This window comes from Pieris napi, chromosome 18, assembly GCF_905475465.1.
Source record: "Pieris napi chromosome 18, ilPieNapi1.2, whole genome shotgun sequence".
Lineage (NCBI taxonomy): Eukaryota > Metazoa > Arthropoda > Insecta > Lepidoptera > Pieridae > Pieris > Pieris napi.
This window is the reverse complement of record NC_062251.1, coordinates 3,469,307-3,613,485: the sequence shown is the minus strand read 5'-3', so window position 1 is coordinate 3,613,485 and position 144,179 is coordinate 3,469,307. Positions and strand designations below refer to the sequence as shown.

At 34.1% G+C, this 144,179-nt stretch overlaps 8 protein-coding genes across 9 annotated transcripts; 5 read left to right on the top strand and 3 right to left on the bottom strand.

Annotated features, from left to right (window-relative positions):
* Positions 1–1,846: 1,846 nt before the first annotated feature.
* Positions 1,847–5,034, bottom strand: LOC125058291. Its single transcript, XM_047662344.1, has 2 exons — positions 4,791–5,034; positions 1,847–4,480 (listed from the first exon to the last, which is right to left on the bottom strand). The coding sequence occupies exons 1-2, from the start codon at positions 4,897–4,899 to the stop codon at positions 2,061–2,063; spliced, it is 2,529 nt and encodes an 842-aa protein (XP_047518300.1). The 5' UTR covers positions 4,900–5,034; the 3' UTR covers positions 1,847–2,060.
* A 276-nt stretch (positions 5,035–5,310) lies between these two features.
* LOC125058289 (exportin-7) lies at positions 5,311–39,288 on the top strand. The gene is made up of 24 exons (XM_047662341.1): positions 5,311–5,420; positions 7,103–7,198; positions 9,297–9,400; positions 10,026–10,125; positions 11,034–11,144; positions 14,777–14,904; positions 16,702–16,897; positions 18,098–18,313; positions 18,719–18,865; positions 20,262–20,434; positions 22,464–22,642; positions 23,135–23,283; positions 24,231–24,397; positions 25,477–25,621; positions 26,391–26,538; positions 27,079–27,238; positions 28,849–29,039; positions 30,953–31,082; positions 31,711–31,792; positions 32,590–32,728; positions 33,031–33,108; positions 34,904–35,007; positions 35,799–36,013; positions 37,679–39,288. Exons 1-24 carry the CDS (start codon positions 5,406–5,408, stop codon positions 37,776–37,778), a joined length of 3,273 nt encoding a protein of 1,090 aa, XP_047518297.1. The 5' UTR covers positions 5,311–5,405; the 3' UTR covers positions 37,779–39,288.
* A 25,947-nt stretch (positions 39,289–65,235) lies between these two features.
* On the top strand, positions 65,236–94,002 carry LOC125058292 (heat shock 70 kDa protein cognate 5). The gene is made up of 14 exons (XM_047662345.1): positions 65,236–65,452; positions 65,671–65,726; positions 66,258–66,345; positions 67,285–67,522; positions 69,779–69,940; positions 71,249–71,339; positions 75,128–75,290; positions 78,007–78,162; positions 80,122–80,268; positions 81,860–82,100; positions 83,687–83,896; positions 88,885–89,072; positions 91,607–91,747; positions 93,784–94,002. The coding sequence occupies exons 1-14, from the start codon at positions 65,351–65,353 to the stop codon at positions 93,874–93,876; spliced, it is 2,076 nt and encodes a 691-aa protein (XP_047518301.1). The 5' UTR covers positions 65,236–65,350; the 3' UTR covers positions 93,877–94,002.
* Positions 94,003–96,905: 2,903 nt separating this feature from the next.
* On the bottom strand, positions 96,906–99,981 carry LOC125058300. The gene is made up of 4 exons (XM_047662359.1): positions 99,255–99,981; positions 99,006–99,164; positions 97,338–97,486; positions 96,906–97,264 (listed from the first exon to the last, which is right to left on the bottom strand). Exons 1-4 carry the CDS (start codon positions 99,931–99,933, stop codon positions 97,019–97,021), a joined length of 1,233 nt encoding a protein of 410 aa, XP_047518315.1. The 5' UTR covers positions 99,934–99,981; the 3' UTR covers positions 96,906–97,018.
* Positions 99,982–100,150: 169 nt separating this feature from the next.
* Positions 100,151–103,792, top strand: LOC125058303 (V-type proton ATPase subunit S1). The gene is made up of 3 exons (XM_047662364.1): positions 100,151–101,095; positions 102,193–102,338; positions 102,634–103,792. Exons 1-3 carry the CDS (start codon positions 100,279–100,281, stop codon positions 102,856–102,858), a joined length of 1,188 nt encoding a protein of 395 aa, XP_047518320.1. The 5' UTR covers positions 100,151–100,278; the 3' UTR covers positions 102,859–103,792.
* Positions 103,793–104,536: 744 nt separating this feature from the next.
* LOC125058305 (phenoloxidase-activating factor 2-like) lies at positions 104,537–124,314 on the bottom strand. The gene is made up of 9 exons (XM_047662366.1): positions 124,182–124,314; positions 123,526–123,598; positions 122,316–122,427; positions 119,463–119,559; positions 117,319–117,431; positions 110,190–110,416; positions 108,581–108,756; positions 106,382–106,543; positions 104,537–105,068 (listed from the first exon to the last, which is right to left on the bottom strand). The coding sequence occupies exons 2-9, from the start codon at positions 123,596–123,598 to the stop codon at positions 104,901–104,903; spliced, it is 1,128 nt and encodes a 375-aa protein (XP_047518322.1). The 5' UTR covers positions 124,182–124,314; the 3' UTR covers positions 104,537–104,900.
* Positions 124,315–130,978: 6,664 nt separating this feature from the next.
* Positions 130,979–132,593, top strand: LOC125058311 (uncharacterized protein DDB_G0290685-like). The gene is made up of 2 exons (XM_047662379.1): positions 130,979–131,043; positions 131,815–132,593. Exons 1-2 carry the CDS (start codon positions 131,036–131,038, stop codon positions 132,536–132,538), a joined length of 732 nt encoding a protein of 243 aa, XP_047518335.1. The 5' UTR covers positions 130,979–131,035; the 3' UTR covers positions 132,539–132,593.
* Positions 132,594–142,225: 9,632 nt separating this feature from the next.
* LOC125058310 lies at positions 142,226–143,853 on the top strand. Of its 2 annotated transcripts, XM_047662378.1 has the most exons (3): positions 142,226–142,308; positions 143,065–143,397; positions 143,539–143,853. In XM_047662378.1, the coding sequence occupies exons 1-3, from the start codon at positions 142,301–142,303 to the stop codon at positions 143,798–143,800; spliced, it is 603 nt and encodes a 200-aa protein (XP_047518334.1). In that variant the 5' UTR covers positions 142,226–142,300; the 3' UTR covers positions 143,801–143,853. The 2 variants fall into 2 exon arrangements, with proteins under 2 accessions (XP_047518334.1, XP_047518333.1); XM_047662377.1 differs by having other exon boundaries at positions 143,065–143,853.
* The last annotated feature ends 326 nt before the right edge of the window (positions 143,854–144,179 follow it).

The following is a 144,179-nucleotide window of genomic DNA, read 5'->3' as shown; positions in this document are numbered from 1 at the left end:
AACGTACACGATAAAACGGAGACATGTGTGAACCGGCCGTGAGTAGTGACTCAGTTTTCGTACTTATAGAGCAAGATCCCAGGGCCGCCAGACGTCACGTATTTTCTGACGGATGAAATGTGGACGATTGGGTAGTGTTAGTATGTTCTATGATCGTATGCCTACCTGCTAGCTTGGTCAAACGGCCAATTTCCAGGTATCAGGTAATCAAGGTACACAAAAACATTACTTACTTCACGTAAATTCTCATGGCTGATTTTTATATATGTTTTCGAGTGTATAGTTAAAAATAAATTGTCAATACTCCCAGACACTTTCCGTCGGCCATATTGCTTAACAGATGCTTTAAGGGTCTCAAAATAATTAGTCAACTTCACGTAAATTCTGACGCTCCATTTTTATATATGTTCATCCGACAACTATTTTAAAAGCTTTGACAAGAAGACAGACCGATCCAAGGGGCCAATCATCCCCTAAACTAAATGTTAATATCTCTATGAGTGGGAGTGCGTAATGTAAAGTAAGTAATGTTTTTGTGTACCTTGATTACCTGATACCTGGAAATTGGCCGTTTGACCAAGCTAGCAGGTAGGCATACGATCATAGTACATACTAACACTACCCAATCGTCCACATTTCATCCGTCAGAAAATACGTGACGTCTGGCGGCCCTGGGATCTTGGACCATTAGACGCCCATTATGTCCGTGCGTCAAGCCAGCTTAGTTCCTTACAGAAGCTGCTAACAAAATTATACCAACCTCGGATATACAACCTCATTCATCAGGCGGGCCAGCCAGTGTATACACTAGTCGAAGAACCTCCGAGGTCGGAGAAAGAATAGCACCGTTCTCTATAAGGGTAAGTTCACATGTAACGCGCGTTAACGCAGGTCAATGCGTGATGAAAGTAAAGAATTCAGATCACAAGCGCTAACGCGAGTAGCGACTTGTGAGAGTTCGTCAGTCTGTTACAATAGAGCTTAAAAAATGGACGTGCTAGAGCTCTCAAAAACAACTCAGTCTACGAACGTTACATACATATGTCAAAGCTCGATCACCTGCGTCTACAGACTTTTTATCTGACCGCCGCGTTAACGCTCGCTAACGCGCGTAAACGTGCTCTCATATGAACAGTTGTATGAAAATAACAGTCTAGTCACGTGATTTGAAAACGCGCGTCAAAATTTTGCCATCTGAACACGGCCTAAATGATTCTTACGAAATAAGCAGTTTTATGGAACTAGATATTTCTTAATTTTTTATTATATTACTAGCTGCCCCCGCGAACTTCGTTTTTCCTTAGTGGGATTTTACTTAGCCTACCTTTTTAGTACATATCAACTTTTCCTATGCTAACCCAGACTGTTCGGTTTTCTGGAATGAAAACTTTTTAGGTTTTTCTGTGAATTTTCTCTATATATAAGATTTTAATTAATAAATAAAAAATAGGGGTTTATCGTAGAGGGGTGAAAATTAGGTGTTGTATGTATTTTTGTATGCTGTATCATAAAAAATTAAACAAAAAGAAATTTTTTGGGGTGGACACCCCTTATCACTTAGGGATTTGAAAGATACATAGTAGCCGACTCTCGAACTTACTGAGTATGAATATAAAATTTCATAAGAATCGCTCGAGCCGTTTCGAAGTAGTATGGGAACGAACATTGTGACACGAGAATTTTATATATTAGACATTTAAAAAATCGTCATGGTTCGCTACAGCCTACACGTACCTACTATGTTGTATACACTACGTATACAACATACATTTATTATTCTGCAAGTCGCTTAATCAACTGAATTGCAATACTATCTATAACGTCAAAAGTCAAATTCAAACACGAATTAAATTTATTATCAATAATTTATTGTCAATTTCAACAAGTTTTATATAATTACAAAAATTTTGACGCATTGAAATCTTTAAACGGAGATTTTTAATAATTACGTAAAAAACAGCGGACCTGCAAATGTATGTTAACAAACGTATTTAAAAGTTCGGATTGAGGGAGTAAAATAAAAATTGTAAAGATGTATCATATAAATCTTCTATGGATCCTTAGCTATCCTTGCAATTGACGACTGGATGTTCAAACAATTCGGAGAGAGAAAACTTCTTCTTCGGAAACGACACACATGGTTTGTCTTTAAACGCTGGATCAAAAGGGGGGGATGGAAGTAATTTGCAGCCGTCTTTGGGACAGACGAACGGCCGCCTCTTTTCCTTTTTCGGTATAGGCCATGATGGTATAGGAATCCACGGCTCGTAATCTCTAGCGAGGATTATTTCCTTCACAGCTTTGGTGTCTTCGTTCAGTATAGGAGTGTTTAGAGCACGTATTTGCAATGTGCTGGTTGATAAAACTTGTGAGCTATACTGGCGATATTGGAAGTTAACATTACGGAAATCAGGTAGGATATATATACGGAATAGAGATATTGTGTCGTATAATGTGGAACTTAAAAACTTTGCGCAAGGATCTTTCGGTTTGCAAGGACAAGGACACGGGCATGGCTCTTCTTTCTTTTTGGGAGCGCAAGGGTCTTCCTTTTTTGCGCAAGGGTCCTCTTTTTTTTCTGGAGGACATTTCGGTGGTGGCGGACACGGCGACTTATCTGGTGGTTTGCATGGGTTCGGTCCAAGTGTATTGGGTTTGCTGCATGCATCTGTCATAGTCATGCTGGTTAGTCGATTGTAATATTCCCGACACAATTCCAGACGATGTCGTTCTCTGATCCTACGTAACAGCTCTTTCAGTGTTACTGTTTCTTTTTCAACCATATTGGGTATGGGTCCAGTCGCAGTTAAATTGGGGTCAAGATTACAATTGGCTGCCTTACTTTGGTGGACCCCTTTATTATCCTTTAGTAACCCCTCATATTCGGGTTGTAATCTCACATTTAGTACTGGTGAGTTGTCTGTAATAGGTATTTTTTCAGTCACTTCAATATGTGATACAGTTCTTTCTAGGTTAGAATACTTTTGCGTTTTAGGTATTTTAGCGCCCCTTCTACAAGATTCATTATGTTCTTGTGCGTAAGAAACTGTATTCTGTTCGGCTGAGTTGTCAGTTTCCCTAAAATGTACTGATGGCTCTACAAATGATTGCTCATTTTCTTTCATATTAAAAATTGGTATTTTTATTTCAATTATTGGTTTCTTATATGTGCCTTCTATATAAGAAACTATAGTTTTTCTTGCAAATATTGGCTCTTTTAAGTCTTCTGATGCGGACGCGCTGTCTGCAAAAGCATTAGCTTGCACATTTAATAAATAGTCTGGTTGTTCTTGAACGCTGGTAATTCTGTTTATATTGTCAGAATCGTTTGGATCTTGGTGATCTGAAATTGACGTCTTTGTGCTTGGTGGCTTTTCTTCTTTAGTTTTGGCTGAAATTGAGGTACTTTGTTTCACAATCTTATCTGGTTGTCGATGTAACGTGCCCGGCCCCTCGCCAGGTGGGCCTGAAGTGGGTTGGGTATAAAGAATATCAAATTCTTTTTCTGCCATATTTGTAATAGGTGGAATTTCATATGAAGTAGATTCACCAGGTATTGCCAAGCCTGCCATAGCACCTCCTACTTTTTCCCTAACATTTTGCTCGTCACTTTCTATATCCATTTCATTGGGTGGTATCAAATTGTTATTACCAACGTCATCGACCCCTGTTGTTACTGTCATAGACTCCTCTTCAACTGGATTTTCAAGCATGATTTCTTCGATTGCGTAGTCATAAAATGGAAATGACTGACTTGCATATGGATTTAATATAACAGGTGTTAACTGAGTGTCTTCGAGCGCATCAAATCTATCGCCTTCGCTACAGTCTACATTTTCGCATAACGAAATCGAATCAAAGATTAGAGGCTGAATTAATTCTGGTTTAAATGATCTATCTATCTCTAAATCGCTTAAGCAGTTAACTTTTTGCTGTTCATTTGTTTTTGGTGTTTCATTGGTATAGCGAACCACATGTGGTTTGCCATATAAAACTTCGCTGTAATAACTTTGCTTAGGTTTTTGTGGGTAAAAATCTATGTTTTCTGGAATATGATCAACCCCTAATTCTCTTAAAATGTGTTCATCTACATTCTTAGGTGGTGTTTGTAGACATTTATTAGCAACACCATCAAATCTGGTATCATAATTACTTGGTTCGGAGTCATAATATAAGTTGGTTGTGTCCGATTCTTTTTGTTCTTTAAATGTTATAGGAATACCGTCTTCTACTTCTTTTATATGTTCAATTTTCTGTTCTGGTCCTTCCCTATCAGTAGGAGTTGCATATAGTGGGTCTCCTGGTGGAAAAATCTTGCTAATAACGCGTTCGCATCTTTCTCGATCTTCTGCGAGGTTGTTTTCAGTAGATGTTTTTACACTGTCTTCGGGTTTTTTATCGCTGCCGTGAAAGTCATTATTTCCCGTTGCTCCAGAAACTGAACTTGTGCTTTTTGTCGCTTGGGACGTGATCATAGAATCTGAAAAATAGCGAAATTAAAATTAACAACTACTTTTATCGATATATTGTAAAAATAGATAGAAAACAGTAAGTTTTCGCTATTTTTCACATTCGATCGATAACGCAATTCTATATACGTAAGTATTGATTTTGTACATAATCAATACTTTTCTGTAAATTAATTCCAGTAAAAAGAATTAGTAGGTACAGATTTTAAAGCTTTGTTCAAAAGTTTCAGTAGAAATATAAAAAAAGGACTATTTAATGGATTTTGTCTGGATGGAACGCGGATGAAACAAGCTACTAATATATGAGTGTTCAAGTCTTACGTTTTGTAAATTTCTTCTGAGCTGCATATTTCACGTCCCCTTGCAAAATTCGAGGGATAAAGGCAATGCTGCAAACCCTTTTGATTTTTGAAAACGTTGTTCTCAACATTTTTATTCATTTAAATCACTGTTATTTTTAATTCATAATATTATTTTTATACTATAATTTATTCACATTTTGTTAAAAAGAGCGAAAGTATTTTTTGGTAGTGAAGAGAATATTTTTATAAAATTAAATAAAAAACGTTCTTTTGTTTCCTGAAAGAAGAATGTTGTAAAGTTTTCAGCCAGTTATCTTTATGTCTTTTTAAAAAGGATCTTATGCGCTGAAAATTATGAAATCGTAATAGTTTAAAATTGTGGAATTCAAAACGTGTAATCGTTACTATTACGATTTTTTATTTAGAATAATATTCTAATTGTATATACATAACTTCAATCCGGTTAAAAATTGTTTTATTAAATGTGTAAAAGTTATGTCAATAAAAGATAATACTAGAATAATATATAAACAGTTAAACGTATAAAAGTCATGAATCGAAACGTATCACGAAATGGGTTCGAAAAGATGTCATATTTCACAATTTACAAATCAAATGCGTGAGAATAACAAAGATGGCTGAAGAGCAAGTAAGTATCAAAATATTAGATTTTTTAATGAAAACTACCAAGATTTTTACTTAAAAACTTCAATTTACACAAGCTAAAAATAATAAACCAACACTTGTTTAATATTTTCACCTAAATGTACGTATATTGTATTCAATTTACACGTTGTTTTTGGTGTCGGAAGTGGTTTTTAAAATTATAAGGCGACTGTTCTCCTTTTATTTGTGTTTAAATGTATTTAAAATATGTATGTTAATAGCTTATTATCACTTCTTTTTACTTTCAACTGTATTGTTTGCCGGTGTTTTGTGGTTATTGCTTATTTTGATTTATGACATTAACATTGTGGGAGAGGCGATATTTTCCTATTCCGACAATAATACCTATCAGTAGTCAATTATAAATCACAGGAATAATTTACTTCCCAAATCACAATGACGGGGTTGAAAAGTTTCTTGTTTCATCAGTTATCCAATACATCAGGAGAGAAATTAAAAAAACAAAGAAAGAAAATCTAATATTTATAAGATGATAACTAAATTCAACTGCAAGAAACAATATTTCAGACTTTATCTTTAGGTCTCTCTACATATTCTGATAAGAAACTAAGTAAACAGTCTTTCAATTTTAAATCATATTTTAACAATCATTTAGTGTGAAGGTTAACTTAAGCAGTATTTGTAAAGATATTTCTTGTGATTCCGATCATATTTTCTTATTGTCGGGCAGGTTTGTTATATTGTGGCCCTTACACTGATATGCTATGTGACCAAAAGAGTGCAGTGGTGTAATAAAATTAATATTCTTTTTTTTTAATTCACCATTGGGCCATTCTTAACATTGTTAATATTAAAGATAATATTATTCCCTAATATAAAAAAAGAAAAACCCAAACCAACAGTAGACTGTTGGTTTGTGTTTCTATTAGAATCTTTTGACGCTAAAGTATGTATGATTTGGCAGTATTTTCATATATCTATTTAAATAATGTAGATTTGAATTCATTACATAATTTACATAGAGATGATGAGATATTTTCATCTATTAAAATTATCAGACCCAAGTTGAAATGTTTTATCTTCTATGGTTATGTCGAAGTCTGAAATTGATTATGCCTTCAAGGTTAATCTATTAAGAGTGATGAAAGGAAGGGATCTGTAATTAAAGGAAACTGGCCTGATAGATTGCAAGGGGACTAGTCTAGTTCGATAAAGCAATTTTCTAATATATTATGAGCAAGCTTTGTGAGTTGACAGTCTTAGGAGATCTTAGGCGATTAATAAATGATGGCAGATACTATAGCTTTAGCCTAATTTTTGATATTTAGGTGAAAAATATGTATATAAGTTAATTATAGGTTTTTTTGATTAAAAAGCTTGTATAGTTGGTATTTTATATGTAAACAAAATCATAATTATTTTTTTCTTTATTATTTAATATAGAATGTTTTCTTTGAAAAATTAATAAACATTGTAGTCATTCCGTTGATTGTATGCCATAGTCAAAATGGCCTCCACTGGCCGCTTCTGTTATTGCAGCGATCATACTATATTAGTAGCATAATTATACATATTAGTTCCCTAGTAATTGTAGTCAATTGTATTTTTTTTTGTTATATTTCTTAATTATCACATACAATTTTTTGGAACACAAAATAAACATATATTAAAATTATATTTATGAGATATACTATGATTTTTCAGGAGGTGATTCAAATAGAGCTTTTGTGCAAACAGCTCTATGAGTCACAAGATCCAATTGTCCGTGAGCAGGCAGAGAAGGCCGTTGTCGCGTTTCAGGTATATTTTTTTAAATAAGTGTGTAATAATTATTGTGAACATAATTCATACTGTAAGATGTTATGATAACTACATTACATTTAGACTACACTTTAAAATGACTGCTCATTGGTCTAGTGGTTAGTACCCCTGACTGTGAATCCATGGGTCCCGGGTTTGATCCCCGGCTGAGACAAAACATCAATATGATGAGCATTTGGTGTTGTGCTTAGGTCTTGGGTGTTTAAATATGTATTTATATGTGTTAGGTCTATCTATCTATAATATGTATGTATATCCGTTGCCCCATAACACAAGCTTCACCAGCTTAGCATGGGAATAGGTCAATTGGTGTGAATTGTCCAATTATAAAAAAAATATGATCTTGTATCCATTGCTTAGGGGAAGAACCAGATCAGATTTTTTGTAAGTACTAGCAGACCTGTCAGTCTACACATGTCTTAGATACAAAAATATTAATTTCTCCGGTTCATTCCAGTCAATTAGGAGGAGTTATTACAAACACAAGATTTATATAACCTAAAAAAAAAGACATCAAATGTTCTGAAGCTAGAAACATTTCATGTTTTTTTTACTTTCTTTTTATTACATAATATACATGTTTCTCATTGTTTAAATCCTCTGAATTTCCAGTAATATTTCAGTATCATAATTTGGCAAATTATACTTACTTATTTTTAAATTTTTTAGGTTTTACATAAATACAGATACAATGATTATTAATTTATAATACTAGAAAATGTAATTATTTTATTTTATCTCACACTGTTTTATTTTGTTTTTTTATATCATTTTTATTACTCTTTAATGTATAATATTCTACATGTTACATACTAACTTTTTTAGTATAGTAGTTTTATACTACAGTACATAGTACATTTTCTACATGTATAATTATTGTGTTTATTATGTATGTATTAACTGTATGTATACACAAAATATTGTAAACCTATTTTAAAAGAGTAAGTGTGGAGTTTCTTGCCCATTCTTCTCCACACGAAACTACCTTTTGGAAGGGGCAACTAGAATCTTCTTTGTATTTTGTTTGACATTCAAAAGTGCCATTTTAGGTGGTCTAATTGAAATAAATGATTTGACTTTAACTTTGAAAGGAATAAATAAAAAAAATACTTGAATTGAATCAGATATTTTTCAGTTTAGTGACATATTTTGTGATTTATTTATACAGATTTATTTTTGACGTGACAACGTCTTTAAAATCGTTTTAGTCGGGTGACATGTTCAGAAACTTGTGTCACACCAAAACCTCACGAGCGCGATCGCAGGTATAACGAGAGAGAGACGGACCGATCTCCCGTCTCATCTCGAGCGCTGCCAGTCATTCCGTGAATGTATGAAGAAAAATGTATATCATAGTCGAATAAGTAAACTTGTCATTTTACACCCGAAATTTATCATCAAAAGTGTGAATAAAACGATAGATGTAATTTAAAATTTGAAAAAATTGTTATCTTCATTAATTCCTTACTTCCCAAAAACTTATATCACCAATAAGACGTTATCACGTAAACATCTCGATCGTAAACCTACTTTACAATCAACCAATATTTTTTAAGTGATGAATTTGAAATTATTTTTTGGTGATTGGTTTGGTTAGTTTTTAATGGTGATAACTATAGTCGTATTTTTAATTAGACGAAGGCAACTGACGTTTACGGTGTTGTCAGTTTTTAATGAAATAAAAATAGTGTTGTGACAAAGAGAATGATTGTAAAAACTCCTGAATTAATGATCGGTGATGGCACTAGTCACCACGCCGCGTTTTGTAATAAGCCGTCAAAAAACTGATTGTAGTTACATACTACTAGTACCTAACTTATATCAGAGCGATTTTATACAATTTTAAAATAGAAATAATATTATTTTATAGTTCGAAATGATTAACTATTCACACTCATTGTTCATTCATCTGATTGAACAAGAACTGAACGTATCACTATTACTTTAAATATGGTAACATTATTTTACAAAGTGACATTAGCTACTGTCAGTTGGCTTCGTCTAATTACTACTACGACTATTTGCATTATATCATATCAAAAAAGGTTTAATTCAATATTAAATTTTGAATTTTCAGGAGTCTCCAGATACGCTAAGCAAATGTCAAGCGTTGTTGGAGCGGGCTGATTCTAGTTATTCACAACTCTTGGCAGCTACTACTCTAGGGAAACTAATTAATAGGTGAGTTGGTTCGTTAAGCAATTTTTGGAGATTATTGACGGATGGTTTCCTCGCGATTTTTTCCTTCGTACGAGCGAATGTTTAATGCGCACATAGAAAGCCAATTGGTGCACAGCTAGGAATCGAACCTAGGACCTCAGTGATGAGAGTCGCACGCTGATTGAAATGGAAATGGGCTGGTCACATAATAAGAGGTATAGAAAAGTGGAACAAAAAGATCATATATTGGTACCCAAGAAATAAGAAAAGAAAACGAGGTAGACAGTTTCGAAGGTGGGAAGACGAAATAAACTCCGTAACTGGGAAAATTTGGACCAGGAAAGCTCAGAACAGAGTAGAGTGGAGAGAAATGGAGGAGGCCTTTGCCAAAGTTGGGCAAACAGATGGGTTGTCGGTGTCACCGACTCACTAGTGTTATTAGTTTAAGTTTAAAAATTATGTAAAAAAAATTATATCTGAATAAAGGCTTTTATTATTATTATTTAGGAATCGAACCTAGGACCTCAGGGATGAGAGTCGCACGCTGAAGCCACTACGTTCACACCTTCGATATCCTCCAAGGAACGCCATTTTTCTCTTACACAAGCCACCTGGATCTGGAATTAACTATAAATTATTATTTCAGATCGACAAGCAGTTTATCCATACAACAGAGGCTAGATATAAGGAATTATATATTAAATTATTTGGCTACGCGACCGAAGTTGGCGAATTTCGTTGTACAGGTAAATTAATATTGGTAATAGATGTCTAGTGAAGTGAAACTTCTTTATATGGGAGAATTTTTTTAGCAAATCGTCACGTTTTCCGGTTACGCGCCATCTTTTTCTTGTCCCTACCACGGTTGATCCGAAGAGATTCGAAGCCATTAGTAACAAAAATATATAATAACGATAACAATAATAGTAATTATATTACAATTAATGAAATTCTGTAATAATCTTAGTAATAAGGTAAATTGAAATAATTGTATTTGTATTCATGTCTATGGAAATAAAAGCCTTTTGTTAAACTTTATCTAATTTAACTTTATTTAACCAATTTCTGTAAAGTTGCATATAGTAGATCATTTTTCGAAAAATAAGGTCATAAAGAAGTTTCACTTCTTACGTGTGTACACCTGGTACACGTACACTTTTTTTTGTTTTTTTTAATTTGCCCCCCCCTCTTGTCAGCAAAAGTAAGAAAACGTACGTAAACGTATTAATTTTTTGTAGAAATCCTCGAAAATGCATTTCGTTTTCAAGAATAGACAATGTGTGGGTAATATTAAAAAAGTTAATAATTACTGATGACGTAATCACCAAATAAGAATATCAAAGAATAGTTTATTAAAATTTATGTCAAATCAAACCCCAAAACAGATCAATGATGAAAAAACTGTTTTTAACGGATTAAAGTTATGTATTATTATAAATTTACAATTATTTAACATAATTTTAAATTTATCCGACGTTTCGCGTGCTTTACAGCGTGCGTGGTCACGGTGACTGAATTTAAAATTATGTTAAATAATTGTGAATTTATAATAATACATAACTTTAATCCGTTAAAAACAGTTTTTTCATTAAATGTGTAAAGGTTATGTCAATATTATGTACAGATCAATGATGTTCTAATGTAATTTTTTCAGGCGCTCATATCACTGTTCGCACGGATCACCAAATTGGGATGGTTCGACACTGTGAAGGAGGAACACGTGTTTCACAACGTGCTTAGTGATGCTACTACCGGTTTCTTACAGGTAAATAAATGTCAAAATCATTTACTAATATAGGTAACACAAAATATACTTAAACATAAAAAAAATATATATCTTAATATATATGTCAACGTAAAATTGTAAAAACCGTTAGATTGTAATCTATCTCGCGAGATTGTAAACTGTCGAAAAATTGTGAACTCAACGTACTGCTTACAATTTAACGTATTATTATTCGGTAGATTATAATCTATCGAAGTGAAATTGTCAAATTGTGAAACGGAAGAATTTACCATAGAGTTACAAAACTATTACAGCGGGCATAATGAAAATAGTAAAAAATGTAATTGCAAAAAAATAAAAAGAAAGCTAATGTTCTTTGTAACTCCAGGTGCCACAACTCGTTGACGTGCAACAATAATTGAACATTTTTATTATGTTTTCAAAAACATTTCATATGTTTTTGATTTGTTTTTTTATTTTTTTTTTTATTTTATTTTGTGATCGTTTTTTTCTAAAAGAAAATTTCCTTAAATTTTCAATTTTAATTTGTGTTTGAAGAGAAAATATTGTTACGTTTCTGATTTTTTTATTTTGATATATTTTTTTTCATCATGTGATGTCAGAATTATTGATTACCTACTAAGTAATAAATACTAATTTTTGAAATGCATTCATTTTATTTGACCGATACCCTTGTTTCATTCCTAACTCTATGGACATATAACGGTCTACTATAAAGCCGACCAATCAGCGCGTGAGGTGCGTACCGTTTCACAACTTGACAATTTCACTTCGATAGATTATAATCTACCGAATAATAATACGTTAAATTGTAAGCAGTACCTTGAGTTCACAATCTTTCGACAGTTTATAATCTCGCGAGATAGATTACAATCTAACGGTATTTACAATTTTACGTTAACATATATAAATTACGCGTCACGTTGTTTGTCCGCTATGGACTCCTAAATTACTTAACCGATTTCAATCAAATTTGCACACCGTGTGCAGTTTGATCTAACTTAAAGGGTAGGATAGCTAGATATATAATTATGTACGTATGTATGTCACTGAACTCCTCTTAAACGGCTGGACCGATATGAATGATTTTTTTGTGTGTTTGGGTGGAGCCCTAGTTTGCGCCCTAGTGTTTGGGTGCAGTCGGTACTTTCATACTTTGTTTAATATCCTAATCGCTTGAAATATCATGCAGGACAACGTCTGTCGGGTCCACTAGTATATATGTTAACGTAAAATTGTAAAAACCGTTAGATTGTAATATATCTCGCGAGATTGTAAACTGTCGAAAGATTGTGAACCTCAACGAAATTCTTACAAATTAACGTATTATTATTCGGTAGTTATATGAAATTGTTGGGAAGTAAAATTAATCTGTAATTGACCAAAGAAGTTTGAATGATAACTAAGTTAGTGTAGTACAATCTACCGAATAATAATACGTTAAATTGTAAGCAGTACGCTGAGGTTCACAATCTTTCGACAGTTTATAATCTCGCGAGATAGATTACAATCTAACGGTGTTTACAATTTTACGTTAACATATATATTGTATATATATATATATGAAATGCTTCTAATTTTACATTCACTGCCAGTTCTCAAAACAAAACCGTGGAACGGAAGAGAACTGGTACTCTCCACCACTCCACAACTCTCCGCCACTCTTTTTAATCGCCAAGTTTTTTGTAACACAACGTTTGTAAGGAGCTGCAACCATTACACCATGTTCCACATGACATCTTAAGTAATTAATAATAAAATAAATTAAAAACAAAGTTTTGTCCTCTATCAGCAGGAGGCATGGTGAAATAGGAAATAAAGCTTTGTGTAATTTAAAAAGTATTAACCATGTTTACCTTGTTAGGATTTAAAGTCGTAATAAATAGTGGTATCCGTGCTGTAATTAAAATAAATAAATTGTTAAATCTCGATTTCATTTGCATCACAATTTTCATCAAATTCGGTTTAGCCGTTTAGCAGTTAGCGCATAGGATTTATAAAGAGCTTTTTAGTTTTAATGTTACATGTATGTTTGTATATTATATATACCATGGTGTATCTAATCCCGAATCCATCTGAACACATACAAAATTTAATCAAAATCTGTCCAGTCGCTAAAAATTAACGCATATAGGATTTATAAAGATTTTTAAGTTTAAATTTTACATGTTTGTTAACCAATGGAAGATCCACAACACTGATTAAATAAAAAAATCTAATCTCGAATACCCTTGAACACACACAAAATTTCATCAATATCGGTCCAGTCGTTTAATAGTTAAGGAACGCACTGAATATTTATAAATATTTTTTAGTTTCAATTTAACTTGTTTGTTTATATCCAATTGAAGAACCGCAACACGACTATATAAAATATAAAACTAATATTTTAACATACAAAATTTCATCAATATCTGTCTAGCCGTTAACTTTTTTAGTTTTAAATAAAAAAAAATTGTTTATCTCATCACAAATCCACTTGAACACACAAAATTACATTAAAATCAATCTATCTGTTAACAAACTCTCGTAGTATGATAAATATTTTTTAGTTTTAAATAAAAAAAAATTGTTTATCTCATCACAAATCCACTTGAACACACAAAATTACATTAAAATCAATCTATCTGTTAACAAACTCTCGTAGTATGATAAATATTTTTTAGTTTTAAATAAAAAAAAATTGTTTATCTCATCACAAATCCACTTGAACACACAAAATTACATTAAAATCAATCTATCTGTTAACAAACTCTCGTAGTATGATAAATATTTTTTAGTTTTAATTATGTACGTATAACAATGGACCACAAAAACAAAACACTGATTGAATAAAAATTAGGAAATATATAAATAATATTTAAGAAGCTCAAAATTTTCTTCCGACTAGAGTCTTTAAAAAGCGACTTGGTGTATTACTTTTGGTAAAAATTTACTATTCAATAAATGATTATTTGCGTGAGACACTGTAGTTGATATAAATTTAATAAAGTATGATATGTACGATACAGATAATATAAGAATTGACCAATTCATATGACTAATGTGTAATGTAAAATTCCTTTAAGCCGAATTTACATTACGAAACTAGTGGTTCGGAATTAGTTTTATGACATAAATTTCATAAACAATTTCACGTGTAAATTTACAGTTTCATAATGCATGCATCGGTTTCGCGACACTGGATAAATTTCGTGCCATGCGCATATTTTTTGTAAAACTAATGTCACGCAACTACTTTCACGATGAAAACGCGACACGAAACTAGTGTCGCGAAAGCATTTGCACAGGGCAGACGTGTGTGTTTGAGTGCATCGTGCAGCTAAATGACCGCCAAAATGGCAATTCAACGTTGGTCAGTTGATAAAAATATAATTTTCGAATTTTATATATTAACATCTGTACCACGACGTTCTGCATCGCAAAATGAAGCTTTGATGTTGACAGAGCCATGTCGTTGGTGATACTGTTGATTTCACGACACTATTATTTTTTGTTAAAGTAGTTTCACACGTGCTGCAACTATTTTCATGAAACTCATTCCAACATGCATAACACTAGTTTCGTAATGTAAATTGATTGTACCACCTTAACATTTTTGTACCATATTCTTGCTATTAATAAATTATTATTATTAATATTAATTCCAGGGTCCCGTTGAGACATGTACAATCTTTGTGCAATTGCTCTCACAGTTGGTTGTCGAAATGAATCAAGTATGTGAAGCTGATGCTAATAGATCTCTCTCGAAGCACAGGAAGATTGCATCATCTTTCAGGTAAGCATTTATTTATTTATACTTCATTGCCATAATACACATACATATAGGAAAAAAAGGATGCGTGTACTTATGTACGCGCGTAACATGTTATACTTCTTTGGCTTTCTTTATTTTTCTTAAATATTAAATAATTAATAATAATATTTAACGTTAATAATATTTATTATTTTATTATATTATTCATTCAATTTAATAACTAGGTATGTTTCATAACCTTTTAACTAAGTAACAATAGGTCTTTGTGAAAAAGCATTGCTAATATTCTTTGAAAAAATAATTAAAAAACTCCTTTATTTGTTTAAAAGGTAAATGTCATTATGTTCATTCAAAATTCTTGGCATAGCTGCTAACTTCACGCATATTCTATTTCTTTTTACTTGTAGATTGTCTTATTCCCATCTCGCTCGCGCACGCTCGGCCCCCGGCTGGTTTAAAAAGAATTCGTTAGTGGGCAACTTCATACTGATAATTTTGTGTCACGGTGCGCGCGTATCGTAAAATTTCACTCTCATCAATTTTTCATAACGCGCCTAAAGAAGTATAACTTCAAAAAAAAAGTAAGTAGGTTACATAAGTTATTAGGCAACGGGCGGCCTTTTCGCTAACAAGCGATTTCTTCTAGACAACCCTAATATGGGAACAATAGAAAAAAAAACCACCTACACAGGGTAAAGTACAAGAGATGCATAATTAATTAACAAAAAGATACTAAAAATAACATGCAACTATAACTAAAATTAAATCAAAAAAAAAATATAAATAATAGACATGTAAAAGCTCAGCCTAAGGTTATTTGACTCACAATTAATATATAAAAGTAGTAGCTAATCACGAGGCAGAAAAATGATCAAAAAGGAGATTTTTTAAATAAATTTAAAGACAGCTCGTCTGATATGAATAGGTAAGCATTGACATAAAGAGGAGCAGTCTAGTCAATCACTGCGATACATTATTGACAGGTTGACATTGACAGTTGACATCCTGTCAGATGTCTATATGTGGTGTTGCCATTTTAATATCAACAGACATGTGTAACTTTGTCTATGACACAGATATATTGGTCCAAGTTTCATTGAAATCGGTTTAGTAGTTTGTGTGTATAATATATGTGTTTGATTGGTGGTGGTTTTTTGTTAAATTAAATTTATTAGTACTAATCTTAAGTAATGTTTTTTACAACATAATAATTACTTACAGCCTTTTTTTTTAATTTATTATTATTTTTGTTAGGGAGATCGAGAAAAAATACACGCTATTGGTTGATGTATTCGTTTAGTAGTTACATATTAGAACTTTAGATGTCAATTTTGTCGCATAACGTCTTGTGCAGTAAACGCAGAATTTTTATTTATTTATATTATCATTAGCACGTATGTTAGCGTTCAAGTATTACGTCACTCAATTTTTGGAGATTATTGACCCCCCCCCATGTAACGCGGCGTAACGTTTTTCTGTACCCAAGTATAGGATGTACCACCTAGTGACTTTTTATACTTAGTTACCATTAAAGTTACCATTATGTGGTGTAAAGTATAGGAAAGCCTAAAATAATATTAGAAATAACGTGTAATTCAATCCCCGCCCCGCATCGTAACGTTTTACGCTCCCTATACACTCCCTATACTTTGTGTAAACAGTGTGAATATATATATACAAATACATGGAGTGATATACTGGTACATGATCATCTATCGGGGCTTTTTACCTTAGTAATAATTAATTTATAAAGAAAGTCTCACTTCTGACATGTGTACTTTCTATACACTTTTATTTATTTATTTAATTAATTTCCAGAGACACCCAGCTCTTCGAAATATTCCGCGTGTCGTGCTCGCTGCTAAGCTCGGCCCGAGGCCAGCAATTGTCTATGTCGGATGAGAGTCAACAAACGTTGCTCGCTGCTCTGTTACGATTGGCGCACAATTGTTTGACATTTGACTTCATTGGGACTACGAATGATGAGTCGTCGGATGATCTGTGCACTATACAGGTAATCTATATAGAAAACTAGGTGCCCGCCGCGAATTTTATTTCTCCTTAAGGCGGCCACTAGACCTACAATAACATCTATACTAATATTATAAAGAGGAAAGATTTGATTTTTTGTTTGTTTGAAATGAATAGGCTCCGAAACTACTGGACCGATTTCAAAAATTCTTTCACCGTTGCCAAGCTACACTATTTCCGAGTGACATAGGCTATGTTTCATTTTAAAAAATTAAGGATACTTACTAAAACTTGAATAATCTAACTCAAGGTGTAAAAAAATAAACAAAAAATGCCTTCAATCGCGTACGCTGCGAAAACTATTGATGATAGAACAAAATGGTGTATTACAATTTTTCAGGACACATCACTATCTATAAAAAATGTCGCGACAGCATGTTTATATAGTTACGTCACAATAAGCGTCCTTTTATTAATTTTTTTTTTATTAAAATACCACCGCTAGTAAAGGCTCTTTATTCGTACCTAGGTATTGATCCTTATCAAAATAATTACCGACGTTTCACATAAGCTACAATTTAATCGCATAACCACCAAAAAAGCATGGTGGATTGGTGTTCTCCTAATTCAATCAAAAAATCAAAAATCCAAATTCGTTCTAGTATTGTATTAAGCCGTTATTGTTAATATTATTTTCGACTTTCCAGTACTTTACACCACATAATGGTAACTTTTAGATATAAAGAGTCACTATGTGGTCACGAAACGTTTTGCTATACTTGGGAATAACGTTACGACGCGTTACATGGGGGGGTCAGTAATCTCCAAAAATTGCTTGACGTAACACTTGAACGCTCCTTAATGTGATTTTATTTAGCCAACCTCTTTAGTACATACCAACATGGAACATTTGCTATGCTACCCTAAAACTTTCGGTTTTCCGGAATGAAAACTTTTAATGTTAATTTTAATTTTTCTCTATATAAACCTCAGAGTTTAAGTCATAAGTTTTTTTATTCACAAATCTAAAATAGGGGTTGATCGTAGAGTTGTCGTAAAAATGTTGGGGGTGGTACACCCTTAATATTTAGGGGAATGAAAAATAGATTCGCAGAACTAAGCGATATGCACACAAATTTTCACGAAAATCGGTAAGCCATTTCGGAGGAGTGTTATTGGAAACACCTTTATATTATAAAAAAATTATTGTAAGTTTTAAACAGTTTCATAATTTAATTTGCAGGTACCCACATCATGGCGCCCGACCTTCCTCGAATCCAGTACTCTGGAGTTATTTTTCTCGCTATATGCTTGCGTCCGCGGTTCTCTCGCTGGTCTCTCCCTCGCCTGTTTAGTACAGTTGGCTTCAGTGCGAAGATCCTTATTCAGTAACAGTGAGAGGGCCAAGTTCCTGAACAAACTTGCGGTTGGGGTCTTGAACATTTTGGAGGATACGCAGGTGAGAGTATTTCAGACTTTACATATTACTGAAAAGGATTAAAACGCCGGCAACGCACTCGCGAGTCCTCTGAAGTATTTCCGAACCAATTCGACTTAAGGTCCTTCAAGAAAAGAGCGTACCAATTCTTAAAAGGCCGGCAGCGCACTCGCGAGCCCTCTGAATAATTTCCGTACCAATTCGGCTTAGGGTCCCTCAAGAAAAGAGAGTATTAATTCTTAAAATTTCTTAATTCTTTTTTGTAATGTCAGGCACAGGAGGCTGATCACCTATTAGATTGATATATCATGAAATAATTACAGAAAGCTGAGGCCCAGACCTAAAAATGTTGTAGCGCCACTGAGCTTTTTTTTTCATTTAGTAGAGTTTATCCATTAATTTATCCTCTATAATTATAATTTTCAGGGACTGTCAGATCCAACGAATTACCACGAGTTCTGCCGTCTCCTCGCCCGTTTGAAGTCCAACTATCGTTTGGGGGAATTGGTTATGGTGGATGACTATCCGAGGCTCATTGAAGAAATCGCAAAATTCACTGTGCAAAGTTTGCAGGTAGTTAATTTTTGTCTTAAAATAATTTGTGTTGTTACACAATTTTATGTTAAAATAATTTGTGTTGTTACACAATTTTGTCTTAAAATAATTTGTGTTGTTACACAATTTTTGTTAAAATAATTTTTGTTGTTACACAATTTTATTTTAAAATAATTTGTGTTGTTACACAATTTTATCTTAAAATAATTTGTGTTGTTACACAATTTTATGTTTAAATAATTTGTGTTACACAATTTTATTTTAAAATAATTTGTGTTGTTACACAATTTTATCTTAAAATAATTTGTGTTATTACACAATTTTATGTTAAAATAATTTGTGTTGTTACACAATTTATGTTAAAATAATTTGTGTTGTTTCACAATTTTACGTTAAAATAATTTGTGTTGTTTAACACAAATTTTATGTTAAAATAATTTGTGTTGTTTCACAATTTTATCTTAAAATAAATTGTGTTGTTACACAATTTTATGTTTAAATAATTTGTGTTACACAATTTGTGTTATACTCAATTTTATGTTAAAATTATTTGTGTTGTTACACAATTTTATGTTAAATAATTTGTGTTGTTACACAAGTTTATGTTAAAATAATTTGTCTTGTTACACAATTTTCGTCACGTTTTCGGTTACGCGCCATGTTGCTTTTTGAAGTCAAACTTCTTTATCAACGTTGGAAAAAAAGGTAACGTCACATTTTTCGGTTACGCGCCATCTTTTTCTTGTCCCTACCACGGTTGATTCGAAGAGATTCGAAGCCATTAACAAAAATATATAATAACGATAACAATGATAGTAATAATTATATTACAATTACCGAAAGTCTGTAATAATCTTAGTAGTAATAAGGTAAATTGAAATAATTGTATTTGTTGAATGTCTATGATAATAAAAGCCTTTTGTTAAACTTTATCTAATTTAACTGTGTGTACACTAGTACACGCACACATTTTTTATTGACATTTTAGAATACGGTCAATACAAAATTCTCACTTGTAATACCACACGAGCTTCAAAATTATCGGGTATTTCCCTCAAGGTTCCCTGCAAACAAATATAGTCGTCATGACGACTATATTAATTGTTTGCAACGAACCTATCGGGAAATACCCGATAATTTTGAAGCTCGTGTGGTATTCGGGGGATTATTTTTCCGACCCAAATGTTGGCCAATAGAATTGCACCATGAGACGAAATGTACAGTTAACAAATAAGAATTTCATAATGAATAAAACAACTACTGAATACTTTTCTTGAAGCAACGACCAGAGAAAATTTTCAAAAAATTATCAGTATAATACCATGTAGGTTGTACCACGTGACGTCGAATGGTGCAATTCTATTGGCCGATATTTGGGTCGGAAAAATAATCAAATAAAATAATTTATTTTCAGATGTGGCAATTCGCGCCGAACTCGGTGCATTATCTGCTGTCGCTATGGCAACGGATGGTGGCGTCCGTGCCGTACGTCAACGCCACGGAGCCCCATATGTTGGAGACGTACGCGCCCACGGTCACGGCGGCTTATATTAATAGCCGGTTGGACTCAGTTCCTGTGTTGCTTAGGTGAGTTTCTTTATTCGACGTTAATAGTTCTCGGCTCTTCGCTAAAGGGGGGGGGGGGGATCTTTGATTTTCTTATTTGGTGATTACGTCAACAGTAATTATTTACTTTTTGAAGTTATACTTATAAAAGCGTTATAAAAAATTGATGAGAGTGAAATTTTACGATGCGCGCGCACCGTGACACAAAATTAACAGAATGATGTTGCCCACTAATTGAAGTTATACTTCTTTAGGCGCGTTATGAAAAATTGATGAGAGTGAAATTATACGATGCGCGCGCACCGTGACACAAAATTAACAGAATGATGTTGCCCACTAATTGAAGTTATACTTCTTTAGGCGCGTTATGAAAAATTGATGAGAGTGAAATTATACGATGCGCGCGCACGGTGACACAAAATTAACACAATGATGTTGCCCACTAATTGAAGTTATACTTCTTTAGGCGCGTTATGAAAAATTGATGAGAGTAAATTATACGATGCGCGCGCACGGTGACACAAAATTAACAGAATGATGTTGCCCACTAATTGAAGTTATACTTCTTTAGGCGCGTTATGAAAAATTTATGAGAGTGAAATTATACGATGCGCGCGCACCGTGACACAAAATTAACAGAATGATGTTGCCCACTAATTGAAGTTATACTTCTTTAGGCGCGTTATGAAAAATTTATGAGAGTGAAATTTTAGGATGCGCGCGAACCGTGACACAAAATTAACAGAATTAAGTTAGTTCCAGGTGGCATGAAAATCGATAATAACTATGTTCAAGTTCTAGTCTAGTATTTTTATTTGGAACACGTGTTTCGTAACAGTACAATTAAACAGTGTGAATAAATTAATATTATTTTGGTGTTTTATCAAATCAATTTCATATACGACGGTGATAGTATTTACTAATAATTTATTATTTATTAGTATATCTATATATATTGAATATTAGTGATATAACTGATTTGAATAAACCAATTTTGAGTGCATTTATAGATTTGAGGTATGTATAATTTTTAATTATTGCTTCTGTTGATTCTATGTTGTTCTAAAGAAGTATAACTTCTAACGCGTGTACATAAGTACACACACTCTTTTTTACACATATTACTCACACATTGTCTATGCTTGAAAACGAAATGCATTTTCGATTTCTATAAAAAAATAATATGTTTATGTACTACTAGCTGTACCCTACCATGCTTCGCAGTGGCACATTGTGATTGAATGGTTGAGAAATGAGAAACAAAACAAACAATACATTTCATCTTCATATATATAAATTACGTGTCACGTTGTTTGTCCGCTATGGACTCCTAAACTACTTAACCGATTTCAATCAAATTTGCATACCGTGTGCAGTTTGAACTAACTTAAAAGATAGGATAGCTTACATCTCAATTTATACCCGTAATATTATTTTATTGTAAAATATTTGTTTATTATTTGACAGTAACAATTCTAACAGATGGCGCTGTGTTGAAAGTACAAACGTTTCACATAAGCTACAATTTAAGGTCATAACCACCATTAAAGCATGGTGGTCCCCATGACTGGTGTTCTCCTACCGTTTCCCTTAAATAGTCTACTACTATGTAATATAACAAAAACTTTAGCCACAGCAAAGCTTGGCCGAGTCTGCTAGTATAATTTTAATACTAATTTTGCAATACTTGTGGAAAAAAAAATGATATAAATAAAAAAATAGATAAAATATATCATGCTAAAATTTCAGCTCGATCGGTGCAGAAATTTTTGAGTTTTTGAACCGTACACAAGCCAACATTACATTTATATATGTATATATATAGATTATTTGGGGGGGGGAGGGGGAATAATAGTAAATTTGCTTACGTAATACTTTGTGGACAAACATACGAACGAAACACACGTACACTTATTAAATATGTGTTACTATAATATGTCAATATAAAACATATAATAATAAGTTGTATCGGCCCATTTTTTGTGTATTTAATAAAAAAAAGTAGTTTTCAGTGGAAATCCTTATTACAGATAATTTTTAACTATTCTAGGGAAGGTCTAGAAGATCCCTTAGATGATATGGGTGCTGTGCAGCAGCAATTGGAACAAGTAGCGGTGATAGGCCGATGCGAATACGCGAAGACGTGTCAGCTACTCGTTGCTCACTTTGACAGAGCAGCGGCGGCCTATAGCGTGGAGACACAGCCGCAACAGATATTGGTTTTGCAAGGTATGTACAAAAAAATAGATTTCCTAATCGACGAATGCGTGCGTACAAATTACGTACACATGTCAGAAGTGAAACTTCTTTGGCAAACTTATTTTTAACTCTTGTTCATATTTATACAAATCTAAAACTTTAGATTTCTGAGTCATAGAGGGTGGGAATTTAATGAATTTAATTGTCATTAAAATATTAAGTGTCGAAAATTAATACAAATTATAGTTTTTTTTAAATCAAAACACATGGTATTTTAATGTACAATTCGTCATTTGAGATTTCAATAAATTATTTTGCATAAAATATAAAATAGTAATATTTCATAAATTTTCTTTACGACATTTTATTTTATAAATAGATTTTCTATAAGGTAATTCGCCCTTTCTCACTCTCTCTCAATCGCTCTCTCCCTTTTCTTCGACAATAATGCTGCACATTTTCGTGACGCCAATATTATAATTGCGTTTCAACCGTACAAAAATGACCCTCAATTTTTTTTAGGTCAACTAACCTGGCTCGTATATATAATCGGGGCGGCCATTGATGGACGCTCGTCCGTGAACACCTGCGACGAAAATGATGCCATGGATGGAGAGCTGGTCTGCAGGGTTCTTCAGTTGATGGATTTGACGGATTCAAGACTTGCTAATGTAAGTGTCTCCATCCAAGTACCATTCTAAACATCACTCAGTATCTCTCTCCCTATCTCTCTCTCTCTATCTCTCTCTCTCTCTCTCTCTCTCAGCGTTTTTAAGTCATCTTCTGCCACGCACAACCACTATGTGGAACCAGCTTCACACTGAAGTATTTCCGAACCAATTCGACTAACTTCATACAAGAAAGCGTTTTATTCCTTATAAGGCCGGCAACGCACTCGCGAGACTATTGAAATGATCACGGAACAGATACAGAAATCTGAGGCCCAAACCTAAAAGATAGTATTGCCATTGGTATAGATAAGACAGGGTATAGAATCAGGTGTATCACTGCTCGTATTAATAAAAAAAAAATGTTTCAATCCTTAAAAGGCCGGCAACGCACTGGCGAGACTTTTGAAATGGCACGGAACAGATACAGAAATCTGAGGCCTAAACCTAAAAGATTGTATCGCCATTGATATAGACAAGACAGGGTATAGAATCAGGTGTATCACTGCTCGTATTAATTATGGACAATAATCAATTTTATTTTTGTTTTGCCCATCTTCCAATGTTTTTAATAGTGAGAGACATACAACAAATCAAAAGTCATCGTAAGATTAAGTATATAGAGGAGCGTTCAAGTATTACGTCACGCAATTTTTGGAGATTATTGACCCCCCCCCCCCCACCCCCATGTAACGCGCCGTAACGTTTTCCTGTCCCCAAGTATAGTCAAACGTTTCGTGACCACCTAGTGACTCTTTATACCTAAAAGTAACTATTATGTGCTGTACTGGAAAGTCGAAAATAATATTAACAATAACGCGTAATTTAATCCCCGCCCCGCATCGTAACGTTTTACAAATAGACCCCCCCCCCCAAATTCGTTACGTAATACTTGAACGCTCTCTAATCAAAAGTCATCGTAAGATTAAGTATAATTAAATAAATTTCAGGGTGGTTGTGAAAAGCTAGAGTTAGCCATGATGTCGTTCTTCGAGCAGTTTCGCAAAATATACGTTGGTGACCAAGTGCAGAAGACGAGCAAAGTGTATCGGCGACTTAGTGAAGTGTTGGGATTAAGTGATGAAAGTCAGCTGCTTAGTGTCATCATGAGAAAGATGTGAGTATTCAATTGACCATACGTTCTAAATATAATATATAAATAATATTGATAAATATATAACAGTCTCTCAACTCGAAATAAATATATTCCGGACCGAAGGACCAAAATTCAAAAGTTTTATCAATTGATATATATACGTCAGTGATGTGACACAAAATGGTCACAGATTAAATATCTGTCAAATCCTAATACGGTCTGAATTTGTCGGAATTTTATTGGTTGAAATATATGTCTGATCAATGACAATTTACACATTTTAACATATTGTATACGTTTGGTACGTCACACGTGCGACGCCATCTTGCCTAGAGTGTTTTGGCGGGTTGTTATGAATATTTATGAACAGATTAAAAAAAGATACATAATCGGAAATGATCGCAAGACATTAAATACTTTATTTTTGAAGTTATACTTCTTTAGGCGCGTTATGAAAAATTGATGAGATTGAAATTTTACGATGCGCGCGCACCGTGACACAAAATTAACAGAATGAAGTTGCCCACGGATGCTGCGGCATTGGACATAATTTAAAATAACATTCGAATAATAATAGAATTTATGTTACACTTAATGTAAGAGAATAATAATATTTATTTATTTAATTTTTCAAATGTAACCTGAACATTGACTATAATGACTCCTTTTCAAGTCTTTGATTATTTAATTGTAATTAATTATTTGCATGCAATCAAAAACTATTTTTAATAATGCCAAAGAAGTATAACCCTTATTTTTTATATTATTTTTATTACTCTTTAATGTATAATATTCTACGGTTTCGATATTTGTAAATATATGGGGAACATGTATACTAACTTTTTTAGTAGTTTTATTCTAAGAGTCCATTGTCTTCACATATCATTATTTAACTAATGTAAACAAAATATTGTAAACCTATTTTAAAAGAGCAAGCGTGGAGTTTCTTGCCCATTCTTCTCCACACGAAACTACCTTTTGGAAGGGGCAACTAGAATCATCTTTATTTTTTTTTATTTTTTTTGACGCTCAAAAGTGCCACTTTAGGTGGTCTAATTGAAATAAATGATTTGACTTTGACTGTTTACAATTATTTCCAGAATAACAAATTTGAAATACTGGGGCAGTTCTGAGTCGATAATATCCAAAACCTTGGGGCTGTTGAGTGACCTGAGTGGTGGTTATGCGTGTGTACGGAAGCTGGTGAGATTGGACGAGGTGAAATTTATGTTGACCCATCATACGGTGAGTTAATACTTAAGTTGGGTGTTCTAACCCCCGTTAATGTTCAAAATTCTGACTACTGTAAGAATTATGGATAAAGATGAATGTAGCTATTAGTTATTATCTAATATAAAATTCTCGTGTTCATGTGTCGTCCGAAACGGCTCTACCGATTCTTATGAAATTTTTATGCATGTTCAGTAAGTGAGAATCGGCTACTATCTTTCAAACCCTTAAGTGATAAGATGTGTCCACCCCAAAAAAATTTTGTTTTTATTTTTTTATGATACAGCATACAAATGTACAACCCCTAATTTTCACCCCTCTACGATTAACCCTTATTTTTTTATAATAAATAATCTATATGGCAAAACAAACATTTGCCGGTCAGTTAGTTTAATATAAATATGTATAATTTTTTTTTTGGTATTTCCCACACACACACACACCCTCAATACACACCATCCCAAAAATTATTATTTTTTTAGCTTCACTTTGACATTAATTTATGGCACAACTCAATATAGGCGCTACAATCCTAAATGGGTCTTCAGATTCCATCCGTTTCTTTGATCTATATTGACAAGTCGGTCAGCCTTCTGTGACTGACATGTAGATTTTTGTGTTTCCTCATAACAGGCCTTCACCGTGCACAACCGTGATTCGAACCCCACGACCTCAAGGTTGTGGATGGCACTCTAATACGGGTTTCAGACCAAGAGCTAAGTTAGTTTAGCTTAGCTCGCATAGCTGCTCGCATATGTTTGTATTTTTTGTATAAACATTCCAGGCGGAACACTTCCCGTTCCTTGGAATCGGCGTTGGTACTGCGGAAATGCGTTGTCGCAGTATGCTCTATACGGCGTTGGGAAGGTTATTGATGGTGGAATTGGGCGAGGACGAAGATCGATTCCACGCTTTTATGATGCCTCTTACAGGTAAAACGAATTAAAAAAAACTGTTAGTAATGTTAATAAAAATTGAATTGTAAGTATTAACTTTCAAGAAGTAAGGGTCGGCAACACACCCGCTAACCCGTGGCGTTGCAGGTGTCCATCCTGAGATCATGCCTCGAGTCTCATTAAAAAATATATGGTGGGGTGTATGTTCCACTAATAGTTTTAATTTGTTACATCCGGGTCGGGAATTACGTACGGGCAAGTAAGCACCCTAGGGGGGGGGGGGGGGGGACATATATATTGTCTATGCTTCAAAACGAAATGCATTTTCGAGGATTCGTACAAAAAATTAATACGTTTCTGTACTACTTTTGAGAGTTTTGCTGGGGCGGGGATTGAATTACGAGTTATTGTTAATATTATTTTCGAATTTTCAGTACTTACACCACATAATAAACGGTTTACTATTGGGTACAAAAAACGTTACGGCGCGTTACTTGGGGGGGGGGGGTCAATAATCTCCAAAAATTGCGTGACGTAATACTTGAAAGCTCCCTAACGATGAAAAATCTTTTGCAGCTGCCTTCGAGAGCATAATAGGCCTATTGGGAAGTGCGGAGAATCCTCTATACGCTTCCGAAGACGCGAAGAAGACCCTGATAGGTCTCGCCCGAGACTTGAGAGGTCTGGCCTTCGCGTTTAATACGAAAACTACTTATATGATGCTGTTTGATTGGATGTAAGTCTTTTTTGAGGTGAAACTTCTTTTTTTTTTTTTTTTAATATTATGGCAATAGTTTTAAATTTATGCTAGTTTCAAGTAAAAATGTGAAACTTCTTTATCGGCGTTGGAAAAAAAAATTACGTCACGTGACGTCACATTTTTCCGTTACGCGCCATCTTTTTCTTGTCCGGCGATTTCGGATCCAATTTATTGATTAGTTGCAAGATTTGTTGTTTGTGAAGTTTACTTCTGAAAACTAACTTCAGGCTTACCGCAACGTACTGTTATTTATATTGGATAATTTTTTTCACGTTATATTTAATTAATATTGAAGTATTTTTTAAATCATTATTATTTATGTCAAAAACCCCGTTCATAAAATATATAATATTTATATTAAAAACAAAAATATATAATAACGATAACAATGATAGTAATAATTCTATTACAATTAATGAAATTCTGTAATAATTAGTAGGTAAAGTGAAATAATTGTATTTGTTGAATGTCTATGATAATAAAAGCCTTTTTTTAAACTTTATCTAATTTAACTTTATTTAACCAATTTCTGTAAAGTTGCATATAGTTGATCATTTTTCGAAAAATAAGGTCATAAAGAAGTTTCACTTCTTACGTGTGTACACCTAGTACACGCACACATTTTTTTCTCTACATATGGTAATTGTCAAAATTCATAGTTTAATTTGTTTTGTAACCAACAGATGGCGTCGTGTTTGTTTAAAACGCGATAACATAACGACGCAATAGAAATACATAGCTTTTTTTTTCATTAAGATTTTGACAGTTTTAATATTAAAGTGAAATTTCTTTAGGCGCATGAGGGTAATTTTTAACGAAAACGTCACGAAGATGTGCAGCGTTTTTGTCGAAAGGGAGAGTGAGTTTGAGAGAGAGTGAGAAAATAGAATTTCGTAAAGAGAATTTATGTACATTTGAGATTTCATAAATTCTCTTTACAAATTTTTAATTTTAAAAATGTATTTTCGTATATGTTCAATTTTTTATATCATTTGTATGGCATCACTGCCTACTAATTCCAGGTTTAGTAAACCTTTAAAAAAAATGTTATCTTTACTTACGCGTTTTTTACTCTTTGTCATAAAAAGGAACGTAATTATCACTCGCCTATAAATAATAATTTTAATGTGGAGCACCGCACTTAATAAAATGGATACATTAACTAACAAAGGAAATGTAAAGACTCAGATATTCAGACTCGTATTGAAAGGTTTGCCATCTCTGACATGTCAAAAAATGATAGCTGTCTGAATTCTACGGAATTAAAAATGGGGGGCCTAATAGCCTAGCGGTCTTATTAAGTGGCAGCTAGGTGAGGGGTATCGGGTTCGATTCCCGGTTCGAGGGCAAGTTTTAATTTAATTTAAATTTGTTCTCGGCCTTTGGGAGGGTTGTGCGGTACCGGGCGAGTGCCTAAACCGTACATGGAGGACACGGTCGAATTTCTAAGGCAAGCACGAATTATAAAAATCTTATACTTGACGCTGGCTAATGCACAAATCGTGCCAGGGCCATTAAAAAAAATAAAAAAATGTTTTTTGGTCCTTCGAGCTACCTTCGGTTAATTTTTGTAACTATTATTTCAGTTACCCATTGTACATGAAGGTGTTATTGCGCGGAATCGAACTGTGGTACAACGAGCCGGCCGTGACCACGCCCATACTGAAATTGACCACCGAGCTGGCGCAGAATAGGAACCAGAGGTTGCACTTTGACGTCAGCTCGCCGAATGGAATATTGTTGTTTAGGGAATTGTCCAATATTATTTGCGCTTATGGTGAGTAAAAAAAAACTTTAGAGGTGTCAAGGGACACCCGGATGGAACGAAATTCCTTTCGATTAATTTAGATGTTAATTGGTATCATAACAGTATGATAGATCTTCTCGACACCAATCTTACGACGAAAAAAAAGCCAACATCACGAGGTGTTCTCAGGCGGTCACCCATCCAAGTACTGACCTCGCCCGACGTTGCTTAACTTCGGTGATCGGACGAGAACCGGTGTATTACAATAGCAAATAGCAAAAAAGTGTCGTGACAACTTTTCGTAAGAATTTTTTCCGTCTCCTTGAAGGGAGCCCCCTTTCACAACGCGCGATAAGGAACTTCGTTCCAAAAAACCTATTTAGGTCAGGGCCTCAGATTTCTGTATCTGTTTCATGATATATCAATCTAATAGGCTAAGTAGGTTATCAGCCTCCTGTGCCTGACACACGCCGTTGACTTTTTGGGTCTAAGACAAGGTTTTCTTACGATGTTTTCCCTCACTGTTGGAGTGAATGTTAGACACATGGACAGATAGTCCATTGGTGCACAGCCGGGAATCGAATCTATGACCTCAGGGATGAGAGTCGTCTCCGCTCTAGGCATTAGTAATGCATAAAAAATGCAAAAAAAATTTTTTTATATAATACTGCGCAGGCGCCGATCAGAGGGTAACGATCGATTCAACTCACTACCGACAATGATAATTTACAATCTGTAAGATGTCTATGATATTGCGTGGTGCTGCCATTCTAAAAAAACAAATGATATCTTGATCTCTTATTACATAATCTCAGACATATGTACGGAATTTGAGTTTTTAAAAAATCATTTCAGATGATTAGATTATAGAACTTATATATTTGTTTTAATTATGTTAAAAAATATATATAAAAGCTGTCTAGGCAAGATGGCGTCGCACGTGTGACGTAACATGCTTGTAAACAAACGTCAAGTTTTGCGCGTTAATTGTCATTCTTGATTTACATAATATATATTTCGATCAAACCAACAAAAGTTATATCCAAGACACATTATTTACAAGCATGCTACGTCATCGTCGCTTCGGCTAATCTGTGAACGGTTTGTGTCACATGACTGACGTACAAAAATCGCTCGTGTGACGTACCATGCTTGTATACAAACTTCATGTGTTAATAGTAGTAATGACAGTATTAGTATTTGACAGGCGAAAATATTCTGTGTCTGTTTTGTATCACGTGACCGACGTAAAAAATAAATATATAAATTTCGCGTCACGTTGTTTGTCCGCTATGGACTCCTAAACAACTTAACCGATTTTAATCAAACTTGCACACCGTGTGCAGTTTGATCTAACTTAAAAGATATATATAATTCTACTGTACGTGTGTATGTCACTGAACTGCTTAAACGGCTGGACCGATTTGAATGTTTTTTTTTTGGATGCGTTTGGGTGGAGCCCTGGATGGTTTAGATTCACAAATCAGCCCGGCAGATGGCGCTGCACTCGGTACTTTCATACTTTATTTAATATCCTAATCGCTTGAGATATCATCCAGGACAAAGTCTGTCGGGTCTGCTAGTATTGATATATTAATAAAGATATTTAACTCCATAATGTTGACGGCTCATTGGTCTAGTGGTTAGTACCCCTGACTGCGAATCCATGGGTCCCGGGTTCGATCCCCGGCTGAGACGAACATCGATGTGATGAGCATTTGGTGTTGTGCTTAGGTCTTGGGTGTTTAAATACGTATTTATATGTCTATCTAACTTTAATATGTATGTATATCCGTTGCCTAGTTCCCATAACACAAGCTTCACCTGCTTAGCATGGGACTAGGTCAATTAGTGTGAATTGTATATAAAAAAAATGTTTATACAATAGTTTTCATACTGTCAAATTTCTTGAAAGCTTTTAATTTTATTTTTTTATTTTTCAGGTAGTAGAATACTAACAGTCGATGTAAGCAAGAAACAAATGTATACAATGAAAGTAAAAGGCATTTCGTTGTGTTTCTCCATACTTAAGACGGCTCTATGTGGAAATTATGTTAATTTCGGTGTTTTTAGGTATGTATTAACTATGTTTTAATTAAATAACACATTAATTAGCCATTATAAATGAGTTAGCAAAAAAAATTGAGCCTCTAACCTTTTGGCTGACAAATTTTCTTTCTTCAGCTAGCATTACTGTCCTCGACTTGTTTTAAATGTATACGTACCCGACGTACATGTACGTACACAAAAGAATCATCAGAATCGGTCTAGGCGTTTAGGAGTTTATTAGCACACGCATAGAAGATATATAAAGATTGTTTTAATGTTAACTTACAATTTAAATGACCCATTGGAACAAATATATAATATACTAGCTGACCCGGCAAACGTTTGTTTTGCCATGTATATTATCTCTAGGAAACATTTTTTTAGTTCAATCAAAATAACTATCTACTATAATAAAAATAGGGGTTGATTGTAGGGGGGTGACAATTAAGGGTTGTTTGTATTTTTTAATGCCACATAAAAAAAAACTTATCACTTAGAGATTTGAAAGATAGATAGTAGCCGATTCTCACACTTTAGAAATTTCATAAGAATCGATCGACCCGTTTCGGAGGATACATTGTGACACGAGAATATTATATATTAGATATATATATTTTTTTTTCCTTAAGGTCTAAGCTAATTTTTTTTTCAGGTTATATGGTGACGACGCCCTGGATAATGCGTTGAATATGTTTGTTAAATTATTGTTAAATATACCACAGAGTGACTTATTGGTGAGTTTTTTTTTAAATGTTTATCCCTTTTCCCGGGATAGGGTTCAAGTATTACGTAAGCAGATTTACTGCAATGTAAATAGACTATGTGTTTGCGTGTTGTTCCCACGAGAATGTAAGTGCGTGCTCCTATTTCACCATGCCTCCTGCTGATAGGGGACAAATGTTTGTTTTTAATTTATTTTATTATTAATTACTTAAGATGCCATGTGGAACATGGTGTAATGGTTGCCTTACAAACGTTGTGTGTAAAAAAACATGGCGATTAAAAAGAGTGGCGGAGTCTTTATTGCCAGTTCTTCTCTTCCGTTCTACGTACGCCCTTGAGAACTGGCAGTAAATGTAAAGTTAGAAGCATTTGATATATACATTTCTTTTTTGACGTTCACAAGTGTACATTGTGTTTATTACCTATATGATTAAATGATTTTTGACTCTTTTTATCTCCGCGAGTGCCGGCAGAAGTGAAAACTTGAATATTAACGTTGTGCATTTTTGATATTTTGGAATGGTTAGGAAATAATTTTGCACGAATTGCTTTAATTATCAGTATAAAAGTACTATCATTTATGTGGAATACAATATTTATTTACTGCGCTATCGTACACAAACATGACAATTTATATTACATTAAATACGTCGCGCCATCCGTCTTACGAATTTTCGATCAGGTCACGTGACCTGACGCGAGTTTAACATTTTTTTACCCTGTCCAAAAAAGTGTACAACGACGCTAAAGAAGTGAAAGAAGTGAAAAACTCCAAAAAATATTAAAATATTACGATTTTTTTTTTCAGTTCTATCCAAAACTATCCCAAACCTATTACGTACTATTGGAGAGGCTTGCGCAGGATCACATGCCATATTTAGCGTCAATACAGCCAGAGGCTACTTTGTATATACTTTCTTCGATATCGGAGGGGCTCACTGCTTTAGGTAAGTGATTTTAGACCGACATAAATTACATATTTGATTTATTTATTAAAACTTCGTCATTAAATTTAAAAAAGTGCATGCATACACGTGTCAGAAGTGAAACTTCTTTGGCAAACTAATTTTTAAGTTCTGCTCATATTTATACAAATCTAAAAATTTCCGAGACATGGAGGGAAAAAAGAAGATATTATGTTAGGAATTTAATTGTCAATAAAGTATTAAGTGTCGAAAATTAATACAATTTATAAATTTATTTCTTCGATAATGCATGACTCCATTTTTTATACGTTTTTTTTTTTCAGACACGAGTGTATGTACAGGATGTTGTTCTACTCTAGATCACGTAGTAACATATTTATTTAAGCAATTAGTACAGAAATGTAAGTAATATTTTAACCCGTATATATATATAAGTTAAGCTAGTAAATTTCAAAAATTCACTGGGCAGACACAGAAGGCAGACCTCTAAGGCTATTTGAAAACTGTGAGATTTCAAAAACTGTTTCAGATTTTTATTAATAAGTTCTATACAGATTCTTTTATTTAATTCTGTAAAAATTTACAGTGTTAACTCTATATAACGACTCCGAAGTGACTGTGCATTTTATGAAGTTATAAAGATTTATTGTTAAATGGAGAGAAGAAAAACATTAAGATAATCCGCGACTCTTACTTATTAGTCATGTATTACCTACCTATTTCTCAACAAAAGAACGAATTTCTTAGAAAGTTGGTATGCATGATACCGACAGTCGAGTTCCTTGCGGGCTAGGATAATAAAGCGACAAAAGATCATACTGTGCTGTTTTTATTAATTTTAGCAACTTAAAAGTATTTTATTATTTAATTGTCGTTATTGAATGTAATGCTATGTAGAGTGTATCATTGTATGGAAGTTATACTAAACCAACCAAAGCTTTGTTTTCGACGCTTAAGGGAGTTAAATAGTCGATAAATAGAGTGTCTTTACATGGAGTTTATAATGTATATAATATGCATTGTAAATTCTTAAAAAACTCTCTATAACATAAACATGAAATACATTTGTTTGGTTTAACACAAAACACATACATTAATTCGCTCTTTATTACGCATAGACACTCTCTATAACGAAGCAATCTTTTCATATTTAAGCATCAACATACTTAAGTGTAATTGTTTTTATAATCAGCTTATAACACGTCTTGAGGTGCCGACATTTCTATGAAAGACATCTGAGGTCATAAACTGGCGTTTGTTATTTTTAATTTCATTAACACGTGTGCCATTATTCTTAGATTACATTGCCTGTAGGGAATTTTGGTTACTAAACGCACCATTGTCATCTATTTATTATATATTTATAAATGGTTAAATTTGGTGTTTTTCTCTTCCCTCCCTATAACGAATACTCACCATAACGAAGAAAAATGCTCGGTCCCTTGAAATTCGTTATAAAGAGTTTACACTGTATATAAAGAATAATATATTTTAATTTCAAGATCTGAAACCCTCCTCTAGATAAAATGGCGATGCACACAATTTTTGTGACGTACCATGACAATTTTGCTAAACATAAAAGTCAAAAATCATTTAATCATATAGGTAACATAATGTACACTTATGACTCGTTAGTAAAGAAATACGTATTAATGCTTCTAATTTTACATTTACTGCCAGTTCTCAAATCAAGGGCGTAGAACGAAAGAGAAGAACTGGCAAAAACTCTCCGCCACTCTTTTTAATCTTGGCGATTTGGTTTTTTTTTTTCTTTTTTCTTACACAACGTTTGTAAGGAGAGGAGCTGCAACCATTACACCATATTCCACGTGACATCTTAAGTAATTAATAATAATAAAAATAATGATGTTACAAAATATAACAAAATAATAATATATACACTTCCAATTTTAGATTTTACTAGAATAACAAAACTTAACAATAAACAAAATAACTTTATTCAAATAGGTAAACAAGTACACTTATGAACGTCAAAAAACAAGTCAAATTAATTGTAAATTTACATTTACTACCAGTTCACAATTCAAGGGCGTAGTGCGGAAAAAGAACTGGAGCAAATCAATCCCAAGGATTAGGATCATTTAAATATACGTCAAATTTATAAAAAGCTTTATTGATTATACGAACGAGAGCTATCAGATAGGCACTTAACAATATTTTAATCAAATTTTTCAGCAAGTAAAGCATCGAATCCGAGACAGCCGACTCCGGAAAGCAGTAATATGTTTATAGAAGTGCTCCAAAGGCGGCCGGAGATCATGCAGCAGCTATTGGCAACTGTAAGTTATTTTTGAGCAGAGTGAGCAGTGTTGGCCTAGTGGCTTCAGCGTGCTACTCGTCTGAGGTCATAGGTTCAATCCCTGGCACCAATGGACTTTGTAGACGTTCAAGTATTACGTAAGCATATTGGGGGGGGGGGGGGGGGGGTTATTTGATTTTCCTATTTGGTGATTACGCCAACAGTATTTTGGGGGCTATGTGCGCATTTAGCGGTCGTTCGGTGAAGAAAAACATCGTGAGGAATCCGACATGTCTTAGATCCAAAAAGTCGATCACCTACTTGCCTATTAGATTGACATATCATGGAACAGATACAGAAATCTGAGGCCAAGACCTAAAAAGGTTGTAGCGCCACTGATTTATTGATTATCATCGGAAGAGAAGAACTGGCAAGAAATTTTCCGATTAGGGTCTTTAAAGTATTTGTCAAATTTATAAAAAGATATTGTGTTAGAGCGTTCAAGTATTACGTAACGAATTTTGGGGGGGGGGGGTCTTTTTGTAAAACGTTACGATGCGGGGCGGGGATTGAATTACGCGTTATTGTTAATATTATTTTCGACTTTCCAGTACTGTACATCACATAATGGTAACTTTTAGGTATAAAGAGTCACTAAAGGGTCACGAAACGTTTTACTATACTTAGGGACAGAATAACGTTGCGGCGCGTTACATGGGGGGGGGGGGGATTACTCAATAATTTCCAAAAATTGCGTGACGTCATTCTTGAACGCTCCCTTACCTAAATAAATAAATTTGAGTTGACTTATATAAAGGACATCTTCCACAGGTAGTGAACGTGATCATGTTTGAAGAATGCTGTAACCAATGGTCAATGTCTCGGCCGCTCCTTGGGCTCATTCTGCTGAATGAAGAGCAGTTCTCTGGTCTCCGCTCTGAGCTCATCTCCCAACAGCCTCGGCATCGGCAGCATCATCTGGCCCAGTGCTTCGACCAGCTCATGTCTGGCGTCGAGAGGAATCTGCTTACGAAAAATAGGGATAGGTGAGTGATATTGTCATGACAAGGCGTTTGACATACATTTTGCAGCCGGAATACAAGATACTGTCAAAACTAATGTCGTCTGACAATAGAAGAACATTCTGGCGAAATGGAATATTGTTTTCAGCGGTACTATAAGATGCTGTCAAAACTAATGTCGTCTGACAACAGTAGAACATTCTGGCGAAATGGAATATTGTTTTCAGCGGTACTAGAAGATGCTGTCAAAATTAATGTCGTCTGACAATAGTAGAACATTCTGGCGAAATGGAATATTATTTTCATCGGTACTAGAAGATGCTGTCAAAATTAATGTCGTCTGACAATAGTAGAACATTCTGGCGAAATGGAATATTATTTTCATCGGTACTAGAAGATGCTGTCAAAATTAATGTCGTCTGACAATAGTAGAACATTCTGGCGAAATGGAATATTGTTTTCAGCGGTACTAGAAGATGCTGTCAAAATTAATGTCGTCTGACAATAGTAGAACATTCTGGCGAAATGGAATTATTTTTTCAGCGGTACTAGAAGATGCTGTCAAAATTAATGTCGTCTGACAACAGTAGAACATTCTGGCGAAATGGAATATTGTTTTCAGCGGTACTAGAAGATGCTGTCAAAATTAATGTCGTCTGACAATAGTAGAACATTCTGGCGAAATGGAATATTGTTTTCAGCGGTACTAGAAGTGCTGTCAAAATTAATGTCGTCTGACAATAGTAGAACGTACTGGCGAAATGGAATATTGTTTTCAGCGGTACTAGAAGATGCTGTCAAAATTAATGTCGTCTGACAATAGTAGAACGTACTGGCGAAATGGAATATTGTTTTCAGCGGTACTAGAAGATGCTGTCAACATTAATGTCGTCTGACAATAGTAGAACATTCTGGCGACATGGAATATTGTTTTCAGCGGTACTAGAAGATGCTGTCAACATTAATGTCGTCTGACAATAGTAGAACGTACTGGCGAAATGGAATATTGTTTTCAGCGGTACTAGAAGATGCTGTCAACATTAATGTCGTCTGACAATAGTAGAACGTACTGGCGAAATGGAATATTGTTTTCAGCGGTACTAGAAGATGCTGTCAAAATTAATGTCGTCTGACAATAGTAGAACATTCTGGCGAAATGGAATTATTTTTTCAGCGGTACTAGAAGATGCTGTCAAAATTAATGTCGTCTGACAACAGTAGAACATTCTGGCGAAATGGAATATTGTTTTCAGCGGTACTAGAAGATGCTGTCAAAATTAATGTCGTCTGACAATAGTAGAACATTCTGGCGAAATGGAATATTGTTTTCAGCGGTACTAGAAGATGCTGTCAAAATTAATGTCGTCTGACAATAGTAGAACGTACTGGCGAAATGGAATATTGTTTTCAGCGGTACTAGAAGATGCTGTCAAAATTAATGTCGTCAGACAATAAAATCTGGTGCCAACGTAAAGTGAACCCGACCATACCGTTTCATGGCTAAAATGGTTTCCACTATAAAAAGGTGACAATTTACATTAGCAGCGTTACCGACTAATTATTTATTTAAAAAAAGAACAAAAGGTCACTTGACATTGACAGTTTAGTTTTACATAATTATCGACAGATGTCTCTATGATATTATACTTTATAACACATATTTTATTAAAAATATTTTTTAAATTTCAGGTTCACACAAAACCTATCGATGTTTCGACGCGACATCACTGACCTGCTGAAAGGAACAACCGTCAATACACCGTCTGTCAATGACATGATGACGTCATAATGTCAAGGATAACTGTCATTTAACGAAGCACAGTGAATGATATGATGACGGTATAATGTTGAAATTGACCCTGCGTTTGACGTTATTATGTCAAAATGATATAATAACGTTCACATCACACGTTACAGCCAATGTTTACAGCAACGGCTTATCACGTCAGAATATCATCACTGTTAATTGGCATATATTGTTAAACGTCTTAATTTTGACGTAATTATAGACTGTCAAAAGGTTGACGTGTCATTGTCAATCCCATATCACTATACTGTCTGCATCAAAATAATAGTTTCTGCGCACAATATACAAATGAATGGACTTGTACACAGAATATAGACGCGGACACATTTCTTTGAAAATCAGTGCTGTATTTGAAAGATTTTTTTTAATTGATTACATTACCGTGTTATAAGCAACATTCGTATCGGGACCTCAACCCGTCATACAAAGTAGTTCGCGGAAGAAAAAATATTTCTAGTTAAAACAAAAATATTTATGTAAGCTTAATGGTATAAAATCGACGAAACAAAAATTACCAAAAATAGCGTGACCATGGCACTGACTGATGACTGCCAAAAGCATAGACACTGGTGTCTTTACCAATATTTTAAAAAGGCAAAAGATACGGAAATGTGTCTGATGTATTCTGTGTACAACAAATTGTTTTTATTTTTGACTAAAGTACGGGGTTATAGCAAATTAATGTCAAATAGTTTTGATTGAGTCGAGATTTAAATATATTATGTAAAAAAATTGAATTTATTTTTACTTAACTATCGCATTCTTAGCAGTAAAAGGTGAGAAACAAAAGACGTAAGACGTCAAACGTCGTTTTATGACGTATCATGACCATGCGGTTGACCAATCACAATGGAACAGAACGCGCTATTGTGTCTTTAAGTATATATTCACACATCCTAGGCTTGTTCTAAAAAACTTGAATTTCGAACGCCAACACTGACCTGAAATTCGAAATTTGAAAACTCAAGATGTTTAAGTTTTTTTTTTTTTAATTTAGTACATGACCATGGATACAAGTCTTTCAGCCAATTTATTCAACGATTTTTTAAATCACCAACAAATATATTTGCAATTAATTTTCGCTATAACCCTGTAATTACTGTATTTATTTTGATGAATTTTGCACAGTTTATCCTAGACTAAAACGTAGGAATCATTCCAACTTGACAATTGTGTAGTGAAAACTTTTATCGGTTTAAAACGTGTGCAGAAATGAATTACGATTTTAAATTTGCTAAGGAATTTAGCGAATAACAGGTAATCACAAATGTTAAAATAACTTCTATAAGAAATATTATTTAACTATTAATATTAAATAAGTCTTAAGGACAAAAAGTCAAAGTCTATTTCTAAGTTTTAAAATGTAATTAGGCTAGAAATTGAAAATTACACGTTTTAATCCGATATACGATGGTAATTTGTATAGTTTTTGATTCGTTAAGCTATTTGTGTGGCGAATGTAAATATTTAAATAAAATGTGATTTATACAATTATTTGTTTATTATTCATTTCCCCTAATTATGAATACAAAAAAAAATCAGTGGCGCTACAACCTTTTTAGGTCTGGGCCTCAGATTTCTGTATCTGTTTCAAGATCATTTGTCAATCATAATAGGAAAGTAGGTGATCAGCCTCCTGTGCCTGACACACGTCAATAATTTTGGGTCTAAGACATGTCGGTTTCCTCACGATGTTTTCCTTCACCGTTCGAGCGAATGTAAAATGCGCACATAGTCCATTGGTGCACAGCCCGGGATCGAACCTACGACCTCAGGGATGAAAGTCGCATGTTCGAGCCACTAGGCCAACACTGCATCAATTACACAAACTCAAAACTTTATTGCATTTCTTATGTGCATAATTTATTACAATAAGGACCTTGGCTAAGCACAGCAATGTGAGAGGGCATGCTTTATTATAGTTAATTATATTCTTTAATACATTATTATTATTAAAGCTTTATTTAATCCATACATTTCAATTGGTTACTTTATATTCCTTAATATTAGTATTAGTTAAGTTAGTAAGTTTTAAACCAAATTTAAGTTAGTTTTATTTTTAGTTTTTTATGTATAGTTTTGGTATGGCCCCTTTTAGGGTAAAAGCCTCCTCCATATTTTTCCATTTATCTTTGTCTTGAGCGACATTCATCCAGTTTTCCCCGGCTAGTTCTACAATGTCATCTGTCCATCTTTTCCTTTGTCGTCCTATACATCTCTTTCCAGTAGGTCCAGTCCATTTCTAGTGTCCATCTTTTATCCCGCGCTCTAGCAATATGACCTGCCCATTTCCATTTTAGCCTTAGAGCTTGTTCAAGTGCATCTGTAAGTTTTATTCTTATAAGATACATAATTTATTTGGTATCTTTGGTTTCACGTTGCGAAAAGGTACTTAACATTATTAATAAACTTAACTTTTATAAAGAAATTAAAATCTATCAGACAGATACTCTGTAACAGTGTAATAACATTTATATAATAACTCCTTTAGAAATTTGGTAAACCAAATTATTTGTTTGATTCTTCAAATTTTCTGGTAATTTGTTAAATTTTTATGGAGGTGGTCAATGATCCTGATTGATGTAATGTTAGTCTGGTGTTAGAGAGCGTTCAAGTATTACGTAACGTATTTTGGGAGGGGGGGGTCCTATTGTAAAACGTTACGTTGCGGGGCGGGGATTAAATTACGCGTTATTGTTAATATTTTTTTCGACTTACACCACATAATAGTAACTAAAGAGTCACTAGATAATCTCCAAAAATTGCGTTACCGTAATACTTAATCCCTTAGGTGGAATCAGTTGGTTTTTACGAGAAGGTCTTAGTAAGTAAAGGGTTTTTAAAGTTATAAAATTAATTATAAATTATTTGGCCGTATATCTATTATCTATGGTTATTCATTATAAATATATTCATTTTAAAAGCTAGCAACGTACTTGCAAGCCCATTGTGAGTGTCTATGGGCGGTGGTATCACTTAACAACAAATGAGCTAATCTAAAAAAGGGTGCGTGTACTTATGTACGCGCGTAAGACGTTATACTTCTTTGGCATTATTAAAAATAGTTTTTGATTGCATGCAAATAATTAATTACAATTAAATAACCAAAGACTGGAAAAGGAGTCATTATAGTCAATAAAGTTTAGTAACATTTGAAAAATTAAATAAATAAATATTTATTATTCTCTTACATTAAGTGTAACATAAATTCTATTATTATTCGAATGTTGTTTTTAAATTATGTCCAATACCGTAGCATCTTCCGTGGGCAACGTCATTCTGTTAATTTTGTGTCACGCGCGCATCGTAAAATTTCACCCTCATAAATTTTTCATAACGCGCCTAAAGAAGTATAACTTCAAAAAAAATTAAAAGTATCATGTAGAGTCACTATATATTTTTAATTCTAGGACTCGAACCCGAGACTAATCCCCAGTCGGCCGACAACCACAGCGTCTAAATTAGACAGGTGAAACCTGCCCGTTTGTCCCCTGTCATACAAAAAAATAGATAATGAATCAGGTCGAAGTTCAGTTTTCTTTATGAACAATTACTGACACGTATGGAAGCCATGACGATGATGGCGGTTTATGTAAAGCAAAGGGTTAATTGTAGAATCCACCCGCTGATTCACACGGCTATAGTGCGATTGTGCATTTTGATCCATTATTACAATAAAATATATTATAAGTACTAGCAGACCGGCCAAGTGTTGCTGTGGCTAAGGTTTTTGTTATATTACATAGTAGCAAACTATTCAAGGGAAATGGTAGGAGAACACCATGCTTTTTTTGTGGTTATGCCATTAAATTGTAGCTTATGTGAAACGTTGGTACTTTCAGCACAGCGCCATCTGTTAGAATTGTGACCATCAAATAATAAACAAATATTTTGCAATAAAATAATATTGCGGGTATAAATTGAGATGTAAGCTATCCTATCTTTTAAGTTAGATCAAACTGCACACGGTGTGCAAATTTGATTGATATCGGTTCGGTAGTTTAGGAGTCCATAGCGGACAAACAATGTGACACGTAATTTGTATATATTAAGATTGGATCATAAAATACGTATGTATTTGCGTGTTGTTCCCACGAGAATGTGCGTGCTCCTATTTCACCATGCCTCCTGCTGATAGAGGACAAATGTTTGTTTTTAATTTATTTTATTAATTACGCTGTCATGTGGAAAATGGGGTAATGGTTGCAGCTCCTTACAAACGTTGTCCATCAAGAAAAGACCGTACTAAATCTTAAAAGGTCGGCAACACACTCGCGAACCCTCTGGCATTAAAATTAGGTGGTATCAGTAACATCAGATGAGTCTCCTGACGGTGTGCGCATCAAAAACAGCATTAAAATGTCAAACGGTTGCGAGCGCTCTATACAACAAGTTCCACTGTCATTAAACAGCTATTTGAAATAGAAAGCACTATGACTACAAAGCTATGGAGTAGTTATTACATTATTAAAACAGAATATTTTTGATATAATTCGATATAAGTTTGCGTCTGGTAGATAGTACCGGTGACCCCAGAGCTGGTGCTTTCCTCGCTCAACGAATAAGTATCGCAATACAGCGAGGAAATTAAATTAAAACAGTTAAAGTTTTATTATTTTGTATCTTCTAGGCTCAAATGTGTATCTTTAAATTGATTAAATTCGATAATATTGCGGTTGGTAATACCAAAATTCCCTGAATTAAATCTTGAATGACCGCTGTTTTCTTGGATATTACACCATGGTTGCCAACTGGCTATCCTCAACGTACGATTAGCGAAACAGATTAGAGTCAAACATTCGTCTGGAGAATTGCATCCACGCTTGCAGAACACTTACACTGGTTTTTACTTGAAAACACACAAAATAATAATTAAAAAAAAAGAATGAAAGATAACATTTTTTTTTAAAGAATAAGGTACGTTTTAAGTGTGTAATGCGTGTGTGTTGTGGTTGTAACTCGCCCTGGCCTAGCATTATGCTGATGAGCAGACTGTTCCACAGCGCTGGTTATTGCCAGAAACCACAGCAGCTAGTTTGCGCCTCAGTCAAAAATCGAAAAATAATGTAATAATAATAATACTTAGAGCAGTGTTGGCCTAGTGGTCGTAGGTTCGATCCCCGGCTGTGCACTAATGGACTTTCTTTCTATGTGTACATTTAACATTCGCTCGGACAGTGAAGGAAAACATCGTGAGGAAACCAACATGTCTTAGACCCAAAAAGTCGACGGCGTGTGTCAGGCACTGGAGGCTGATCACCTACTTGCCTATTAGATACTGCCACTGCCACTGATATATTATTATTCTAATAATACTTAGTAGAAAAAAATGTATATATGTTAAAGTTGTGTAAAAGTGTAAATAATGAAGTCTTTTTTTACATATGTCCCTATAATTTTTTAAACAATCCGGATAAATTTATATAAAGCCAACTCCACATCTCTCCTCTTCAGTTACTACGTCGTTCATAACTTGTTCCGTTCGTCATTGTAAGCGTCAATTACAGCGTACCACCATTTTGTCTAAGCTACATAGATATAACATGTAATTACTATTAGATACGTCTTTGTACCTACTCATACTATCACTATATATCACGTAGAAACTAATACAGACACACAGTGGCGGATTAACGCATTTGCCGCCCCTTCTGAATCGATACCCGGACAAAAAAGTGGACGAAAATATTTTAGAAGTAAAAGACTAAAAATTCATTCTTTGTTTTAAAAAAAAACATATCGTATGAAAAATTAAGAACTGATTACAGTCATTTTACCTGTCCAGTAAATTTTCTAAACCAACAATCTATAAATACTAACATACAGCAGCATATGAATCTCTAGTAAGCAAGATATTTAACATATATTTTTTTTTATGGCTCTGGCACGGTTTGTGCATTAGCCAGCGTCAAGTATAAGATTTTTATAATTCGTGCTTGCCTTAGAAATTCGACCATGTCCTCCATGTACGGTTTAGGCACTCGCCCGGTACCGCACAACCCTCTCAAAGGCCGAGAACAAATTTAAATTAAATTAATACTTGCCCTCGAACCAGGAATCGAACCCAGTACCCCTCACCTAGCTGCCACTTAATAAGACCTGACCTGACCTAAGAAGATGAATAATTTGTTAATTTACTAAGCTGGTTTGTATTTTTTTGAGTTTCCAGTAAGTAAAGTTTGGTGACTTGAGAAATATAATTTTTGCTGAAGCTTGATAATTATTGCTACATTTTATTCCTGATTCAACATTAGAAACTGAATATCACTGCACTTAAAAAAATTTACTATAGTGACAAAAATCAGGATTGCGCAGTTTGTATGATAACAAAACTATCTTGGTTAACGCAACGAAATGACATTTGTTGTGGGAAGTAAAGTGAAGTTGCTGTTTAAAAAAAAAAAGGTGCGTGTACTTATGTACGCGCGTAAGAAGTTATACTTCTTTGGCTTTCTTTATTTTTTTAAAATATTAAATAATTAATAATAAATATATAACGTTAATAATTTAATAATATTTAGTATAATAATTATTATTTATTATTTTATTATATTATTGCATTATATTAAGCATTGCTAAATTTCTTTGAAAAAATAATTAAAACTCCTATATTTGTTTAAAAGGTACCTACTACAAAGGTCATTATGGTCATTCAAAATTCTTGGCATAGCTGCTAACTTCACGTATATTCTATTTCTTTTTACTTGTAGATTGTCTTATTCCCATCTCGCTCGGGCACGCTCGGCGCCCGGCTGGTTTAAAAAGAATTCGTTAGTGGGCAACTTCATTCTGATAATTTTGTGTCACGGTGCGCGCGCATCGTAAAATTTCACTCTCATAAATTTTTCATACCGCGCCTAAAGATGCCGCCCCCGGCTCAAGCCTACTCATACTGCTGATAAATCCACCAATGCTGAGACACAGATACTTCTCTGTAAAACGTGTTTGTAGGTATAGGTATGTCCAATTACGATCTTTTAACTAAATTATCTTTCTCTTTCATCCTTTTGTGAAGAAAAGAGTCGGAGTCTTTCAGTAAATCAGCGCAAGAAGATATTTTAATTGAAGGGGTAACTGATCAAGTCAAAATCTGGTTTGGCGCCAAAAATTTTTGTAGTAAATACTAAAATATTTCAAACGCACAAATGCACAAAAAAGAAGAACATTAAACACAATAACTAACCTTTAAATATAACTAAAATATATTATTAAAAGGAGTCCCTTTAGGCAAGGTTCCGAAGATACTGGCAGTGTTCCCCTTCGGCCTCCTGTGATGTCGACAAAAATATTATATTGTTGACCTTTGAATAATCAAATGGCGCTACAAGCCAGACTGACTTGAACAGTTATTAGCGTTAAACTTATAATAAATATTAAATACTAGCGGACCCGACAGACGTTGTCCCGTCTTAACTATGAATATTGATTTCAAATTGGTATATTGAATTAAAAAATATTTCAGAAACAAAGTGTTTATTATTCTAATGCTTTATGTTATACAACATTCTTTGTTTGTTTTTCTGGCTCGCATATTTTTATATTATCAATATAATGACTCCGATCGAAGCATTTATTTTGAACGATATTCATTTTTCTTACATCCTCTGACGATATTTGCAGCACGCATTCTGTCAATGTTGTGTTATGTCAAACGCCATAAGGTTACACCAAAAAGTTCGAATTGTATGGTGGTTAAGCATTCTTGAATTTTCTAATTTTCCGCGCAATTTTTTTCTTTTTTTCTTTTATAAGAACCTTCTCCTGACAATTACAAACACAACAAAAAAAAATCAGACAAATCGGTCGAGCCGTTTTCATGTGATGTCGTGACAACGGAAAACGGGTTTCATTTTTATATATATAGATAGATAGATAATGTGACGATTTTCGGGAAACATCGCACTCAAATTATGCATGATTTTTTTTAAATGGATTCAACTACATAACACACGTCGCGTCTTCATCCTTTACTAACTAAAGTACAGCCTTGCGATTCTGTAACTCACCTTTCGAACTCACACAGCGGTTTTCACAGCGGCGGTTGCGCTCAAATCGCGCACTTTTGTACTTAAAAAAAAGAATCGGTTGTCCGTAAAGTCGGTTTACTGACGATAGTTGAACGTGACAACGTCATAAAAAAATATTGATGGGATGGTTGCATATTTCAAAAAAAATATTAAATTTTATTTGTTTGATAGGTATTTTGTTTGGATATAGAGAAGGAGGTAAATGGAAATCACAATTGAATTGATCAATTTATATTTATTTGTACGCATAAATACAATTATATCAATTTTAAATGGAACGCCTCAGAGTGAGGTAACGCCTCAGAGCGAGGTAACGCCGCATGCGTCATGTTTTTTCGTGCGTGCAGCCGGCTCCATCGAATTATAAGACGTTGTCACGTCAATAAATCCGATATCCGCTACAACCTTTAGGCCTGAGATTTCTTTTTCTGTTTCGTTATTATTTGTTTTTTCTAATGATGATCAGCCGTAGACTTTTTGGATCTAAGGCAAGCCGGTTTTCCTTCACCGTTGGAGCGAATGTTAAATACGCTTATATAGGTCCATTGGTTTACAGTCGGGGATCGAACCTACGACCTCAGGGATGACAGTCGCACGCTGTAGCCACTAGGCCAACTCTGCTCATGTTTTCATTCACTGCAATTCGATTCTGAGGGGTGGGAAAACATAGAAGCACTTGTCTATCTATAGAATTCACTTCACGTCACATCAATTAAGATTAATAATTCATAGACGTGTATAATAGGAGATGGGCGGGCGGCGTCAACCAATCCAAGGCGGGCAAATTACCTAACAATTATCGCACAGCCAATGAAAATCCGTGAAAAGTTACGAGTTTTCTAAATGTAACTATGATTTAGTGTTTCGGTTCGCGTTTGGAAAGTTAGCCGTGAATGTCGTTAAAAAAAATTACGTTTTAGACAAATCATTTTCCATTTAAGTAAAAAAAAATGGAATTAGGTCCGATTAATCAAATTGCATATTTGATTTACCAAACTTAATTCAAAGATATTGTTAGCAAATGTTTTTATCCAACTCCAAACCCCGGCCGCGCCAATTATCGAGCGAATTTCTTCTACACTAAACTAATATTGTGATTAGATGTGTATCATTCATTTGTAACAAGCGCAAAAAAAAATAGTTTGTTGGACAGTTAACTATTAAAATAAAACTTACTTAGACGCAAACACAGTAAAAAAGAATAATTAAGACACAAAAGATACTATTAAATTCTCTCTTTTAATAACTTAAATCGTTTTAATTATAAGAGATTGTTTATTTCATTAATGCAATCGTGAAAACAAAGAACACACTATCAATATATTGATATTTCTCGTTTATTTAAATACAATTTTAAAAACTCGTTTAAAACGCTCTCATCGGACCTAATTGAACAAAAAAGTGCTCGCGTGTTAATGGAATATATCACTACAAATAAATAAGCATTCTTAATTTATCTAAAAATTTAAATGACCACTACCAGCTTCTCTGAAAAACATTCTAAAATACACCCCAAACTAAACGTAAGATATCCGTGAAGAACGAAAAGTTGTACAGTTTACACGAACGATTGGTTCTTCCAAGAGATTCGTGTTGTGTTAAGTGTTTTAGAAATTAGTGGTGATGGAGCAATCAGGGATATATGATTTAGATCCAATGTGCAGTGGACACAGCGGAGCCCTGGCAGCGTTGCGACTTCTTCGGAGCTACAACCAGTTTGTTGTGCCGCCTGGTGAGTTCAGAATTTATATTCCTTAAACCTTCCTTTTGGTGTGTACCTTTGATGATGGCATTTTCTCGTACCTATTCCCACCGAGATACCTGGAGATCCTTGAAGGCCATCACCTGCGGAAGGGTACTTGCAAAATAATTAAGCTATAAAATATATATATATTATATATATATCTCCTATTTGCGTTTGATCCACGACTTTTTGGCCACCCTGTATAGTAGGATTGATAGGATACTTTGTTCAAGAAATAAATAGGCTATTTTATTTTATTGTATTAGGGTGCGTTCAAGTATTACGTAACGCAATTTTTGGAGATTATTGAACCCCCCCCCCATGTAACTCGTCGTAACGTTTTTCAGTACCCAAGTATAATCAATCGTTTTGTGACCACCTAGTGACTCTTTAGTTACTATTATGTGGTCGAAAAAAATATTAACAATAACGCGTAATTTAATTCCCGCCCCGCATCGTAACGTTTCACAAAAATTCGTTTCACAAAAATTTATATCAAAATGTTATCTAACTCATATTCTTTTATTTATTTAATCAAACCCAAGGTCTTGATAAGGGAGCGTTCAAGTATTACGTAACGCAATTTGGGGGAGGGGGTAATCTTTTGAAACGTTACAGTGCGTTACATGGGCGGGAGGGGGGTTATTTAAACAAAGCGTTACGTAACATTTTTTATTTTAATAAATAAATAGCCACTTTGTAAATGTATAGAACTAGACTAAAAAAATTTATAAAAGCACTCATTGCAAAAAATATTTATAACTACAGTATATGATATCTGAATATCTTGAATTTATGGAGCCAATCACACCCCAAGGTTGTCCACGAATGAACCCTTGCATACGGAATCACGGAATATACCTTACGGAATCGAGGCTTAAAACTGGAACACACCTAATTACTTTTCGAAACACTGTTTCATACAAAGTTCAACAACGATTTTTTCAAATAATCACACCGCAGCGACAGTTTTTCTTGAAAATTCAGTAATTTCTGCAGAACAGCCCTGCGATTCTGTAACTCACTGATTTGAAAAATATTACACCATGAGAATCTGAATTTTCTGATGAACATAGGTCAATAAATATTTTAAAAAATACGTGTGTGTACGTACACGTTATGACTTATGTACACGCGTTAGAAGTTATACTTCTTTGGCGTAACAAGATAAAAAAATAGAAGAAAAAAAATTTTATTCAACGTTTGCATGAAAAACTACACGAACAATACTAAAATGTTGAATACTAACTAACTAGCTAACTTCAGGGTGTCGGTATTTAGTGACGGTGTGCGCGCGCATCGTAAAAATTTACTTTGCTCCAGGTCAAACAATTTGTATGACTCAAAACTTAGCGATTAAAAAGAGTTGCGGAAAGTTTCTTGCCAGTTCTTCTTGCCCGCCCGCCCTTGCTACGCCCTTGACTTACGAACTGATAGTAAATGTAAATTTAAAATTAATTTAACTTTTTTTTGACGTTCATAAGTGTACTTGTTTACCTTTATGAATAAAGATATTTTGAGTTTGAGTTCATAAAAGCTGGTGCGGCCGCAGGGCAGAAATTTTGTATGAAACAGTGTTTTGAAAAATAATTACGTTTTTTGCCAGTTTTATGCGTCGATGTTCTGCCCTGCGATTCTGTAACTCACCGCAGCGACAGTTTTCTATGATTATTTTTTTCCGACCCAAATATCGGCCAATAGAATTGCACCATTCGACGTCACGTGGTACAACCTACATGGTATTATACTGAAAAATTTTTGTGAAAATTTTCTCTGGTCGTCGCTTCAAGAAAAGTATTAAGTAGTTGTTTTATTCATTATGAAATTCTTATTTGTTAACTGTACATTTCGTCTCATGGTGCAATTCTATTGGCCGACATTTGGGTCGGAAAAATAATCCCCCGAATACCACACGAGCTTCAAAATTATCGGGCATTTCCCACAAGGTTCCCTGTTACGGTTGTTTTGTATTAATTGTTTGCAACGAACCTATCGGGAAATATCCGATAATTTTGAAGCTCTTGTGGTATTATAAGTGAAAATTCAGTAATTTCTGCAGAACAGCCCTGCGATTCTGTAACTCACTTTTGGAACTCACACAGCGGTTTTCGCATTGGTGGTCGCTCTCAAATCAGTCGTGAAGCAGTCATTTTATGATTTGGCATTCTGAAAAGGTGGGAGCTTGTAGTTTATTGTTTATCAGAATGCCAACAAAGTTCAACAACGATCACAAAGCAGCGACAGTTTTCCATGTAATTTCAGTAATTCTGCAGAACAGTATGCCTGGTGGCTTCAGCTTGCGAGGTCTCTGGTCACTGCTGACTGTGTACCAATGGGGTTTTCTTCTTCCGTACGATGAAGAAAAAATTAAAGAAAAATCCGTCATGTTTTAGACAGCCGACTGCGTGTGCCAAGCACAAAAGACTGTCTTGCCATTAAAAAAACAAAAGATCCCAGAATCCCAGACCTAAAAGGCTGTAGCGCCACTGGTTTTTTCTACCTACAAAATACTTTCTATAGGTCTATAGGACTATTTGCTGGTATTCCGAATGAATTGTCACTATGACCAAGTACACGAACTCAAAACTAAAACAAATTTAAAAAAATGGTGCGTGTACTTATGTACGCGCGTAAGAAGTTATACTTTTTTGGCTTTCTTTATTTTTTTTTAAATATTAAATAATTAATAATAAATATTTAGCGTTAATAATTTAACAATATTTAAAATTTAGTATATTATTCAATTATTAATTAATATTAATAATAATAATAATTACTATGTAGGTTTCTTAACCTTTTAACTAAGTAACAATAGGTCTTTGTGAAAAATCATTGCTAAATTTCTTTGAAAAAATAATTAAAACTGCTTTATTTGTTTAAAAGGTACTACAAATGTCATTATGGTCATTCAAAATTCTTGGCATAGCTGCTAACGTCACGCATATTCTATTTCTTTTTACTTGTAGATTGTCTTATTCCCATCTCGCTCGCGCACGCTCGGCGCCCATACTGATAATTTTGTGTCACGGTGCGCGCGCATCGTAAAATGTCACTCTCATAAATTTTTTATAACGCGCCTAAAGAAGTATAACTTCAAAAATTTGGTCCCTCAGGCAGTGTACCTTTAACGCTGGTAGAAGTTCCTCGCTGTTTTGCGATACTTATTGAGCGAGGAAAGCACCAGCTCTTGGGTCACTGGTACTATCTACCAGGCGCCAACTTTAATCTTTAATTAGCGCCTGTACACTTGAACCACGGCCCCAGAGTCACTACTTCAAAGGGAACAAAATAAAAGTTGAAGGAAAGACTTATATTTAAGCCGTGTATTTTCTGCCCTGCGGCCGCGCTTGCTTTTATGAACTCAAACTCAAAATATCTTTATTCATATAGGTAAACAAGTACACTGAACGTCAAAATAGAAGTTAAATTTAATTATCAATCGCGTTGTGGGTATATTCTTGTAAATCCATTTTTTTACTAATTCTAAGTTTTTACTTAAATTTTATAGCAACACAATATAATAGAAGTATTTCCGAACCAATTCGACTTAGGGTCATTCAAGAAAAGAGCGTACCTATTCTTAAAAGGCCGGCAACGCACTCGCGAGCCCTCTGGCATTGAGAGTGTCCATGGGCGGCGGTATCACATAACATCAGGTGAGCCTCCTGCCCGTTTGCCCACCGTTCTATAAAAAAAAAAATGAAAAAAAATAGAAACAGATGCAAAGGTACGCAAAACTAATTTTGACTTTGACAAATCGTTGTAAATTTCACAATACAGAAATATAACTTGAGAAATACTAAACTAGCGAACTGTGGAATCGACTCCCGGTGGGGGTCTTCCCTCAGAGATACGACCTCCAAATGTTTAAAAAGCGAGTCTACTCCTCCCTCAAAGGCCGGCAACGCACCCATTAAAAATGGGTATTGTGCGAAGACTGCCCTTTTTGGTCGTCCCGCAAGCTCGTTTACCTATTATATAAAAAAAAATATCCGCATTATGGGGTGGAAATATTGCGTTTACTGTATATATGTTAGACTTGTATGACTAGTAGAACGACCGTTTCATGCAAAGTAGGCTGGTTCACCAAAACATATACATATGTAGAAACACTGAATTACTATTATTAATTCATCTATTTAACAAATTGACGTTCTTAAGAACAGAATATATGTAAATGTAAACCTTAAAAAATAATATCATAACTAAAATGACGACTCATTGGTTAGTACCCCTGACTGCGAATCCATGGGTCCCGGGTTCGATCCCCGGCTGAGACGAACATCGATGTGATGAGCATTTGGTGTTGTGCTTAGGTCTTGGGTGTTTAAATATGTATTTATATGTCTATCTATCTATAATATGTATGTATATGCGTTGCCTAGTACCCATAACACAAGCTTCACCAGCTTAGCATGGGACTAGGTCAATTGGTGTGAATTGTCTTTAAAAAAATATATATATATAAAACGAGTCCTTTTAGGCAAGGTTCCGAAGATTCCCCTTTGACTATCTTAAGTTAGTAATTCCTTTTTGGGAAAAGGATAAATATAAATTTAAGAAATGTATTAAATAAAAGCTGTGTAAAAAGGCTTACTATAAAGTTAACGATTATCTAGTTGATAAAAGGGCCTGGGAATAGTGCTAGACAGGTAATTCTAATTAATTTGCGATATGTGTTTTATAATAAGTGATGTTTGATGATTTGCTATTTTAAGTAGAGTACCGAGAGTTCTTTACGCCGGCTTTTTCTCTCGACCTACACCTTCTGTCTTCTTTGTCGATGAGTAGGGATGCCTACAGATTCAAATTTAATAACGTGGAATAAGTGATACCTGTATCTTATGTTCCATAATAAAAAAAATTGAAGTTATACTTCTTTAGGCGCGTTATGAAAAATTGATGATAGTGAAATTATACGATGCGCGCGCACCGTGACACAAAATTATCAGTATGAAGTTGCCCACGGAAGATGCTACGGACTTGGACATAATTTAAAAACAACATTGGAATAATAATAGAATTTATGTTACACTTAATGTAAGAGAATAATAATAAATATTTATTTATTTAATTTTTCAAATGTAAACTGAACTTTATTGACTATAATGACTCCTTTTCCAGTCTTTGATTATTTAATTGTAATTAATTATTTGCATGCAATCAAAAACTATTTTTAATAATGCCAAAGAAGTATAACTTCTTACGCGCGTACATAAGTACACGCACCCTTTTTTTTATATTTTAGAATAGACTAATTGTCCGAGGTAGCTGCCAGCTCTTCGGTCTCCTGTGATGAATATTAATATATATTTAATAGCGAACCAATAAGATATATTAAACATAATTTATGAGTTATTGTGAAATAGTTTTGTGAGGCCCGTAATAAAATAAACGAAACGCACCCATCCCACTTTACGCAAACCCTCTTTTCACAATCGCAGTAGGTAATTTGAAGTTGATCGTTAAGCGCTGTTACCACCCATTACGGTATCCAGCTGGTACTATCCCACGACCTAATGATCGACTATTTGACTGAGGAGCGCAAAGAAGCGACACCTATTGTAATACGTTACTATACGTCACTATAGAATGATAACCTCGTATGACAAAAAAACATATATTTTTTATTCTTAGACTCTTATGCCATTTAACTGGTATAATATAATACATGTTATATTAAATTAGATACACAATAAGTAACGAACAAGAAGAGTTCCTAACTAACCTTAGGGCCGATTTACATTATCTTAGTGTTTAGGAGAGTAATTTAGTGCAACTTGAAAGGCAAGTTCTTTAGTGCTTTAGTGCGTTGCGAGTGAACGTTTACATTTCATGCAGTAGAGTATCAATACAGCGCCACAATGAACGCGCAACGACGTCGGCAAATACGCTCTATTCTACGCAAAATACTAACTGTAGTTATGGAACAAATAGAAGACGAGATTTTATTTGAAATAAATAAACTATATATAAATAATAAATAAAATAGCTTCTTTTAAGGCAGTGTATGCCGAATGCCTAGCCTGTTTGTTTTTGTATAAATTGTTTTTAACGTTCCACAAACATTCGTGAACAACATATTCAGACACAAATTTGAAAGTTGAATCTTCCGACCATTTAGCCATCTTTAAAAATCAAAAAACACGCAGACGTTTCACGGCACTTGTGCACTCTCCTAAAGATTTTACTAAATTACGTGTAAATACACACAACGAGGGAACATCTCTAGTAGTACTATCCTAACGCACTCTGATAAACACTAAGATAATGTAAATCGGCCCTAACATATAATAACTAAAATATATTATTAAAAGGAGTCCCTTTAGGCAAGGTTCCGAAGATACTGGCAGCGTTCCCCCTTTGAATTGCTAGACTAATTCTTTGTCCGAGGTAGCTGCCAGATCTTCGGTCTCCTGTGATGTCGACTAACCTTTTTGATATTTCTTTAAAAAGCCTTAAAGCGCTAGGACCCCACGGACCAAGAGTCTCGACATCGAATGGGACAAAAGTAAGGACTTATTTATGTTTTTAATAAATAAGTCTTTTTGAAGTTATACTTCTTTAGGCGCGTTATGAAAAATTGATGAGAGTGAAATTTTACGATGCGCGCGCACCGTTACACAAAGTTATCAGAATGAAGTTAGTTCTAGATGGCATGAAAATCGATAATAACTATGTTCAAGTTGTATATTCTAGTATTTTTATATTTAGAACACGTGTTTCGTAACAGTACAATTAAACAGTGTGATTAAATAAATATTATTTTGGTGTTTTTATTAAATCAATTTTATATACGACGGTGATAGTATTTACTAATATTTTATTGATTAATTTTAATTTTTATCGTTAATCACTACTGCATTTTAGTTATTTTTTTTCCATACGCCAAAGCAGTATAATTTCTCACGCGTGTACATAAGTACACACACTCTTTTTTTATCATCTGAAACTATATACATACTAATAATATTTTAACGAACTATGTTTGGTTCTCTGGACATACGAGGTTATCATACTACAGCGACGCTATTATAGTCATAAAACGATGACGTCATGTGTCGCGAAGCTATATACTTCTGATCCATTGGTGTCTTCAGACCAGCCCTGCGATTCTGTAACTCACTTTTCGAACTCACACAGCGGTTTTCGCATCGGCGGTCGCTCTCAAATCAGTCGTGAAGCAGTCATTTTATGATTTGTCATTCTGTAAAGGTGGGCGCTTGTAGTTTATTGTTTATTAGAATGCCAAATCATAAAATGACTGCTTCACGACTGATTTCAGAGCGACCGCCGATTCGAAAACCGTTGTGTGAGTTCGAAAAGTGAGTTACAGAATCGCAGGGCACGTTTTAGACTGGTCAAGAACCTTTACTTTAGGTCGGAAGACTCCACATAAGATTTTATAAAAATAGACGTCCTAAGTGAAAATTATTTAGGCGCATGAGGGTAAATTTTCGAAAACGTCACGAAGATGTGCAGCGTTTTTGTCGATTGAGAGAGTGAGAAGGGCGAAAAAAAACTTATTTTTTATATGATTTATTAAAAAGTGTTATATAGTGTTGCAATAAACAAATATTGTCCTGACGATTAGCGATAGTTTAAAGGGTCGCTCGTGTCGGCGATCAGACGATCGGGGCCCTTGTGCATTATTTATTGTGTAGAGACAGCAAAAAAATCTAATATATAAAATTCTCCTGTCGCGGTATTTGTAGTTAAACTCCTCCGAAACAACTTGTCCGATTCTCATGAAATTTTGTGTGCATATTGGGTATGTCTGAGTCGGACAACATCTATTTTTCATCCCCCTAAATGTTAAGGGTAGTCCACCCCTAAATTTTTATTTTTTTATATTTTTAGATAAACTTTTATTTTTTATGATACAGCATATAAAAATACATACAACCCCTAACTTTCACCCCTCTACAATCAACCCCTATTTTTTTTATTATAAATGATATACATGGCAAAACGTTTGCCAGGTTAGCTAGTTTCTATACAAAATGCCGAAAATGGCCTTACGCCATACGTTCAGAAAAGATCCAAGTCACATTGCCAAGCCTAATCTAGACCTGGCAACGAATTATCATCAGGTCAGAGGCAAAGGAAGCTGAAACGTGGAGTGAAACTATAAGAGCTCCCCAGGATCAGGCTGGCTTTCTATTCTGGATGCCCTCTGCCGGCCATAGGACAAGTTAAGAATATTGTAAATACTATTTTTTTATTTTTTTTTATTGAGAAAAAGCTTGCCAACGCTTGGCACACTGAGACATTGGTAAAAACAAAATACAATTTTTAATGTAACAAGCACTTATAGGCAAACATGACATACATATAGAGATCATATAGAGATTATTAAACAAAACAAACAAAACAAAACAAAACAATTACTTATCAAAGAAAAAATACTAATTACAAAAAACTAAACAAAAATCCATTTTATACTGTGAGGTGAGCAGCTATGTATATCCAGACCTAGCTCGTTTATAAGAATGCTTAATCTGGACATATTATTTTTCTTTGTCTTCTTTACCGATGAGTAGGGATGCCTACAAATTCAAATTTAATAATGTGGAATAAGTGATACCTGTATCTTATGTTCCATAATAAACTTTTTTTAAAGAAAAAACTTTTTAACCGGATTAAAGTTATGTATTTTTATAAATTTACAACTATTTAACATAATTTTAAATTTATCCGACGTTTCGCGTGCTTTACAGCGTGCGTGGTCACGGTGACTGAAGACAAAAGGTGTTGGATGTCAAAAAGTATCACAGCTGCAGAGAAAGTTGCATTATCTGTATTTATTTCCCCGGAGTTGGTATCGACTAAAAGATGGAGGGTCCCCATCCCAACCTTACCACCCTCCATCTTTTAAATGTGTAAAGCTTATGTCAATCAAAGACAAAACTTTTGTTTATTTTTATTTTTTATTGATTTCTTATATGCTATCCGTACCTATAGTGTAGGGGCCAAGCACCTGCTTGTACTGATGTTACCTGTAATTGGTTCTATCAATAATAAACACTACACACCCCTCTTTATTGATCTTATGATTTGTGTCAATATTTATGTTTATCATATCAGGAAAAATTAAATCTGTGATCCATAGGATGCAATCAATAGAACCACTTTTAAATAGAAAAGAAACAACCATGCAGTAACCGCGTTAAGCAGATACAATGCAGGTAGCAATAGACGCTTATAGATATAAAAATAAATTGTTTCACGACTGTCAGATAGCGCTATTCGTCACATAAAGTCCATCATAAGTTATGAGTCCGATGAATATCAAATAGCACATCTTCCAAATAATTTATGTGTTGCATAGCTATTTGGTACTTTATCCATACATTGTGAAACAGCCCCTAAAAACATTAAAAGCAAAGTTGCTTCAAGATATCGCCTGAATGTGTTTTTGTGCAATGGAACTGACTGCAAATAAAAACTTATTGCAATTTCATACGTCGACTTACAAAATTCAAGTGCAAATTCAAAACTAAACATTTCTGGCTCATATTTACATACTAGCCGCTTCGCGCCCGCTTTGCTGGACGAATTAAAATAAATTTTATGTTTCATTATTTTATTTTTTTTCATATTTTTATTATTCTTCTGTTTAACTTCCCGCTAAGAAAATTGAAATATTTCGAAAATCGAGTTTTTAACAGATGTTGACGTTTAGAGGTTCTAGGAAGCCTCCCCGAATGTTTCCGCGGTGAAGTCCGCATGGATAAATTTTCATAAAAGTAAAACAGCAATGAACAAATGAAGGAACTATTAGGAACATCTAGGATCGAATGGTGGTAGTTTCATGTCGATACGATCAGTGGTTTAGGCGTGATTGAGCCTCAAACGAAGACCATTTTCATTATATATATATAGATTTTAAAATATAAAAAAACATCGCAATTGCCCTTGTCTTTGGAGCCATATCTGTATGTACTTCTTGATCATTTGTTTCCTCAACGCCGACAGCTTTTATGTCTATGACATGCCGATCTCACGATCTTTTCCTTCCACAATTAAATCCACACAAATTCATTGATTCATGGAAGAAGGGCCGGGTGCTGGTATGGGATGCAACAGACATACTGGCCCCTTCCCATCTACATGGAACCAACAACAGAGTTGGTGCGGCTTGTGATGCGGCTGAGCAAGCTAAAGCCGTCGAATATGATTTTGTCCCATTCGGTGTCGAGACCCTTGGTCCGTGGGGTCTTAGCGCTATAAGGTTTTTTAAGGAAATAGCAAAAAGGTTAGTCGACATCACAGGAGATCGAAGAGCTGGCTGGACCAAGAATTAGTCTAGCAATTCAAAGGGGGAACGCTGCCAGTATCTTCGGAACCTTGCCTAAAGGGACTCCTTTTAATAATATATTTTAGTTATTATATTTTAAGGTTAGTTATTGTTTTTAGTTAAGAAAATTGTTAATAATAAAGTTCAAGAATATAGAATGTACATTGGTGCCACGAGGCTAGTATTCGAGTTTATTATAAAAAGGTTTTATATTGTTTCAGATGGTCATCCAATGGTACCACTGCTGGCGGCTTTGCCGTCTCCACCATGTCTGCCATCATACTGTCATTTACCTGTAAGACCTTCCCGTAAGTGTTTTTATAAAATACTAGCAGACTCGGCCAAGCGTTGCTGTGGCTAAGGTTTTTGTTATATTACATAGTAGTAAACTATTCAAGGGAAACGGTAGGAGAACACCAGTCATGGGGACCACCATGCTTTTTTGGTGGTTATGCCATTAAATTGTAGCTTATGTGAAACGTTTGTACTTTCAACACAGCGCCAGCTGTTAGAATTGTGACTGTCAAATAATAAACAAATATTTTGCAATAAAATAATATTGAATTAAGATATAAGCTATCCTATCTTTTAAGTTGGATCAAATTGCACACGGTGTGCAAATTTGATTGAAATCGGTTAAGTAGTTTAGGAGTCCATAGCGGACAAACAACGTGACGCGTAATTTAAATATATTAAGATTGAACTAATTATATAAGAATATTAATTTATTATTCTTTATTAATTCTTAAATTAACTGTGTATAATATAAATACTAGCTGGTGCCCGACTTCGTCTGTGCAGGGTTAAAATAATATAAATTTACATACCAGAAACGATAAAAGTATCTTTTTTCATTTAGGGATCAATTTATTACTACCAAATGTGAATTTGAAATGAATTATCAAATTTTATTGAAGTTATGGTTCACTATTTTTGTTATTAAATAGTACTTAACTATTTGTAAAGATTTATTTAATGGCGTAAAAGAACATTGTATTTAGTAAGTAACTTAGTAATAAGCTGTAAATCTTTCTCAATAAATAAAATAAAAAATAAATATCCTTCCAGGGATCGAACCTACTACCTCAGGGATGAGAGTCGCACCATGGAGCACCAACACTGCTCTATTATTTATGAACACCTACAGTTTAATACAGAAAACTAATTCGACATTTTTTAAACATTTGTTTAAATTTTAGTTGTTCCCAATCCCCAAATCCTATGCGAGAGTGAGCGGCGTCGTGGTGAGAAGAGACCAATACCAGCAGAGCTTAAAGATGATAAATACTTCGAGAGGCGAAGACGGAACAACCAGGCAGCCAAGAAGTCGAGGGATGCGAGACGGATCAGGGAGGATCAGGTATAAATCACGGTGCACCCGGCAAGATTAGATCGCAGTGTGTTAATAATTTTCGTTAATATTCATAATTTTATACATTTTACCATCCTTTTTCGCGAGGCAGTTTAGGCCATTGCCATAAAGCCTAAAGCCTAAGCAGATATTATATAAACACCTGAGGAGGCCTATACTCAATAAGAGGTCCTTGGAAAAACAATATATATATAATATATATTGCTTATATATATATATGTGTGTGTGTGTGTGTATATATCTATGTATTTTATGTGTCTTACAAAATATACACATATTTTGTAACTTTTTGTAAATTTTTCAAGGATTAATTATTAATTATAATTATTATTATATTTCAAATTACATTTGTACCTACGTACAACGGCGGATCCAGGGGGGGTCATGGGGGTCATGACCCCCCCCTGAGCAGGACTTAGGTGGACCACTAATTGAACATAATGATTTTATATATAAATTTGTCACCATACAGATTATATGTAACTACATACCTTCAGTATTTAATTAATATAATATAATAACTTTGTATGATGGCAAACGTTTGGGAATGAACGCATCGAAAATATGAATTTTCCGCGCCACACTTGCGCGCGCTTGTCGCTATGAAACGTCTAGCTAGACCTTACCTCAATCGGAATCGGAACGACTAAACTTCAACATATCATAACATAGTCTTATTTTAAATTGTAACATCAATATGTATCCTAATATATGAAAATTGGATGCACTACCCTGTCAGCGAAGCGACAGCAGAAAGGTCTATCTCTACGTTGCGCAGAATTAAATCGTCGCTAAGATCTTCAATGGTTGAAGATCCCTAACCGGACTGGCACTTCTCCACGTTCATGAAAACGTAACCGTTGACGTAAATGACGTAATAACGCGTTTCGGGAAAACACGTTAAAGAAAAATTGATTTAGTTATTAAAATATATGTATTTTTTCTGTTTCTATTTTGTTTCATGGAATCCCTAGTCGTACCATCTCTTCACTTTTGCGAAGTTTAGCGTAATACCCCTCGACATACCTCTAGCTGTTATGACAAATCATTCACCACGGTTATGTAATATAAATAGGCTGCCTCATTCCGTACGTGATAGTCAGGCCGAGCTAAGCTCGCCAAAACAGCCCGAGCTGAGCTGTAAAGGCCCTAAAGGCCAACAGCGAGATTCCACTTTAAAAAAAAAGGTGAATAGTGTGTCTCTGGATGTCTTCAAGAGAATGTGTATACAGGTTGGTCCAACTAGTGACGTCAATAATTTTTTTTAGATTCCTCACATCTGGGGGTATGCGAAAATACCCCATGTATGTTCCGCGATTTTTTGTAGTTTTCGAGTTATACATTTTTTTGTGTTTTTTTAATGTTTTCTGCCAGCGAGGTTTCAAAAATTCATATCTTTTTATGTTGTAGGTATTTTGCAGTTTTTTTTCTGTTAAATGATTGCCTGAAATGATGTTCAAGTAAAATAAATCCCAGCTTCTTAAAATTAGTTAAAGCTACTCAAAAAAGGTTTTAAAGTTAGAAGTTTAGTTTTTAGCTGGATTTGCCCAAACATTCGACTTCAATTTAAAAATACAAAAAGAAGTTTCCATAGCTTCTGGCTAAGTTTAAAAACTCCACAGGGTTCTAAGCTACCAAAATCATAGAAAAAAAAATGGTACTTAATTGGTATTTTTTTGTTGTAATCGGTGGATTTTTTTTTTTGGTGGATAGGCTAAAAATCATTGAAGCATTAAAACTGTAAAAATAGATCGTAAAGTTTCATTTGCCATAAGAAAAATAAAAGTCGAAAAAAAACATTTTTAATGCTACAATGATTTTTAGCCTATCCACCTTAAAGGCCGATTACAACAAAAAAATACCAATTAAGTACCATTTTTTTCTATGGTTTTGGTAGCTTAGAACCCTGCGGAGTTTCTAAATTTAGCCAGAAACTATGGAAACTTCTTTTTGTATTTTTAAATTGAAGTCGAATGTTTGGACAAATCCAGCTAAAAACTAAACTTCTAACTTTAAAACCTTTTTTGAGTAGCTTTAACTAATTTTAGGAAGCTGATATATTTTTTTATTTAAACAACATTTAAGACAATCATTTCACAGAAAAAAAACTGCAAAGTACCTACAACAAAAAAGATAGGAATTTTTGAAACCTCGCTGGCAGAAAACATTAAAAAAACACAAAAAACAATATAACTCGAAAACTACAAAAAATCGCGAAACATACATGGGGTATTTTCGAATGCCCCTAGGTGTGAGGAATCTAAAAAAAATTATTGACGTCACTAGTTGGACCAACCTGTATGTACACAATATTATGTGTTAAGTTTTTCAAGTGTACAATAAAGAATAAATATTTTTAAGTGCAATACTTACGTACATTAATAAAATATCTACTTTTTACTTGTATCTATTGTTATCAAAATTAAATTATAAGTTCTTGACTTGACCACGACTATGTGAACCCCTCCTGGCACCAAAGCTGGATCCGCCCTTGCCTACGTATAGGTACTAAAAGAACTAAAACACAAGTTTATAATTTTTTCCACAGTCACAGAATAATCATCAAATCTCTAAGGCACATAAAAACTTCAATTTTAAAATACAATTAGTGTTATAACTTATACACGTTCAGCCCTGCGATTCTGTAACTCACTTTTCGAACTCACACAGCGGTTTTCGTTCTGAAAAGGTGGGAGCTTGTAGTTTATTGTTTATTAGAATGCCAAATCATAAAACGACTGCTTCACGACTGATTTGAGAGCGACCGCCGATGCGAAAACCGCTGTGTGAGTTCGAAAAGTGAGTTACGGAATCGCAGGGCTGGTGGGCTGGCCGAGTTTCCGCTGTCCCTCAGTTATGCCGAGACCCGAACTGTCGGTTTTAATGCCATCATTCGGAAAAGGGTGTCACCAATGGTATCCTAAATGTGATGTTCACAAATACCCATATTTTAAAACGTTGGTATGCTGTCCATGTCCCAAGAGTAGTCCTCTCTATTTACACGCTTTATCTTAGCTTCACCTGTATGTATGTATGTATGTAACCGACTCCTTCGGACTCGATTTTGACCCACTTTTAAAGGACAGATTTAATTTAAACTTTGCGCACCTGTCAAAGATCGATGACAATGCAATAATCCGAAAAAAAAATGAAAAAAATAAAAAAATTTAACTAAAAAATAAAAAATAAATAATAGTTAAAAAAAACTAAAAAAACACGCTTTTAAATCACATCAAACTAAAAAGAGAGAAATAATTCCTAATTTAGGCTGAAAATGGTAATGAACAAAAAATACTGGTATATTATTGTGAAAAAGCGTGGGGCGTTCTGTGCCATATTTTTCGTCTATCGAGCAACCTATTTATTATCTCTTTAAATTCTCACCTGCCGAAATATACCAGGTAAAAATATTCTAATGTTATAAATCTAAAAATGGCAAATAAATATAATTTATTAACTTCTAGGCTTTGAAAATTCGAATAATTGCGAAAAACATTTTTTTGTAACCTTTGTCGGGGGTTTCGGACACGAAAACCTTTACACATTGTTTTTGTATCATTAAAACTACATTATATCAAAAATGCTAATTATGATTTATTTATTTGTGAGCCACGCATGCGCGGTGACATCCGCGCCGAGATCTCGAAACATATTTTAAATTTCGCCAAACTCTGAATTATCTCTAGGATTAGTTTTTTTTTTAATTTCTTTATTTGACAAAAAAATATATATATATAATATAAATATATACAATCACTAGTGGACCCGACAGACGTTGTCCTGCATGATATTTCAAGCAATTAGTAAAGCAAAGTATGAAAGTACCGACTGCAGCGCCATCTGGCGGGCTGATTTGTGAATCTAAACCATTCCCAGATCCCCTTGAACACACACAAAAAATTTCATCAAAATCGGTCCAGTCGTTTGAGAGAAGTTCAGTGACATACACACTCACAGAAGAATTATATATATAAAGATAATAAGTTACATTTGCAAACCGCTGTTTGTATTAATGTAACCATAGCAGTCTTGTTTAGGAGCGCGACAAATGCATATAAAAGTAGTTTAAACTGTATGACAACTGGCAAAAAAACTTTGGCCTATTACTAGCAGTCCACAAGGAAAGAATATTTACTTTGGAGAGTGTTCTGAAAAGTTGTCGGGTTTCCTCCTGCCTAATTTCATCACCGTACGAGCCGTATTAACTCAAAATTTCATCCGCATCACCTTGATTCCACTTCCAAATTCTTTGGAAGTCTTCCACGGTCCGCTTCACAAGACATTTTCTTTTGCGAACTAGCGAACTGTGGAATCGACTCCCGGTGGCGATACAAACTCCAATTGTTTAAAAAAAGACCATACTCTTGCGTCAAAGACTGGAAATGGGTGCGTTTTAAAAAAAGAGGTCGGAAGAGGCGATCTTCCTTCACATATAATTTAATAATTGTTTTACAGATAGCGTGGAGAGCCTGTCTTCTAGAACAAGAAAATGCTTCCCTCCGAGCACATGTAGCTGCATTAAGACAAGAAACTATCGCTCTTAGGACCCTACTCGCAACTCGAGATGAAGCACCCGTTCCTTCTTCTACCACAGATTAAATAAATGTATTAAATTAATACGCGTGCTATATAAGTTATGAAATCGCTGTTCACAAAAAGGATTTTTTTCAAAATAGTGATAGTGTAAATCATCATTTAATATTGTCGTTGCTTTTTTATTCTGTAGTATTTTTATGATTTTGTAATATCTCTGGTATGTGCATACTACAGACTATTCTTTATATTTAGTGTTATATTTTATCTGTGAGTTTCTATATTTTTTTTATTTTAACCAATGCAGGCGTTTATATGAATGTTACTAAATTAGATATAAATGGGCAATATTTATACTATTAATAGTTCAAGTTCTCTCTTATGATTCTTCTAATATATATTCAATAGGATATTTCTGATCAAGATCTCGTATCTTAAGGCCATAGGACTATTATTAATTCATTAATACAAATATTAGTTATCTATGAGCTGTAAAAGTTGTTGTAAATCAATCATAATTTTAACTTTATTTTACTAATGTTGCCATGTTAAGTATAATTTGGATTTCAGCAAGTCCTACGTTTTATATTTTTTTAAACAATTTCATGAGGTTCCGAATAGTCATATCATTCTAAAGCCACTCAGTAAGTAATGTTATATATTTTTTTATAAGCTGTCGCATATTATAAAAATAAAAGCCTATTGTTTTCTTATTTAGATATGTATTAAATTGTACATTTAGAAAAGGAAACAGTAGTAGCAATGTTTGATTAAAGAAACGCAATTTATACAATAACCAAAAATATTGCTAATTATTATATTTTATGCAACAAAATATACTATTAACGTTATTTAAAATCAGAAGAATTTTTTATTGGTTCTGCAGTGTGGAAAATAATTAAATATAATAAAATAAAAAAATTAACTTGGCCCGTAGTTATTTACTTATATTTAGAAAATAGTTATATATCCGTCCATTTAAAATAAAAGTAGACTAACGTTAGATCTCATTAGTATATAGTGCATATTAAAATAATACGCAGTTACAGATATTTTCATTATACTTAATAATAAATGTTAAAAAAATTGTTTGTTTATTTTATACCCGAATTGTTGAATCGCTTTAATTACCATTCGATAATTTGTCAGAGTGACTGCATCGTTACGTTTTAAAATGATTAAAATGTTGGTTATGATTTCGACCAACACACTAAATACTGAAATTGCTATACTCTAATGGCGCTACTTTTTGAATTGTAATATTCCGTGACGCTGACGACGGTCATTGTCTTTATTGGTTAAATTTATAAAGTAGAAGTATTGCGTCAATAACAAAACAGGGCAGCACATAATAACCAATCACAATGTTTCTTTAATAGACTAGAATGATCTGTGTCAACTGTCATGCGTTTTTCGTATTTCGTAATTTTTGTGAATGGCAATAATTCTAGAACATTGTAAAACTAAAGATAAAAGAATTGTTCTTTCGTGAAGTTGCGTCATCCACATGGTTCCCATTTTCGCCTGTAGTAGAATAAAATATTAAAGTATATTGATAAGTTCGCAATTTAATTAAAAATGTTGTCCGCGACGCGAGTGATTAGCCGAAAGGCTTTGGAGTGTTCAGGAATTGGAACAGACTTTTACACTCAAAAGAATTTCTCTACAATCCTAAAAAATGTAAGTGACAATTTTTTATTTAAAAACGAATGAAAATCGATTGTCATGTAAAATATTATTGTCACAATAATTTTATTGTTATATTAATTAGTGAATGTACTATTTAATTTCAACTAATTAACTTTAAAAACCTTATGTGCCGTTCGGCACATGTGAAAATCTATTTTGTAGGCTTTCGATGTTCTTCCTGTAATTGTAGAGATTTATTTCATTTACAGACCGCAGCACCCACCGTTCCAATTTATCAGCGCCATGCAATTCAATACAGGCAGAAGTAAGTTACTATCACAGAACATTTTCGTATAAAACATAACCTAACTTAAAAATAACCTTTGTAGTTTGGACATCGGCTTGTATGTATAATCGGCAATTTCTATGATTGACCTACACTAACAATATTTTGTTATGTGAAGTAAATCTCAAAGGTCACTTATTTACAACTAAATACTGATGTAGTAATAATTGTGCAACAATCTCTTGCACAATGATAATATTATTCTAACTTTATTAAATGGAAAAAAGTTAATGATCTAAGTTAACCATGAAATACTTCTTATGCCATTAAGTACTTAAGAAACAAAAAAAAAAATATAATTTTTGATTTAATGTTTAAATTTACCTTAATCCCATTTTAAAGACAATGAAATGCATTTAGTGTGGAAAAGTTTTTTCCACAGAGTATGAAGTTACTACTTTTGAAGAAAATAATAATTTATAGTGCTGAAACATAACTTTATGCATACAGTTGTTTGATAAATACTGTTTTTACAAATAAAGACTATATAAAATTATTTTCACTGAACAGATCAGATGGTGTTCGCGGTGCCGTCATCGGTATTGACTTGGGAACAACTAACTCATGTGTTGCCGTTATGGAAGGAAAGACACCAAAGGTAAATTAATTTTCTGATTCTGATGTAAAAGGGGACCAGCATATTCTCATAGGCACTATTTTGCACTGCTTTTGCCCAAACCACAACTTGTGGAACTAATGCAGTTTCCTGTGTGTAGATTTGTTTTCTTATTCAAAAAAATTCAATATCATACATTCATTTAGGTAACACAATGTACACTTATGAACATCAATTAAGAAATACATATTAAATGCATCTAATTTCAGTTATCAAATCAAGGGCATAGAATGGACTGGCAATAAACTTGCCGCTACTCTTTTTAATTGCCAAGTATTTTGTTTTAGAAAATGTTTGTAAGGAGCTGCATAATTACACCATGTTCCTTAATTATACATTAATAAAACATTACTTAAATGATACTAAGTAGAGATATTCTTCAACTCTTTGGTTTCTATTATCTATTTATTGTGGGTCTCAGTATAGTAATTGGTTATACATTCAAATTACAGCCAACATGCCATTATTCCATCTGTAGTTTCACTCTATATTATTAAAAACATATTGGATTTCATTGTTAGGACATATTAGATCTGAGGAGTCATAGGTACCTTTCTACAACTTCTAAAAATGTCAATGTTAACGTAAAATTGTAAACACCGTTAGATTGTAATCTATCTCGCGAGATTATAAACTGTTGAAAGATTGTGAACCTCAGCGTACTGCTTACAATTTAACGTATTATTATTCGGTAGATTGTACTACACTAACTTAGTTATCATTCAAACTTCTTTGGTCAATTACAGATTAATTTTACTTCCCAACAATTTCATATAACTACCGAATAATAATACCTTAAATTGTAAGCAGTTCGTTGAGGTTCACAATCTTTCGACAGTTTACAATCTCGCGAGATATATTACAATCTAACGGTGTTTACAATTTTACGGTGACATCAATAAACCTAGTAAAAAATTTTAGGTGGTGGAAAACACAGAGGGATCACGTACTACCCCATCACATGTAGCATTTAGTAAGGATGGTGAACGGTTAGTTGGTATGCCGGCTAAACGTCAAGCGGTTACCAACAGTGGAAACACCTTCTATGCTACCAAGAGACTGATTGGTCGCAGATTTGAAGACCCGGAAGTGCAAAAGGATATGAAAAACCTGTCATACAAGGTTGTCAGAGCTTCCAATGGAGATGCCTGGGTGCAAGGTAAACATAATATTATAACGAACGATTTGTATGTTTTTAACATATAAAAAACTACTGCACCAATTCTAAGTATTCTTTCATCAATTGCTCAATGATTATTATATAATATAATAATATTTTAAGTTGAGAAGGAACACTTCCTTTACTATGGTTTATATGTATGTATTTAGATTGTACAGTCAATAATTTAATTAATAAACCATGACAGTTGGAAAAAAATTATTGATTACAGGTTATACTCCAATGTGTAGTATCATTTTGCTTAAAAGTTGATAGACATGATGTACACACAATAATAATAATAAACCCCATTTTATTTCCAATCATGACAAAAATAATAATAATATACAGCTTAGATTATTTTACATTTTTTTCCATTGTTATCCTATACCCTAGCTTCCTTCAGTACCGTCAATCGGAACCCCTTCACGGGTAAAGGCCTCCTCCATCTTTTTCCAACTGACTCTGTCTATAGTTCTCTTTCTCCATTTGTTTCCTGCTACCGCTTCTATTTCTTCTATCCACCTTTTATTGGCGGACCTCTTCGTCTTCCTCGTAGTCCTTTCCATACTCAATGATAAGTAATATAAATGAGATTTGAACAATTGGTTAGGACTGTCCTGGTGGCTTCATGTAAAATTAAACAATACATATTTAAATAGCAGACCAGCCAAGCGTTGCTGTGGCTAAGGTTTTTGTTATATTACATAGTAGTAACCTATTCCAAGGAAACGGTAGGAGAACACCAGTCATGGGGACCACCATGCTTTATTGGTGGTTATGCCATTAAATTGTAGCTTATTTGAAACGTTGCTACTTTTAATACAGCGCCATCTGTTAGAATTGTGACTATTAAATAATAAACAAATATTTTGCAATAAAATAATATTGCAGGTGTAAATTGAGATGTAAGCTATCCTATCTTTTAAGTTGGATCAAACTACACACGGTGTGCAAATTTGATTGGTATTGCTTCGGTAGTTTAGGAGTCCATAGCGGACAAACAATGTGACACGTAATTTATACATCAATAATTCAATAATTCCTAGATAGTATTTTGCCCAGTCATTAGATACGTAGTATGCCATTTTGTGGTTTCTTTCCTGCTAACACATACTTTCCTCCACGCAGAGTTTGGTGAAATTAATAAAGCATTGTCGATCACTGCTTGTACTTATGTGCAAATGGTTTTGCAGCGATGCAAGAATAATTCGCAGCACCAGCTGGTCTAGACTCTCTGGTCTAGCGCCTTCCTAGATACTGCGATACATTGCTTCTAAAATATAAAATATTAGTAAATAAAATATATATATCAATTTTGTAGAAGTTTATGCGTAAACCAAAGACAAATATCAGTATTTTTTTTTTTTTTTAATTAATCCGCCATCCATCTCACTTTTATTTTCTTTCGCGTGATTGCTTTCCAGTATAGCCATTTTTTTACATCAGCAAAATAAACTTCATTCGTCGCATATAATTTTTAATGGACGGCTCATTGGTCTATAGTCGAATTTTTAATTAGACGATATCAACTGACGTTTACGGTGTTGTCAGTTTTTAATGAAATAAAAATAGTGTTGTGACAAAGTAAATCGAATTTTTAATTAGACGATATCAACTGACGTTTACGGTGTTGTCAGTTTTTAATGAAATAAAAATAGTGTTGTGACAAAGTAAAAACCCCTGAATTAATGATCGGTGATGGCACTAGTCGCCGCGCCGCGCTTTGCAATAAGACGTCAAAAAACTGATTGTAGTTACATAGTACTAGTACCTAACTTATATCAGAGCACTTTTATACAATTTTGAAATAGAAATAATATTCTTTTATTGTTTGAAATGATTGACAATGAGTGTGAATACTCATTGTTCATTCATCTGATTGAACAAGAACTGAATGCATCACTATTACTTTAAATGTGGCAACATTATTTTACAAAGTGACATTAGCTACTGTCAGTTGGCTTCGTCTAATTAAAAATACGACTATAGTGGTTAGTACCCCTGACTGCGAATCCATGGGTCCTGGGTTCGATCCCCGGTCAACAATCATCGATGTGATTAGAATTTGGTGTTGTGCTTAGGTCTTGGGTGTTAAAATATGTATTTATATGTGTTAGGTCTATCTATGTATAATATGTATGTATATCCGTTGCCTAGTACCCATAACACAAGCTTCACCAGCTTAGCATGGGACTAGGTCAATCGGTGTGAATTGTCCAATCAAAAAAAAAAACATTTTTTTTTTGTTTCCAGGAAGTGACGGCAAAGTCTATTCGCCGAGTCAGATTGGTGCGTTCGTTCTTATCAAGATGAAGGAGACGGCTGAAGCGTATCTCAACACTACAGTTAAGAATGCTGTGGTCACTGTACCAGCTTACTTCAATGACTCTCAACGGCAGGCTACCAAGGATGCTGGTAAGATTTTAGGGTGTCAGTCAGAGTTTATACTCTGATATCTGAAAATGGTAATGACCAAAAAATACTGGTATTATTGTGAAAAAGTGTGGGGCGCTCTGTGCTAAATTTGTCCCTTTTTTGGTGGAGAACTTTTTTAGTAGCAACACTTATGAAATGTCAGAATTCTACGGAATGAAAAAATGGAGTATAGTAAATATTAGTATTTTAAAATTGTGCATTGTCGATCACTGCTTGTACTTATGTGCAAATGGTTTTGCAGCGATGCAAGAATAACTCGCAGCACCAGCTGGTCTAGACTTTCTGGTCTAGCACCTTCCTAGATACTGCGATACAGCTCAATAAAAGACTTTAATAACACAATATAAACCTAACACCTATTTATTTCTGTCACTATATATTGTAAATGATAATCTAATATATAAAATTCTCGTGTCACAATGTTCGTTCCCATACTCCTCCGAAACGGCTCGACCGATTCTTATGAAATTTTTTAGGCATATTCAGTCTATCTGAGAATCAAACAACGTCTATTTATCATCCCCCTAAATGTTAAGGGTGGGCCCAAAATTTTTACAATTAAAAAAAAAAACAAATTTACATTTTTGACAAAGCTTTTTTTTAAATTTTTTATTATTTTGTTATATACCCTTAATTGTCACCCCTCTACGATCAACCCCTATTTTTGTATTATAGTAGATACTTATATTTATTGAACTAAAAAATGTTTCCTAGAAATAATATACATGGCAAAACAATGTTTTCCGGGTCAGCTAGTACTATATATGTATATATACTATCATCACCACAGAAGATAGATATATAGATAGTATTTGGAATATTTAGAAAAATTTAATCAATTTCAAACCTGTCAATATTATTACTATATAGTATATACCAAGTTATATCTCAAAAACGACTTAACTGATTTAAAAGACTGCTCCCTAGTTGGAACATATAAAGGGTAATAATGCAGATAACATGCAGATGCTGTAATATACAAAACATATAGATATATATAATCTTAGAAATCAGAAGCGGTAGATATTTAAAAAAACAAAGCACTTAGTCACCTAGGAAGTTTTATTCCTTACATAATGATTTTATTTAACTAACTACAACAATGAAATAATAATCGACCAAACAAAATAATTAACACAACTAAAAAGCCAAAACTAATACACAGTATAACCACTAAACATAACCGAGATGTCCGAGTGTCTGGTGTTCCACTCCTTTTTTATAACCTCTCACTCGGTCCGGTTTGCTGGGTGGGAATTGTTTTCTAAGAATAACATATTTTTTCAGGACAAATCTCTGGTTTGAACGTACTCCGAGTAATCAATGAACCCACGGCCGCCGCACTCGCCTATGGAATGGACAAGACTGAAGATAAAATGTAAGTTTTTTTATATTCGTTACCTAACAATTACTTGTAATAACATATAGTTCTCAAACTTGGCGCTCACTAAAGCGCAGCATACAAAGCTATAAGTGTGTCAAAGATTGATGGAATTGTGTATGATAGGGAAGAAAAGAATAGATAAAAAAAAAATATTGGTTGTTTGTAAAGTATGTTTACGTGATAACGTCTTATTGGTGATATAAGTTTTTGGGAAGTAAGGAATTAATGAAGATAACAATTTTTTCAAATTTTAAATTACATCTATCGTTTTATTCACACTTTTGATGATAAATTTCGGGTGTAAAATGACAAGTTTACTTATTCGACTATGATATACATTTTTCTTCATACATTCACGGAATGACTGGCAGCGCTCGAGATGAGACGGGAGATCGGTCCGTCTCTCTCTCGTTATACCTGCGATCGCGCTCGTGAGGTTTTGGTGTGACACAAGTTTCTGAACATGTCACCCGACTAAAACGATTTTAAAGACGTTATCACGTCAAAAACATATTTAAGAAGAATAACTAAGGTAGCAGATGCCACATTAGAAATTTAAGTGGAAATGGGCGGAGCACATAGCCAAGTGGTACTGAAAAGTGGAATTTAGACCAGATTAAGGAAATAGCAGGTGGTTCATGGCAGAGAGAGAATTTTTAGAAACTGGCTACCCTAGTATTCAAGTATTACGTCACGCAATTTTTGGAAATTATTGCCCCCCCATAGAACGGGCCGTAACGATCTGTACCCAATACCACGTGACCGTGACCGCCCAGTGACTCTTTATACCTAAATGTTACCATTATGTAGTGTAAAGTACTGGAAAGTCCAAAAAAATAATATTACGTAATACTTCTAAGAAATAAAATAATATGCTCCGTATTTGTATGTTTTTTCTACAAAAAGATAAATCTCAATATTTACTTACTCAAGTGACCTAATACAAAAATAACAAATATTTCAATATCACGAACAATATACCGAAATGACTTTAATTACTTAATTTTATTCTTTAGCTGGCATCACTGCCTACTAATTCCAGGTTTCGTAAACCTTTTTTATTGTTCGTGATGAAAAGGGACGCAATTATCACTCGCCGTAAAACCACTTTTAATGTGGAGCACCGTACTTAATAAAATGGATACATACACTAACAAATAAAATGTATAATATACATTTTATTTGTCTTATAACATCTGAGTCTATATATACATTGTATATATAGACTCTATATATACATTGTAGTGTCTGAGTCTATATATACATTGTATATATAGACTCAGATGTTCAGACTCGTATTGAAATTGAAAAATTTGCTTGGCCAAAAAAGGTTTGCCATCACTGACATGTCAAAAAATGATAGCTGTCAGAATTCTACGAAATTAAATATCAGAGTATAAAACTTTATTCAAAAAATTAAGCCCGACTTATTTCTCGTATTTTAATTTTTGAATACTCTATTTTATCATGTTGCATAGCGGTAATATACAATGCATCGTCGATCACTGCTTGCGCTCATGTGCAAATGGTTTTGCAGCGATGCGAGAATAACACGCAGCACCAGCTGGTCTAGACTCTCTGGTCTAGCGCCTTCCTAGATACTGCGATACATATTTCAATTTAATTCTAAATGCACAAATAAACACTCGGTATAATAATATTCCGCCGTATATTTTCATAGGTTTTTTTTGATTCCAAAGTTTTGCGGAATGTATATTTTGTGTAAACTTAACTTTTACCGTGATTGTCATATATTTTAGAAGAAATTGTGAGAGAAAATGAATATGTGAAGTGGTGAACTTTAATAAATAATTATAAAACAATATTTGCTAGATAATGATTCTGTAAGCAATATAACACTTGCGCAGTTATCTTTTCATTTCGTTGACTGTTGTGTCACTACTTAATACAGATTAGAATTCAATATCGTCATAGTCGTAGAATAGTGACGGATCTGACAAATAGTAAACTTTACATTTTAAATAGTTTAGTTATTATAAATATTGGCAGAAGTAAACAAAAGGGTTTGTTTTGAAACAAAATAAAAACATTAAATTACACAGTTTTCTAGAAATATCACACGTTTCTATCAAATCCGTCACTTTACCGACTGATTAATTTGAAATTTATAACACATAGAATTATTATTTTAATGTAGCCGTAATATTTAGGGTCTGTTTCACAATGCACGGATTAGTTCTACATAAGTTCCAAATTAGCTATTAAATACTTATTGGTAGGATAAACACTATTGTTGCGTTTCACGACTGTCAGATAGCGCTATTCGTCACATAAAGTCCATCAAAAGTTATGAGTCCGATGAATGTCAAATAGCACAATTATTTATCTTCCAAATAATTTGTGTTGCAAGCTATTTGTACTTTATCCACTAAATATGATAAAAAGTGGATTTTTGTTTTTTTTTCAAATCCGACATTGTTCTACGATCATGACGATATGTTAGTGTAAAATACGAAAAATAAGAGGGAGAACATAAGTGATAGATGCTTTACATTATGCCCTAAAACAAGTGGCAATGGGCGGGGCATATAGCAAGATACACAGATCTGGACCATAAAGACAACTGTATGGAAAGGACCAAGAGAAAGATGGAGAAGAGATCGCCCAAAAAGGTGTATAGAAGAAATAGAAACGGTAGCAGGAAACGAATGGAGAAAGAGAGCCATAGACAGAGTCAGTTGGAAAAAGCTGAAGAAAGCCTTTACCCGTGAAGGGGTTCAGATCGACGGTACTGAAGGAAGGATATATTTATTTATAATTTATTACCTTAATCAAAAACATAAACAACAAAAATAAAAAACTGGTTACAAAAGTTAATGGGCAACGGACGGCCTTATCGCTAACAAGCGATCTCTTCCAGGCAACCCTAATATAGGATAACAACCAAAACAAAAAAATAATAATAATCTAAGCTGTGTAATAAATTTGTTTTTTTGTGATGATTGGAAATAAAAATGCCTTTATTAGTGACACGGGTTTTTTTAAACACTACCAAAACTAACGTCTTTTTAATGAAAACGTTTTTATTAGTAGTTTATGCAACTGTCATATAATAGGGTATTAAAACATGAGTGTAGTTTCAAAATAAGATTACACGAGTGTTTTAATACCTTATTATATGCAGTTGCATACATTGCAGTTTTAAGTCATAAAGTCTTGGTAACATTTGTCGTACGCTTTTCTTGATTTTTCTGGCAAAAGACTATTCGTCAGTTTAGTAGCTGTTTCTAGAATGTCAATTGTCATCGGTATCGTCGGTGTTGTTTGACATTTTTGCTACTAAAGTTTTATCCAACAAAATATTACTCAAATTCGTATGCACGAAATAGCGCCAATGGAAAAAGTCTGTTATTGGTCTATTCAAAGTCAAATCATTTATTTCAATTAGACCATCTAAAATGGCACTTTTGAACGTCAAAAAAAAAAATACAAAGAAGATTCTAGTTGCCCCTTCCAATTGTTCTATTGGCTCGGAAGCAGCGCGTTGCGAACTCGCTCACCGCAGAGTATGTCTACTTAAATTGAATTAAAACCTCCTTGGTCGGGACACATTGTACTTTAATAATTAAAACATTATTTTAAAGCATTGTTTTATTTTTTAACTTTCTTAAAGTATATAAAATATGCCATTAAAAGTCTGTGTTTCATTTCATAAGAATATTACCGAATGATTATATAAAAGTATTTTTTCTATAATATGCTAGATTAATTAGATGCTTAAAGCCAAGTATTCGACAAATAAGGTTGTGTTCTATTTACAGTATAGCGGTATACGACTTGGGTGGTGGAACATTTGATATCTCTGTACTGGAGATACAAAAGGGTGTGTTTGAAGTGAAGTCCACGAATGGTGACACTCTTCTCGGTGGAGAGGACTTCGATAATGTCATTGTCAACTTCTTGGTTGATGAGTTTAAACGAGACGTGAGTATATCATAGACAATAGAGTATAATGTAAAAATAAGATTAATTTTAGAAGTCACTAGCTGACCGGGCAAACGTCGTTTTGCCATATCATTTATACTAAAAAAATAGGGGTTGATCGTAGAGGGGTGAAAGTTAGGGGTTGTATGTATTTTTGTATGTTGTATCATAAAAAAACAGAAATTAAAAATTTTGTCTAAAAAATAAATAAAAAAATGTAGGGGTGGACTACCCCTAACATTTAGGGGGATGAAAAATAGATGTTGGCCGATTCTCATAGATAAGCACAAAAAATTTCATCAATATCGGTCAAGCCGTTTCGGAGGAGTATGGCAACGAAAACTGTGACACGAGAATTTTATATATTAGAAAATCATTTATTCATTTAGGTAACACAATGTACACTTATGAATAATAAAGAAATATACATTTAATGCTTCTAATTTTACATTTACTGCCAGTTCTCAAATCAAGAGCGTAGAACGGAAGAGAACTGGTAATAAACTCTCCGCCACTCTTTTTAATCGCTAAGTTTTTTGTTTTACACAATGTTTGTAAGGAGCTGCAACCATTACACCATGTTCCACATGACATCTTAAGTAATTAATAATAAATAAAAAACAAAGATTTGTCCTCTATCAGCAGGAGGCATGGTGAAATAGGAGCACGCACTTACATTAAAATAAAAAAAATAAAATAAATCATGTTAAGTCAATCCCCATCATATAATTCACATTGTGGTATAATTTTTGTCATATATAACAAATAAACTATGCATCGTCGATCACTGCTTGTACTTATGTGCAAATGGTTTTGCAGCGATGCGAGAATAACACGCAGCACCAGCTGGTCTAGACTCTCTGGTCTAGCGCCTTCCTAGATACTGCGATACAGATTTAAATGTTCCAATAATTTCGACGCATATTTATGACCCGTCTTATGTAAGATCGTTTTCTACGAATAAAAATATTGATAAATTTGATCATGCCGTATAGTAGAATTTATTATTCACTCAAAATAAGAAATTTAAAACTCCACGGGCGACTCATTGGTCTAGTGGTTAGTACCCCTGCGAGTCCATGGGTCCGGGTTCGATCCCCGGCTGAGACGAACATCGATGTGATGACCATTTGGTGTTGTGCTTAGGTCTTGGGTGTTTAAATATGTATTTATATGTATGTATATCCGTTGCCTAGTACCTATAACACAAGCTTCACCAGCTTAGCATGGGACTTGGTGTGAATTGTCTTTAAAAAAAAAAATTATTCCGGCAGCTTGTAACAATATTTAGATTAGGTATGTTCATTTATTATTCTGACTTGTAGATACTTGGTTTAAATAATAAGTGTTTATAATCATTCGTTTCAGTGAAAGCATTTTAACCGCTTTCATTTGAATTCATAAACAGACAAAAAAGAATAACACCGAAACTGGACAATAATAAAAATAGTAAAAACAGAAATTATTTACTAATATCTTTTTGTACTGTACTCTTAGAGAATTATCACTAAAATAAAAGCCCTCGTTAAAAGTAAATTAATCAACAAATCTTTTTATAAATTTGACGAATACTTAAATGATCCTAATCCTTGGGATTGATTTGCTCCAGTTCAAACAATTTGTATGACTCAAAACTTAGCGATTCATAAGAGTGGCGGAAAGTTTCTTGCCAGTTCTTCTTGCTCGCTCTAAGACTTGCAAATTGATAGTAAATTTACAATTAATTTAACTTGATTTTTGACGTTCATATGTGTACTTGTTTATCTATATGAATAAAGATGTTTTGAGTTTGAAAGGTGGATTAGGAACTTTTCCAGGATGTATTAAATATTGTTATTTTACTTTAGCGATTGTTTAGGACCTCAAGGTCACCAAACTCCAAAAAAGTACATTGTTTCTTTTCATTTTTCGTCATAGTTTCTTGATGTAGGGCGAATGAAAAAATATATGGTGGATTTGAGTAGTTTATGTATCCATTTTGAAAGATCGATACACGATTCAAATAACTTCGCTCGATTGAAAAAAAAATCAAACAGCCAATTTTTGACACTTTGTATTCATTTTATGACGAAAATGTATATAGAAATTTACACGATATGTTTTATCGCAAGCCAAGTAATCCATTTCAGAAAAAAATTGATAAAATTACATTAATTTAATGTTTTACATAACTAATTGTTATTACGGGCCGGCGCGCCTCAGTGCTCCAGCTCTCCACTGCGCCCCGCAGTCCACCCCGAGACACTGACACAGCAATTCGTGCTGGGATAGGGCCTTAATAAAAAGATCCTAAAACGTCTCCAATGAGGGATTTTTCTGACAGCTATTAAAAAAAAAGATAGTTCTAAAAGCTACGATGAGATGGCGCTTCATCGCAAGGGTTTACCTTTTTTTCTTATTGCTTGCCACAGATAAAAACTTGGTGGTTACGCGAATGTTCTGTTCTAATATGTACTCTTAGCTGTTCATTGGTAGGGTTATGGTGCGTACCAATTTTTTTTTCATGACTTTAGCACCCAAAGTTGCCCAAAGACCAATCACAATCAAATGCAAGAGCCAAAAGAAAATACCACAGAATAAACTGGCAAGTCCCATTAAAAAAACAAAAACCCTTACTTGAAAATGCCATCTATTGACTAATTTGGAACTACTTTTCTTAGCTGTCAGAAAAATCCATCATTTTTTTTTTCAACCAATTTTTTTAATGCATTTGTAGCAAGGCATCGATATCCGCAAAGACGCGATGGCCATGCAGCGGCTTAAGGAGGCAGCTGAAAAGGCGAAGATTGAATTGTCTGGCTCAGTACAGACTGATATCAACCTGCCATATTTGACCATGGACGCCTCTGGACCTAAGCACATGAATCTTAAGGTGAGTTTTTGATTATTTAAGGATTTTTTTTAGTGTACCCGCAGTTTTTTTATTTTTTTGTGTCTACCTACATTTTTCATGGATTAATGAAAGATTCATGTTTCAATGTATACTGTGGTTTTTAACATATTATAACTGTAGTTAGTAAACCTATCTATAGATTTGAAAATATACATTTATTTTATTTATTTATTGATATATTTTTCATTCCATCACAAATTTACAAAAGGATACAAAAGAATATCGTGAAAACTTTAGAAACCTTAGTTTTTATGAATCAAATGAATATAAAAGAAATATTAGTAATACAACCTATACAAAATGGTATTTTTAACTCTGTTGTACCATTCCTCATGTAACGTTACGATGCGATGTTATCTATATAAATAAAAATGAATCGTAAAATATGTTGCTAAGCTCAAAACTTGAAGGCTGTTCGACCAATTTTAGTAATTTTTTTTTATAATATTTATTCCTTAAACTCCAAGGAAGGATTTTATGGAGAGAAAAATTAAAAAAAAACAAATTGTTTTATTTGTAATGTTATATTGTAATTATTATCTTTTGGGGTAACAAATTATTCCACATGAAACAAAGTTCTAAAAATTAAATATAAAGAGTCTATTTTGAGAAATATAGAGATAGAGATATGTTATTATAAGTTAATAACAAATTTTTCGTAGTAACAAATAATAAGATTAATTGGGGAATTTCATTAAAAATATTTGTTTGCACCTAGTATTACGCATTTTAGTTCACAAAGCTTTAATGGTTGATATTGGTGCTAAATTATGACTTGCTAAAACCATCTGTTGTTTTTCTATAGACAACAGATCAATATGTCTTTGTTACATTTTGTATATGTGATCATTTTATAAGAAGTAATCTAAAATAGAAATGAAAAGCGTGCCAACAAAGATACAATTTGTTTTAGAGCTTTACTTGGAGCTTTACCCAGAGCTCTGGGTTATACTAGTGTAATAATAAATTTAAGAAATATATCAAAGAAAAGCTGTGTAAAAAGGCTTACTATAAAGTTGATAAAAGGGCCTGGGACTAGTGCTAGACAGGCTACTTCTATTTAATTTTGATATTTGTTTTAAAATAAGTGATGATTTTCTATTTTAAAAGAGTAATGAGATATTTTTACGCCGGCATTATCTCTCGGCCTACACTATTTTTTATGAGTAGGGATGTCTACAGATTCAAATTTAATGTGTAATAAGTGATACCTGTATTTTATATTCCATAATAAACATATTTTATTTTTTTATCTATATTTGTGTGATGGGACTTTTTCCAGTTCTGTGTAACTATTCCATACAAACTTAATTAGTTAAGACGGTGTAACTAGAATGGTTTTTATGAATGTAAGAGTAAAATGGGTGTCATTTAATAATAATATAGCCTTTATATTCCGAAACTATGTTTTAATATATTTTTACTACAATATATCTCAGAGTTTGGTGTGCCTCTTGGCAAATGCCTTCTTTAACCCTTTCCACTCTTTTCTATCTTTTTTATCTTTTTTCTTCGTTTTCCTTCTCTAGTGTACCATTTCGTGAATATTTTGCTCGATTTTTCATGGGAGCTCCGTTGCATATGACCCGTCCATCTCCATTTAATTTGTTCTATCTTACTGAGAATGTAACACCTGCCTTGCGATTCTGTAACTCACTTTTCGAACTCACACAGCGGTTTTCACAGCGGCGGTCGCGCTCAAATCAGTGCTAAAGAAGTCATTTTACGATTTGGCATTCTGATAAGGAAGATAAATAAACTACATGCGCCCTGCATGTAGTTTATTGTTTTTATTAAGTTACAGAATCGCAAGACTGTTCTAAGCTCTTACTTATGTGTATCGTTGCTTGTCTAATTTTCTTATTCATGTGCTATTTAGTTTATGACTTAAAATAAACAGAAATTAATTAAAATTGAATCTACATATTACTATTTCAGATGACCCGTTCGAAGCTGGAGTCCCTAGTAGGAGATCTAATTAAGCGGACAATTGCGCCTTGCCAGCGAGCTCTGCAAGACGGTGAGGTCTCTCGTACTGATGTCGGCGAAGTCCTACTCGTTGGAGGAATGACAAGAATGCCCAAGGTAAGACAAAAATTTAAACTAGGTGTTTTTGCTATCTCTTTTTATTTGTTAAAAGAGAGAGGTGTAACACTACACTGATCAAATAGTTATGTAGATCCTATGACTTCTTAAAATGGTTCTCAAATTTGATTGTTGGTTAATGAGCTTGTTGAGACAGTGTGTATATTGAAATTGAAAATGCTTTTAAAGTATGCTATTTTTGTATCATTGAAAATCAAACTGGTTAAACTAAGCACTCTAGCACAAGCTTCGGCCAACTCCATAGTTGGTTGGGCGAGGTCATTGACCGGGTGCAATATTAAATTGGGGACATATTCACTGGCTGTACTAAGTGTACATTCAGATTATAATCTTACAAACATTTAAAAAAAAATTAAAACAAAATGTTGTCAAAGTCGTATTGACTTGCAGTTTGATTTACCAATATTGCAATATCTATAAATTATCAACTGTGAATTAACCATTATTCAAAAAGTCTTAATAAGCTCTGTGACATTAATGACTTTGACAGCTGACAGTTACGCCATTGCACTGACATATATAATTCAATTGACGCACCTCTCTTAAATAATATGTAAAGGTACAGTAAAACGACGTTATGATTTTAAGAGCAGAATTAATATTATTATAATATAATTTTTATTTTTACCCTGGCCAATGAATAATATAATTATTTGGTGATACCAGAGGCTACTACTACTACTATACTAAGCTCTGAATATGTTTTATTTGTTCTTTTCGAATTTTATATTATTATTAGCACAATCTGTCAGACCAGTCTCCAATATCTCTTTTCTAATTTGACAGGATGTTAAAAAAATATATAGTTTACAGTGCCACATACTTTTCTTGGCCGGCGGCTGAAATTGGTACTACTGCCGCCATTTTGGAATGTCAGACTGACATTGTCAGTTAGCTCTCAAATACCACTAGCAACATCTAATAAAAATTCAACTTAAATCTATTTATTTTTATTCCTTGCATTATGCGGCTCTGATTGCTAGGTATCTTAAAAGATATTATTCTTAGAAATCACAAACGATAAATATTAAAAGTAACAAAACACTCAACCTAGGAAGTTTTATTCCTTACAAAACAATTTTTAATTAACTAATTACCACAGTGAAAATTATATTCAACCAGAAAATAATATTTTACACAACTCAATAAAAAATAAAACACTAAAGCGTCCGTCACGTCCGAGAGCCAATCGCAGAATACCCCAGTTCCACTCCTCTCTGTTACCCCTCACTCGGTTCGGCTTGCTCTGTGGAGATTGTTTTCTAAGATTATATTAATAGTACAGGTAACAAAACCTCATCCACCATCAGTTGGACCTAAGTTTGTGTGACACAATTTATTTAAGACATTATTCCCCTTATAATGGTTAATTTTTAATAACTGGCAATACTAATATCCGTGACAGCGACGGTATTACTGGACAAGAAAATTATGTGGCTCTGTACAAGCTTAACCAAAGAATTTAGTTCAAATTATTTAAAACAATGATTGAGCCTTTTCAAAACAATTTTGCCAATTATTTTATTTTTTAGTATTGCATTCACTTATGCTTTTATTCACAAACATTCAGGTCCAACAAACAGTCCAAGAGATCTTCGGCAGAGCACCATCAAGAGCAGTCAATCCCGATGAGGCGGTGGCCGTCGGTGCAGCTGTTCAGGGTGGAGTTTTGGCTGGTGACGTCACAGACATTCTCCTGCTTGATGTCACTCCCCTGTCGCTCGGTATCGAAACCCTTGGTGGAGTTTTCACTAAGTTAATCACAAGGAACACTACAATCCCGACCAAGAAGAGCCAGGTGTTCTCTACAGGTGAGATATTTTTCGGAAATCGCATGTCTCTCCCCTGTTATCTACTTTGATAGAGTTTCAAGGGTTGTAAATGTCATATAGACTTATTATTTCCCTTATTTAAATAGAGACAATCGCTAGTTTTAGCAATCAGTCCGAGCAGATAGGACCGATTGGGACATTTATTATCTTGTGACTTTATTTTTTCATCAATATTAATAATTGTACTCTGATTTTTAATTCCGTAGAATTCTGACAGCTATTATTTTGGAAATGTCTGTTTTGCATAGATTACAAACCTTTTTGGCCGGGCACATTTTAACGAGTCTGAACATCTAACTCTATACATACATTTTATTGCTAGTTAATGTATCCATTTTATTAAGTTCGGTGCTCCACATTAAAAGTGGTTTTACGGCGAGTGATAATTGCGTCCCTTTTCATCACAAACAGTAAAAAACGCACAAGTAAAGATAACATTTTATTGTATTAAAATGTTTACTAAACCTGGAATTAGTAGGCAGTGATGCCAGCTAAAGAATAAAATAAAGTAATAAACGTTAATTCGATATATTTTTGATATTGAAATATTTGTTATTTTTGTATTAGGTCACTTGAGTAAGTAAATATTAATATTTAACTTTTTGTAGGTAAAACATAAAAAAATACGTAGCATTTCATTTTATTGTCCTCAAATGGGTCAAATTTGTGTCTTTTTCGGTGGAGAACTTTTGTAGTAGCAACACTTATGTAATGTCAGAATTCTATGGAATGAAAATCTCAGTATAGTATAATGCATCGTCGATCACTGCTTGTACTCATGTGCAAATGGTTTTGCAGCGATGCGAGAATAATTCGCAGCACCAGCTGGTCTAGACTCTCTGGTCTAGCGCCTTCCTAGATACTGCGATACAGATTTTAATTCAAATATCCTAATGTTTCTTAAATAATAATATATCATTGCTGTAAACACATGACTATGAGATATGTATCTTTGCGTTGCGTAGAGATGTGGGGTCACTCTGCATCTTCTACCGCATTTACCATGGAGAGTGTTCAGATTAATACCTGCAGTTGAGTTTCATCATCGGATGTCGAGGCAGAATACGAAATTCCACCCGTATCACCTCCACGTCCGCCGTTCGACCACTATGTGGAACCAGCTGCCTACTGAAGTATTTCCGAACCAATTCGACTTAGGGTCCTTTAAGAGCGTACCAATACTTAAAAGACCGGTAATAGAGCGTTCAAGTATTACGTAACGAATTTGGGGGGGGGGGGTTATTTGTAAAACGTTACGGGACGGGGATTGAATTACGCGTTATTTTTAATATAATTTTCGACTTTCCAGTACTTTACACCACATACTTGAGTACAGAAAAACGTTACGGCGCGTTACATGGGGGGGGGGGGTTGTCAATAATATCCAAACATTGCGTGACGTAATACTTGAACGCTCCCTAACGCACTAACCTAACGCGAGCCCTCTGGCATTGAGAGTGTCCATGGGCAGGACGGTATCACTTAACATCAAGTGAGCCTCCTGCCCGTTTGCCCCCTGTTCTATATAAAATTATATTTTCTACTTGTAAAATTGATATTTTTAGCTGCTGATGGCCAGACCCAAGTGGAAATCAAAGTGCACCAGGGTGAACGTGAAATGGCAACGGACAACAAATTACTCGGACAATTTTCGCTCGTGGGAATTCCCCCCGCACCCAGGGGAGTCCCACAAATCGAAGTGACATTTGACATTGACGCTAACGGCATCGTACACGTATCGGCAAGAGATAAGGGCACTGGAAAGGAACAACAAAGTGAGTATTACGCTATTAATATATAAATAATAAAGTGTACACTCTTTATAACGTCAATCGTTATAACGAAAAACTGTCTATTAGTAGAGTTAAATTTGATTCATTTAACACAAAACTCATACATTAATTCACTCTTTATAACGCAACACCCATTATCTACACAAAACTCATACATTAATGCACTCTTTATAACGCAACACCCATTATCTACACAAAACTCATACATTAATGCACTCTTTATAACGCAACACCCATTATCTACACAAAACTCATACATTAATTCACTCTTTATAACGCACTACCCGTTCTCTACACAAAACTCATACATTAATTATTTCTTTATAACGCTACACTTATTCTCTACACAAAACTCATACATTAATTATTTCTTTATAACGCTACACTTATTCTCTACACAAAACTCATACATTAATTATTTCTTTATAACGCTACACTTATTCTCTACACAAAACTCATACATTAATTATTTCTTTATAACGCTACACTTATTCTCTACACAAAACTCATACATTAATTATTTCTTTATAACGCTACACTTATTCTCTACACAAAACTCATACATTAATTATTTCTTTATAACGCTACACTTATTCTCTACACAAAACTCATACATTAATTATTTCTTTATAACGCTACACTTATTCTCTACACAAAACTCATACATTAATTATTTCTTTATAACGCTACACTTATTCTCTACACAAAACTCATACATTAATTCACTCTTTATAACGCACTGCTCATTCTCTACACAAAACTCATACATTAATGCACTCTTTATAACGCACTACCCGTTCTCTACACAAAACTCATACATTAATTATTTCTTTATAACGCTACACTTATTCTCTACACAAAACTCATACATTAATTATTTCTTTATAACGCTACACTTATTCTCTACACAAAACTCATACATTAATTCACTCTTTATAACGCTACACTTATTCTCTACACAAAACTCATACATTAATTCACTCTTTATAACGCACTGCTCATTCTCTACACAAAACTCATACATTAATGCACTCTTTATAACGCACTACCCGTTCTCTACACAAAACTCATACATTAATTATTTCTTTATAACGCTACACTTATTCTCTACACAAAACTCATACATTAATTCACTCTTTATAACGCACTACCCGTTCTCTACACAAAACTCATACATTAATTCACTCTTTATAACGCTACACTTATTCTCTACACAAAACTCATACATTAATTCACTCTTTATAACGCACTACTCATTCTCTACACAAAACTCATACCTTAATTCACTCTTTATAACGCACTGCTCATTCTCTACACAAAACTCATACATTAATTCACTCTTTATAACGCACTGCTCATTCTCTACACAAAACTCATACATTAATGCACTCTTTATAACGCACTACCCGTTCTCTACACAAAACTCATACATTAATTATTTCTTTATAACGCTACACTCATTCTCTACACAAAACTCATACCTTAATTCACTCTTTATAACGCACTGCTCATTCTCTACACAAAACTCATACATTAATTCACTCTTTATAACGCACTGCTCATTCTCTACACAAAACTCATACATTAATGCACTCTTTATAACGCACTACCCGTTCTCTACACAAAACTCATACATTAATTATTTCTTTATAACGCTACACTTATTCTCTACACAAAACTCATACATTAATTCACTCTTTATAACGCACTACCCGTTCTCTACACAAAACTCATACATTAATTATTTCTTTATAACGCTACACTTATTCTCTACACAAAACTCATACATTAATTCACTCTTTATAACGCACTGCTCATTCTCTACACAAAACTCATACATTAATGCACTCTTTATAACGCACTACCCGTTCTCTACACAAAACTCATACATTAATTATTTCTTTATAACGCTACACTTATTCTCTACACAAAACTCATACATTAATTCACTCTTTATAACGCTACACTTATTCTCTACACAAAACTCATACATTAATTCACTCTTTATAACGCACTGCTCATTCTCTACACAAAACTCATACATTAATTATTTCTTTATAACGCTACACTTATTCTCTACACAAAACTCATACATTAATTCACTCTTTATAACGCACTACCCGTTCTCTACACAAAACTCATACATTAATTCACTCTTTATAACGCTACACTTATTCTCTACACAAAACTCATACATTAATTCACTCTTTATAACGCACTGCTCATTCTCTACACAAAACTCATACATTAATGCACTCTTTATAACGCACTACCCGTTCTCTACACAAAACTCATACATTAATTATTTCTTTATAACGCTACACTTATTCTCTACACAAAACTCATACATTAATTCACTCTTTATAACGCACTACCCGTTCTCTACACAAAACTCATACATTAATTATTTCTTTATAACGCTACACTTATTCTCTACACAAAACTCATACATTAATTCACTCTTTATAACGCAACACCCATTCTCTATTTCGAAGAAATATTTTCATATTTAGACAACAACACCATACTTAAGTGTAATTGTTTTTATAATCAGCTTACAAAACTAACATTTTGAGGTGGCGACATTTCTAAGAAACACACCTGAGGTCAATATTAAGATTTACCTTTTTGTAGGTAAAACATAAAAAATACATAGTATTTTATATTATTCCCCTTAAATTGGTGAAATTTGTGCCTTTTCGGTGGAGAACTTTTATAGTAGCAACACTTATGAAAAGTCAGAATTCTACTGAATAAAAAAATCACAGTATAGTGTAATGCATCGTCGATCACTGCTTGTACTCATGTGCAAATGGTTTTGCAGCGATGCAAGAATAATTCGCAGCACCAGCTGGTCTAGACTCTTTGGTCTAACGCCTTCCTAGATACTGCGATACAGATTTAGAATAAAAAAAAACATTGTACTAAAAAATAGGCAAATTTTGAACAATACTTTACACATACCTATTTTATAAAGAGGATTTTGTTTTTGATAGATTAACATAAGTTTACAGTGGGGCTATTCAAGTATTACGTAAGCACTATAGGGGTGAGGGGGGTCTTTGATTTTCTTATTTGGTGATTACGTCAACAGTAATTATTTACCACATATTACCCATACATTGTCTATGCTTGAAAACAAAATGCATTTTCGAGGATTCCTTCAATTTTCGAGAGTTTTGCTTTACATTTCTGACAAGAAGAGGGGGGAGGGAGGATAAATTGCAGCAAATATAAATTAATAAATATAAATAGACAGTCTGTCTTGACCGCAACATGCGGTCGCCGCACGGCGATCTGCAGTTTCCATACTCGGACCGCTCGAGCAGTTCCTGAGCAAACCGCATGTTGCAATCACTGGTTATTACATACGTAATACATACATTACGTTACTACGTTATACGTACATACGTCTTTATATACGTCACTAGCTGACCTGGCTAACTTCGTTCCGCCCTACAACCTTATAATATCGTTGTTACTTTAATTTAACTTATTTTAGGATTTCATTAATGTTAAGTATTACATTAATACAACTTTTTTGCAAATACAGAAATGTTTTATTGCTTGTCATTGCGAAAGAAGAATGGCAGTTTTACACATTAGGCATCTTCTCTCTAGCGTCAATATGGCGATACTGCATGTTAAGCACTTTCTGATATCCAACATCTTTCGATCAGGATCAAAGCATGGTTATGCATCTCCTTATTCACCTCAAGATCGGAATTTCTTGATCTGACACGAATTCGACGTAAAATTATGCGTAGTTTTGTCAACAGATGGCACCATATGGTTTTTGCAATCGTAAAATTAATTTATTTATTTATTGTTATTCGATAACTTATCCGATATTTTATTGCTTATTCTGCTATTCGGGACGGAAACAAATCCAACAAAACAAAAACCATGGCAATCGGTCCAGCCGTTCTCGAGTTATAAGTGTTGTAACAAACACGACTTTCTTTTATATATATAGATTATAGTCTTTCGGCTTGAGATATTTATTATTAAAAAAAATTTGTGTGTACAAAGTACACATGTCAGAAGTGAAACTTCTGTGGCAAACTAATCTTTAAGTGTTGTTCATATTTATACAAATCTAAAAGTTTAGATTTCCGAGACTTAGAGGGACGGAAAAAGGAATATATGTTAGGAATTTAATGTATTTAATTGTCATTAAAATATCAAGTGTCGAATAATAAGTAATAAATAATAAATCATAAATAATAAATAAAAATGTGACGATTTGCTACAAAATTTCTCCCATACGTCGATAAAGAACTTTCATTCTAACGCCGATAAAGAAGTTTGACTTCAAAAAGCAACATGGCGCGTAACCGAAAATTGTGACGTGTAACGAAAAAATGTTACACAAAATTTTTTTCCAACCCCGATAAAGAAGTTTCACTTCAAAAACACGCACATTACACACAAAATATACCTTATTACTTTTTTTTTCTATTCATATTATTTTGTGTATGTATTTCGTTAGTAACTAATGTTATTTCTATGTGTAGATGTGCAGTCTATTCCATGTTTAGAATAACACGATAGAAACAAAAATAAAAAAAAAGGGTGCGTGTACTTATGTACGCGCGTAAGAAGGTATACTTCTTTGGCATTATTAATAATAGTTTTTGATTGCATGCAAATAATTAATTACAATTAAATAATCAAAGACTGGAAAAGGAGTCATTATAGTCAATAAAGTTCAGTTTACATTTGAAAAATTAAATAAATAAATATTTATTATTATTCTCTTACATAAAGTGTTAACATAAATTCTATTATTATTCGAAAGTTGTTTTTAAATTATGTCCAATGCCGTAGCATCTTCCGTGGTCAACTTCATTCTGTTAATTTTGTGTCACGGCGCGCGCGCATCGTAAAATTTCACTCTCATCAATTTTTTAAAACGCGCCTAAAGAAGTATAACTTCAAAAATACTAAAATTTGGAATAAATTTCCAGTCGTCATCCAATCATCGGGCGGTCTTTCAAAGGACGAGATCGAGAACATGGTGAAGGCGGCAGAACAGTTTGCCACTGCTGACAAAGCCAGGCGCGAAAGAGTGGAAGTCTCCAACCAGGCTGAGGGTGTACTACACGATACGGAGACCAAGATGGATGAATACAAGGACCAGTTGCCGCAGGATGAGGTATGTTGTACATTATTTAGAAACCCAAAAAGCCTATAGGGTTTGCTTTACATGGGCAATTGTAAACTTGGATATGCCATCGTAATCTAATCGTAATCTTTCGACAGTTCACAATCTCGCGAGATAGATTACAATCTAACGATATTTAAAATTTTACGGTGACATATATATTGCAACAAAGTTCTTTATCGCGCGTTGCGAAAGGGTAGCCCCCTGGCGGAAAAAATTAAGACCAAAAGTTGTTACGATACTTTTTGCTATAGTTGTAAGCCGTCTGTCTCTCTCACTCACACACACTTTCTCTCTCTTTCACACTCTATCTCTCTCTCATAGAAAGCAAGCCAGTTATTTTCTTTTCGTTTTTCTATTTCGCATTGAACAGTGTGGTGTCGCGACGATTATTTTTGTTAAGTGAATACAGGATTTTTCTACATAATAAATAATAAAAAAAATCGTTCCAATAATAACAATAATGAATCGGTCCAGTAGTTTTTGTGTGAAAACATTACAAACATACATACAAAAACTATTTGCTGTCGCTAACTTTAAAGTCAATATCAAGCTTAACAACTTTTTTATAGAAGTCAATCATATATCTTTCATTGTTAAAGCAGTGTTTTTAAAATAGATTATTTTATATCAGAAAAGAAATGCTCCATTGTAGAGGTAAAGGTTAATTTTTGATTTTAAGTTACAATGTTTTTTTTTTTATGGCTCTGGCACGGTTTGTGCATTAGCCAGCGTCAAGTATAAGATTTTTTATAATTCGTGCTTGCCTTAGAAATTCGACCGTGTCCTCCATGTACGGTTTAGGCACTCGCCCGGTACCGCACAGCCCTCCCAAAGGCCGAGAACAAATTTAAATTAAATTACTTAACTTGCCCTCGAACCGGGAATCGAACCCAGTACCCCTCACCTAGCTGCCACTTAATAAGACCGCTAGGCTATGAGGCCCCTAGTTACAATGTTATGCATCCAATCTAAGCCGTTGTCATTTCTATGATATTGGTAAAAATGAATGCAAGACTATCAGAGGTTTTTAATATCCTCCTTCTTTTAGAAGTTAGGTAATGTAACCTCAACAATATTAAGGACTTAAAAACAAAAGACAATCAATTTGACATGTTGTTTTTTTTAAATATCTCTATATGAAATTCTCGTGTCGCAATTTTGTTCCCATACCCCCTCCGAAACGGTTTGACAGATTCTTATGAATTTTTGTAATGCATATTCAGTAAGTCTGAGAATCGGACAACATCTATCTTTCAAACCCGTAGTGATAACGGGTGTCCACTGTCCACCCCAAAAAACTTTTTTTGTTTTTATTTTTTTATGATACAGCATACAAAAATACACACAACCCTTAATTTTCACCGCGCACCACCACTATGTGGAGCTCACCGAAAAAGTGACAAAAATAACATATATCACGAACAATATATGGAACTAACTTTAATTCCTTTATTTTACTAATTACAGGTTTAGTAAAGTATTTAAAAAAAATAAAATGTTATCTTTACTTGTGCGTTTTTTACTGTTTGTGATGAAAAGGAACGTAATTACCACTCGCCGTAAAACCACTTTTAATGTGGAGGACCGCACTTAATAAAATGTATACATTAAGTAACAAACAAAATGTATAGACTCAGATGTTCAGACTTGTATTGAAATTGAAAAATGTGCCCGGCCAAATAGGTTTGTAATCTCTGACATGTCAAAAAATATCAGAAGCCAAGGGTTGTAGCAGCAGGGGCCTCATAGCCTAGCGGTCTTATTAAGTGGCAGCTAGGTGAGGGGTACCGGGTTCGATTCCCGGTTCGAGGGCAAGTTTTAATTTAATTTAAATTTGTTCTCGGCCTTTGGGAGAGTTGTGCGGTACCGGGCGAGTGCCTAAACCGTACATGGAGGACATGGTCGAATTTTCTAAGGCAAAAAGCACGAATTATAAAAATCTTATACTTGACGTTGGCTAAGGGGCCATCCATAAAGTACGTCACACGAATTTTAGGACTTTTGAACCCCTCCCCCCGTCCTTGTCACAGGTTGTCACATTTTTATTAAACCCCCCCCCCCCCCTCCTGATGTGACGTCACACATTTTTTAAATTTATGTATGTATCTAAAAATGATCGTTGTAATAACAACTTTAAACAATTCGCGTAAGGTTGATTTTGCAATAATATATGCTTGTAACATATACTATTATAGACATACTGTTATAGAAAGGGACAGAAATAGTGTTTCGGGACACTTTCGAGCGTTACTTTTATTCGAGACTGTGCATCTTGGGTTTTTGTATATCAATGGTTTTAGTATTTAAAATTTTGACATGTGACGTCACAAAAGTATTGACCTCCCCATGCCCCTTGTCACACGATGTCACACTTCGGTGATACCCTCCCTCCCCATTAACGTGTGACGTACTTTATGGATGGCCCCTAATGCACAAATCGTGCCAGAGCCATAAAAAAAAAGGGTTGTAGCACTCTTGGTCCATTTAAAACTTTTAGGAGTCAATTAATTTTAATGTTTCAGTGCGAGAAATTGCGCGTGGAGATGGGCAAGCTCCGTGAATTGCTCGCGCAGAAGGACAGCGCGGAGCCCGAAGCCATTCGTACCGCCACCAACACGCTGCAGCAGGCCAGCTTGAAGCTCTTCGAGCAGGCTTACAAGAAGGTTAGTTTTATTATGACATGGATTATATTTTGAAGAGCGAGAATTAAGTGCTTTTTCACGTACAATTTAATTATAATTCAATGAAAACTAAAAACATCGAAACGTCGAATTATGTATGAATTTTATTAAATTTGTTAAAGAAATGTTATTTAAATTTCGTCGCGTCGAAGTGATATTCAATGTATGTATGTCAAAAACATATTGGATTTGATGTACGACAGAGTCTATATCGGCTCATTGGTCTAGTGGTTAGTACCCCTGACTGCGAATCCATGGGTCCCGGGTTCGATCCCCGGCTGAGACAAACATCGATGTGATGAGCATTTGGTGTCTTGGGTGTTTAAATATGTATTTATATGTCTATCTATCTATAATATGTATGTATATCCGTTGCCTAGTACCTATAACACAAGCTACACCAGCTTAGCATGGGACTAGGTCAATTGGTGTGAATTGTCCAATCATAAAAAAAAACATCTAATGAGTGTTTTTGAAGTGAAACTCCTTTAGAATCGTTGTGATTTCAAACCGGATGCAACGTAAAAAGAGACAGACACATAAATTTAACATTGAAATATATTTTTTGAAGTGAAAACTTCTTTCGTTGTACACTTTTTTTGGAATAGGTAAAAAATTTTGAACTCGCGTCAGGTCACGTGACCTGATCGAAAATTCGTAAGACGGATCGAGAGTAGATTACGTATTTAATGTAATATAAATTGTCATGTTTGTGTACGATAGCGCAATAAATAAATATTGTATACACATAAATGAGTACTTTGATACTGTTAATTAAAGCAATTCGTGCAAAACTATTCACTAACCATTCCAATATCAAAAATGCACAACGTTAATATCCAAGTTTTCACTTCTGCCGGCACTCCCGGAGTGAAACCCGTCGTTTTTTTTAAAGAAAAGTTTAATCCTAGAAAAAAGTCTAATTTACATATTATCGCTTATAAAAATTTTGTTTTTGAAGGTTTCACTTCTACCATGTGTGAATTGCACACATGAGTGTTTATACTTTGCACATTTTTGAGCCAACGCATTTCATTAAATGTATTGGTCAAGCAAATGTGCGAGATTGATGGAGGAAAGTTATCATCCTCACTTGCGAATGCGTTTGGGGACGATTTATTCTTCCTACATTTTCATTTCATCGGATTTTGGCCATTACAATCATTTGTTAATGTTTAGAAATAATATAACTAACAAACTAATAAACAAACTTTTATATACAAAATTGTAATACGTGCAAGTATTACGTATGCACTATTGGGGGGAGCCCCCCCATTTTGATTTATTTGGTCAACAGTAATTAGGGAGCGTTCACCCCCCCCCCTCATGTAACGTGCCGTAACGTTTTTCTGTTGTATAAAAGGCCCCCCCCCCCCAAATTCGTTACGTAATACATGAATGCTCTCTTATTTACTTTTTTACACATATTACCCACACATTGTAAAAATCAAATGCAAACGAAATGCATTTTCGAGGATTCCTACAGAAAATTAATACATTTATGTACTGTTATTTTTGAGAGCTTTTCTTACTTTGGATGATTAGAGGAGGGGGGGGGGGATAAATTGGAGTAAATCTGCTTACGTAATACTTGAACGATAACAAGCGATATATAGACTATGTTTAAAGATTAGCCTCTATTAAAAGACGCTATGTTAATTAGTATCTATGTATATTACATTATATATATAATAGTATCAATCGCATATACGAGTACTGGGAATAAATAAGGCGCAACTGCGTTTCTCTGTGAATACAAAAGAAACAACATTTAAAGTCTATATTCTAGGTTTTATAAAGTAAAATAATATACTGAAAAAATTAAAATATATATACATATATTGTCAAGTGACATAAATTAAACATCGTCGATCAGACGGCAAAGACAACATTACAAAAGAGTTTATATAAAATACAATATAGACAAGAGTTTGTATAGGAAAATATATTATGTTTTCCTTAACCCCTCGGCCAGTGTAAAAAAGACATTACAGAAATTTTTATGTTTCCTGCTACAGATGGCGGCAGAGAGAGACAGCCAGCAAGCCTCCCAACAATCCACCCAACAGACTGAGCAGACAGACGATAAGAAAGAAGAGAAGAAGAATTAAAAACGCACCACTTACACTAAGGCACACCGCACACAGGCTAGAGTGATAAGTTTTTTTGCAAAAAGTGTATATGTATTGTGCTTTGTTATTTTTGGTACTTGCAAGCTAAAGGGAATATTTCAAGAACTGATGTTTCATTTTTAGTTAGTTTTTTATACGTATTTTCGTTACAGGTAAAATCTGCAATATTTATTACTAACTTGATATATATTCATTCAAGTGTTCTGGCAACATTTTTTTATTGTTGTTATCTCTACAATACTTTCGCATTTATGGTTTGCAAAAATATAATATATAATAAGCTTGTGTGCGGTGAGCTTATCCAACGTACATTAGTTGTATATATTAGTGATGCCAAAAACTTTCCGTTATTCAATTTTGGTATAATATTATTTTAGTTATTTTTATTAATAACTTTGGGCAATGGTCGTATTTACTTTAAAAAATAATGAAATTTCCTTTATGTCAATAAATTATAGAAGTTCTACTACTCGACTGTCTCCTTCTAGCACAATGTTAATACAATTTACCAGACAGAGATGGAAAAGTACATTAAGAAGTGATTGTTTTTATGAATTAAGGGTTTATAACTAAATTGTCACAAAAAACCCACACCCTGAATATTTGTTCAAATGTTGGTAAAACAGTCTGGGCCGCTAGTTGGCGCTTGCTCTGTTTTATCGACAATTTGCATTGTCTGTCATGGCGTAGTATTTTTCAGAGTCGTGTTTATTTAAACCAAAATAATGATTTCTATACAAGAAAACCCGTTCCAATGCGAAAAACAGAGTGTTTATTGTAAAATATCATGATTAGTACATAATATATCGTTTCGATTGGAAGTGACCATTAAAATGGACAAGAAAAATGCAATTCGAGGGAAACGTCCCTCTAAAGTGCTCGAAGAAAATTATTACGCCAAAGAAGTATAACTTCTAACGCGTGTACATAAGTACACACATTGTTTTTTTAATAAAATGTCTACTATTGCCCAAATATTAGTAAAATTTTGTCTCAACAGTAGTTTGAGTAGTGATCGTCTTAGCTTTAGGACCACTTGTAGTTACAACTTACAACGTTCAAATAAATGTTTTTTTTTTAATTTTTGTTTTCATTCATAAATTTAATGTAGAAATTGAATTTTTTGTTTTCATTCACAAATTAATATATAATAAATTAATGTAGAAATTGATTTACACAAAACAAGTGTTGCCATAGCCAGATAAATTTTATTGTTGATTGCTTGTAATTTATAAAAAATATAAGGTATAATCAACTTCACTAAATCATTTTTGTACTGAAATAACAATAAAAAACACTCCTGCGCATCTGCGGGAAACCAAGAATTGCTAGCTATTAATATATTTAAAGGACTGGTATTCTTTAATTTTGGGTGTATTTAAGTATAAGTTTGAATATCAATTTTATATAGATTCACACAAAAACGCGTCTGAAACGGTCAAATGTTCTCTTGAGACTGGCTTTATAGAATTAAAAAAAAACTGATACATTAAATGTCATTAAAATCACAAGTATTACAATGTGAAATTTTACTATAGATTATAGAATGCATAGACAATTTGGTTGATATTTGGCTTAGGAGTTAAGCGGCATCATAATTTACTTGTTATTGTTGTAAAAGCAATGTGGGTCTGCGTGGTTGTATGTCCGACTATTAGATTAGTGCAATATATTATTATGAAATTATTCGTTTTTTATTTCATACTCTCAAAGTTGTAGAATTCAAGTACAGTAAAGTATTATCACCAACATGTTCTTTGTCCATGTCTTTACATAACGATAATACAACAATTGACTAGAATTCAAAGTAATATTTTAAATCGGTGTAATAAAACTAGCTACTCAAGTTGTTTATAAACCTTTTTACAGACTGAAACAGGTAAATGCAGCAAGATCAGCTCGGCCAGAAAAAAGGGGCCCTATCAAAAACAATCTTACATACATGTATATGTATTTTATTTTCCCCATAGCTTCTATGTTAAAATATATCTCAAACTCAAAACACTGAATCTAGCTGCTGTTCACCAGTTATATCCGAACTTACTACATAGAGGCCTCAAAGGTCAGTAACGCTGGCAATTTTGCTGCTGTTGTTGGTATTCATGGACATAATTCTGCTAGCCCCCAGTCGCATATAAAAACCGTAATTGTTTTTAGTAAAAAGGTGATTGATTGGTATATCACTAAGGGCACAATCTTTATTCAACCAGTACCTTAACTTTGATGTCAATTAAATTAGAATATGAAAATAAGTAGTAAAAAATAACGGTAATACCTATTCACATACTTAATTCTTCTGTCTAGCCCCATCTTGTCACCAGTTAAAAACAACAGCAACTAATTAAGTATATCCTGATTATATAGGTTATAATTTTTATAATAAACATAATGCTATTATGATGAAACAAACATTTATAGTGACTTTTAAAAGTGTGTATTCTGAGTTCAAATTAAGATACCTTAAAAGCAACTGGCCTCTAGTTCCCGTTTCCGTATGAACCATAGGCGCTCATTTTTAACTCGCGTACGGCAGACTCAGAATGCTAAGTAGAATATCCTTATAGTTTATGTTTCATTTCAAAAATAATATAATAATATTAGGAAAGACAGTCATAGAAAAAAATGTTTTTAAATCATAGCTACCATTTCAGCATTATGAAAGTGCCCTAAAATGTATTAAAGACAATATCTCAATTTCTTCCATCTTTCAACAAAACTGTAATTTTGTTGCAATTGTGCTTATTTATGAAAAAAAAATACTATGTGCATAAATTTATAATTGCCGCTTTACCTAAATGCGTTAGCTAGCTTAACGTTATTTTAGCCAAGGACAAGTAACTTGTGTGTCTTTGGTTCAGGTAACACAGATAAGATAATAGTTATAAAAGTGTTACCAGCCTGGGCTAATATGATGCATTAAATCTTAAGACTGGCAATTTTTTACAACTAACAACTTAGCGACAATGTGGGGCAACTTTTTCGGGTACAATTTAAAAATAAATATTATGTAACACGAAATTTTTACTATTTATTAACTTTATAACATAAATTACTTATAATTAACACAATGTGTCATTCTTACACGAAATTATTACTTTTCTATTGTTAGTAAAAGAAAAATCTAATGCATATCAGCTGCAATCACAAGTGGTTTACCTTGAGCATCATCATATCTGTCATTGGAATTACAGTTATATAAAATAAGGATACCATAAGTCAAAATCCCAAGACATAAAAATGAAACCATCAATCCCGCCAATATTCGCGAGTTAAAATATGGCCCACAATGAATAGCTGGTCCAAAACAGTGTGTATTGTTGCCTCCCGAACTGTTGCGTAAGTAAACATCAGAATTAAATGATTGTAACTGAAAAAAAAGGCATTATAATTACAATTGATATGTAATTAAAAAATACAAATATTGTTACAAAACAATTTACCTGATATTGCGATATAATAACAGCACTTCCATCTCTAGTATTAACTATAGTCAGTGGCTCTCCACAAACGTAAGAGTGGTCCCACGGGACAGCCACCCCCAGCTTTGTGTGACCAACTTCTTCACCCCATTCCAAAAGAGCTACATTTTCTAAAAGGTAAAATACGTGGGTAAATATTAAATGATAATAAAGCCATTTCCACTGAAATATTAAAGTGATATTCAGTACTAAGAAATTTCATTGACATGTCATTTGCAGCTTTATAGACAAATATCGTTACAGAAAATGCATAAAAATATGCTTATGAATATTTAAAATAATCACTTATAGCACTTTTTATAAAAAAAGTGTTATTGACAGTAACATGTATATAACAGACTAGCTGGCCTGGCGAACATCGTACCGCCTAACAGTCGATTCTTTATTTTTTTTAAATACTTATTCTGCTATTCGGGACACCGGTCTAGCTAGTATGATAAAAAAAAGAAAGTTGATAAGACATCAAATACATTATGTCAAAAAATAAAAATTTACCTTCCCGGAACCCCTCCACTAACATTTGAACTTTATGATATGGTATTAAAGTTCAAATTGACTTTTAAGTATTATTACGAATATTTTGTATGGGAATATTATATAAAAGTCTTGTTTTTAGACTTTTTCACTCAATTTTTAAAAAAATTCTCTCCGTAAGAACCATCCTCGTACTTCAAAGAATATTATAAATAAAGAATTGGCCAAATCGGTCAAGCCGTTTTCATGTTATGTCGTGACAGAAAACGGGTTTCATTTATATATATATAGATTTAAAGAGCGTGATGGAGTCACTTGTTTAATTTTTTACACATTTTTTCATCTAAAAATCCATAATTAACAATATAGAACTTTCATACGTTAATCACGTGTCCCAATTGAAATAGACGATGATGTAGCAATAAATAATATGACTTTGCCTGTATATTCCTAATCCCGTATTGCGATTTAATTTTGTCGGAGACTGTTTTTCATAGAAGTAAACATTATATATATACTTTGTCTAATTAGCGCAATAATGGTTGGGAGTATTTTCCAAAAATTATCCCAATTATAAGCTGGAAATATAAAAACTGTTAAGTAAGAGTTTAACCTTACTTAATAACACATTTATCATGAGCACTTTCACATTATGTATCAAGTCAGTATATCATGTTAAAGGTTAGTTTTGATCAAATGTTCTCACTAATATATATAATATTAAATCGCAATTGCGTCGTGACCAGGGCTTTGTATTTTTCCATTCGTTGGAATACATTTATCTATGTATAATGATTAACACGTAAAACTTGACGTTTGTTTATGAGTTATAGCATAGTACGTCACGTGGACTGGTGAGACACCTAAGCTAGAGAAGTGTTTATTAAAATAATTTTTAAATTAAGTTTTTAAAGCTTAACTAAATTAATAATAATTATTTATGTAGATTCTAGAGCCACTAACAAATAATCTTTTATGGTGGCTGGTTTTTAAAGTCTTGTCAATTAGCCTGTAATAACAGTTTTCTACGTGTTAATAACAACCAAACCGATTGACCAACATTAGCTATAGACCAACCGATAGACCATTAATATAATTATTAGAGTAAGATATTTTACTGTAGTTTTGAAAATATAATGTAGAATTGACGATTACCTGCTACCCATCCTTCAGGTTTAGATGAAAATGTAAACTCCAGTTCAAAATCGGTGTACGCCATTCGAATATTAAGTTGACGTCGCGCCCATCTCTCTTCAGTAACCAGTGGACTTTGGCTAAACGTGGATCGACGAGTACCAACAGTGGAATATACTCCTGTATATATTATGAAAATGCTTTATATACATCCTCTTTAGTATTATTAGATGGAACTAATTAAATTACTAATTATATAAAAAAAATTACCAAAAAGGCGAAAAAGAGCTCCAGTGCTAGTAACTGTTACGCCAGGAATCTGCTTTCTTTCTGCTACTCTTGGAGGTAGAAAATTGATTTTCCGTATTACTACTGGATTCACCTTTCCCGTATAAAATCCTACAACGGGCCCCGATGCTATTCGTCGTATGACAAAATATATTTCCTGCATAACCATATCATGGCGCCTCAACGTGTTAACACGAGTGTCATTAGCTGAGTCTTTGAAATAAATATAGAAGTGTTTTTGACGTCCATTACGTATTTGTATTTTATTACTAGTGCTAGATACATAGTATACATTGTTTTTCTGATGTTGAAAGACTTGCTTGAGTAATTTGTAAGGCTCAATTACTTTTGGGAGGTACATAACTTTCTTATCAGTGAGACCTTGTTTTAAATATTGAAATGGAGATCCATATTCATCTTTGATGCTTATATCTTCGGTACTGAATTTTTCTTCTACAAACATTATAACTACCTTTGAATTTCTTATAGCTTCATGAATTATATCGAAGAAACTTGAAGTATCAACTTTATTAAACGGATTTGGCTCTACTACTACATGAGGAAGAACAGACTCGTAATCTAATAAAAATACAGGAAGTGTATTAGCATTTACTTTGATAACGCTTATTAGAAATAAAGTTAGCAACCTCATTGTCTTCATTTTATAATAGTGAAGTTTTATATAATTTTTTTTCTCGGACACATAACCGTCATTGGCAAATTTGACAAGGAATTTTCTTTTTAAGAATATGGGATCTCTTTTATATTAAAGTTAATCATAGATAATATATTGATCAGCGATTTGTTGCGCAACTTTGCGGTTGAAAAATCGAATAATATATTTATACTAGTAACACCGAGACATAGACAAGCGTCAAATCAATCATATGATCACTTTTCACATGACCGATGGTCACTCGTCATCGCCCATTTTTCGTCTATTTATGACAATTTTGGGCTAAAACATTACTTTTAGTCCGTATATCAAGTTATTTAATCATTAAAAATGGCGTTTAGCCGTTTAGTGTTATCGTTTGCATTATTATGTATTCCGTCTAGCTTGGCTTCGGTGAGTGTACCTGTTTTGCTATGGGGTGATTTAGCTGGCCCTTCAATGAAATCTAACCCTCTCGGAGAGGTATCTCAATCAGAATTCGAGGACATACTGAATAATGAGCTTAAGGATGACCAATTCACCGTTGTGTTCATCGATGAATCGCTATCCGTCGAGGACTTTTCACGTAAGAATTCCGAAGGAAAAACCTCATTCCCATATTTGAAATCAAATATTGCTGAGGCCTTATACTTACCAGCTGTAGAAAATGTATTGGAAGTGTTCCACAAATACTCTGATTCAAACGCTGACCATGTGACCTTGACAGAAAATGGGCTATCTGCCGAGATTGAGAAGGAAAACGTGAAATATCTATTTATCAACTTAAGGGATGCTCGCGAGGGTGAGTCCAGAGCTGATATGCTTCTGCGCCACAACGATTTTATAGAGGCCATGGTTAGTAAGCTGCAAGAGCAATACGACAAAGTAGCTGCTATTTACACTGGAGAGTTCCCCTCATGGACCATTCCAGAAAGCCATTTACGTACTCGCCGTGCCACACCAGGTGTATTCTACAGCACAGCTTTGAACGGACTTAGATTCTATGCTAGAGATATTATCATCACTAGCAAGGCAGGAGAATTCAATCTCACTGGGCTTTCTGGAGGTACTACAAACTTTAATGAAACTGTCATGCAGGCTACTTTGAACTTTAGCAACGGATCCCTTATTTTAAACTTTGAGTCAAAATTAGGATACTGGTTCTTGGGTAAGTGGATAGATATTATTTTAATAAAATTATGCTTGATTAAAAAAAAAATTGTCAGCATTGATCAATAAAAATAATTAAAAATATAAACTTTAAATACCTGTACGAACATTATCAACCGATTATGATGAAACTTAAACTGTTCTCTAAGAGAATATAGCTGATTTAAATTGAAAAAGATCATCATAATCATATGTATGTTCTTATATGTACATTTAAATAAATTATAAATAATTGTTTGGACAGATTGTAAATTGGACAAGCTTCCTAAGCATCATTATTAAAAAAAGTTATAATAAAAGAAATTATAATTGGTTGTTTGATGCGTGAGTTTGCATAACATCAATGAGACTTGAAGTGAAGATTCAGCTATGATAGCAAATGAAATCTGACAAATGCGAGTAATAGTTATAAAATGTGATAAAAACTATGTTGAATTATTTCACCTCGTTGACTTTTGTTTCAATTCAGCTTTGTCAGCTATCATTTGAAGTGCCACTTAACATAGTTTTTAAATTAATTGAGTTCTATATTTTTCTCCTAAAATAGCTGCTTAATATCTTGAATAGCTTAGCTAGAGTACACAGAACATGTTTTTTAATTTGAATATAAATCATAAACACTAGTCTATGGTTATACTTTTTGTCCTATACAATTATAGTTTATCACTTTGCAAGAGCTTTTTGATGACCTTTCGTACCTTCAGACCGTCTAAGATTTACCATTATATTTTCACACAGTACAGTCAAAATCTGTTATAACAACATCGAAGGGACTACTCATAGTTGGTCGTAAAAACCGGTTGTTGTAACAGCCGATGATGTTGTTACTAACCTAATACAATAGAATTCAGCCGGGATCATTGATTTTGGTCAATATAACCAGTATGTTGTACGAAACGTTTTAGACTGTACTTATAAAAGTTTATTTTGATATTTCACAGGTTGATCATAATTGTGCTCTCAAATTTTTTTAATCCATTCCATGTACTAATAGCAAATCAAGACTTATTATAATCTAAGCTTTGCTGACCCTTGAGCCATGAGGCATAGTCATATGGTATTAAAAATATACTTATGGAGAAATATTAATTTCAGATTCCATTACATACAATGGTGAGGAATTGACAACCAATTCTGATGTGTATGCCATCCTTGGGTTCTCATACCGTTGTGGCCAGACTGCCAGCTTCTCAAAACTTAACGACACTGAGCAGACTACTGTTATCTTCAGAGATTTGAAGGTGAATAATATTAATAATCTATCTCTGCAGCTTGTATCTGCAGGTTTAATCCCATTAAAATTATGTAACATTTTGCTGTTCCTGATAATGTACCTTTTACATGAACAATATGTAAATTGATAAGTTACTATAAATTTATAAGCAAAACTTGAGAAGTTGTCTATGGGCTAACTAAATGGAAGTACAAACATTGAATTGATACGAAGCTATTGTAAAGTTCATGCTAAATTTTGGTATCGAGACTTCCACCTATATCTTATCCTTAGCAATTTTAAGATTTAATCAATTATTTCAGGTTCAACCATTCTTCAAGGAGACCAACTCCAGCGACACACCCCAATTCGGTGACTCCTTCAACTGTGTAGGATTCTTCTCAGTACCAATCTGGTCTGGTCTCTTTGTCACCTTTGTGATGCTGGCCATTACCTTTTACGGTATCATGATGATGCTGGACATCAGAACGATGGACCGTTTTGATGATCCCAAAGGTAAAACCATCACCATCAACACAGTTGAGTAATTAAGTTTCTACGCCATTACATAATGAAAACCATTTAAAAAATATATTTTTATGCATTTAATAATATTTGAACCTAAGAAAAATACCCTATTTCGAAATAAAAGTTGAAAAAGTTTAATTCATGTTTAAAATGATGTTATTTTAGCCTCTAATACAGGTTTTTTAATGTAATGGCGTTAAAGTCACGCAAAGTTAGCTCAAATGTAATAGCGTAGGTACAGCATTTTGTGGAAATACCCAAAACAGTCGAAGCTAGATTGAATACTTAAAAAATTGACGTTTGACATTTCACTGTTTTGGTGTCTGGTGTTGCCAGATGATAAAGTTACTATTAAAACCAGGACGTGCCTAACTTCAATATGTATTCTATATATTTGTGATAGGATGTAGATATAAATGCTAAATGAATTGATATACGCACTTAGAAGTATTAGAATGCTTAATGGCCTTACCCGATTCGACAACGATGATTCCGAGCTTTCGTGCATAGATTAAAATTCGATTTTTTTAAATTGTCGATGAAATGTGTTCCCTCCATGCTAGTGCCAATTTTCATTCCAATTCGTCTAAAATGTAAGATTTAAGAATTGTTATTAAGTGACCTTCACAATAATATTACCAATATTTCTAATAAAAATATTTATTAATTGTTAATTTATAGTCTGAGGCGCCATTTTGAATAACATTTGGTGATTCAAAATGGCTGCCGTTAACATTTGTGTGAATTAGATGTAAGCGAAATATCTACACAAATCATTTTTTTCTTGTAAATATAATTTTCAATTTTGTTGTTTTGATCAAGTATTAAATCATGAGACCAATTTTATTTTGTTTTTATTTTATCGTTTTCCTCATAAGGTCTAGTATTTTATACATAGTTATAGATTGTAATGGAAATGTTATATTGGTTGGAATAAAGCTTAATATATTTAGATATTTTTATTTCAATTACAATTATTACCTATATCCTGACTCATATATTCAAAAAGTCGAAATCAGTGTTGCCTGTGGTCAATTCGAAAGGACATCTTTCAACTGAATTTATATGATTTTTTAGGATTTTTTATAGTAAATAAAACAAATTCGAATAAAATCTAAATACTTCACATTATTTATTACTTACGAACTAATGTATTACAGATTATTTAAAACGATTCTAAACAAATTTAAACCAAAGTTGTATTTTAAATTTCCAGTCTTAACATATATTTTGTGTAAAACAGCAAAAAGTATCTTAGAAAACTACATAAAGCCAGTTAAAATCTCATCAATAATTTTATTTAAACGAATTAGTGTTCTGCAGTGAAATGTTAATAAAAACGTAAGAATATTCCCTATCTTTCTCTCCGAATGAAATATAAAATCATCAATCATCATCGTCCACACGCGACATTTTTCGTCATGGATTTCTCTACCGTCATTTTACATTTTCATTCCCAGCCCTGCGATTCTGTAACTCACTTCACGAACTCACACAGCGGTTTTCGCATCGGCGGTCTCTCTGAAATCAGTCGTGAAGCAGTCATTTTATGATTTGGCATTCTGATAAACAATAAAGTACAAGCTCCTACCTTTTCAGAATGCCAAATCATAAAATGACTGCTTCACGACTGATTTGAGAGCGACCGCCGATGCGAAAACCGCTGTGTGAGTTCGTGAAGTGAGTTACAGAATCGCAGGGCTGAGCTCTTGTAGACTCGATAGATTTAGATAGACAAGAAGGACTGTAGTCTGTATCTGAATATTAAAAAGATTTGACAGCTCCGTCAAGCTGCTTGGCGATAAAAAACTTTGCGACAGGCGTGATCTGTCAAAATGGTAACATCGCTAAGCGTGTCTGTGTCAATGACAGTCTGAAACTCGATAGCGGGAAAGTGATTTGTATGAAAATGACAGCTCACGCTTTGTCAGGTGACAATTTCCAAACCAATAAATTTTGACGTTAATGGGGGTGCTAAATGATTTTGTTTCGATTTTCGTCACTTTATACTTAAATTTATAATGTCAAATCACAGTTCTGTTTTTCGTATTAATTAATTTAGTTATAGTAAATAGTTATACATATTAGTGTCGAACCCGCGTCTGGCAACATTCTCGTCAATCCAAGATCTAAATGTTGCCACGTTAACATACACTCCAGGGTTGCCAGTCTGCCCGCAACCAATTCCCCAAGAAACTATTCCACTTACCGCGTATCGATCTTCTTGATACTGTAAAAGAAGAAGCGTTATTTAGGGAAAATTGCAGTTATTATATAATAGAAAACAACAATGGCGCTACAACGGTTTGCCCAATTGTTTGCGTGTTTTTATAGGCAAATACGTTATCAGCCTCCCGTCACATCTGAGACACGCAGTCAATTAATGGATGTTGCCTTACGATGTTTTTATTCAGCTATATTTAATTAAAAAATATTGAAAAGTAGTCCTGGCCACTACAAGGGAGAAGTCACGAGAGCCATGAACTTCCCCAGGTTTTTTTAAAGAACGGGCAAATGGGGAGGCTCACTTGATGTTAAGTGACACCGCTGGCAAAATGCCACGGGCCCCCAACCCAAGACAGCCCCTGCCCAAGAGATATTATGTTCTATGGATGAATGTGAAGTCTCCAATACGCATTGGGCTAGCGTGTGGACTACAGACCATTCCCTCTCGCCTAAGAGAGGAGGCCTATGGCCATTAGTGGGACATATACAACGTGTAATTGAGTACGCTGTAAATATAGTTACGCCGCTGGACACTCAATTCCAGAGGGCTCGCGAATGCGTTGCCGGCCTTTTAAGAATTTTGCGGAAACGTCCATCCTAGGGTCTTTGTTCAAGCTGAATTTTCATACTTTTGTGGGAGGGTGATGGACTCCTGAAGTCACCGATAAAATGAACCTATTGCATCACTTCACGGTTTTCTGTGAGACAGTGGTACTGCCCCTGTCGTGCTTCGCCATTTGGCTGAAGCCCGAAAGCAAAAGTACTGATGAAATAACCTCAGTCACACAATCTCTGTCATTTATAAAAAAAAAATTACGATAAAAAATATTATATGTATTATTTTTGTTAAAAATCTAATTAACATTAAATAAAATTTTATTACATTTCAACAAAATGGACATCTGTATATACTGTGTGACCTCTTTATAACGAATTTCAAAGAACCGAGCATTTTTTTTCGTTATACGGAAGGAAGAGAAAAAAAAACAAATTTAAGGTGTCATTCTTAGAAATTTCGGCACCTCAAAAGCTTAGTTTTGTAAGCTGATTATAAAAACAATTACACTTAAGTATGTTGTTGATCTCTAAATATTAAAATATTTCTTCGTAATAAAGGGTGTTGCGTTATAAAGAGTTAATTAAAGTATGGGTTTTGTGTTAATATTTACGTTATAGTGCGATTTTCGTTATTACGAATGACTTTACACTGTATTTAAATAAACTTTTACTTCCTATATTAAAACCATGCAAATTGGATTAACACTTTGATCTGAAGAACTTTGGCTGTGTGACATGCCGACTCCTCTACCTACTTACCGGTAAAGGACAAGATAGCGGCGATCCACCATCGCCCCTGCAAGTGTCCTGATCACCGCCACCCGCGCACATGAAGGTCTTGCTCAGCTGAAAGTATTTCCCGAGGCGCGTTTTGCGAAGTTGCGCCTGGCATACATCATGGTTCAGGACTGGTAACTCCACCTAAAATGGTTTAGCCTCAAAAAATTATACGACCATTTTTAAGGGCATCATTTGCAAGTTCATATAGTTCCTGTTTGTACTGGATTTTTTTATAGAAAAGGGGGCAGGAGGCTCATCTGCCCGTCTGTGTGTGTATTGGCCGGCCTTTTAAGAATTGATACGCTCTTTTCTTGAAGGACTCTAAGTGGAATTGGTTAGAAAATGGTACGCGGCAGAAACTGCCTTAAAAAACGCTCAGTTGTGGAACGAAATTACTGTGGACTTTACTATGTTTATGTCGCAGTCAACTAGCTTAAAAGCTGTTAAATTAATAGGCTAGGTATGTCTTGAACTAAACGGCACCGTTTAACTAGCGGCCTGAAAGATATACAGCCGTAGGTAGCCTTTGTAACAACAGGCTAATGCTTAGGCCATTAGTACGATAGAGTGACCATGTGGCAGAAATAAAAACGATGACACATCTGAAATAAAAATATTTCTTTAAAAATTAAATTGCTTGAGCTAAATTCACATTATTTTACTCACTACACTCTTCCTTCTTTGTTGTTTTTCAAGTTTTTCTTTGCCATATTGAAAGTTTGAAGAGTTTCGTTTGGAATTTGAGAGTGGCAGAATGTGGAACTTAATTTAAATTAAAAGTCTACTAGGCAAGTAATGAAACATCATCGATCCAAGTCATTTGCCTAGCTGTTTGATCAACTGGCTGAATATCTTTCAGGCCGCTAGTTAAACGGCTGTTAATTGAACGGCTTATTAAGCTAGTTGCGACATATATATGTTATGTTAAAGAAATTGGGTGGGTTTCAGTGCCCATACTCTTAATAGCATGGCAGAGTTCGATACCCACACTAAGTTTCTGGTATAGTGGAAACTTAAAGCGTTCTTTATGTTATTTTATGACAAATTTATTTTCTAGATGATAGGCAATAAGAAGCGGTTAACCAGTACTTGATTTGGCCTTGTCGTACCTGGACCAAATCAGACAATCCAGGAAGTAGTAGGAGAAGGGACTGGTCAACAGTTTGGCGTATTTTTCCAATTATTGTACAAACCCAATGAATTCTTCCAATAAGTTCATCATTGAGAGTTTCAGAGTAAGGGCACAGATTTCTGTACGTTTCCTCACCGTACCAGAGAGTGTTGAAATTCAAAAATCATTTAATCATATAGGTAACACATTGTAGATTGACTCGTCAGTAAAGAAATACATATTAATGCGTCTAATTTTACATTTAGTGCCAGTTCTCAAATCAAGGGCGTAGAACGGAAGAGAGGAACTGGCAATAAACTCTCCGCCACTCTTTTTAATCGCCATGTTTTTTTTACACAATGTCATATATGACATAAAGTTCATTAATGCACAGTCGGGGATTAAACCCACGACCTCAAGGATGAGAGTCGCACATTGAAGCTTTTTTAATCATAATAAAAAAAAAATCATGTGTCCAATTCACACGTGGTAGAAGTGAAACCTTCAAAAACAAAGTTTTTATAATTAAAATATGTAAATTAGACCTTTTCTCTATCTTAATGTAGAATCTTTTCTTTAAAAAAATATATATTTTAATGTAAAATTTTTATTTATAACTTTAATATCAATCTTTAATTTGGTAAAAACTAAAATAATAAAAGTTTGAAATAAATTCAACAGATCCAACGTGGAAGAAAATGAGATAGGAAGCATTATACAGTGTATAAACTTTTAATTAAGTGTAGTACGAAGTTTTCACTTCAAAAAGTTTCTATAACTAATGATTTGTAAATAAAATTGATAAATAATCAAATTTTATAATTAAACTACTTACTTGACTTACTTATTAAATTTTCATCAAATCTGTTTTTTTATTTCAGAAAATGTTCAAATACACACTAATTTAAAGTTTATACACTGTATATGTATAATGCCTCCTATCTCACTCTCTCTCACGCCAAATCCTATTAATTTATGTGTCTGTCTCTTTTTACTGTCGCTTTTTCCGTTGCATCCGGTTTGAAACCACAACGATTCTAAAGAAGTTTCAATTTAATAATTCATACCTTTTTCAAAATAACCTGGTAGCGCCCCTCCTTCCCGAACTGATCCTTGCCCCAGCCAGATGCGAAACATTTTTCACCGTCCGTTTCAGATATTGGAAGACAAACAACACCAACATTTGGTGCTAATTTTACTTCTGATTCCAGGAATAGAAGAGCTATGTCATAGTGAAGGTTGCCTGGGAATTAATTGTTTTATTAGGCAAGTCAAATGTGCCTGACACACGCCGTTTGGATTTAAAGCATATCCTCACGATGTTTTCCTTTATCCACAAAGAACTGCCCTGCGATTCTGTAACTCACTTTTCGAACTCACACAGCGGTTTTCGCATCGGCGGTCGCTCTCAAATCAGTCGTGAAGCAGTCATTTTATGATTTGGCATTCTGAAAAGGTGGGAGCTTGTAGTTTATTGTTTATCAGAATGCCAAATCATAAAATGACTGCTTCACGACTGATTTGGGAGCGACCGCCGATGCGAAAACCGCTGTGTGAGTTCGAGAGTTACAGAATCGCAGGGCTGTTCGGTGTATCGACACACAATTTTATACTAAAATTTTGACTTTCGTATTTGGTGATTAGGGAGCGTTCAAGTATTACATCACGCAATTTTTGGAGAGTATTGACACCCCCCCCCCCATGTAATGTGCCGTAACGTTTTTCTGTACCCAAGTATAGTAAAACGTTTCGTGACCACCAAGTGACTCTTTATACCTAAAAGTTACCATTATGTCTAAAGTACTGGAGAGTCGCAAATAATTTTAACAATAACGGCTTAATTCAATCCCCGCCCCGCATCGTAACGTCGTACACAAGGACCCCCCCCCAAAATTCGTTACGTAATACTTGAACGCTCCCTTACGTCAACAGTAATTATTTACTTTTTTACACATATTACCCCACACATTGTCTTTGCTTGAAAATGAAATGCATTTTCATGGATTCCTACAAAAAAATTAATACGTTTATGTACTACTATTTTTGAGAGCTTTGCTTACTTTTGCTGATAAGAGGAGGGGGGGGATCAATTGTAATAAATCTGCTTACGTAATACTTGAAAGGCCCCTTTTGAATTTATGTAGATGATTTTATTTTGCTTATGGAAATTAAAGACTTACCTATTTTTGCTTTTATACAAAAAAAATTGATCTAAATTTTGTCTGATGAATTTGTACTTTGTAATTTGCCATTTGACTTTATTTATATTACAATTACACGAATTATGGACGATGGATGTTGAGGTGATACATATATAATATGATGGTGGTATATTATATATATTGGAAGTTACAGAGTACCACCGCCGATTCCAGAATTGGTAATTTTTTTTTTAAGACAATTCACACCAATTGACCTAGTCCCATGCTAAGCTGGTGAAGCTTGTGTTATGGGTACTAGGCAACGAATATACATACATATTATAGATATATAGACATATAAATACATATTTAAACACCCAAGACCAGCACAACACCAAATGCTCATCACATCGATGTTTGTCTCAGCCGGGGATTGAACCCGGCACCCATGGATTCGCAGTTAGGGGTACTAACCACTAAACCAATGAGTCGTCGTAAATAGATGTAATATAATAATTGTTTGAATAAAACTTACGTTTATTAAACTTCTCGTGTATAACAACATCAGCAACATCCCTTTCTTGATACGGGAATACCTCTTTGTCCGTCTGGGTATCCCATTCCCCCGCTCTTGCGCGATAGTGATGTGCCGTCTTGACCAAATGTGCGGCGGTTAGAACAACACTAGTGTGTATGAGTGAACCACCGCCGATGTATAAATTAAACGTTGCGCCTGGCTCTTTAGTACTCAGGGGTTGTACTCTGGAAATTTTGAACTGAACAAATAATGAAGAACGACTATATGTTGCATCATATCAGGGTTTACTGCAGGAGGCTCATCTGATGGTAAGTGATACCGCCGCCCATGGACACTCTCAATACCAGAGGGCTCGCGACTACGCTGCCGGCCTTTTAAGAATTGTTACGCTCTTTTCTTAAGGACCCTAGGCGAATTGGTTCGGAAATACTTCAGTGGGCAGCTGGTTCCACATAGTGGTGGTGCGCGGCAGAAATTGCCTAAAGAAACGCTCACTGTTGGAACGACGGACGTCAAGGTGATAGGAATGGTATTTTACATATGTTACTTTGAACTATACTGAAAACTGCATAGATTTTTGAAGTTAAACTTCTTTAGGCGCGTTATGAAAAATTTATGAGAGTGAAATTTTACGATGCGCGCGCACCGTGACACAAAATTATCAGTGTGATTATAGCGTGCGCGAGCGAGATGGGGATAAGACAATCTACAAGTAAAAAGAAATAGAATATGCGTGACGTTAGCAGCTATGCCAAGAATTTTGAATGACCATAATGACATTTGTAGAACCTTTTAAACATATAAAGGAGTTTTAATTATTTTTTCAAAGAAATTTAGCAATACTTTTTCACTAAGACCTATTGTTACTTAGTTAAAAGGTTATGAAACATACCTAGTAATTAAATTGAATAAATAAAATAATAAATAATAATAATTATTAATATTAATTAATAATTGAATAATATACTAAATATTAAATATTGTTAAATAATTAACGCTAAATATTCATTATTAATTATTTAATATTTAAAAAAATAAAGAAAGCCAAAGAAGTATAACTTCTTACGCGCGTACATAAGTACACGCACCATTTTTTTTTAATAGAATCTAGCTATTGGCCTTTACAGTTCAGCTCGGGTTGTTTTGGAGCAAGGGCGGCTCCTCCGAGACTCGGACCTCGGCGTGGGCCTCGGTGGTCAATGACCTGAAGGGCAAGATAGAAGCTCACTTGAGTAGCGAAGTACGAACTACGAAGTAAAGGACCACGCTTTCACCGGTCTTCAAAACTGTTACTGTTAGAGAGGCGCTGGACAGATACCGGTGGAAGAACATTGTCTCCTCTCCGCTCTAGATGCTTCCCTGCTGACCACGATACTCAGACATGAGCTACCGACTGAAGAGAAAAACTTTCAAACTCAAACTCAAATCTTTATTGCATTCAATAATTTATTACAATAATGAATAAGGACCTTGGCTAGGCACAGCAATGTTATGAGAGGGCATGCTTTATTATAGTTCATTATCTATATATATATTATGAAAATGGTCTTCGTTTGAGGCTCAATCACGCCTAAACCACTGATCGTATCGACATGAAACTACCACCATTCGATGCGAAATTTTCTCCTAGATGGTTTATGGCTATTTATTTATTAAATTCCAACGTTCCTTCATTTTTTATTGCTGTTTTACTTTTATGAAAATTTATCCATACGGACTTCACCGCGGAAACATTCGGGGAGGCTTCCTAGAACCTCTAAACGTCAACATCTGTTAAAAACTCGATTTTCGAAATATTTCAATTTTCTTAGCGGGAAGTTAAATAGAAGAATAATAATAATATGAAAAAAAATTAAATAATGAAACGTTGCGTTGCGTTGAGGGTAGCGTACACGTTGACGAATCGTATCCATAAATTTAATGTTTAAAATAAATATAAGCGGTAAATCCCAAATTAACTGTGAAAATCGAACTGTGTTATTGAAGAACTACCTTGTCAAATATTGTCAGCCCAAGAAGAAGCAGAAAAAGTGCGTATAAGATCTTCTAGGACCACGTCAACAATACGCGACGCATGATACCACCAAGAATGCAGTGAGATCATTTACCTACAATAAGTGATATTGTGGATACATGAAGTGATTTAGTGCAAGGTCAATAGTGGCAAAGTGAGTGCGAGACTAGAAATACAAATATTAAATATTATTTAAACAGGTCATTGATATTCACGCAACTAAAATTTATCATACTATACGATTTATTCAGATCACTTGTCACGAACGTTGTGGCTCCGTACAAAAGTTCTTAACGTAAAATCTAACTGAAGCCAGTTCGATCCTGAGTGTCGACACATATAGGTTTTATTTTTGTTTTATATTTTTATATTTTCCTTTTTCTTCTATATAATAAGGAAGGGAAAATTTGAGGAATAGATAAAATGCTCAAATGCATTGCATGCTCCAAGGACCTAGACATAAGCACGCAGATTCAATGTATACAGTGCTTTAGAGGTTGTCACAGTAACTGTACAGGACTTACAGTGGAACAATCAAGTGACACTTGGATATGTCCTCCTTGCATGCGTAGAGGACGGCGCTGCCCTGATGCATCGCCTGAAAATCCACAAGCCTCCACGAGGCGTCATAAAAAGGATCCAGGACAAAGCGACAAGCACTTGTCTAGGGATGACTTGCAGAAGGTAATTGCAGAGGGAATTAACCAGGCAATCGACGCTAAACTGGGTCACATACAGAATAAGCTGATCGAAACTCTAAAAGCTTCTCTTATTATGGAATTGAGAGAAGAAATTAAGTCCTTCATGATTCCATTCGTTGAAGAAACAAAATCTCTAAGGGAGGAATTAATTATACTAAGGAATGATCTCTCGAATAGCAATGCCATTGTAAGTGAACTAAAATCGCAAATTTCTAAGCAGCAGCAGTGGAACCGAATGAATAATATTGAGGTTGTAGGTTTACCTCAAACTAGCAACGAGTCGACACGCTCACTAATACAAAAAATTGCAAAACATGCTGACGTGGAATTGCAACCGGGCGATATTGAATTCGCCAATCGCGTACAGCCGAAGCAATCAACGCCAGGAAAGCCAAAAACAATTGTTGTTCGTCTCAGATCTCGCGACATTAAAGATAAAATTTTGTCCGGTTTACGAAAAAGGCGAGGAATTCAAACGTCTGATATTGGTTTGGCTGGTAATTCTAAGAAATTCTTTGTAAACGAGCACCTGACCCCTGAAAACAAATATCTGCTAAAAGAGGTTAAAACAATGGCTACGAACAAAGGTTACAAATTCGTTTGGGTCAGAAACTGTTGCATTTTTTTACGCAGAAACGAAGAGTCCCCAGCCATTACAATAAATTCGGAGCGGGATTTATCAAAAATTTCTTAGATTCAACTTTGCATTTGTATTTTTATTATTTAACTAATTATTTTACGGCATCGTTCGTGTATTTTTCAGTGGTTTTAGCAGCGCTTTGTTTCTTGATTTACAATTTCACATTAATAGTAACGCAGAATTCGAGATCTTCCTACCTAAATAAAAATGTTTGCATAAACGTTGGTACGTTTAGATTTTTATTTAAATGTTGGATAAAACCCTAACCATATTCTATCAAAACGTGCGAGGCTTACGGACGAAAACGACTGAATTTTATCGCAATCTACTCTTATCTACTTTTGATATTGTTTTAATAACTGAATCTTGGTTAAGCGATAAGTTTTACGACAGCGAACTATGCGGGGGTAATTATACTATATTTCGGCGTGATAGAACTAAAGAAACATCACATAAAAAATATGGGGGAGGTTTGTTAATTTTTATATCTCCTAAATTGCAGGCTTATGAAAGACCTGAATGGAACTGCACTAACGTCGAAACTTTGTGGCTTACTATACCAGAAAATTCACTTGGAGCTAATGGTCGGCGTAATCTTCATATTGGATTGGTCTATATACCTCCCGATTCTAAGCAGCCGCAACGACTTATGACGTTTATTTCCTCATTCAGTCATATAATTGAATCAAACCCAAATGATTACTTCATAATTGTTGGTGACTTTAATCTTCCTATCATTAACTGGTCTCCCACGGGACCTATTATTTTAAAGCAGGGTACGACCCAGTTACAAGAAATCTCCGAAGATTTCATAAAAAAGTTAAATTCTTCTGGCCTAACACAACATAATTTTATTCCCAATATTTGTAACAATGTGTTGGATTTAATATTAAGTAATGTCACTCTAGATAATACCAGAGCTGACATAGCGTTGGTTAAGCCCGATATGCATCACCCCTGTTTAAGTATTGATGCAACTGACTTACTTCTGCGCAAAATGTCTCCAAAAGTTGGTCAAAAGTATAATTTCTATCGCGGTAATTACGAAGCTATTAATCAGGAACTAAGCGAGGTCAACTGGACACAGCATCTTAATGGAGACACTATAGATGAAGTTACAACAAAATTTTATGATATTGTGAATAGAACTATTATAAACAATGTCCCAATAAGCCGTAATAAATGCAATAATAAGTACCCCGTGTGGTACACTAAGTCTCTGATACACGTCATAAAAGAAAAACTAAAAGCTCATAGGCGTTGGAAAATGTACAAGAACCCGCGAGACTATGACGAGTTCTCGTTGTTACGTAGTAGGCAAAAGCGTATATCCAAAAAGTGCATGCTATCTTATGAACAGCATGTACAAGATAACATGGCTAAGAATCCTAAGGCGTTGTGGTCATACTTAAGAAACAAGAGGCAATGTAAATCTGGGTACCCTAGTATGCTAGTTCTTGGAGATGAGTCATATAAATCGGAGCCTGAGATTTGTGAGGGTTTTAATAAATTCTTCAACAGCGTCTTCCACTCTCCTGACGATACTTATGACCTACCTGAACTACCTGAGTCAGATATCATATATAATAACATTCACATAACGGAACACGACGTCTTTAAAGCTATAAAAAATTTAAATATAAACAAGGGTCCAGGTAGTGACGGAATACCAGCAGTTTTCCTACAAAGATGTAGTAAGGAACTTGCAGCACCACTATCACATATATATAATCTGTCCCTTAACACATTCTGTGCATTCCCTTTAAAATGGAAAGAAGCACATGTAGTTCCTATTCATAAAAAAGGCTCCAAAAACAGAATTGACCATTATCGACCTATCTCAATCCTTAATTCTTTTAGCAAACTGTTCGAAAAACTAGTACATAATGTTATAAGTCCATTAATCACTAAACAACTACCGGAGCAACAACACGGCTTTACTAAAAATCGCTCAACAGTTTCTAATTTGACTATTTTTACTGACTATATACTGAGAGGTATGGATGAGGGTGACCAAATTGACGCTATCTACACGGATATAGAAAAAGCTTTTGATCGCGTTGATCATATTATCCTGTTACATAAGCTTTTCTCCCTTGGAATACGTGGTGACCTTTACAGATGGATAAAGTCATACATAACTAACAGACGGCAAGCAACAGTAATATGCGGGTACAAAAGCATGTTCACTAACATTACATCAGGAGTACCCCAAGGTTCAATACTTGGCCCATTATTATTTAATGCTTATTTGTACGATATAAAATATTGTTTTCACTTTTCTAAACATATTATGTTCGCGGATGACCAAAAAATTTTCTTAAGAATAAAATCAATAGATAACTGTAATCAAATTCAACAAGATCTTAATAGGTTAGAAATATACTATAAACAAAATAAACTTTCAATAAATATAAATAAATGTAATAAGATAACTTTTTCGCGTAAAAACAAAAAAATCCAATACACTTACAAAATCGATAACACCCCAATAAAACAAGTAAAATTAGTAAAAGACCTGGGAATACTATTAGATGAAAAAATGGGCCTATCACAACATATTGATGACATAACAGGCAAAGCGTATATGCAACTAGGATTTGTCAAGCGGTCATGCAAGACATTTAATAACATACATTGCATTAAAAGCTTATATTTTGCTTATGTTAGAAGCGTGCTGGAGTATGCGAGTGTTATGTGGTCTCCATATTATACTAAGTATAAAAAAGCAATAGAAAATATACAAAAAAAGTTTGTAAAATTCCTTAGTTTTAAAAAATACCAATGCTTCGATAGTTATGCGCATTCTTGCAATTATTTTAATTTAGACTCATTAGAAAGTCGGCGAAGTCAGCAAGACCTGCTTTTTTTACATGGTATTCTTAATGGGCGGATCGATAGCCCCTATTTGCTGTCGTTAATTTCTTTTAAAATTCCTTCTCAATATGCGACAAGACACTCAAAATTGTTCCATGTGCCTCGTACGAACTCGAATTACCTGCATAATTCACCTATGTTTCGGGTTTTATCTAACTATAACACTAATTATGAGGAATTAGATATTTTCCACCTCACCAAGGAACATGTGAGAAAATATTTGAAGGGGCGGGAAGACTCGAATTTTGTTTAGGTTGTATTTGGTATTGTTTTTTGTTTTAAATATTAAATTTCAGTTCTCTGTATATATTTTTTCTATTGATGCGCTTGTTTGTTTCATTTTTCTTATATAATATTGTATATCTATGTAATCTGTTTTGGCTTTTTGTACTGTATAAGTGGTTGTTTTGTAATATTTTGTATGTTAGCTGTAAGATTACTTATAATTAAATAAATAAAAATAAATAAATAAACATAAAATTTATTTTAATTCGTCCAGCAAAGCGGGCGCGAAACGGCTACTATTCTTATAAGATACATTATTTACTTTGGTTTTACGTTGCGAAAAGGTACTTAACATTATTTATAAACTTAACTTTTATAAAGATATTAAAGTCTATCAGTCCGATACTTTGTAACAGTGTAATAACATTTCTTATATAATAATTCCTTTAGAAGTTTGGTAAACCTCAGGTTATTTGTTTCATTCTTCAAATTTTCTGGTAATTTGTTATATATTTTATGGAGGAGGTCAATGGTCCTGATTGATGTAACTTTAGTCTGGATGTAGGTGGAATCTTACGAGAAGAAGAAGAAGAGAATTTTACGAGAAGGTCTGAATGAGTAAAGGGTTTTTGTATCTTCCCTTTTTTATACATATTAGGAGTAACTTACTGTAGTAGAGCAACCATCCAGGGAAATTCTCCGAACTGGGCAGTATCCCCTCTCTCGTTTGTCCTGATAAGAGGATCAACGCCGTTTGGGTTTCGCCAGCCACAGCCTTGTCTCTGGCAAGAAGATTTAATAAAGTTTGGAAAATCCAAAAGTGCACGCCTTATAGCGGTCATTCACATTAAAAAAAAATAATCATTCGTTTTCATTTTTTTTTCTCACTTCTTACTACTTACTTAATATACCTAATAAAAAATATATAGTGGCGCCATAACTCTAAGGTGAGGAAAAAAATATACTAAAATATTTTAGTTTTTTACAAATTATAATTAAACGACAGTACTTAAAACGCTAATATTAACTAGGAATCAGCCCAGGGTATAACTTTATATAATAAGAAAAAAAATATTCTGGCACGATAAATTTTTTGACCAATTTCTCTGCCACATACATGGATCCATAAACACAGACTGACGGACGTCCAAGAAAGATTGATTTTAATGTTATTATTTACTATGTTAAACAAAATAATTGTTCATAAAAAATACCATATGTGCTTGATAGATTATTTAACTCGATTTTAGTGCACTCATATTATCCTGTAAGTGTTATATTAGTGAGAAAAAAGTCATTCAAGTTTCGAAAGACTGGGTTTTTTGACATGTCGAGAGTAGAGCACTGCCTCCGCTTCGCTAATCAGGCGTGCAATATGAGTCGAGACTTAGCTCAGGGTGACTCTCATTTGTCGAAATCCAATTGACATATTGGAGCAATACTTAGTGAGTAAGATATTTAACTAGGGAAAGGAAGGAAAGGAAAAAAGAAGGAAATAATTAACAACATTCATTTTTACAGGGACTTCTCTATAGCTAAGTTTGGATTTGACCGCAGGACCGCCCTATCACTGTTAAGTGAGACAGCGGCAGCCCATGGACAATCTCAAAGCCAGAGAGCTCACGAATGTGTTGCCGGTTTTTTAATTGGTACGCTCTTTGCTTGAAAGACCCTAAGTCGAATTGGTTGGGAAATACTTAGCGGATAGCTTGTTCCACATATGTGGTGGTAATACCTTATAGAATGCTTAGTGGAATGACGGACGTCATATGGGTGACATCCGGGACCTAGTGCTTAGTTTAAGATTCAAACGCCTTAGCTATAAAGTCTGGCAAATATGTATTGTCTCTCTGAATCTCACGGTGTTAAACATTTTGGAGTAGGATATTGCACGTAAGAAATTCAAAAATAATGCTTCATCATTACACATGAAATTAAACTAGATGGATGGGTTACAAGGTGGAAAGGTCCACTAGGGAAAAGAAAGAGCACTTGCAAGATGGGCCGAGCTTAAAGAAGTTAGGTTTAAAGACTTTATTTCTCAAAAAAGACAAAAAATTTCACTTACATGAGAATAATACTCTAGATAACGTAACATTGTAGTCGTTCTTAAAATGATCACAATAAAATATAGCCGTACATGCAATAAATTTAAAAAATAAAAGTAAACAAAGAAATATGAATTAAAAGTAAGTAATAAGTAAGTGTTGGTAAGATTGGCAGTAAATTCTCAAGTCAAAATCATTTATTTAATGTATATATTTATAAATAAATATACATTCAATGCTTCCAATTTTACATTTACTGCCAGATCCCAAATCAAGGGCGTAGAACGGAAGAGAAGAACTGGCAATAGCCTCTCCGCCACAAATTTTTTTATAGAGATGGAGATTTTTTTATTGTATCTCACACACTGTTTTGTTGTGTTTTTTTTAATATTTTTATTACTCTTTAATGTAATTCTACGGTTTCGATATTTGTAAATATGTGAGGAACATGTATACTAACTTTTTTAGTACCTATAGTAGTTTATTCTAAGAGTACATTGTCTTCACATATAATTATTTAACAAATGTAACAAAATATTGTAAACCTATTTTAAAAGAGTAAGTGTGGAGTTTCTTGCCCATTCTTCACACTAAACTACCTTTTGGAAGGGGCAACTAGAATCTTCTTTGTATTTTTTTTGACGTTCAAAAGTGCCATTTTAGATGGTCTAATATGAATAAATGATTTGACTTTGACCTTCACTTTGGAGCCGGAGTCCTAGAAAAATAATACCACTAGTTTTGTAAATTATTATTACTACTAACCTGTATAGGCTTGGGTGTGATAGGGTCGTCTGTTCCACGTGTATCCGACATTTTGCAGCAGGTATCTAAGTAGGACGGACATGGCGAATCACCAGACCTAATAATTGCATTAAAAAAAAAATCTAAAGCAGGGTCCACACTATGCCGGGGTAGGCCGGGCGGGCTGACCCGGGCGTCCTAAGCCGCGTTGATGCAGACACCCCGGGCGGCTTTGCCGGGTTAGAAAATGCCGGCCCGGGCCGTGCCGATCCCAACCCGCATAAAGTAGGTACAGATCAAAGGAAGCCGAGCCGAGCCGAACAAAAATATAGAGTGGGGACGTGCCGAGCGGCCCCGAGCGGCTTCAGATACAATTAAACCTCCGGCCGAACTAGACGAATTATTTAATATTCGATTCAGTTTGTTTAAGTAGGGTTTTTTATTGTTCATTTTAAGTACTCTTCAATTAAGTCACCAGTCTTGGTGTTGAAACTAAATAATGTAGGTAGAAATAACCCGGTTGGCCTTGTTTTCGGTGTGGACGTCGTGGCGGCCCGAACGTACCCGCGCGGCTTAGCCCGCCCGGGTCAACCCGCCAGGCGTACCGCGGCATAGTGTGGATCCTGCTTAATATTAGGTTGGGGAAAAAGTCTTTTCGCATTATAGTATGTATGAACTTGTAATAAAATCTCTTTGGCTATACTATATGTATCTGGCTGGTTTTGTTATCAAGGAAAGTTGAGATTTTAAAGAAGATAATTCCAAAATCAAATTAGGATAATGACTGTTTTTTATTTATTTTTCGTACCGTCAAGATGAGTGAATCGAATGAAGAAATTCGATATATTTTAAAATTTTACTACAAAAAAGGTCAAAAAGCAACACAAGCCGCGAAATTTTTTTGCGATGTTTATGGACCTAGTGCCGTGTCTGTGAGAGTAGCACAAATTTGGTTTAAGCGTTTTCAATCCGGAAATTTTGATGTCAAAGATCCAAGTCGCTCTGGTCGCCCTATGACAGATAAAATGGATGCAATTTTTGAAAAAGTGGAGCAAGATCGGCATATCAGTAGTTACGACGTAGCTGAAGAACGGGGAATTGACCACAAAACAGTTTTGGCGCATTTGAAAAAAACTGGGTACACAAAAAAGCTCAATACTTGGGTACCTCACGAGCTCACTGTAAGAAACCTAATGAACTGTGTACTCATTTATGATTCTTTATTACGACTTAATGAAACCGAACCATTTTTGAAGAAGCTAATAACTGATGATGAAAAGTGGATCACATACGACAAGAACGTGCGAAAAAGGTCGTGGTCAAAGGCCGGTCAGGCTTCACAGACTGTGGCGAAACCCGGGATAACTCGCAACAAGGTGATGCTGTGTGTGTGGTGGGATTGGAAGGGCATTATTCATTCTGAGCTGTTACCACCAGGCAGGACCATCGATTCTGAACTCTACTGCTAACAAATGATGAGATTAAAGCAAGAAGTTGAGAGAAAGCGGCCGGAATTAATCACCAGAAGGGGTGTGGTTTTTCATCATGATAACGCTAGACGTCACACATCTTTGGTCACTCAGCAAAAACTAAGAGAGCTTGGTTGGGAGGTGATAATGCATCCGACGTATAGTCCTGACCTTGCACCTTCAGATTTCCACCTGTTTCAGTCTCTCCAGAATTCTTTAGGAAGTGTCAGGTTATTATCACGAGACGACTGCCAAAACCAATTATCGCGGTATTTTGATCAGAAGCCCCAAAATTTCTATAGCAATGGGATCACGTCCTTACCTAAATAATGGCAAAAAGTTATCAAACAAAATGGTACCTACATACTTTAGTTAAATGTAAATAAACTATATTAAAAAATGTTTTGAATTTTCTTAAAAAATGCGAAGAAACTTTTTCCCCAACCTATTTTATAAAATTCTCATGTCGCGGTGTTTGTGGTTAAACTCCTCCGAAACGGCTCGACGGATTCTCATGAAATTTTGTGTGCATATTGGGTATGTCTGCAAATCGGACAACATCTATTTTTCATCCCCCTAAATGTTTTTTTTTATTTTTAGATATTTTTTTCTGTTTTTGTCTTTTTATGATACAGCATTAAAAAATACATACAACCTCTAACTTTCACCCCTCTACGATCAACCCCTATTTTTTATTATAAATGATATACATGGCAAAACGACGTTTGCCCGGTCAGCTAGTATATTATAAGTATTAACCAGACAATATAAATTACGGGTTTTAATATCTAAAAATTGGTGAATAATGCGAAGTTTCAAGAACGGTGATTTTATTTGTTCAGATATTTTTTTTTTTTTAAATATATCACTTTTCTACTCCCCTGCCATTGTGTCCAGGGACCACATCACACGTCTCGCGAAAGACGCCCCGGCTACATCTGTAATATTTTTGTTTACAATATTCATGGGCGAGCCGGGACGCAATTCCTCTCGAGACCCGTTCTTGGGGTTTTGTTTGCCGCCTTTATATATTCCACAATTTTATCGCAGAACCGTTCCAGGCACGATCTGTGCTTTATTAACATGTCCTGTAGGCCGTTACGGTCTACAGTCATCTGCATTTGTTGCTCCAGGTCGTGCCTGGACGATGCGAATATAGGGCAATGTAGGAGCACATGTTCTACTGTTTGTTCTTCATCGCCGCAGTCACATGCTGGGCTTGTCCTAAAATGGGTCCTTTGAATGTTCGAATATTTATGGTATTTGGTATGAACAGTATATATAAAGAAGTCTTGGAAGACTTGTGGGTAAAAGTATATAGTAAATAAAAAAAATTGACTAACTGTTACTAAAACTACTACGGGTTTACTGGATAGGGTTGTTTTGTTAGTAGTAGGTTACTTACCGTACATCTAGAATTCCCACGCCGTCAGTATTGACCGTCCCATTTTCGTTGCATTGATAATATACTATGCAAATTCCTGCCTCGTTGTCTTTTGTCATACAAGTGTCTGGATCTAGATAGATAGATTATTTTAATATTTTTGAAGTGAAACTTCTTTAGGCGCACGAGAGTAAAATTTTTACGGATACGTCACGAAGATGTGCAGCGTTTTTGTCGAAGAAAAGGGAGAGAGCGATTGACTGATCGAGAGAGAGTGAGAAGGGTGAATTACCTTATAGAAATTCTATTTTTGAAATTAAAATTTCGTAAAGAGAATTTATGATTTATTAGTAGTTAGTACTTTTATTTTTAATGCAAAATAATTTATTGAAATCTCAAATGACGAATTGTTAATTCAAATGCCACGTGTTTTTAAAACAAAGAAATAAATTCAAAATCATCTATCCCCTATTTGCGTTTGATCCACGACTTGACCAACCTGTATAATACCTACCTTTCTTTATTTGTACTGAAAAACAGATTTTGCTTTTACGACTTTTCCGCGGGGCAAGCGAATTACAGAGAACGCATTTTAACGATATTACAGTCAATTAATATCGGATGTCATCATGACGGAGAATCGATTTCTGCGCATGTTATATAATGGCCGATAATTTTATTGAAGTTATACTTCTTTAGGCGCGTTATGAAAAATTGATGAGATTGAAATTTTACGATTGCGCGCGCACCGTGACACAAAGTTGTCAGTGTTATTATAGGGTGCGCGAGCGAGATGGGAATAAGACAATCTACAAGTAAAAAGAAATAGAATATGCGTGAAGTTCGAAGATCGCAAACTTTGAATGACCATAATGATTAATGATTGTCATTTACCTTTTAAACAAATAAAGGAGTTTCAATTATTTTTTCAAAGAAATTTAGCAATGTTTTTTCACAAAGACCTATTGTTACTTAGTTAAAAGGTTATGAAACATACCAAGTTATTAAATTGAATAAATAATATAATACAATAATAAATAATAATAATAATTGTTATTAATATTAATTAATAATTGAATAATATACTAAATATTAAATATTATTAAATTGTTTACGTTAAATATTAATTATTAATTAATTATATTTAAAAAAAATAAAGAAAGCCAAAGAAGTATAACTTCTTACGCGCGTACATAAGTACACGCAACCTTTTTTTTATTTCAAACCTTACCTTTTTTTCCCGGATTCAAATTGAGATTCGCCGCGAAGCCGATTGACAGCATGAATAATACCCACTTTAGCATCTATTAATAAAATGTTAACTTAATATCGTAAACAGAAAATAATTGTTAATTAATGCAGGTGTTTGAGGAAACATATATTATGTAATAGTTACTTTCATTTCTATATTGGATCTTTACATTATTGTTGTACCTATTTTAGCAGTAAAACTATCTAAAGAACACTGGGTATTTCTATATCTTCTGATTGGATTAAAAGTTATTGATATATATTTATACTAGGACAACATTAGAATATGAATTCTAGTACACCTATTTTCCCTCCAATCTGTTGCTAGGCAACCGGGCTGTCATTGTTTTTTTGTTTCTATTTCGTCTTTTGCCAGCTATTATTAAAAAAAGAAAACAAACAAGGAGGTTAGTGTGCGAAGGTTTTGGTAGCTAATGCAAAATACGAATTCAATAAAACAAAATACTAAAAATTGTTTCAATGTTTCATGAAAAGGCAAATTAGTAAATGACTTATTTAGTATACATAAAATTAAAACTATTGGCTGTCTTTCTTTCTACAAAAAAATTTTCAAGCGCATTGTGGGCTTGGAAGGAACATAGGTAATTTATATTGTATGATATAACTTTTACTTACGTTTGCCTAAACGTTCTCACTTTTCACAAAAACTTTAAAACAAGGTAATATCACTTCGCAATGTTTCCATTGGATACTTTTAGAAGACAGGGTCAATACGAGATTTCAAAGATCGTTCTTGCAATATTAATTATTAAATGTCAAAATATGACTCATGACGTTTGTATATCAGTGTTGCTATTATATTTATTCCAATTTACCATTTATGAACAAAATTAATTTTTCTTAATTAAAAACTGTATACAAGTAATAAATACAAATATTGTGTTGGTTGAAATGCCAGTACCAATTTTTTACGATTTTTAAATATATTTATGTAGTAAGTATAAGAATAAGTCCTAATATATTTTTCATACTAGAAACTGAAGTTAGTCTTGTGCCACTAACTTGGCACTAATTATTAGGATTTAATTAAGGTCACCATAGATCCAAGAACATCAAAGAAGCTACAAGGATTATCCTCTTTCCCCGATGCATTCTCAAATGAGTGGTTTTTTTTTCATAGCTGTGTTGTGTGTTTGTGTGTTTTCATAGTGCTGATATATTAGGCTATTTAACTTGTTTCGAAGTAAAATTTATGTCGTGACATAACTACGTGACAAAACAGGTACAGATAAGTTATAAAAAAAGGGTGCGTGTACTTATGTACGCGCGTAAGAAGTTATACTTCTTTGGCATTATTACAAATAGTTTTTGATTGCATGTAAATAATTAATTACAATTAAATAATCAAAGACTGGAAAAGGAGTCATTATAGTCAATAAAGTTCAGTTTATATTTGAAAAATTAAATAAAAAAATATTTATTATTATTCTCTTACATTAAGTGTAACATAAATTCTATTATTATTCGAATGTTGTCTTTAACTTATGTCCAATGCCGTAGCATCTTCCGTGGGTAACTTCATTCTGTTAATTTTGTGTAACGGTGCGCGCACATCGTAAAATTTCAGTCTCATAATTTTTCATAAAGCGCCTAAAGAAGTATAACTTCAAAAATGTCTCCGTCTGTCTAATCTTAATACTGTCTAGCAGTCTAATTTCGTCGGAGAATGTTTTTGAATGATATAAATTTTTTGGGTTGTAAGAAAAATATTATCACCTAAAGTAAGTAAAAGAGACAAAAATGGATTCGAGTTTCATTAATGCTTTGAAATGCATACACACATATAATGTACTTTGGCTTCAATGTACCAGATGTGTACGTCAGAAAGCGACATTGTCCGCCATTACTTCATGTGCCCACAGCTAGGACTAACCTTCTGAAAAGGGCACATATGATTCGGTGTATTAATTCAGTTAACGAATTATATAGGTTAATGGGCCTTTTTCATTGTCCGTTGAGTGAACTGGCAAAATTTCTATTATTAGTTAGTGTCTATAGTAGTACGTTTATTAAGTTTTAATTATAAATGTTCCAACTCAATAGACATGATACAGATACCGTAAGCTTTTTTGACGTTACAACGTCTTATAATTCGATGGAGCCGGCTGTACGCATGAAAAATCATGACTCATGCGGCGTTACCTCGCGGCGTTCCATTTAAGGCTTGAAGAGCGCGGAACGAGCGACAAAGAGGCAAAATCGGCTTCCGCGTTTGGCAGCGTTTATCTGTGTATTTATGCGACATAATTGTATTTATGCGTACAAATAAATGTAACTTGATCAATTCAATTGTGATTTCCATTTACCTCCTTCATTAAATCCATACAAAATATCTATCAAAAAAAATAAAATTAATATTTTCTTTCGAAAAATGCAACCATTCCATGAGTATTTTCTTATGACGTTGTCACGTTCAACTATCGTCAGTAAACCGACTTTACAGACAACCGATTTTTTACGTAAATCAGAACGTGTATCGCACCATCAATTTACAGTTGTTTTTAATTACCGATGCACGGAATTCTCCCGTAATTTAAGGTAAATGGATTAAAACGGCAACATAAATTTAAATATGTCGTTAAGATTCTATAAGTGGTTAATGATATTCTGATGACTAATTAATTAATGCTTAAGTGTAAAGATTTGTGTTTTACCTGTTACGGAATACGTAAATATATATTTTTAAATTCAAGTGACGTACTATGCTATTGTGAAATATCTCGTACCCAAATGGAACAAAAACTTTTTGTCAAAATAAATTTGGAACGAAGTTCCTTATCGCGCCTTGTGAAAGGGGGCTAGACGGAAAAAATTCTTACGAAAAGTTGTCACGACACTTTTTTGCTATTTGCTATTGCAATACACCGGTTCTCGTCCGATCACCGAAGTTAAGCAACGTCGGGCGAGGTTAGTACTTGGATGGGTGACCGCCCGGGAACATGCTCGCTCGAACAACCCGCCTCGTGATGTTGGCTTTTTTTTTCGTAGTAAGATTGGTGTCGAGAAAATCTATCATACTGTTATGATACCAATTAACAAATAAATTAATCGAAAGGAATTTCGTTCCATCCGGGTGTCCCTTGACACCTCTAAAGTATTTTTTTGACCTAGTTTCGACCCAGTTCTTCTGCATGAACATTTCTTTGTTTATTTTTTGTATTATTTTTGATTACGGTTCTATAATTTTTATATAAGATTTGTAATACACATCTTGCACTTTACCCATCATAAAAATAAATAAAATAAAATAAGTTTATTATAGAATATAAGATACATGTATCACTTATTCCACGTCATTAAATTTGAATTTGTAGGCATCCCTACTGATCGGCAAAGAAGACTGAGGGTGTAGGCCGAGAGAAAAAGCCGGCGTAAAAAACTCTCGGTACTCTTTTAAAATAGCAAATCATCAAACAACACTTATTTTAAAACAAATATCGCAAATTAATTAGAAGTAGCCTCTCTAGTCCCAGGCCCTTTTATCAACTAGATAATCGTTAACTTTATAGTGAGCCTTTTTACACAGCTTTTTTGTAGTTTTTTCCCTAACAAGGGTTGCCTGGAGGAGATCGCTTGTTAGCGTTACATCTCTTATAATTATTATGTATCATTTTATTTGTATTTGTATAAAAGATGTAAGCCGAGCAGTTTCGGCCTAGTGGCTTCAGCGTGCGACTCTCATACCTGAGGTCGTAGGTTCGATCCCCGGCTGTGCACCAATGGACTTTCTTTCCTGCTCATTTAACATTTCGCTCGAACGGTGAAGGAAAACATCGTGAGGAAACCGACATGTCTTAGACTTAAAAAGTCGACGGCGAGTGTCAGGCACTGGAGGCTGATCACCTACTTGCCTATTAGATTTAAAAAAATGATCATCAACTCAGAAATCTGAGGCCAAGACCTAAAAGACCTACTGCCACTGATTTTTTTTAATGTAACGAAGTGTTAGTAGATAAAATAAGTAACGTTTTGTTTTATTAGTAGATTCACAGTCCAAGCATGAAAGTGGAAATCACATCCAGTTGCGTTTTTATGAAAATTACTGACAAATTTTGATAGACTGTTTTATCTCACCTCACTAGAAAAATTAAAAACGTTCTTATGTACACGTGTTAGAAGTTATACTTCTTTGGCGTAATAATTTTCTTCGAGCACTTTAGAGGGACGCTTCCCTCTTCGAATTTCATTTTTCTTGTCCATTTTACGATATAATATGTACTAATCATGATCTTTTACAATAAACACTATGTTTTTATAACATTGGAACGGCTTTTCTCGTATAGAAATCATTATTTTGGTTTAAATAAACACGACTCTGAAAAACACTACGCCTTGACAAACAATGCAAATTGTCGATAAAACAGAGCAAGCGCCAACTAGCGGCCCAGACTGTTTTACCAACATTTGAACAAATATTCAGGGTGTGGGTTTTTTGGATACCCACACACCGTATGCGGGTGTCGGATTTTGTGACGGTGTCTGCAATGTACATCTTAAAAAGTTATTTTCAACTCTCATCATTTTTCCCTTCCCCTCCCTTCTCATTGATATGTCGAAAAATAGTCCAATATAAAAAGCCTAGACTTCTAGGTACTTACCTGCAAGCAGACCATAATATGTGGACTGTGAACGTATAGGGCTTTCCTTCTATACCTCATATAGTCTGTGGTGTACCTGTTAATATATATTATTGATTAGAAATAAAAGTAAATAGCAACAATATGATAAACCCTAAGCCGTTAATATCTTTATTGCATCTGTTATGTACACACATACATATAAAGTTAAACATGATTTCCGATCTCTGTAGCACGTAAATGTATTATAGATTATCTGTGGTATATAAATAATAAACAATAAACGACTAAATAGAGTTTAGCGCCAAAATGCAGTGTCACAATTTGTTTTCTTATACTCTATTACTATTCAAATATCGAACAATTATTAATAAACTAAAATCGCTTATCTATTGAATTTTCGAAGGATTTTATTTTTCCTAATGGGGCAGACTTATCTACGCAACTGTAAATTCCCAAAAGTACCAAAGAGCTTGATACCAAGGCCCAAAGCCCAAGGAAACCTTACCGTATTGCCTTAGGTTATTAATTAGGTTTACTAATTAGCATCTAGAGATAATAAATAACCATTACATCAACTAAGTTCATTAATTTTAATTAACTTTATTTATACTAATTAAGTTATCAATCAATGGAAACTTCCAGTCTGTATTTAATTAAACCCAAAATAAATGAGAAAACAATACAACATTTAAAAGGTGGATGATATCACAAGATAATATTCGTAAGTGTATGTAGACCACAAATAATTTTATAAGAAGAGTATGATAGTACGAAAAACGTGGACGGTTCACACAAAAAAAAGCGATCCATAGAAACTCAACAAAAATATTTAAACAGACTGCGTATCAAAGTCAGAAGAGGCGCGGAGAAGAGGAGAAGTAGGCATAGAGGATGGTAAAAGTATGAATTGTATAAAGCTAATTAAAACCAAAAAAAGTCCGTAGAAACAAACAAAAAAAGTGCGTGCGTACAAAGTACACATCTCAGAAGTGAAACTTCTTTGGCAGACTAATTTTTAGATTTCCGAGACTTAGAGGGAGGGAAAAAGGAAGATATGTTAGAAATTTAATGAATATAATTTTTTTTTTAAATTCTTCGATAATAAAAACATGTTGCATTTTAATTTACAATTCGTAATTTGCGATTTTAATATTTTGCATGTAATATAAAATACTAATATTTCATAAATTCTCTTTACGAAAATTTAATTTTAAAAATAGAATTTCTATAAGGTTATTCACCCGTCTCACTCTCTCAATCGGTCTCAATCGCTCCCTCCCTTTTCTTGGACGAAAACGCTGCACATCTTCGTGACTCATGCGCCTAAAGAAGTTTCACTTCAAAAATATAATAGCGATCTATAAAAAAGCAAAAAAAAATATAACAGACTGCAAATCAAAGTCAGAAAAGACCAGGGGAAGAGGAGAAGCAGGCACAGAGGATGGTAAAAGTATGAATTGTATGAAGCTAATGAAAAACATGTGGTGCTGACGCAAAAGAAAATTCGATAGCTATCTATAGAAACGCAGCAAAAGCCGAAGGCTTTAGTGTTTTTTTTTAAGTTGTTGGCTTGAAGGAGATGACAGTTTAGCTCGTTCCCCTCGAGTAGCGCAGTTTCCCAGTTTCCCAACGGAATCCAGTGGTTGCTTTCGTAAAATTGTAGATGTTGCAAGGATCCCAAATGTCTAATAACTTCTGTAATTAATGACGTAGCCATAGCGAATAAACTTGGGTCCTCCCAAGTTTATTCGCTAAAATTATCCTTGTGTTATCTTGGAAAACAATGTCATGACTATAGAGTCCTGTGACTTTGTCTGTTGATTATAATAACTGCTTGAATTAATGAAAATAAAACGGTATTTGAATAACCTATGTCATTTGTCAATCTAATAATCAACTCCTGTGCCTCACACACACCGTCCGCCGTTGTCCAAGCAAGCCGGTTTCCTCACGATGTTTTCTTTCACCGTTCGAGTGAATGTTGATTGCGCACATAGAGAAAGACGTGGGACAGCCGGGGCTCGAACCTACGACCTCAAGGATGATAGTCACACGCTGAAGCCGCATAGTTCATAATATAAAAACAAACCCGTAAAATGCAAAGATAGAAGAATAATTTAGCTGTTACATTGATTTTTCTTACAAATATTTGCGGAATTTTGGGATCATTTCAAAAGACTCTTGAAAGGCTTGCCAAAATCCAATTTTGAAATTTATCTTCTTAGGTTGAAAAACTGAAGACAATGGTTTGGTCAAAGCACCAAGTCATTGTTTAGAAGCGCGGCATCCAAAATTAAAATAGCCTTGATGATCGCCAACCTTCGCAAGGAGATGGTACTATAAGAAGAAGAGTTACGTAACGTACCATTAGTTATGTTAAAAATATATATTATATTGTAGTGTTAATAATTAGAAGCGCAATATGTTAACAACCATCTTACACTTGTAGCCAATAAATTGTACGTCACTTTTGTAAAAAAAAACCCCTTTAGTTTTTTCTACACTCATATATTGTAATATAACATTCTCGTTTCCGATAATGTACTATAGACATCACTTATATTCTTTCTTAGATTTAAGAAACCTTAAATAAGTCATGTTAAGTTATAAGCTCATGTTTTAAACGATTAAAGACAGTTACTCTTCGAACAAAGTGTTTCATTTGAATCTCCCTCAACAACAGCCTTGCGATTCTGTAACTCAATTTTCGAACTCACACAGCGGTTTTCGCATGTTAGTTATAGAATCGCAAGGCAGCCATCGAAATAAACAGGAAATTATTTTATGTACGCTTTAGCATGACCACTATTTTATTATATTATATTTCGATCTATAAATTCAGGATTCATTTGAAACGCCACTATTATATCAAACGGCGACCTGGCAGCAATGTTGAAGTAAGTGTCTCATTTGTTTAATAAAATAATAATTCAGTAGCACAACTCTTTGTATTGGCGTCAGATTGGATGTTTCTTCTAACAGCCATCAGATCATTCAGTGCCTACATTTGGTTCTAACGGTTAGATTAATAAATAGGATTTAGTGTACAGTACGTCAAACATTTATTTAATTATGACCTTCGGTAGTCTGTATTCGCGCTATTCTGAATTCAACTCTAAGACTAGTTTCCTAATGATATTTACTACCACTGTTAGAGCAAGTGCACAGCCAGGTACAGCAAGGTTTAAGTCACGCTCTTGTTACTTTTTATTTTAAAGTTAATTTGTATATGAATAATAAATGATTGATGATTTTAACAGGAAATACTCGAATAATCTTTCAATTAAATATTTAATGAAATGTTAAAACTATTTCTTATGTATCGCATTAAAATCGAAATCAAAATCGAAAATTAATACAAATTTAAAAAGTTTGGTCCCTGTGGCAGTGTACCTTTAATGCTGGCAGCATTTCCTCGCTGTATTGCGTTAAGCGAGGAAAGCACTAGCTCTGGGGTGACCGGTACTAAAAATTTGTGCGTTTTTAAATTTAAAAATAAGTAAATAATTGTGAGATATATCTGTATTGCAATGTTGATAACGAATAGACAATAATATAAGTATAGTAAATGGAAGCAAGTTATCTTCCAAATATTGTTGAAGATGAAATAAAACACCAGTGATAATATTAAACGAAGGTTCATATAAATTAAATTTATTCAATTTCAGGTTCCTTGTGATTTGCGTGCTGGCCGCGTGTTGCCACGCCCAAGACTCTGGTGAATCATTGCTCTCTCGGATTGAGGAGCATCAAAACAATTTGCGTAATTGGGAAGAAGAGAACTCGCGATTGTTAACAACTCTATTGGAAAAACGCAAAATATACGATAATGCTAAACATAATGAAGCGAAGCTCTTGGAAGTTGTCGATTACTTGGTCAAAAAGAACATGGAAATCTTACAGAACGTTGTTAGTGAACTGAATACGATACATATTAATATGGACAAAGATGTAGACGGAGCGGAATCTTTGAGTGATATAGACATGAAGGCGATAGAAAATGAACTACCTGAGAACGAAGAAACTATGACGCATACAGACGAAAATCAGGAAAATAATGAAGACGGAGCAGAAACTTTGAGTGATACAGAAATAAGGAATTTAGAAAGTGAACTAGCGGAGGGAGATGAAGTTGCCGGCGATGTAGAAGAAGTGAATGTGGAAAGACATGGAGACGGAGAAGAAAGTTTGAGTGATACAGAAAGGAATTTAGAAAGTGAACCAGCGGAGGAAGATGGAATTGCCGGCGAAGTAGAAGAAGCTAATGTGGAAAGTGACGGTCCGAATGTAAACAGTGACGGCGATGAGAATTCCGAAAGTAACGACCCAGATTATGAAGGGTATAACAGTGAAAGGGTTCCGGAATGGTACTATCCACAAAATAGAAAATGATTCTAAATAACTTGTGAATGTAGTTAACAGTGCCATAAAATATGTCATAAATAAACGGCCGATTGTTTTATTAATAATTAATGCCATTTTAGTAGCTATACGGGACTTTTAATTTTTAAAGAAGTTAAGGAATTTAATTTTCTTTAGTATAAGAAGAAAACCATTAATTGAATACACATAAAAATAACATAATTAATGGCGCTACAACCTTTTTAGGTCTGGGTCTCAGATTTTTGTATCTGTTTCATGTTTTCCATTATCATTTCGATCGAGCGAATGTCAGATGCACAGATAGAAAGAAAGTCCATTGGTGCACAGCCGGGGATCGAACTTATACCTCAGTAATGTGAGTCACACGCAGAAGCCAATAGGCCAACACAGTTCATTCATTCAAACATTTTATTAGTTACTAGCTGCCTTCGCGACCTTTGTTTCTACCTGATGCGTAGCCTACCTTTTTAGTACATACCAACATTGAACATTTTGCTATGCTAACCCAGAGACTGATCGGTTTTCCGGAATGAAAACTTTCTAGGTTTTTCTGTGTATCTCTATATAAACCTCAGAGTTCATGTTATAAGTTCATAACTTACAAACAAATTAATAAATGAAAATAAAGGGTTATATATATATTTTTGTATGCTGTATCATAAAAAAATAAAAACAAAAAAATATATACGACAGTATATACAATATATATAGGAAAATATATAAATATATTTTCTTTCCAATCAAATATCTTGGTCTTCCTACCAAAGTCGAAATACGTCTTGTTCCTAGGAACGTTTAGGAAACTCGTTTAACGTTTCGTTCACTCACTTTCTGACGGAACTTTAGCGACTTGATTGGATATTGATCTTTAATTAACTGTCTAGAGATTTAATTAACTCTCTGATTTTACTACTTTACTGCGATATAGATAGGAGCTGACCCGGCAAATGTTTTTATTTGCCATGAATATTATTTCTAGGAAACATTTTTTAATATAATAATATATTAAAAATAATTTTCTACGATACTACAAAATATTGATCGTAGAGGGGTGAAAATTTGGGGTTGTATGTATTTTTGTATGCTAAATCATAAAAAAAAACAAAATAAATTTTCTAAAAAATAAAAACAATTGGGGTGGTCACCCCTTATCACTTAGGGGTTTGAAAGATAGATAGTAGTCGATTCTCAGACTTATTGAATGTGCATAAAAAAATCATAAGAATCGGTCGAGCCATTTCGGAGCAGTATGGGAGCGAACATTGTGGCACGAGAATTTTATATATTAGATTAGCAGCCTCGGCCAAGCGTTGCTGGCTACATTGTTATATTATATAGGAGTTAACTATTCAAGGGAAATGGTGGGAGAACACCAGTCATGGGGACCAAGATGCTTTTTTGGTGGGTATGCCATTCAATTGTAGCTTATATAAAACGTTGGTAATTTCAACACAGCGCCATCTGTTAGACTTGTGACTATCAAATAATAAACAAATATTTTGCAATAAAATAATATTGCGGGTATAAATTAAGATTTAAGCTATCCTATCTTCTAAGTTTTCTAAAGCGGTTAAGTAGGTTAGAAGTCTAAAGCGGACAAACAACGTGACGCGTAATTTATATATATTAAGATAAGAAATCCAAATTCTGGGGCTTTTACCAAAAAGATAAAGTTGTTGTTTTCCAAGGCCATCTCAGTAAGATAATACCTAAAAAAGGATTGTGTGGTTTTATGAAACCACGGTAAAAGTGAAACTTTTTTTCACGTTATAGACATTTAACTAAATTTTTTTGGAATAATATTCCATTTAAGGTTTAGTAATCGCTTTATCAATCTTAATTTTATACTTGGAAAATTGGAATAATAATGGGTAATGTCTTTGATTGACATAACTTTTACACATTTAAATAAAAGACTTACGGCCAAAACCAATATGCAATATCAATCCAATTTTAGCTGTCATAGACTGACAATTCAATCCATTTCTAAAGAAAAGCATGCCAATATTCAATACATGGACTGAGATACCTATCTAATTATTCAACCAATCGTTCAGAGGGCGGATAAGAGATTGAAGATTGCCCTCTGTATGAAAATGAATGTTTACTCATGCCAACAACCTATCTGTCCATTTTGACTGTTGCTTCGATTGGCCAAATCAATCTCGGATTGCTATCGGTGAAACTGGTATGATTTGGGTTTGGGATTGCGACCTAACTTAAAATTCATTGGAAAAATTTATTCATCTTCGTCATCTTCCAGTTCTAGTGATAGTGATTTGGAAGTTTAAATGCAATTATCCGATTGGGATAGTAATTCTGAAGCTGGAAGAATACAACGTACTTCTGTGAGAAGACATAAGAAAACAAGAATTTATTATATCCAGAGCCTGAATGAAGCCGAATTCACATTTAGATTTAGGTTAACAAAAGAAGCTTTGGAGACACTTTTACACAAATTGATGTCTATCATATATGACTTCTTGCAGGTTTCATCTTTTCATCAACTTTTGTAAAAAAAAATTAATTATTAGCTACAACCAAAAATATTTGTTACTATAGATACTACCTACTAACTCCACTGCAAAACCTCAAGACTCCAGCAGAACATCTTTATAACGAATCTCAAATACGAAGCAGAAATGTGGTGGAAAGGACATAATATGGTGTTTGGAAAAAATCGGTTCCCCAAAATCGGTTTGTCAAAAAAGGTTTTACTTCAAGTATCTCGTGTACAAGCCGTGATAGTGGCATGTGCAGTGTTGCACAATATTGCTATTGATATGCGAGATGAACATTTTGAACTACTGCAACAAGTAGATGAACAAGCTGATGATATTGATCAAAGCGCAATTGACAACGTGGGAAATGCAAGTTTGCGAAGTAATCTTATAAGTGATTATTTTGCTTTATTACTATAATATTTTATAAATTACAACATTTTTGAGATAAATTAAATAAAAATTCAATGCTTTTATTTAAATAAAAATACAAATTTTTAATACAATACATCCTCGCTCCAGGCACAAAATCTATTATTTTTCTAATTTATTTAACAATATATTTTTTTCTATGGCCCAGAATTCTCTTTTATGCTCTCTTTCTTCATCTTTAAATGCCCATTGCTTTCTCTTATTTAGAAGCTCTTCCTTTCAATTGACTTTCATTTCCTTCGACAGACAACAATATCATGTCTTTGACTTTTTCCTCGATAGGGGGTAAGAGAAGTAGCAGCACTAGGGCCACCTCCTGTACGATATGTTTCAGCATGTATCAAGGCAGACTTTTTTCTTGTAGCCCTCTTTAAGCTTTAGCACTGCGAAAGTTTACCCCACTTGTGCTATTAAACAGCGCCTCCAGCGTCTTCCAGCACTGCTCTTTCTCCTGCCAGGTGACTGAGTCACTCTTTTTATTTTCTAATATATTTTTATGGTCAGCAACAAGCGAAGTTAGAAGGTCAACGTCTTCCCGGCTGAAATTGACGCTTCTTTCACGTTTTTGCGTAGACATTTTTTTAAGTTAAAGAACCAACCTCGAATCACAAAAACAACATACACAAACTACTCAGAGAAAATTTATATTTGTAATAATATGTACTAAAATACTCAATAACCTAACAAACAATAATACCATATGAAAATGACAGCCCGTTTCGTTACAAGTAATATTAAATGACCAGCAAAAAGGTTAAGGTTCTATGTTTTTCTATAGAATTTTGTAACTTTAAATGTTCGTAACAAAAAAACAAACAAAACGTTGCAAAGCTACTTTATCCATACATTGTGAACAGACCCTAAGTCTTACTTATTTTATTTCGTTCCAAAAACACGAACTTTTGGTGTACTTGAACACAACATATTGCATTGAACGAAACGCGGTCGAGAGGCAAGGATCACGCAAAAGATTGCTGTCAATCTTTTGTCAAATAAACAATCGGATAGCAGAAATGTTTATTGGCATGCAGATTGGAGATCGGTCTTTAGATATGAATCAGTCCAAGATTGGTTATAATCATAGATTGAGGATACATTATTAATTTTGGCCGTTAGAGAACAGAACATGTCACCAGATTATGTAGATATTGTAAAACACTGTCTCACATCAGGATACTTAATGTGGAAAGATGAGTTCTATGTGCAGGTTGATGGAGTAGCCATGGGTTCTTCAGTGTCACCTATAGTCGCTGACATCTTCATGGAGGACTTTGAGGAGAGAGCTCTGGCCAATGCCCCGGTTAAACCTCGACTGTACAAGAGATATGTCGATGACACATTTGTAGTATATTACATTTGTTTGTAATGACAAAATATCTGCATTTCTAGCACATTTAAATTCAATACACAAGAACATAAAATTTACTGTTGAACAAGAAAACAACAACCGTCTGCCCTTTTTAGACATTTTAATTATACGCAAAGCAGATGGCACACTAGGTCACACAATACACAGGAAGGCAACCCACACAGATAGGTACCTCAATGGTGAATCCCACCACCACCCTTCACAACTGCTTTCTGTCGGTAAATGTTTGTTTCAGAGAGCCCAACGTCTTTTTGATAATGCCCACCTCGAGGAGGAACTACAGCATGTAAAACAGGTGCTACACCGAAACAAGCTGCGCATCCCCCGGCTGCATCACAAAAACAAAAACAAGACACAAACAGTTCCCCGCCAGCCAGCCTACTTGCCATATGTAAAGGGAGTTACAGATATAATTAGCCGGATCCTAAAACGAGCTTCTATTCATACAGTTTTCAAGCCGCACAAGAAGATTCAGCAATTCCTAAGACCAATCAAAAGGAACACCCCATTGCAAGATGCAGGTATATACAAACTGGATTGCGACTGTGGCCTGTCTTACATAGGGCAAACTAAACGCAATATGTCCAGCAGACTCAAAGAACACATTGCAGACATAAGACATAGACGACACACAAAATCAGCAGTCTGTGAACACATACTAGATAGGCCTAATCACTACATACGCTTAGACCAACCGAAAGTACTTGCGAAAGAGAAAAGATTCTTCCCAAGATTGGTACGCGAAGCCATTGAAATCAAAAAACACCCCAATTTCAATAGAGAAGACGGCCTAAAATTGTCAAACACCTGGGATCCAATAATATCCAAATTAAAATCTCAAAAAGATAAACAATCCGCGATAATAGAGGACATCGTGAGCCATTTTTGCCAAAACCCTCCATCTTTTAGTCGATACCAACTCCGGGGAAATAAATACTATAGATATGCAACTTTCTCTGCAGCTGTGATACTTTTTGACATTCAACATCTTTTGTCTTCAGTCACCGTGACCACGCACGCTGTAAAGCACGCGAAACGTCGGATAAATTTAAAATTATATTAAATAGTTGTAAATTTATAATAATACATAACTTCAATCCGGTCAAAAAAGTTTTTTATTTAAATAATAATGGGTAATAATAAAGTAGACTAAGTCTCCAACTAATATTTTTATTGAACTCTGTCTTAGAGAGTACGATATACACAATACTTAACAATTATTTAGATTATATACACACATATTAATGACAATTATTTAGATTATATACACATATTAATGACAATTATTAAGATTATATACACATATTAAATAATAGTCTATACTCTACACGGTCAGCTGCTGCGAAATAAGGCACCGCCTTATTGTCCTTGCTTGCTATGACGAGCGCCTTTCATTTTATCCCTACTCCGCAGCCGACCGTCACGCGACATGCGACACACAGACTAAAAAATAAAATAAATTTCTTGGGGTGGACACCTCTTATCACTTAGGGGTTTGAAATATAGATAGTAGCCGATTTTTCGACTCACTGAATATGCATAAACATTTCATAAGAATCGGTCGAACCGTTTCGGAGGAGTATGGGAACGTGTAGGGCTTTCCGTCTACAGACCTCATGTAGTCTGTGGATAGTGAACTTGTTGATATTTATTATTGATTAGAATTAAAAGTAAATAGCAATAATATGATAAACCCTAAGCCGTTAATATCTTTATTGCATCTGTAAAGTACATACATACATATAACGTTAAACATGATTTACGTTCTCTTTAGTACGTAAATCTATTTATTATAGATTATAATCTGTGGTATATAAATAATAAACAATAACCAACTAAATAGAGTTTAGCGCCAAAATGGTGACCTTCAAGTTGGCTGACCAAATTTGATATCGCAATCAAATTATCCGCCATATTTCTCTTCCTATTTGATACTATTTGCTACCTTCAAAGATGCATTAGCTACCTCTGCATTAAAGAACATAATGAAGAAATAAAGTGGCCCGCCATTCTGACGTTGTCTCAGGTTTAATTAAACCAAAAATAAATGAGATAGATAATTTTCGTTAGTGTATGTAGACCACAAATATTCTTATAAGAAGAGTATCAGAGTATGAAATTGTGGACGGTTGACACAAAAAAATATATAGCGATCTTTAGAAAGGCAACAAAATATTTAAACTGACTGCATATCAAAGTCAGAGGAGGCGCGGGGAAGAGGAGAAGTAGGCATAAGGGATGGTAAAAGTATGAATTGTATAAGGCTAATTAAAACAAAATAATTCCAAATTTAGGCTGAAAATGGTAATGAACAAAAAATGCTGGTATTATTGTGAAAAAAAGCGTGGGTCGCTCTGTGCCATACTTTTCGACTATCGAGCAACCCATAATTAGGAATTGTTTTTCACTTTTTAGTTTGATGTGCTTTAAAAGCGTGTGTTCTAGTTTTTCTAGATCTTTGACAGGTGCGCAATGTTTGAATTAAATCTGTCCGTTAAAAGTGGGTCAAAATCGAGTCCGAAGGAGTCGGTTACATACATACATACATACATACAGGTGAAGCTAATATAAAGCGTGTAAAAAAGTGCGTGCGTACAAAGTACACATCTCAGAAGTGAAACTTTTATGGCAAACTAATTTTTAAGTCTGGTTCATTTTTATACAAATCTATAACTTTATATTTCCGAGACTTAGAGGAAGATATGTTAGAAATTTAATGAATTTACCTGTCATTAAAATATTAAAAGTGTCGAAAATTATAGAAATTATAAATTCTTTTTTAAATTTATTTCTCCAATAATAAAAAAACACGTGGCATTTTAATTTACAATTGGTCATTTGAGATTTCAATAAATTATTTTGCAAGTAATATTAAATACTATTTCATAAATTCTCTTTACGAAATTTTAATTTTAAAAATAGAATTTCTTTAAGGTTAATCGCCCGTCTCACTCTCTCAATCGGTCTCAATCGCTACCTCCCTTTTCTTGGACAAAAACGCTGCACATCTTCGTGACTTATGCGCCAAAAGAAGGTTCACTTCAAAAATATAATAGCGATCCATAGAACAGACTGCAAATCAAAGTCTGAAAAGGCAAGGGTAAGAGGAGAAGCAGGCACAGAGGATGGTAAAAGTATGAATAGTATGAGGCTAATGAAAAACATGTGGTGGTGATGCAAAAAAAAATCGATAGCATTCTATAGAAACGCAACAAAAACATAGTCGGAACGAGGTCTTGACTAGTGCCCGAATGCCTCAGTGTTTTTTTAAAGTTGTTGGCTTAAAGGAGATAACAGTTTAGCCCGTTCCCCTCGAGTAGCGCAGTTTCCCAACGGAATCCAGCCTTGCAATTCTGTAACTCGCTTTTCGAACTCACACAGCGGTTTTCGCATCGGCGGTCGCTCTCAAATCAGTCGTGAAGCAGTCATTTTATGCTTTGGCATTCTGAAAAGGTGGGAGCTGGTAGTTTAATGTTTATTAGAATGCTAAATCATAAAATGACTGCTTCACGACTGATTTTAGAGCGACCGCCGATGCGAAAACCGCTGGGTGAGTTCGAAAAGTGAGTTACAGAATCGTAGGGCAGTGGTTGCTTTCGTAAAATTGTAGGTGTCGCAAGGAACCCAAATGTCTAATTACTTCTGTAATTAATGACGTAGCGAATAAATTCGGGAGGATAAAATTATCCTTGTGTTATCAATCTTGGAAAACAATGTCATGACTATAGAGTCCTGTGACTTGGTCTGTTGATTATAATAACTGCTTGAATTAATGAAAATGAAACGGAATTTAAATAACCTTGTCTATTGGTTAAAAATTACCTTTTTCATGATCATTTGTCAATCTAATAATCACGTAGGTGATCAACCTCCTGTAGACACACGCCGTCCGCAGTTGGGTCTAAGGCAAGCCGGTTTCCTCACAATGTTTTCTTTCACCGTTCGAGTGAATGTTGATTGCGCACATATATAAGGTTTTGGGACATCCGAGGACCCAACCTACGACCTCGAGATTCGCACGCTGAAGCCACATTGTTCATAATATTTAAAAAAAAAATATTGGTTGTTTGTAAAGTAGGTTTACGATCGAGATGTTTACGTGATAACGTCTTATTGGTGATATAAGTTTTTGGGAAGTAAGGAATTAATGAAGATAACAATTTTTTCAAATTTTAAATTACATCTATCGTTTTATTCACACTTTTGATGATAAATTTCGGGTGTAAAATGACAAGTTTACTTATTCGACTATGATATACATTTTTCTTCATACATTCACGGAATGACTGGCAGCGCTCGAGATGAGACGGGAGATCGGTCCGTCTCTCTCTCGTTATACCTGCGATCGCGCTCGTGAGGTTTTGGTGTGACACAAGTTTCTGAACATGTCACCCGACTAAAACGATTTTAAAGACGTTATCACGTCAAAAAACCCATAAAATGAAAAGATAATTTAGCTTTTACATTGATTTTTCTTATAAATATTTGCTGATATGCGGAATATTGGAATCATTTCAAAATACTCTTGAAAGGCTTGCGAAAATCCAACTTTGACATACGGGTGACTGAGTGCTTAATCTCGCCTCTGAATCTTACGTTAATATGTCAATTTGATCTCGCAGTCTGCACTCAGATTAGATCCCTGCTGAGTCATGAGATTCGCACACTTAATACGAATTGAGCAATGTTTTAGTACTTTACTAGAGTTACGTAACCTAATATTAGTTAAGTTACAAACGTATACGTTAGTTAATAATTAGAAGCGCAAAAGTTAAAATCATCTTAAATTTGTAGGCGATAAATTGTACTTCAAATTTCATACACTCATACATTTTAATATAACATTCTCGTTACCGATGTTGTAAAATATACATCGCTGATATTCTTTAGCTTACTAAGATTTAAGAAACCTTAAATAAGTCGTGTTTTAAAAAAACACTTTTTTACCGGATTTGATGTTATGTTTTATTATAAATTTACAATTATTTTACATAATTTTAAATTTAACCGACGTTTCGCGAGCTTAACAGCGTATGTGTTCACGGTGACTGCTGTCAAAATGTATCACAGCTGTAGAAAAAGTTGTATTATCTGTATTTATTACCCTGGAGTTGGTATCGACTAAAAGATGGAGGGTTTTGGCAGAAATGGCTCCATCTTGGCACTCTTTTTCTATGTCTAAAAGTTATGTCAATAAAAGACAATACTAAGTCGTGTTTATTAGTCCAACGTCGCACCCACAACCCCTAATTTTATGTTAGTTACAAGCTCATGTTTTAAACAATTAAAGACAGTTACTGTTCGAATGCAGTGTTTCCTTTTAACAACAGCCATCGAAATAAACTCGATCCAGGAAATTATTTTATGTACGCTTTAGCATGACCAATATTTTATTATATTATATTTCGATCTATAAATTCAGGATTCATTTGAAACGCCACTATTATATCAAACGGCGACCTTGCAGCAATGTTGAAGTAAGTGTCTCATTTGTTTAATAAAATAATAATTCAGTAGCACAACTCTTTGTATTGGCGTCAGATTGGATGTTTCTTCTAACAGCCATCAGATCATTCAGTGCCTACATTTGGTTCTAACGGTTAGATTAATAAATAGGATTTAGTGTACAGTACGTCAAACATTTATTTAATCTTGACCTTCGGTAGTCTGTATTCGCGCTATTCTGAATTCAACTCTAAGACTAGTTTCCTAATGATATTTACTACCACTATTAGAGCAAGTGCACAGCCAGGTACAGCAAGGTTTAAGTCACGCTCTTGTTACTTTTTATTTTAAAGTTAATTAGTATATGAATAATAAATGATTGATGATTTTAACAGGAAATACTCGAATAATCTTTCAATTAAATATTTAATGAAATGTTAAAACTATTTCTTATGTATCGCATTAAAATCGAAATCGAAAATTAATACAAATTTAAAAAGTTTGGTCCCTGTGGCAGTGTACCTTTAATGCTGGCAGCATTTCCTCGCTGTATTGCGTTAAGCGAGGAAAGCACTAGCTCTGGGGTGACCGGTATTAACAATTAATGCGTTTTTAAATTTAAAAATAAGTAAATAATTGTAAGATATCTGTATTGCGAATGTTGATAACGAATAGATAAGTATAGTAAATGGAAGCAAGTTATCTTCCAAATATTGTTCAAGATGAAATAAAACACCAATGATAATATTAAACGAAGGTTCATATAAATTAAATTTATTCAATTTCAGGTTCCTTGTGATTTGCGTGCTGGCTGCGTGTTGCCACGCCCAAGACTCTGGTGAATCATTGCTCTCTCGGATTGAGGAGCATCAAAACAATTTGCGTAATTGGGAAGAAGAGAACTCGCGATTGTTAACAACTCTATTGGAAAAACGCAAAATATACGATAATGCTAAACATAATGAAGCGAAGCTCTTGGAAGTTGTCGATTACTTGGTCAAAAAGAACATGGAAATCTTACAGAACGTTGTTAGTGAACTGAATACGATACATATTAATATGGACAAAGATGTAGACGGAGCGGAATCTTTGAGTGATATAGAAATGAAGGCGTTAGAAAACGAACTAGGAACTACAGAAAGGAGTTTAGAAAGTGAACCAGCAGAGGGAGATGGAATTCCCGGCGAAGTAGAAGAAGCGAATGTAGAAAGACATGGAGACGGAGAAGAAAGTTTGAGTGATACAGAAAGGAATTTAGAAAGTGAACTAGCTGAGGACGAAGAAACTGTGACACATGCAGACGAAAATCAGGAAAATAATGAAGACGGAGCAGAAACTTTGAGTGATACAGAAATAAGGAATTTAGAAAGTGAACTAGCGGAGGGAGATGAAGTTGCCGGCGATGTAGAAGAAGAGAATGTAGAAAGTGACGGTCCGAATGGAAACCTTTACAGTGACATCGATTTGAATTCCCATATTAACGATTACCCATATGATTGGTACTATCAACAAAGTAGAAAATGATTCTAAATAACTTGTTAGTGTAGTTAATAGTGATTAAATATTTCATTAATAAACGGCCGATTGTTTTATTAATAATTAATGCCATTTTAGTAGCTATACGGGGCTTTTAATTTTTAAAGACGTTAAGAAATTTCATCTTCATTAGTATAAGAAGAAAACCATTAATTTAATACACAAAAAAATAATTAATAGCGCAACCTTTTTAGGTCTAGGCCGTAGATTTTTGTTTCATGTTTTCCATTATGATTTCGATCCAGCGAATGTCAGATGCACAGATAGAAAGAAAGTCCATTGGTGCACAGCCGGGGATCGAACTTATACCTCAATAATGTGAGTCGCACGCAGAAGCCACTAGGCCAACACAGTTCATTCATTCAAA

Excerpts from the sequence above, each read along its gene's own strand:
- LOC125058291 (XM_047662344.1), bottom strand. The coding sequence starts at position 4,899 with ATGTTGAGAACAACGTTTTCAAAAATCAAAAGGGTTTGCAGCATTGCC. Across the intron at positions 4,481-4,790 it reads TCAGAAGAAATTTACAAAAC|ATTCTATGATCACGTCCCAA; the intron begins GTAAGACTTGAA and ends GCTATTTTTCAG.
- LOC125058289 (XM_047662341.1), top strand. Across the intron at positions 10,126-11,033 it reads TGGCGAATTTCGTTGTACAG|GCGCTCATATCACTGTTCGC; the intron begins GTAAATTAATAT and ends TAATTTTTTCAG. Across the intron at positions 35,008-35,798 it reads TGCAGCAGCTATTGGCAACT|GTAGTGAACGTGATCATGTT; the intron begins GTAAGTTATTTT and ends CATCTTCCACAG.
- LOC125058292 (XM_047662345.1), top strand. The coding sequence starts at position 65,351 with ATGTTGTCCGCGACGCGAGTGATTAGCCGAAAGGCTTTGGAGTGTTCA. Across the intron at positions 65,453-65,670 it reads TCTCTACAATCCTAAAAAAT|ACCGCAGCACCCACCGTTCC; the intron begins GTAAGTGACAAT and ends TTTCATTTACAG. Across the intron at positions 67,523-69,778 it reads TGGAGATGCCTGGGTGCAAG|GAAGTGACGGCAAAGTCTAT; the intron begins GTAAACATAATA and ends TTTTGTTTCCAG.
- LOC125058300 (XM_047662359.1), bottom strand. The coding sequence starts at position 99,933 with ATGAAGACAATGAGGTTGCTAACTTTATTTCTAATAAGCGTTATCAAA. Across the intron at positions 97,487-99,005 it reads ACCTGAAGGATGGGTAGCAG|AAAATGTAGCTCTTTTGGAA; the intron begins GTAATCGTCAAT and ends TTTACCTTTTAG. Across the intron at positions 97,265-97,337 it reads TTATTATATCGCAATATCAG|TTACAATCATTTAATTCTGA; the intron begins GTAAATTGTTTT and ends CTTTTTTTTCAG.
- LOC125058303 (XM_047662364.1), top strand. The coding sequence starts at position 100,279 with ATGGCGTTTAGCCGTTTAGTGTTATCGTTTGCATTATTATGTATTCCG. Across the intron at positions 101,096-102,192 it reads ATTAGGATACTGGTTCTTGG|ATTCCATTACATACAATGGT; the intron begins GTAAGTGGATAG and ends TATTAATTTCAG. Across the intron at positions 102,339-102,633 it reads TTATCTTCAGAGATTTGAAG|GTTCAACCATTCTTCAAGGA; the intron begins GTGAATAATATT and ends CAATTATTTCAG.
- LOC125058305 (XM_047662366.1), bottom strand. The coding sequence starts at position 123,598 with ATGCTAAAGTGGGTATTATTCATGCTGTCAATCGGCTTCGCGGCGAAT. Across the intron at positions 110,417-117,318 it reads TGGATGGTTGCTCTACTACA|AGTACAACCCCTGAGTACTA; the intron begins GTAAGTTACTCC and ends CAAAATTTCCAG. Across the intron at positions 106,544-108,580 it reads ACCAGGTTATTTTGAAAAAG|GTGGAGTTACCAGTCCTGAA; the intron begins GTATGAATTATT and ends AAACCATTTTAG.